The sequence below is a fragment of the Schistocerca cancellata genome, chromosome 11 (genome assembly GCF_023864275.1).
Source record: "Schistocerca cancellata isolate TAMUIC-IGC-003103 chromosome 11, iqSchCanc2.1, whole genome shotgun sequence".
Lineage (NCBI taxonomy): Eukaryota > Metazoa > Arthropoda > Insecta > Orthoptera > Acrididae > Schistocerca > Schistocerca cancellata.
This window is the reverse complement of record NC_064636.1, coordinates 65,430,288-65,574,466: the sequence shown is the minus strand read 5'-3', so window position 1 is coordinate 65,574,466 and position 144,179 is coordinate 65,430,288. Positions and strand designations below refer to the sequence as shown.

Here is a 144,179-nt window from a genome sequence, read left to right as displayed (position 1 = left end):
ACACGTCAGCCACTCACAGCGGCTGCACAGTGTTGCGTGAGCGCCAGTACTCAGTATCCGTTCGCGCTCAGGCTGTAACAGAGCTGCTGGTCGTCGATTGCTCCCTTTTTTTTTTTGTGAACTTCGTATCACACGAGTGCATCGATACAAACACCTCGCGCGCGTTTTCCATCGGAGGAGCCGGACACTGAAGCTGCCTCCATACTTCCCTGTCAACTGCCTCCCATGAGGCGCACACGTAAGTGACGACGAATGTTTTAGCTGTCGCTGCACTTAGAACAACACTGAACTTTGCGTTGCACCTGTTGTCGTAGCCTTGACTTCTTTTTACACTTGCAGTACAACACTACCACTAGTATACAGTGAACAGTTATTTTTATTATGCACGTCGCACTTTAGTGTGCATCTTCACACAGCATTCGTGCTTAGTTCCTTCGCCGATAGAGTTCATTTACAAAACAATCAATTTTGCAGGTTTCCTCCATTGGTACAGAAAGACTTATATTCTACTATTTACAAAAGATCACTTACGAGCTAATATTTACAATTAATGGTCACTCCTCTTGTTAAGTCCAGTGAACAACTGCTTTATGAATGGACTCTTTATATCTCAAAGTTTACTTTCACTAGTGAACCTAAAAATATTCTTTCAAACTTTCTTTTTAGGGCTCATCTCCTCATTATGAAAACTACAGGTTTCGCAACACTCGTTGCATTTATTCTTTAGTGCACCCAAGATCATTTTCTACTGCCACACAGCATATCTATTACTTAACGAGTACACATTTAACACAGAATCTTTTTTTTTCTTTTTGTGCTTTCCTTTGTGCTTGCCAATTTTTTTTTTTTTTATATTTGAGGGCAGACTGGATAACAATAGGTCTCCCTCTTCGCTTCATGTACTCAGCAATCGTTCTCTGTTAAAAAAAATAGGGTAACGCGTGTCTACCATTTTTCGCATGAATGGAATTACCGACAGTTCACTGGGTTTACGCAACCGGTCCATAACAAACATTACCAAAGCTAGCGAAGTTCATCACGCTACGTGTCTCATTTCTCATAAGCACTGCTTTGCTTCGAAGCACACGTGCCTTTTACAAGTCGACCCTTGGTCTGGGTTAATGAACCAGGATCAAAAGGAATGGGCACAAGGAAAATGGATTTCATAAGAGGAGTGTCTTAGGAGACATTTTTGCAATAAAATCTGCATGTAAATAAAATTATCATAATAAACATAGGCACATATATAAATTTCAACCTCTTTCATTACAGCATCCTTTGCTACTTCTACGTCTTACTCTGGTTATAGTCAGTATTAAGTTTAAATATCACTGCATTGCTTGTTCTTTAGATTAGCCTTCAATTAGGTTATTGAATGGTCGCTAGATTACACTACAAATCTTCTGAAGATCTTTACTTGGACTTATTTATGATACAGGGGGCTTGCTGTGTGGTTATTTAGTACCTCGATTCTACTGAGACCAATTCGTCAGCTAACATTCCTCATATACTCTTTACATTGGGCTCAGATCACAGGGAAATAGTTTACTTTCATAGCAATTAGTGGCCTCGTGGAGTACTTACGCTACATTATTGATGCTTCATGGTATGCCTCTATTTGTACTGTATTTCACCTAACTTAGTTTACTACAGCTTATTGTCTCCTTGCGTGAACACATGTGGGTTACCACTTGTTTTTCCATTTAACAGCATGCTTTAACTGAACTTTAAGCTATTTCTTCTACTCCTGTCCACTGTCTGGACGGTTTGAACATGTACCCTTTTTTTTTAAGCAGGTAATTTGGGCTTTTACAACAGAACTTCAAGTACTTACATTACTAAATATAAATCTATAAAACCTCTTGTACCTTGAGAGAAGTGCTTATTTACGCATCCTCCTCCATTTCTCACCTTTACATATTTATATAGCTCCGGGCAATCACCTCGCAAGCACTTTTTTTTTCTTAATACTAACTTAAAATTAAATTGAAATTCTTCGTGCAACCTCAATTTCCTGCTTCAGCTTGTTGAAGAAATATCAGTTCATGTCCATCACTATAAACAATTTTTCCATACATAGCATTTAATACTTAAAGATGACATGTAGTAGCCGTTACCATGTAGTCAGTGCGCTGTTCAACACAATACTTATCATTAATAGTTCACACAAGGGAATTTCCAGTAAGCAAGAAGTAAGAAACGAAAACAGATTCTATCTGCAGTTGAGGCTGCGTCTGTAAACTAACTCTCTGTTTCAATGGACCAATCGCTCCCGATATGGAGCAACCCTGAATCGGCAATGATAAAACTTTTGAAACAGAAGACACCTGTCTGAAAAGATATGATGACATCACATTGATGTTTGCTCCTGTATCAACAATGGCTGTGACAGGAATGTTGGCAATAGAAATCTTAATCGAAGCCTGGACCTGTTCATCATAAATGTCATTAATGTCTTGAGCTTCTAGGTCAGGAGCAAGGTCATCTCGTAAGTCGGTCTCATGGTCGTACCGTATCGCATTAGCATACTCAGAATCAGAGTATTCGTTAGTACCCCCACTCAAAATCCGCAGCGACCTCTAGGAGGCTGAAAGGCGCTGCCTCTAATTTTCCGCAGGATGTTTAGCCTGTTTGTCATTCATGGCCTTAAGTGTTTGTTCCGTTTCATATTGGTGCTGGTTATGTGGTACAAATGCCGGTGTAAAGGGGTAAAATCCACTGGGTGCTTTCACTTGTGAATAGAATACTTGAGAAGGCTGATGTCGCCCGATCTTTTGGTTCCCGGCAAAACCATTTCCTTGTGAAGGAAAGTTCGCATTTGGTGCCATTTGAAAATTATTCCGCGGTCCTCTATCCTGTGAAAAGTTGTTCTTATGTTGTGCTGGGTGGCCTCCGCCTTGCCCATGCCACTTGCTATTTTTCGACTTATAACTTTGATTGTACACTGGCCCATTTGAAAAATTACCAATCGTTTGTGGAGAATTTCCATACTGCTCAGGCGCAGAATTAAAGGGTGGGTTTCCGTACTGATGTTGTACCTGGTGGTTGTAAATTGGGTGGTATCTCTGCTGATTACTGTAATTGGGTTTCTGCTTCCGTTTAAAGTTATTGCCGTTTGCGTTTTGATAACCGCTGGCAGGTTGGTAACAGCGGTCGCAGTAGCTCGCTCTCTCCTTCTACGCATTGTTGTCCGCGTGCGATGCATTCTGCTGGCTGCCAGGGAAGAATTTGCCGCTGCCAACCTTGGAGCGCACATCCTTGCTAATTAAATCTAAAGAATCCAGCACAGAAAGGAATACATCCGTGTCTTCTTCGGACACATTTACTAGTTTCTCTCTAATAGACACAGGGAGTTTGCTTTTGAGAATCATAATTACGTCCTTGGAAGAAATCGGATAATCCCAGAATTTAATTTTTGCTAGATACTTCTCGAAGTATCGCCGGAGACTTCCATGCTTCTCATTGAAAATTTCCGCACCATACACCTCCTTCCTTAATCTTTGCTGTATCCCATTACTCCAAAATTTTGCCAAGAACATTTTCTCAAACTCTTCATAATTCCTACACGTGTCTACCATTTCCGTTCCCCATAATGCTGCATCACCAGAAATAAAGTCAGTGACGAACTGAATACGCTGTCTGTCTGTCCAGCTCCTGGGAAATATGCCGGAAAAATTCTTTAGGAACACGATGGGGTGTATTTCTCGCTTCTGCGGATGAAAAACAGGAAAAGTGCGATGCTTAATCACATTTTCCTCTTGCATTAAACTCACAATTGTGGGCGGATCATTTAGTTTCCCTACTCGGGACTCAACAGGACTGTTGTTTTGCATGTAATCAGGCGGTGAACGATAAGGAGCTGACTGACATTCGTCACCGTCTAAAGAGTTGTTCCCTATAGTTTGCGTATGTGTGTGCGGATTTTCTACCCAGTTTCTCAGCTTTCTGACTTCGTCCACTACTTGCTGCTTCCACTCGGGAAGATCCCGTGTAAGTGTCCTCCGAATCTGTCCCAATTCAGAAACCGCTGTGTCTCCCGACTTACCAGGAGCAGCTAAGATTTCATAAGTTACATCCTTGACAGTCTCCCTAAGCTCCTCCCTGACCTTTTCGATAAAAATATCTTTACCCTTTATCCATTCACCGTAGTGTTCCGACAATGCCTCTGCGTGTGCTTTCACGGTGCTCTTAACCTCTTCTTCAATATTGATTGAGTCTATCTGCCTTGACAGATCCTCCACTACACCTTCAATGTCAGATACTGCATTTCTAACTGAGTTTATTTCTTTGGTAGCTGCCTGAATTTTTGTGTTTCATGTTCCAGATACTTCAGCTATTTCACTTTTCACCTGTTTCTGCATTTTCTGAATTTGATCACTGATCTTAGTTTGCACCTCACCCAAATGGGTATTTAATTCAGCCGTAATTTCTTTATGCAGATCTGTTTTGATTGTGCCTAGCTCTGTTTTTAATGATTCGCTTACAGCATCTAGTCGGGCGTTAACAGTCTCATTTTGTGTTTTTATAGTCTCATTTTGTGTTTTTACTGATTCGCTTACAGCATCTAATCGGGCGTTAACAGTCTCATTTTGTGTTTTTATAGTCTCATTTACTGCGTCAAACTGTTGTTTCAGCATTTCCATTAACGCACCGAGGTCATTTGTAGCTGCAGCGGGAAGAGTTTGGACTTTAGGGTCACTTTCCCCTGATACAGACATGGTTAGTTCAGTTTCCACACGGGAACCTATCGTTCGCGACCGTAAAGGGTATGGAATACTATTAACGTCTTCACTCCCGTCTCCTGTTGTCACCTGTCTCTGTTTACTATCTGCCATTTTCGTCAGTAAATCAGGTGCTACGCAAGGCTTTCGTCATTTGTCAGTGACGTGGTGAGTCCGCTAAGAGCACCGCTCTCGCGTGAGCAACAAATGAAATTCTATCTGGCGAGAAGACAAGATGGAACCTAACCGTTTCAGACAAATGAATGAAGATGCTCTTCACTGCAAATTGCGCACACTATCCACCATGTAGACAATGTAGTATAGCTACACTAACAATGGAGAGAAATAATTTCTATTATCAGACTACGAAGAATTTTACTTTGAAAGATAAAATGAAGCAGATTTTCTATAGCGGGAAGGAGATAGAAAGGATGTGGATCGACTTGGAAAAGTAACGTTGCTACTGAAGCACTACACTGCGTATGCAAAATTCTGACTTACTTTTTGATGGCTAGATTACCGCTATGTTGTCTCAGCAAATTCGCGTCTCTTTTCTTTTCTTTTATCTCGGTAATCAAACTGCGATATTGACCAGCATATTATCCGTTATTCTCACAGAGAGATGATATGTACATGAAACGACAGAACATTTATTAACACAAGCACAGAGAAAATTTTCCAAGAATTTGAATTAATTATTGGTCACGTCCCTGTTCGGGCGTCAAGTGTGAAGTTACAAAATAAAAGTGATGTTATTCAATGGAAAGTTGGAAATTGAGATTTAACTAACTGTTTTATCAATCACAATTGGCGTAAGAATCATGGATTGACCATTGTCATAAAATATTGCATTATGAGATGTGAATAGTTTTTACTTGCAGTTTCGCGTGGCTTGAGGCAGTCACAACTAGCGTGCTATTGATTAAGAAGTTGCGCTATCGTCTTTCTAATTACTTCATGATCGTAGATACGATCATACCCGGTTGTGAAGCTATTGTTATGACAAAACAATTTCCTAAGGGACCAGAAAGTTCTTAAGGGCGCAAAAACAACTGTAACATCACACAAAAGGGAAATTCAATATTAAAGCTGATGCAAGAAGACGATAAAACAGTTTTCTTTTTATCAATGTGACACGCACATTGGACTGCTGATCTTGGAGTCTGTAATATTAGCAAAATGCATAATTAAAATGAAAATAATACTGAGGAGATAATAAAAATGAGCACTGCTAAATGATTCAGTATTCCCAGAACAAATATTTATTATAACTAAAACATATATCGTACCTTAAGCTTAATACTACAATGACGGTAGATTTTTATGTCCGTATCATGTCCATTGAGCGTTCTTTTATATAGCCATTGTCTTCTTTGAGTCGCTCGTGCGTCGTCACGGTAAGTTATAACAGTTCTTCTTACACTTCACTCAAACTTAGACGGAACACGTTTTTATTTATTTAATAAAAATAATTAGATCAGACCGCCACAAATCTGCGTCCGTCTTACTCGAGAAAAACAGTAAAAGTCTTTTTAGCGCTCAAGGCTTCATTTGTTCTCCAGCGAACAAAATAGTGAAGGATCGCATATCCATCCGTATTTTTCTGTTTATATTGCCGCCCAAAGACGACGAATTACATTATTTAGAAAATTCCACCGTCGCTATGCGACGCCTTATTATATATTAATCATTCTTTATAAACAAGTATTTGCCTTCTGGCTGAAAGTATTAACTACTGGTATTTGCTGTTTTAATGAAGTCAAAAATAGCGAATATCACAATCTCGAGTAGTTAAAGTACCAATAATGGTACGAAGGATACTCCCTCCAAAATCAAACCAGACACGTTTATGTCTAATTAAAGTTTTGTGTGGCAAAGGCTTTAAAATACAGTAAAACTCTTGCTCATAATTAGTAAATGTAGACTCTGCCTGCATTCTGGCTGTGACCCAGTTATTATACGAAGATGTACCTGTGGTGTTGGCAGAAGAGCCAATACCGTGTTACTAGAGGAGGCCGAAATGCACGCGTTAAGCTCACGCAGACTGGCGTGAGGTCTGGAACATTACAATGTTATTAATATAGCAAATAAAGTACGGAGTTGAAGTAATACTTAACTTTATTCCATAATTGGTGAACATCGCTCTTGTTGTTACATTATATAATCTCAATATACACTGGTAACGGCGCCTTGCTAGGTCGTAGCAATTGACGTAGCTGAAGGCTATGCTAACTATCGTCTCGGCAAATGAGAGCGTAATTTGTCAGTGTAGCATCGCTAGCAAAGTCGGCTGTACAACTGGGGCGAGTGCTAGGGAGTCTCTCTAGACTAGACCTGCCGTGTGGCGGCGCTCGGTCTGCAATCACTGACAGTGGCGACACGCCGGTTCGGCGTATACTAACGGACCGCGGCCGATTTAAAGGCTACCACCTAGCAAGTGTGGTGTCTGGCGGTGACACCACAGTACCCATTTCCAAAATTGTATCATTACCCTTAACAGAACGAATTAGATCAATTTGCTTCTTTACAGAACAGAACTGTTGCTGGATTTCACTCAGACTGTACTTGAGGACAAGTTTTGAATTACTTTTTGAAACTACCACGTTTGATAGTGCTTCAAACAAAACACCTGCACTCTGTGGTACTACGACTACAGCATAAGTAGAATACGCTATCATAGGAGACATTAGAATAAATATCAACAATGGTTAATTAAGTCTAAATACTAGAGTTAACAATGAACATAAATTAAATGAGTTTCTTGTGGTAACCGGTGGAATAAAAGGTTTAGTTTGATTTGTGCACTGTTGTAATAGCTTCAGTACAAAATTTTCACAACATATTCACGTAAGCACATGGCTGAAATAAACATATGCATTGCACTCTCACACCTACACACGTTTATGCAGATTGCAGAGGTGTCTGGAACAGGATCGTTCGGGACTTGGTGATGCCTCAGCCTCGAATTCTAGACCGTTACATCGCGATTCTCGTTTCCTGGGCTTAAGAAGAGCAGATCTGCCTCTCGGCCTGTCCTCGTCATCTTGGAATACTACAAGAAATCTACCCAGAAATTGCTTTACACGATTGACATGAACGACAATCAACTAAAGGGCTCTTGGGGCTTAAGAGTGACTGGCGACAACACCTCCAAGACTGGATATGGTCCTTTCCAAAACTTCTTAACTTTTTTATTTGACTCTTCTTTAACACCACATTGCTCAGATACACAAGATCTCCAACTCGATACTGTGGCACTGCTGCTTGGTGGTCGTTGTCTTGCTTGCTGAAGAAAGGATTGACGATTTTGCTGTTTCACTCCCCTCCACGCTTCTTTAGCTTGCATGCTAGATCCCTTACATGTTCATTGCTGATTCCGGCAGTCTATCTCGCAAAGTCCAAGGGTGGATGCATTCTTCTTCCACAGACGATCTCACATGGACTTAGACCAGTTGAGCTGTGCATTTTGCCATTGTAACAACTTACCAAGTAAGGTAAACAGACATGCCAGTTGTAGTGTTTGCTGATCACACAATGGCTAACCATTTTAATGACTGTTCTGTGGACTCCCTCAACTCTTCCATTTCCTTCAGGGTGTGCTGGTGTAGTCCTTAACTCAGTTATTTGCATGAGCTTACAAATCTCTTTAAGTAATCCACTCATAAAATTCGTTCCTTGATCACTAGATTTACTTAACGGTGATCCAAAGTTAAGAATCCATTTGCTTACAAAAACTGTAGCTATAGTCTCAGCGCTCTGATGAGGTATTGGTATCGTGAGAAGGTATCTAGAGAAATGATCTAACATTGACAATAAGTATTTGTTTCCATCTTTAGTCATAGACAACGGTCCTATGACGTCTAGTCCTACTCATTCAAATGGTTTTCTTGTCTTTCGCACTTCTTGCAATGGTGCTCTACTTTTTCCTACATTATTCCGTCTGTTACAGGAATCACATCGTGAAACAAACTTGAAAAGTCAGCTTTTGCGGCTCAGCCACCAAAACATTTGAGCTATTTTAATGTTTGTTGCTTTTTTACCACAATGTCGCGGTAATAAAGAATCATGTTGTTCTCTCATGATTTGCTCTTTAATGCTTTTTGGAATATCTAGGAGGTTTCCTTGACTAGTGATTTTCTACAATAATCCATCTATTTCGACAAAATTCTTGAGCTGCCGTTAACTCTTCTTCTCGACTTATTGTAACACAAACATTGACTTTTCCACTCATTGCATCAGCATTCACAGGTCGTCATATAACCTTAAATTGGTACTCACTCAGTCTTAATGCTCATCTTGTTAATTTGGAACTTGGACCCTTTAAGGTCAATAACCATTTCAGTGCGGCATGATCTGCAATAACTGTAAATTATCTTCCTGTTAAGAAACATCATTTATGTGTTGTACCAAAAATCAAAGCACAAGACTCCTTCTCAGTAGTAGTATAATTACATTCTGCTTTGTTGGATGTTCATGACCATCAGCTTCTTGAGACAAAATTGCACCTAGGCCAAAATTGGATGCATCAGTTAAAATAATATAAGGTTGACTGATATCTTGATAGGCTAACACTGGGGCTCTGGTTAGAGCAATTTTAAGTTCTTCCATTGCCTTTTTGCACTCTGATGACCAATTAAATGTGGCTCTTTTCTTCAGTAGCTGTGTCATTGGACGTGCTGTATTCGCATAACTAGCAATAAATTGTCTGTAGAAATTTGACAATCCCAAGAATGATTGTAGTTCTCTCAAATTCTGTGATTCAGGAAAATTCTTTACATCTTCAATTAATTTTTCATCAATTTGAACACTTTCACTGGTTATAACATGACCAAGATAGTTAACTTTACTTTGTGCAAAATGCCATTTATCTACTGATAAAGACAGGTTTGCGATTCTTATAGGCTCAAAACAGCTTGTAGTCTCTGAGTACGCTGCTTCATGTTCTCACCAAAAATTATTACATCATCGTAGTAAACAAGTGCTTGTGTTGGGGTGAGCCCTGGTAAAATGAATATATCAGGCGTTGAAATGTAGCTGGAGCATTACGAAGTCGAAATGTCGTATGAAGATACTTGCATACTCCTATTGCTGTTACAAATGAAGTATTTGTGTGAACATCTGGATGCACTGTTAATTGGTGATAACCATTTGTCAAATCACATACTGAAAAAATTTGACATCTGCCCAAGTAATTCAAGTTTTCCACTAAATTTGGTAAGGGGTAAATATCGGTTGTGGTCACAGCATTCAAAGATCGGTAATCAACAGAAAAACGGAACTGTGGTTCTCCAGAAATTGATTTATTAGTTACAATTACAACAGGTGAACACTACGGTGGGTGATCTCGTGGTTTTATAATTCCAGCTTCTAATTGTTCTTTAACTACGTCTTCTACCGACTCTCATTGACTGAATGGTATTCGGTAAGGTTTCTGTGTGATTGGGGCTGCAGTCCCTGTATGAATACGATGCTGAACTGAATGAGTGACAGGTAAATTTGCACGTTCTCGGAATAAATCTGCATACTCCAACAAAACAGGCGCTAAAATATTCTCTTTATCAGGTGTCCAATGTTCTATCTTCTTCCAAATCTTGGGCTTCATTTCATTATTAACTTTGCCTCCTTATTATAATTTTACGGTACTGCTGCAAACGTCAATGTTTATAACTGCAGCACTTGTTACCTCATCTGGAATCTGTATTACGTCACTTTTCCTTACACTCGATACTTCAGCAACTTTTGTTCCTCGTGGCAAAACAACATCCCCATTGCTCATATTCGTTATTGTAACCGGGACTTTTGCGACATCCTGTCTCACCATAGTACCGACACCTACACTTCTAGGAAGCTAACAATGTATTTTATCCAGTAACTCACTTTTCTTGGATCGCTCAATTAATTACAAAGTTCCTTCCTTGCCTCAGAGTGACTTAACTTCAACGTAGATCAACGTAGATTGCCTTTCCTGTTCCCTTGGGAATTAGGTGAGGCTGATCAGTTTGAACATTGACTTGGACGGTTTGAAATGATGCATCGTTTGGGCGGTGCATTATCAAAGCGTCAGTATAGCTGCTAATTTGAGTAAGATCTGAAGAACGATTTCCTAGATTGTAGTTGTTACCGCCATGTCTGATCTTTCATTCTGTAACAAATATCTCTGCCTCGTTAGCAGACAGAAAATCACCGTCGTAACGCGTTTAGTTATTTGAAACTACTTGCACCATTGCTGTGTAATTATCTTTATCTTTATTTTCACCTTCATCTTGGCCTTGGCCTAGAATTAATTCTACGCCAACTTCTCCATAGTTACGTAATTTTCCTCTGTTTAACCCTCGCACTTTTAATAGCGGTGGTTTCAACTTATCCTCTTTATCTATGTCACACCACATTAATGAGGTCTGTGCTCCTGTGTCAATAAGTAGTTTGATGTTTCTCCCACGATATACGGCACCTATCACGAAGTCATTTTCGGTCTGATTTTCGCTGGAACTAACAGGAATCACTGCCTCTAGCAGGGGGCCGACAGAGGGGTGACCCCTACATCCACATACTCGTTTAAAGATCTGGCCGATTGTCTGTTATTCGCATTACCTTTCTTCTTGTTGCGACAATCTCTCGAAACATGATCCTGCATACCGCAATGATTGCAGGTTAGATTCTTTTTACAATCCTTACGCTTGTGACCGTGATTTTGCAGCATTGTACTGTTGTGCTGAAAACTCTGCGTCCTTGTTTCTGCATCCCATTCGGTCGTCTTAGTGCTTCAACGAAACCAACAGCTGATTCTACTGCTTCCTGAAACGTTTTACATCGTGCCAATCTAACAGCTTTGCTTACTTTCTCTCTGTGCAACCCATGAATGAATGTGTCCATGGCTCTCTGGTCGGCTTTGAACAACTGAACGCGATTTTCATTTTCATCTTCTACTAACTTGTACGTTTGAGCGTTGATGTTTCGATTTCTTTCGGCAAACTGTAAAGCTGCTCTCTGTAAAATTCGATCGCGTTTTTACGTTTAAGTCTCTGAACAACAGTCGTTCTAAACTCATTGTAATCTTCCGTTTTCACGCAAGTAGGCTCTGCACTAATGAAACCTTGAGAGGTGGCATGAGCCCCCTCTCATATTTCTATCTTACGATTCTCCTCTCTAATTGCATGCGGTGGGAAGTTGCTATTCCTTCACACGCGGACTTCCCATGCAGCGTCTCTCGTCACCCGGGTGGTCCAGTGACAGGCGGGCTCTTCTGACTTTGAAAGGGTAAGCCGACAGGTGTGAGGGGTCGAGTGAATGCTTTCCAGACGCCGACATTGTCAAGAGGCACGCCCGCCGAGGCCGGAAGTAGCGGCTGGGCTAGAGGTTCCGTTACTTCGCAGAAACTTAGCGAAAACACTTTCTGGCGGGCTACCAGCGAGGCGTGGGAATGACTTGTGTACCCAGGCAGTTGTGGCGGGAAAATTCCCGAGCTTTCTGCAAAATAGTAACTGTGATTGGCTTGCTCAGGGCATAGCTCCGTGACGTAGCAAAATCAGCGCAGAAATTGGCGCCAAGAATCTCCATTGGTGGAATGGTAGTGCTCCGGCAATGGAGTGGAATTTTCCGCCGGTTTTCGAGTTGCTGATTGGAACGTTTAACCACGGCCACTGTCGTGGGGTATGGGAAGGTTGTGTGTTCGGCCTGTACGGGTGCTCTAGGTAGTCGGCTCTCGCCTTTCGGTCGAGGACGTCGAAGCAACCAGCCGTCGCCTCCGGTACGCCAGATCGTGTTCTGGGAGATAAGAAGACAGTTTGGTAATGTATGTCCGCAGCACCGGCAGATAGGGATTTTCCTAGGTGATAATCAGAGCTCAGCAGAGCGCGCCTGTTCGTCTTTTGCTAACATTGTTCTGTCTTGAGTAGCAGCAATTAATGTTAGGTTAGCTGTGTGTCTCCCTTAAGATTTGAGTGGCAAGGAATTGGCTCCACATACCACTTCGTCTTAAACCTCACAATCTAGTTCAGGGACAACTTCACCTTTACAGTGTTTGTATGAGTATCCAATTTGAGCCAATTTGATTTATTGTAAATGTTTATGTGTTTTTGTTTATTATTTTGTGTTTAGTCTTAATAAATCCTATTGTTATTTTGGACAGAACTTTCATTCTGTTAATCGGTAGAGCATTTCTCACTACATAATGAAACCTTCGTTTATTTAACTTATTTATCAAACTAAATTATTGCAGGTGCCAAACTCTTTTCTACTCCACTTGCAGGGTCTATTACAGTCAGATCGCGTTTCTTTTTAATCCTTGTGCAACAGCAAAAGTAGGGGTTAGAATAGGGGGGGCTTAGAGCATCATTTATATATGTAGATTCTAGAATTTAGTGTTAAATTCACTGATAGCCCCGGCACCTCGCAACCTTGTGCTGCTCCCTGCATTCTTAATTTGGCAACCACTAGCTTATCGGAATCTGTGCATGATCCTAACAGGGCGACACCTTCAAGTTTACGAAATAACAGCTTCACATCATCTTCGGGTTTCCCGCTAAAAACTGGTCCTGTTGGCGATAATGAAAAATTCTTTATTGTAGTTGTACTTGTACTGCATGAACTATCATTTGACAAGTCTCTCGGAATGTTAGGCTTGTTTTTTTCTGCTTTTAATTGCCGAATCTCTTCTTGCAGTTCAGTAATAACAGTTTGTAGATCGACGACGTTACTCTGACTGGATTGCGTCAGTTCGGCTAATTTAACGCCAATGAGTCACTCAAATGTAAAATAAAAATCCATCACTGCCTTTCGTATTGTAGCCAAACTGGAGTAGACCAACCTGAATTCCAGCATTGGATGTCCCCGCGTAGTCGGAAGATCTTCATGCTGCCACTGCTCGAAGTTCACGTTGTGCTGCACCTCTTCAGGACAGTGGATTTTCGGTAATAATCCCACTTCTGACACCACTTCCATAAGGGGGTTGTTTGTGTTGTTGTTCCACATGATAATTAGACGAAATATTTGTCAGGGTTTGTGAGCAGTGGGTCTTTGAGTTGCGGCAATACGCGAACGCCGAGAAGTAAGTTTAAACAGTTTTATTAACAAAGGCTGATTATAAAACACGCACTCTAGGCGGACCACATCATTGTGTCTGAAATAATTATGATTGTATTGCAAGGCTTCATGGTGAGCTAAGAAAGAGAGACATACAGGGCTATTACAAACGATTGAAGCGATTTCATAAATTCACTGTAGCTCCATTCATTCACATACGGTCACGACACACTACAGATACGTAGAAAAACTCATAAAGTTTTGTTCGGCTGAAGCCGCACTTCAGGTTTCTGCCGCCAGAGCGCTCGAGAGCGCAGTGAGACAAAATGGCGACAGGAGCCGAGAAAGCGTATGTCGTGCTTGAAATGCACTCACATCAGTCAGTCATAACAGTGCAACGACACTTCAGGACGAAGTTCAACAAAGATCCACCAACTGCTAACTCCATTCGGCGATGGTATGCGCAGTTTAAAGCTTCTGGATGCCTCTGTAAGGGGAAATCGACGGGTCGGCCTGCAGTGAGCGAAGAAACGGTTGAACGCGTGCGGGCAAGTTTCACGCGTAGCCCGCGGAAGTCGACGAATAAAGCAAGCAGGGAGCTAAACGTACCACAGGATGGTGCTCCACCGCACTTCCATCATGATGTTCGGCATTTCTTAAACAGGAGATTGGAAAACCGATGGATCGGTCGTGGTGGAGATCACGATCAGCAATTCATGTCATGGCCTTCACGCTCTCCCGACTTAACCCCATGCGATTTCTTTCTGTGGGGTTATGTGAAAGATTCAGTGTTTAAACCTCCTCTACCAAGAAACGTGCCAGAACTGCGAGCTCGCATCAACGATGCTTTCGGACTCATTGATGGGGACATGCTGCGCCGAGTGTGGGAGGAACTTGATTATCGGCTTGATGTCTGCCGAATCACTAAAGGGGCACATATCGAACATTTGTGAATGCCTAAAAAAAACTTTTTGAGTTTTTGTATGTGTGTGCAAAGCATTGTGAAAATATCTCAAATAATAAAGTTATTGTAGAGCTGTGAAATCGCTTCAATCATTTGTAATAACCCTGTATGTACACCCGAGGCCGCGCTACTTAATACGGCGCGCTGCAGGCGGCGGCCAGTGGCCTACTTACTCCCTGCGTCGCACTGCGGCCGGACGCAGGTGCACTGACCGAGCAAATTGTCGGCACTCCTCATAGGACGGCTGGCGAGCACGTGTTACGTACCGCACAGCTGCGTGCAACCCGTAGACCCTTACACATGTACACATTCAAGAGAGAATATGGAGATCGGGACACGAGACGAACTTCACATGATTATTAGCATAATAGATAAGGGTGGGGTTTGTCGATTCGAAAGTTGTGGGTTTCTAACCCATCCCGCGACATGCAAATAATTGTTTCATGTTATCGTTGCTAACACATTCTGCCACCGTCTTATCAATGTAATACAAGTATGTTGCGCAATAAACGATGTTATTTACATAGTGTCAGATTTGTGAACGGAGCATGGATTAAATAGCGATTTCCGAGTGCGTGGTTAGGTCGGAAATTAAGAGGACAGCTTAAATTTTAGCGACTGAAGCAACTAACAATAAAATACATATTCTTCCTTTTCGTAAATACTTTTCTCTCTATTTCCGAATAAGTGCCGTGTTTCAAGTGTGAGGTGAGACTGGAACCTACGTAAGAAGGCAGCTTAAACTGCTGCGAGTGAATCGAGGTGCTGTAACATTCATATCCTCCCTTGTCACCAAATCGATAGCCGATCATGTAGCCGTTTCTATTGGGAGTGACGGCAAAATGACGTCACGATTGCGGGAAATTCGTGAAACGAGATTTACCCTCTCAAACATCCTGATTAAAAAATAGTCCGACCGTGCATGTGTAACGTCAGTGCCGGATGGCGCGTAAATACACTCCTGGAAATTGAAATAAGAACACCGTGAATTCATTGTCCCAGGAAGGGGAAACTTTATTGACACATTCCTGGGGTCAGATACATCACATGATCACACTGACAGAACCACAGGCACATAGACACAGGCAACAGAGCATCCACAATGTCGGCACTAGTACAGTGTATATCCACCTTTCACAGCAATGCAGGCTGCTATTCTCCCATGGAGACGATCGTAGAGATGCTGGATGTAGTCCTGTGGAACGGCTTGCCATGCCATTTCCACCTGGCGCCTCAGTTGGACCAGCGTTCGTGCTGGACGTGCAGACCGCGTTAGACGACGCTTCATCCAGTCCCAAACATGCTCAGTGGGGGACAAATCCGGAGATCTTGCTGGCCAGGGTAGTTGACTTACATCTTCTAGAGCACGTTGGGTGGCACGGGATACATGCGGACGTGCATTGTCCTGTTGGAACAGCAAGTTCCCTTGCCGGTCTAGGAATGGTAGAACGATGGGTTCGATGACGGTTTGGATGTACCGTGCACTATTCAGTGTCCCCTCGACGATCACCAGTGGTGTACGGCCAGTGTAGGAGATCGCTCCCCACACCATGATGCCGGGTGTTGGCCCTGTGTGCCTCGGTCGTATGCAGTCCTGATTGTGGCGCTCACCTGCACGGCGCCAAACACGCATACGACCATCATTGGCACCAAGGCAGAAGCGACTCTCATCGCTGAAGACGACACGTCTCCATTCGTCCCTCCATTCACGTCTGTCGCGACACCACTGGAGGCGGGCTGCACGATGTTGGGGCGTGAGCGGAAGACGGCCTAATGGTGTGCGGGACCGTAGCCCAGCTTCATGGAGACTGTTGCGAATGGTCCTCGCCGATACCCCAGGAGCAACAGTGTCCCTAATTTGCTGGGAAGTGGCGGTGCGGTCCCCTACGGCACTGCGTAGGATCCTACGGTCTTGGCGTGCATCCGTACGTCGCTGCGGTCCGGTCCCAGGTCGACGGGCACGTGCACCTTCCGCCGACCACTGGCGACAACATCGATGTACTGTGGAGACCTCACGCCCCACGTGTTGAGCAATTCGGCGGTACGTCCACCCGGCCTCCCGCATACCCACTATACGCCCTCGCTCAAAGTCCGTCAACTGCACATACGGTTCACGTCCACGCTGTCGCGGCATGCTACCAGTGTTAAAGACTGCGATGGAGCTCCGTATGCCACGGCAAACTGGCTGACACTGACGGCGGCGGTGCACAAATGCTGCGCAGCTAGCGCCATTCGACGGCCAACACCGCGGTTCCTGGTGTGTCCGCTGTGCCGTGCGTGTGATCATTGCTTGTACAGCCCTCTCGCAGTGTCCGGAGCAAGTATGGTGGGTCTGACACACCGGTGTCAATGTGTTCTTTTTTCCATTTCCAGGTGTGTATTACTTACTGTCCTTATACAGTATGGTACGAAACATAAATTATTAAATCTGTAAGTGATATGGACCGTCGGTTTCCCAAGGTGGAATCTCTTGCTCGTATTTGTAATAACAGCCAACAGGGCCCTGTTGTGTTGCTACTGCGAATGTCTCAAAACGAGAGGAAACTAGAACCGCTATTTTTTTTCCAAGAAGATGTAAATCTGCTGCATCGTTAAATGGTGATGGTACAGTCTCAGACAAAATATTACGGACGTAAAATAATAGCCCATACCGATCTCCAGGCTGGGACTACTCTAAAGTGTGACGTAATCAGAAGAACGAAACTGGCATTCTACAGGTCGGAGTACGAAGCGTTAGTGCCCTTAAGTTGGTAGGTAGGTGAGATACTTTAAGAAGAGAGATGGATAGGTTCAAGTCAGATATAGTGATACAAGTGAAATGCGCTAGCATGAAGATCAAGACTTCTAGTTAGGTCAGTATGGGATTACCAGCACTAAATGAAATAGAGCTAATGAAAGAACAGGTCTAATAACCAGTAAGAGGATTTGAATGTGGGTAATCTACTACCACCAGCATAGCAAATGAATCATCAGGGAAAAGGTATGTACGAATGTAACACTCCACAAAGGAGTACAAGTTCATAATCCTGCTAGCTCAGCAGTTGGTGGAAAGAGTTCGCCGTCAGCGGTGGCCGTGCGGTTCTGGCGCTGCAGTCCGGAACCGCGCGACTGCTACGGTCGCAGTTTCGAATCCTGCCTCGGGAATGGGTGTGTGTGATGTCCTTAGGTTAGTTAGGTTTAAGTAGTTCTAAGTTCTAGGGGACTTATGACCTAAGATGTTGAGTCCCATAGTGCTCAGAGCCATTTGAACCATTTTTGAAAGAGTGAGACAGTGCATGTTGAGATAAATTATTGTGGTTAATGGCGACGAAAATTTAGTTGTGATGCAGGAGTGGAATTCTATTAGAGGAAGAGGAAGAAAAGTGGTAGGGGAAGGAGGATTGGCCTGGTGGTTTGTTGCGGTGAGCATAGTTTCATCGTTGGTAACATTTAATAATACTGAAGAAATTCCAGGAAGGTGTGGCTTTTCGCATATGGGTGTTTGATAAATTTAAAGTACCATTGGTCGTGGAGATTTCCAAATGGAGCATTAGGTAACGGAAGAAATGCACTTTGTCAGGCTATACACATATCGCTTTTATTTTTTGAAAGGAATAAACGGTGGCAAGATGTGAGTGTGCTTCATGTGGATGTTTAAAAGGGTAAAACTCGTTTCACGAATCTCCCGCAAACGTGACCTCAGTTTGAAGTCAGTCACAATATGGACGACCACATGATCGGCTATCGATTTTGTGACAAGGGAGGATATGAATGTTATTGCACGTCGATTCACTCGCAGCAGTTTAAAGTTTGCTCTTAGGTTCCAGCCTAACCTCATACTCGAAACACGGCCCTTATTCGGAAACAGAGAGTCAAAAATATTTACGAGAAGAAGGAATATGGATGTTATGGTTACTTGCTTCACTCGCAGCAATTTAAGCTGTCATATGTCCCCGCATAGCCACGCGCTCGGAAATTATTTATTTCATCCTCACACAAAATGTAAATAACATCTTTTATTGCACTTGTATTACATTGGTAAGAGAGTCGCAGAATGTGCTATCAAAGATAACATGACAAATATATTTGCATGTCATGTGATGGGAACCCACAATTTTCGACTCCAGAAACTCCTCCGTTATGTATTGCACTAACAATCATGTGAAGTTTGTCTCAGGTCATCATATTTTCTCCTGAATGTATACATCTTTGGTGCGTTCTTAAGTTTCATTATACGATAATGATGACGTGTTTGTAATAAATTATCAGTGCTCTGCTAGCTTAGAAGTACATACTACAAATTATAAAACAAACGTGTGTCATACTTAATCTGGAAATTATTGACGATAATAACTCACATCTGAGAGAGCACTTTTATATGAAGGCATTAACCATCGATAAATCATTACGTAACATTTTATGATTGCAGTAATTATAATATATCTATCCAAGAATGACGTGGTTTTGAAATTCTTCAGTGCTTGCACATTAACTCTTGTCAGTGGCCCGTACTGAAGGCTACCGAAGGCTGATAGCCGATCATGCGTTCGTCGACATTGCGTGTGACCTCAACATGACGTCGCGTTTGCGGAAAGTGTGTTGAAATAAGAGCTGCCCTGTTTGGAAACATAGCACGGAGTAAACGATTGTTCATATTATCAGTCCTTTGCTACTCAAAATTCGAACGGGAGAAAGCAAATATGCCCTAAGCCCGGACACAAGAATAGCAGCAACCATAAACATCGGCACTGACGAAGCGTTTTAAAAAATACAGGATTTTTCGAAAAGAATATATGTATTACCAAGTATTATTTTGTCCAAACTATCGATCGCTGCGCCTTGGCTCGGCTATTGGAGAAACGAATACATAGCCTAGTTTGTAGCCGGTAGATGTCAGTTGTCTTCTGTTACCTTTGGTAAGCGTGATATGATCAAAATGGCTACTCCGCAGCAGAAATCACTTTGAGTTCTCGAATTTGCGAAGTGCAGTTCCGTGATTACAGTGCAAAGACGTTTCAGGTTGAGGTAACAAATTGATCCAGATGGTATCGATAGTTTCTAGATACAGGTTGTGTTGTAAAGGAAAGAGTCCCATCCACCCTCGTGTTCTCTAAGTAAATGTTGCACGAATCCAATCTGCTTTCAAACACAGTCTCTCAAAATCAACTCGTCATGCCATTCGGGAGTTACAACTGCGTACAACAACAACTTGGCGTGTTTTGAGACGTCAGTTGGTTATGAAGCACTACAAGTTACAGCTGTTACAAGATCTGCATCCTGTTGACTAACGCAAACGTGTGGCATTTTGTAACGAGATTCTCGACACTATTGCCAATGATAACACTTTCGCACAACGCATCGTGTTCAGTGATTAAGCGACCTTCGGTGTTAGTGGTGAGGTAAACAAAGACAATGTTCGAAATTGTGGCCATAGAACCCGCATACAGCCACTGAACATGTACGAGATTCGCCCAAAGTCAATGGGTTTTGTGCGATATGCCGATCATCTGTTTACGGCCAATTCTTCTCTGAAGGAAACACGGTTAACGGTCAGCAGTATTTCGCTACGTTAAAAAAACTTGTTGTTTCTGAGACTGCACGGAGACAACTTCGTTTTTCCACAACACGGGCACCCCCTCGCTGGATTCGCCAAGTGTGTGAATATCTGAATGAAACTCTACCGAACCGTTGGATTGGACGTCAAGGAGCTGGCGACTTGGCATGCCTCAGCTGAGCTCCACGGCCACCGCATTTGACACCCTCTGACTTCTTCCTGTGGGGTTTCGACAAAGACAACGTGTATGTACGACCAGTCCAACAGAACCCGGAAGAGTTGAAGAACCGGATCCGTACTGCCGTAACATCAGTGATGAAGGACATGCTTGCCCAAGTATGGTAGGAATTTGAGTATCTATGTGATACTGTTCGTGTCTCTAATGGAGGACATATTGAACTTCTTTAATCTGAACTTGAGACGTTTGTAGATATGAGTGTAAAGTTTCATATTTGTATTTCGTAAGGTTTAATAAATATATGCATTCGAAGTAAATATATTCTTTTTGAAACACCCTGTAATGGCGAAATGAGAATGTCTTGGTAAAATTAGTTTTATTCGGTTCCGTAATGTGAAAATTGCCAACATAATATCACACGCCAATGAGGGAAACATAGCATCTGAAATTAAAGAGAAAAGGAGATCAGTGCAGGACGCACAGGGCCGCCTCGTGGAAGGCAGCCACCTGTCGCCAGACACCCCTGCTGTGCTCGCGGGCCGAGACAGCCTCCCAGATCCACCGCTTGCTCCACGCGTCGTTGTATTTCAAAACACGCCGCTTCACTGCAGGCGAAGCCCGTCCTATCACTGGCGACCCAGCGTCCCCGATCCGTGACCCGGAAAATCAGCGTCTTTACTTTTTCCTCAGAGGAAGTCACTCACCAATGAAGTTCGCGAATTGCTTTGACTCAGACTCTGCATCTGCGGGTGAAAGATTTTCCTTCCTCTACGAAACGCAAAGAATCCCTGAACCAGGAGAAAATCTAAAAAAAAAATCACTTCTCCAGCATCTGTATTACAAGGTTAACAATTCTCGCCGCTTTCATTTTATTAAATCCATTCATTTTGTAATTCTTAAATTTACAGGGTGATTCAAAAAGAATACCACAACTTTAGGAATTTAAAACTCTGCAACGACAAAAGGCAGAGCTAAGCACTATCTGTCGGCGATTTAGGGGAGTTTCATTTAGTTGTACATTTGTTCGCTTGAGGCGCTGTTGACTAGGCGTCAGCGTCAGTTGATGCTAAGATGGCGACCGCTCAACAGAAAGCTTTTTGTGTTATTGAGTACGGCAGAAGTGAATCGACGACAGTTGTTCAGCGTGCATTTCGAACGAAGTATGGTGTTAAACCTCCTGATAGGTAGTGTATTAAACGTTGGTATAAACAATTTACAGAGAATGGGTGTTTGTGCAAAGGGAAAAGTTCTGGACGGCCGAGAACGAGTGTGAAAATGTAGCACGCAGATGTTAGAGAATTGGCTGTTCCCTGAGCTCCAACAAGAAGCACAACAATTCATATTTCAGCAGGATGGAGCGCCACCACATTGGCACTTATCTGTCCGTAACTACCTGAACGTCAACTACCCGAGGCGATGGATCAGCCGCCAGGCAGCCCGTGACAGAGCACTTCATCACTGGCCTCCAAGAAGCCCTGATCTTACCCCCTGCGATTTTTTCTTATGGGGGTATGTTAAGGATATGGTGTTTCGGCCACCTCTCCCAGCCACCATTGATGATTTGAAACGAGAAATAACAGCAGCTATCCAAACTGTTACGCCTGATATGCTACAGAGAGTGTGGAACGAGTTGGAGTATCGGGTTGATATTGCTCGAGTGTCTGGAGGGAGCCATATTGAACATCTCTGAACTTGTTTTTGAGTGAAAAAAAACTTTTTAAAAACTCTTTGTAATGATGTATAACAGAAGGTTATATTATGTTTCTTTCATTAAATACACATTTTTAAAGTTGTGGTATTCTTTTTGAATCACCCTGTATATTACACAAATCTGGTATTTGATAGCGATTTTGAATATTTTCCCTGAAATTGTCTCCATGTTACAAAATACACACTTTTGTCCTGCAAAATTATGATAATATTGATTTCTACAAATATAATTTGATACAAACAAATTACAAGCTACAAGTTTAGCGTGATTGAAAACTGTTGATCACACCAATATAAGTGACAACAGGTACAATTTTTTTAATAATCACTACAATAAATCATCTTGCTACTTTCATTCCACCTGAACCAAAATCACGTGGGCTCAACAGGAGAAATCAAACAAACGACTGCCATGAGCATCAGCCACGTGGTGCAGTTCGGCATATCCTTTGGTAAATCCTCGTATGGCAGTCAGTTGGTTTCACTTTTTAAGGAGAGAATAGCAGCAGATGTGTGGGACGAACAGCCCTGTACTTCTGCTCATGGATTTGAAATCAGGATTCAAGATAGTAGTTTGCCTCGTCCGGCATACTTTCGCAGATACTTTCGCTCTCACTGAAACCGTATCTGATATATTGCAAGGCAGAGTTGATCACACTCGCAAAAGTGTAACTACAGTTGGTGCATTCAAAGAAGTGTTGAAAACCAAATGTGACAGATTTGAAAGAATGTAGGAGAGCGTCTTTCACGGCCAATGTACGGACGAAACAGCAACTAGACATTCTAGGCCTGATGCTGCCGTATATCTAGAAGCAAACGTTATGAGAATCTACTGCTAACGTGTGGACATAATGATGCTGCGGGTGTCAGATACTGTACTCGCGTTCTGTTATTTTTGCAACTTTTAAATGCACATAACCACTATAACTAAAGGTTGGACAGCATCGGTTTAGTATTGTTTGAGAGGATTTTTCTTTACTTGGTTTCTTTGTCGTTTTTTCGTCCTATGCCGGTTAAGATCACGGCCGGTGGTTGCGCATATTTCCGGAGGAATGCTGGTGATTTGTTGCATTTTATTGTCAAATAGACTCCAGCCAACTTTGCTCAGATATGTTGTGCAGTGTCGCTGGCATGCCGAGCTATCACGCCTCGTCCCACTTTCCAGTTCTGAGGACAAAACAAGCACGTACTGATGGCTGAAGCAATAGACACACGCTCCAAGTGAGAAGTGTGTGCTGCAGTTTGGTTTTTTCATGCTTAGAGATTCAGCCTGATTTCATGCTGCCCATGTAACACAACCGTGACTTGTGATAGCAAGGAGTGGCAGTCATGCAAGATCTTTGAAGCAGGACGTTCATGTTGCAGGCGGTCAGGGAAGGAAGCGAATGTCAGCCGACGTCCTCGATTTGGTGATTCGAGAAAATCGACCATAAGGGGCAGTTCAGAACAAGCGGAGGGGAACGCTGTCATTAGGCAGATGAGAATGCTCCCCAAGACACTGCAGCTACTGTAAAGACACTCGCGCAGAGTTCTAGATAGGAAGTGTTTGATCTCTCGCCATAACAGCCCTGATTTTGCTTTCTCACTGACGGCGGTGTGGGGCTGTGTCGGATGCCTCCCTGAAGTCAAGGAACACGCCACCAACCTGGTCACCAGTCCAAGCATCGTCGTGGGCCTCATGGAAGAACACAACGAGCTGACTATCGCACGATCTTTATATGCGGAAACCATGTTCATTTTTATAGAGCATGTTTCCGTGAGCGTAATACATATTCCATAATTCTCCATTGACGTCAGCGATACAGGCGTATTATTATGTGCACCTGTCCTATGATCCTTTGTGAAAATGAAAATAACTTGACCTTGCTTGCAGTCGCTAGCTACTCTTGATTACTCCATGCGACCTACGATAAACAGCTCTTTCCTGTTCAGGTTCCAGAGCTGTTCTTCAACTTCCTGCCATTGGAATTTTCAACAGCACGCCACTGACTGTATTAACAGTCGTTTACTCCATGTTATCTTCAAAAGACAACATGAGGTAAGGGAACCTTCAGGTTGTGAGTTCTGATCCAACGAAAAAATTCCAATGCGAGGAAAGAGAAGAACAGATCTAAAAGCAGAACATGAACGCATCTGTAACGTCATCCACAAAGCGTACCAATGAGAACTCTGTTTAAAAAAATGAACGCTAATGGCGTATGGCCTGATAAAACTCGTTAATTCACTTGAATATGAACGACCTAACGTGAAAATTGTCAACATAATATCGCACGCATCTGAGGACGGTACCATGAGAATCGTTCAAACCCGGATTTAGACGGGGTCCGGGTTGGGGGGTGGGGGGGGGGGGGGGTGCGACGACACAGAAAGGACATGGGTATCTGTGCTCCGAACGGAAATTTCACCGGGTGCCAAGTTCGTATTCTAGAAGAAAAAAACATTGTTTCACAAAGCGCCTTACCATCCAGCGCATGTTGTCTATCGATCATTCATATGACTTTAAAACGCATCGCAGTTGTTTTTTGAACATTTTTGAACACATTCAAAGTTGATTTCTGAACGAATCATAAGTTGTTTTCGAATGTGTGCATAGTCTCTGTGATGACTAGAAATAAAAAATGCGGGACGGTGCTATACGAGCTGAGCCGAATAAACCCGAAAGGGTGAATGCCAATCGCTGTTTGTTTATGTGGTTGATTGATGATGAATGATCAGCAAAATCCATAAATTCAGAGTACCAGATTGAGAATAACAGGTAAGAAAGATTAGGTATTATCTCCTACGTGTATCCAAGAAAATAAAATTTTTACAGAAAAATTTTGCCACCTCCCTACATTACATTAGCAGTTGCTTACTCCCCAGTTAGCAGTCGCATCAAGTTCTGTTCTCGGTAGAGTGCGGAAAATGCGTCGTACGAACACGTAACAGCGCCTGACCAGAGAATAAACGCGGGATAACTGAACCTGTGCTGCTGGCAGGGTTACTGAAATTAACCAGAGAAGTTTCTACAATGGCAGCAATAGTTAATAGAATTAGTGATGAAAGGATTGTTTACTAGAACGAGGAAAGAGAAGAAACGGGGACACCACACATATTATATGGAAGAATACTGCGATTTCTAATTTATGTGATACATTTTGTACTACTACTTTTCGATCTCATGCTTGAGACATTGGAGCGTATGAACGAAATGTGAAACAATTTCTTAACGGTTAAAATGGCTCTAATCACTATGGGACTGAACATCTGAGGTCATCAGTCCCCTACGTTTAGACCTACTGAAACCTAACTTAACCTAAGGACATCGCACACATCCATGCCCGAGGCAGGATTCGAACCTGCGACCGTAGCAGCAGCGCGGTTCCGGACTGAAGCGCCTAGATCCGCTCGATCACAGCGGCCGGCTATTTCTTAATACAAGACTTTTTGCTTGTAGTTTGCCCTAATAGGCGTTTGATATTAGTACTTCTTCTGACATGTTATTTATTTGAATGAAGAACATAAAAATCATCATTTCTGCCAAAACAGTGTCACTTATTTGGTGTGTGTTACAATTGCTGCAACATTACAAAGGTCTATTTCGTTTTTTCTAGCAGACAGTGGCAAAATGTAATCAAATCGAGAAACCACACCAGTCTTATGTACTATTCGTATTAACAGCTGCTTCGGTATCAGACAGCAACATTTTGATTTTTCATGTAGTAAAACGTTGACGGACTGTGATCAGGTAGTAGAGTGTTTCGCAGAAAGGAAATCGCGCCGTGTAAAGCTGCAGCGAGATTAGAGAGAAGAGTTGAAGAAATGTGAACAGTCTTGATTGTCTATTGTTTTACTGGTTTTATGTTTCCTGTATTTAACATTATGTCACGAAAACGAGAAAGTTATTAGCTATTAGATTGTTTGCAGATGGATGCTGTCATTTACCGTCTTGTAAAGTCATCAGATGACCAAAACGAATTGTAAAATGATTTGAGTAAGATATCTGTATGGAGCGAAAAGTGGCAATTGACCCTGAATAAAGAAAGTCAGACGGATCTGACGGCTGTAAATTCAACTAAATACGCTTAGAAGGGGCAACAGGTCTACTTAAGAGACTGCTTACAGCTCGCATGTCCGCCCTATTCTGGAGTATAGCTGTGCGGTGTGGGAACCGCATCAGGTGGGACTGACGGATGGCATCGAAAAAATTCAAAGAAATTCAGCTCGTTTTGTATTAAAGCAGAATAGAGGAGATAGTGTCACACACGTGATAAGGACATGGAGTGGCAATCATTAAAACAAAGGCGTTTTTCGTTGCGACGGGATATTCTCATCAAGTTTCAGTCACCAGTTTTCTCCTCCGATTGCGAAAACATTCTGTTGGCACCCACCTACATAGGGTGAAAAGATGATCAGGATAAAATAAGAGAAATCAGGGCTCACATAGAAAAATTTAAGTGCTCGTTTTTCTCGCCCGCCATTCGAGAGTGGAATGGTAGAGAGACACTTTGAAGGTGGGTCATTGAACCCTCTGTCAGGGACTTTATTGTGGATAGCAATCACGAATATGTAGAAGTAGGCAATAAAGAGTGCAAATATTCTGAAGACTTGTTATTCTCCCTGTCACAAATAACGCCACCCTGTTTTGCAAGTGTTTTTTTTTTTAAAAAAAAAAAAAAAAAAGAGGGTTAGGATGTCAAACCGGCCGACCGTGAGCAGAAGAGGCACCACAAGACTTTTCAACTTCCACTGTCCTGAATATACTCTTGGTGCTTTCCAATACAAAATATACACATTTGAATTCCATAGAGCGAAAGACAGTGAGGTGCGATAGAAGAATACTGTGTGAAGAGGCGTGGCACTGCACTTTGCAGACGTAAGACCGAGTAACATGTATTACATATCCTCGAACGTATATGTTTTATATTTGGAACACATCAGAAAGATGCTCGCTACAAAATGTTTCAAAAATCGATTTTTTTTTAAATTTTTGATGCCCTATCTCACACAGTCGACGGGGTGGATACCACTATCAAATTTTTGCCCCACTTGGGAAATATCGTAAATCGGGGGCTGGAAAACATAAAGAAGAAACGAGTGCAGTACAAGACGAATGAGCCGCTACGTCCTTGCAGCTCTCGTCATGTTGCACGGCTGCGAACTGGAACAACCTCTGCAGTGCACTGCGGACGCGCCCGCTTTATCGGTGTGACGTAGGAAGGCGTCGACTTAAGGAAGCCGAGGCGCCCCATATCGCTGGCGAACCACTGCCCCAGACCGCTAACAGTCGCTATCAACGTTTACTTTTTTTTTCGTTCCCTGATAAGTAGTAACCCACCAGTGCAGCTGAGCCACAAACAAACAGAAACTGTGGCCCAATGATTTGTTGACTGTTCTTCCAAGAACGGGGCTGCACAGGAGGAAAAGGATGTAAAGGGCCACTCTGCTTGCGTAATTTATGATACACTCCTGGAAATTGAAATAAGAACACCGTGAATTCATTGTCCCAGGAAGGGGAAACTTTATTGACACATTCCTGGGGTCAGATACATCACATGATCACACTGACAGAACCACAGGCACATAGACACAGGCAACAGAGCATGCACAATGTCGGCACTAGTACAGTGTATATCCACCTTTCGCAGCAATGCAGGCTGCTATTCTCCCATGGAGACGATCGTAGAGATGCTGGATGTAGTCCTGTGGAACGGCTTGCCATGCCATTTCCACCTGGCGCCTCAGTTGGACCAGCGTTCGTGCTGGACGTGCAGACCGCGTGAGACGACGCTTCATCCAGTCCCAAACATGCTCAATGGCGGACAGATCCGGAGATCTTGCTGGCCAGGGTAGTTGACTTACACCTTCTAGAGCACGTTGGGTGGCACGGGATACATGCGGACGTGCATTGTCCTGTTGGAACAGCACGTTCCCTTGCCGGTCTAGGAATGGTATAACGATGGGTTCGATGATGGTTTGGATGTACCGCGCACTATTCAGTGTCCCCTCGACGATCACCAGTGGTGTACGGCCAGTGTAGGAGATCGCTCCCCACACCATGATGCCGGGTGTTGGCCCTGTGTGCCTCGGTCGTATGCAGTCCAGATTGTGGCGCTCACCTGCACGGCGCCAAACACGCATACGACCATCATTGGCACCAAAGCAGAAGCGACTCTCATCGCTGAAGACGACACGTCTCCATTCGTCCCTCCATTCACGCCTGTCGCTACACCACTGGAGGCGGGCTGCACGATGTTGGGGCGTGAGCGGAAGACGGCCTAACGGTGTGCGGGACCGTAGCCCAGCTTCATGGAGACGGTTGCGAATGGTCCTCGCCGATACCCCAGGAGCAACAGTGTCCCTAATTTGCTGGGAAGTGGCGGTGCGGTCCCCTACGGCACTGCGTAGGATCCTACGGTCTTGGCGTGCATCCGTGCGTCGCTGCGGTCCGGTCCCAGGTCGACGGGCACGTGCATCTTCCGCCGACCACTGGCGACAACATCGATGTACTGTGGAGACCTCACGCCCCACGTGTTGAGCAATTCGGCAGTACGTCCACCCGGCCTCCCGCATGCCCACTATACGCCCTCGCTCAAAGTCCGTCAACTGCACATACGGTTCACGTCCACGCTGTCGCGGCATGCTACCAGTGTTAAAGACTGCGATGGAGCTCCGTATGCCACGGCAAACTGGCTGACACTGACGGCGGCGGTGCACAAATGCTGCGCAGCTAGCGCCATTCGACGGCCAACACCGCGGTTCCTGGTGTGTCCGCTGTGCCGTGCGTGTGATCATTGCTTGTACAGCCCTCTCGCAGTGTCCGGAGCAAGTATGGTGGGTCTGACACACCGGTGTCAATGTGTTCTTTTTTCCATTTCTAGGAGTATATGTTCTATACTCAGGTTCACGTCAAAATATTTCACCGTTTTACTTATACAAGGTGTATCACAAGTAATAATCCTATTAGGCAAGTCTAAATTATTTAATACTGACCCTATGACTTACCTGAGAAGGTAGGTCAAGGAAATGCAAATCTACATTTCTAGCATTTGTAGACATAGAGAAGGCTTTTGGCAGTGTTGACTGGAATATTCTCCTTCAAATTCTGAAGGTGGCAGGGGTCAAATACAGGGAGCGAAACGCTATTTACAATTTGTAAGGAAATCATATGGCACTTATAGGGGTTAAGGGACATGAATGGAAAGCAGTAGTTGGGAAGGGAGTGAGACAGGGCTGTAGCCTAAACGCGATGTTATTCAATCTGTATATTGAGTAAGCAGTTTAGGAAACAAAAGAAAAATTTGGAGTTGGAGATAAAATCCATAGAGCACAAATAAAAACTTTGCGGTTTGCCGATGAAATTGTAATTCTGTCAAAGACAGCAAAGGACGTGGAAGAATAGTTTAACGGAATGGACGGTGTCTTGAAAGGAGGAAAAGCAAAACGAGGATAATGGAATGCAGTCGAATTCAATGAGATGATGTTGAGGGAATTAGACAAGGAATGAGACACAAAGTAGTAGATAAGATTGCTATTTGGGAAGTAAAATAACTCATGATTGTAGAAACAGAGAGTATATAAAATGTAGACTGGCTCTGGCAAGGAAAGCGTTTTTGAAGAAGAGAAATTTGTTAACATCGAGTATAGATTTAAGTGTCAGCAAGTATTTGTGTGGAGTGTAGCCAAATATTGTAGTGAAACATGGACAATAACTAGTTTAGACAAGACGAGAACAGCAGCTTTGGAATGTGATGCTACAGGAGAATGCTGAAGATTAGATGGTTAGATCACGTAACTAATGAGGAGGTACTGAACACAACTGGGGAGAAAAGGAATTTGTGGCACAACTTGACTAAAAGAAGGGATCGGTCTGTAGGACATGTTCTGAGGCATCAAGGGATCACCAGTTTAGGGTCCGAGGGCAGCGTGGAAGGCAAACACCATAGAGGTTAAGAAAGACATGAATCCAGTAAGCAAATTCATAAAGATATATATTGGAGTAGTTACTTGAAGAAGTTTGTGCAGTATAAAGTAGAATGGAGGGCTGCATCCAACCAGTCTCTGGGCTGAAGACCACAACAAGAACAACATTTTTGAAACTAATATACATATACGAGGGTCGTTCAATAAGTAATGCCCCACGAACATATTTACTGTTTAGAGTCAGAATTAGGTGACAATATACATCAACATGTCTTGTCCATGTCCTATGTTTCTACGTAGACTCCATCACGATCAATGGCCATACGCCAATGTTGTGGAAGAGCATTTATTCCCTGTAGCCGTAGCCCTGTTTTCACTGCATCTCTGACACTCTCGTCGTCTTCGAAGTGTGTTCCCCAGAGAGAATCTTCAAGTGGCCCAAAGAGATGGAAGGCCGAGGTTACCACGCCTGGACTGTAGTACGGATGATGCAGTGAAGTCCCACCTAAGTTGCCCATATGTTCACGTGTTCTCCGCTTTTTGTGCGGGTGTGCATTATTGTGTTGGAGCAATATTTCTGCCGGATTCTTATCTGATCGAACACGTCGGAAACGGATCTTGAGTTTGTTCAGAGTCCTTACGTATGCCTCTGAATTAATGGTTGACCGTCTAGGCGTCACATCCATGAGAATGACGTCATTACAATCCCAGAAGACTGTCACCATGACTTTTCTGGCAGAGGGCATTGTCCTGAATTTCTTCTTTTGTGGTGAACGAGGATGATGCCACTCCATGGACTGCCTTTTTGTTTCAGGTGCAAAGTGGCGCACCCAGCCTTCGTCCGCAGTAACGATCCGTGACAGAAAGGCCTCTCCGTCGGTCTCAAAACGCTCCAACAATTCAGATGGAAAGACCTTTCTTTGAATCTTGTGGTCCGCTGTGAGCACTCGTGGGACCCATCGTGAGCGCCTCTTTCAATATCCCAGAGTGTCGCTCACTGCAGACGCACTTCCAATGCTGAGCGACAACTGTAGAGCCACTTGTCGAGTTGTGATGCTCCGGTCGGTACGAATAATGGCATCCTCACGATTCAGCGTGTCTGGAGCAGTGGCTGTGGCAGGGCGTCCCGAGCGTAGCTGACCGTGTAGCTCTGTTTTTGCATTTCCTGAGGCTATAACCTTCTTTATCCACCGCCCAACTATACACCTATCAACTGCAGAATCGCCATACACTGCACACAAACGCTTATGGGTGTTCACCACGTTTCTTTTTCTGCAAACAAGAATTCAATAAAAGCATGCTGCTTGTAACATGAGTCGTATGTAGACGCCATTTAGACACTGTACTAAGGCTGCGACATCTGCCACAACTTCATCGGCACTCTGAACAAACACCAAACGTGATGCAGCCACAAGGACGTTTGTTTACTTATATTAATGGCTTCTTTAAAAAAAAGTGGGGCATTACTTACTGAACTACAATGTTACGAGGTGCATTCAAGTTCTAAGGCCTCCGATTTTTTTTTTCTCTGGACTGGAAAGAGATAGGAAGATGCGCATTGTTTTAAAATGAGGCCGCATTCATTGTCAATACATCCCAGAGATGGCAGCACTGTACGGCAGATGGAATTTTACCGCCAGCGGCGAAAATGAGAACTGTTTTAAATACTTAAAATGGCGACGTTTTCCTTACTTGAACAGCGTGCAATCATTCGTTTTCTGAATTTGCGTGGTGTGAAACCAATTGAAATTCATCGACAGTTGAAGGAGACATGTGGTGATGGAGTTACGGATGTGCCGAAAGTGCGTTCGTGGGTGCGACAGTTTATTGAAGGCAGAACATCGTGTGACAACAAACTGAAACAACCTCGGGCTCGCACAAGCCGGTCTGACGACACGATCGAGAAAGTGGGAAGAATTATTTTGGGGGAATGACTGTCGAACAGATCGCCTCCAGAGTTGGCATTTCTGTGGGTTCTGTGCACACAATCCTGCATGACGACCTGAAAATGTGAAAAGTGTCACCCAGGTGGGTGCCACGAATGCTGACGGACGACCACATGGCTGCCCGTGTGGCACGTTGCCGAGCAATGTTGACGCGCAACGACAGCATGAATGGAACTTTCTTTTCATCGGTTGTGACAATGAATGAGACGTGGATGCCATTTTTCAATCCAGAAACAAAGCGCCAGTCAGCTCAATGGAAGCACACAGATTCACCGCCACCAAAAATTTTCGAGTAACCGCCAGTGCTGAAAAAATGATGGTGTCCATGTTCTGGGACAGCGAGGGCGTAATCCTTACCCATTGCGTTCCGAAGGGCACTACGGTAACAGGTGCATCCTACGAAAATGTTTTGAAGAACAAATTCCTTCCTGCACTGCAACAAAAACGTCCGGGAAGGACTCGTGTGTGCTGTTTCACCAAGACAACGCACCCGCACATCGAGCTAACGTTACACAACAGTTTCTTCGTGATAACAACTTTGAAGTGATTCCTCATGCTCCCTACTCACCTGTCCTGGCTCCTAGTGACTTTTGGCTTTTTGCAACAATGAAAGACACTCTCCGTGGCCGCACATTCACCAGCCGTGCTGCTATTGCCTCAGCGATTTTCCAGTGGTCAAAACAGACTCCTAAAGAAGCCTTCGCCGCTGCCATGGAATCATGGCGTCAGCGTTGTGAAAAAATGTGTACGTCTGCAGGGAGATTACGTCGAGAAGTAACGCCAGTTTCATCGATTTCGGGTGAGTAGTTAATTAGAAAAAAAATCGGAGGCCTTAGAACTTGAATGCACCTTGTACAATGAATATTCTTCTTTAATTAACGGGAAACTCACGAAGTCTTTTCTTCATACCTTTTCTTAGGTGTTCATTTTACACCCCTTAGGTGAATGGCGTATGTCAATCCGGTATTCAAATTGTTCCACACTACAGCGAGCATGTCTTGAGTTACAGCTTCCACAGCTGCAGTTATGCGATGTCTCAGTTCATCCACTGTTGTTGATAACCGAGACGCTTAGTCTTTTATAAATCCCCAGAAGAAATATCACATACAATCAGGTTCGGTGACCTTGGAGGGCTGTAATTTGTGGCTGAATCATACGGTCCATCGCGACCAGTCCATCGTTCGGTGATTCTTTGATTTAAAAATTCCCGCACTTTAGGATGCCAGTGCGGCAGTGCCCCATCCTGTTCGTTAATGAGGTCGTTTGAATATGGGGTACGGAACAACCACATGAAGTTGTACAACATGAGAGGAATTCTCCAAAATTTTATGTGTTTTGTGTAGTTTCACAGGAAAATGTGTACAGTCCACTTTCTCTGCCGAGAACACTGTTAACTCAAGCACGTATCTCGACAGGCTTCAGAACTTCCTTTTCTTACAGTTTGAGACTGTTTAGGATCAAAGGGAGGGATGTTACAAGTCACTATTGGTGTTTTTATTATTTACTTTCATTGGTGGAAACCGGACAGCCTACCAGAATTCGATAACAGCCGTGTCTGCAGGTATATAAGAAACAATGTTTTGTCATTCAGTAGTAAACAAAAACATGCTGAAGAAGGTGGCTTACAACAGGAACTGAAACGTCGATAGTTTTATGTATATTGACAATGCGGTCACAAACCCACAAAAATTTTGTTGAATGTGACCATGGCCGCGAAAGCCTACGTTTATAAATGTACCTGAGTACAGGCGTACGTGGAAGGTGGAACTACGAGTGCACTGGGTTTGTAATGGAGGTGGATTGAAAACGTAGCTTTGTAAACAGATGGCGGATAAGCAAATGAATGTAACGGGAAAAAAATCTCGAGGACACCATTACAGAAAGACTAGGAGAAGTAGGAGGAGGTGTGATGAGAGACACTATACTGGGATAACAATTTCACAGATCTGTGGAAGTCCTAAACTCGAAACAATGAACCTAGCGTAGACGTACATTACTTCTGAATTATTGAGGCGAGTGGGAGAGCCAGATATGACCAAATTATTCCACGTGGTGAGCAGGACAAATGAGGCAGGCAAAATATCCTCAGACTTCGGAAATAATGCAATAAATGCAATACTAAAGAAAGCAGGTGATGGTGTGAATACTATGGAACCATCAGCATGGCTGCAAGGTATGACATGAATTATCTTCTGAAGAGAAGGCCACCTCGGGAAATATCATTCTGGATTCCTGAGAAATGCTGGAAAACGTTACTTCAATAGAGGCAGCGAATCGATTTGCAAGTGCCGGCCGTTTGTATGGAATGAGCACAAGACGGTAGGTCGATGTTAGGACGTGATAAATTGGCAAAAAGGTGCTATCGTGTTTGTACTTACCTCTGTCCGTACTTTGAACGAAGCTGGTTCATTTGTACATAGGTATCCAAGAGGAATGGTACATTACCGGAGCCACACGTTAAGGCGCAAGGACAGTGCTCGTAACAAGGACCTAACTGACAGGGACCCAATAAGACGACCACACGCTGTCAGTGGCAGTCGGTTTCACAGCCCACAGGAGTTGCTATTGTCAGTTAATATGCACCAATCTCCAAACGTTTCCCAGAGAACATAGAGAAGGGGACCGCACAGAGAGCACAGTTGGAATCTGACACTTGACAGTAAAGACGTTTCGCACAGCAGCACTCACGACTGAACACCTCCTGTGGGCCAGCGACCACAGCAGCAGCTGCCTGGGGCCGTGCAGTGTGCTCAGGCCTCTCGCCGTTTGGCCTCTTGTCAAACGATGCGTAATGTCCGTCCAGTCCACCGACGGCGCAACATGAGGAGGATGCAGAAGAGTGGGCAACACTGCGTTGAAATAAACACCGTGGTTTTTGTTCGCATTAAAAAGAAAAAAAAATTGTGTCACCTCGGTTCCTGGGAGTCCCACATCCTATAGAGAAAATTGGAATAGACATCAACATAAACAACATTTCCGGCCTTTTTATAGCTCATGAAAACCACACAATGCATGTTGTACCACCATACAGCGAGACCTTCGGAGGTGATGGTCCTGATTGCTGTACACACCTGTACCTCTTAATACCCAGTGGCACGTCGTCTTGCATTGATGCATGCCTGTATTCGTCGTGGCATGTTATCTACAAGTTCATCAGCGCACTGTAGGTCCAATTTGTCCCAATCCTCAACGCCAATTCGGCGTAGATCCCTCAGAGTGGTTGGTGGGTCATAAACATCCCTTTTCAATCTATCCCATGCGTGTGCGATAGGGTTCATGTCTGGAGAACATGCTGGGCACTCTGGACAAGCTATGTCGTTATCCTGAAGGAAGTCGTTCACAAAATGTCTACGATGGGGGCGCGAATTGTCGTCCATCAAGACAGATGCCTCACCAATACGCTACCGATATGGTTGCACTATCGGTCGGAGGATGGCATTCACATATCGTACAGCTGTTACGGGGCGCCAGCGTCGTACGTCGGCCCCACATAATGCCACCCCAAAATAGCAGGGAATCTCCAACTTGCTGCACTCGCTGCACAGTGTGTCTAAGGCGATCAGCCTGACCGCATTGCCTCCAGCCACGTCTCCGATGATTGTCTGGTTGAAGGCATATGGCCGGCCGCTGTGACCGAGCTGTTCTAGGCTGCAACCGCGCTGGTGCTACGGTCGCAGATTCGAATCCTGCCTCGGGCATGGATATGTGTGATGTCCTTGAGTTAGTTAGGTTTAAGTAGTTCTAAGTCTAGGTGACTGATGACCTCAGATGTTAAGTCCCATAGAGCTCAGAGCCATTTGAACCATTTGAAGGCGTATGCGAGACTCGTCGATGAAGAGAACGTGATGCCAGTCCTGAACAGTCCATTCGGTCCACCTGTACTGCACTGCATGGTGTCGTGGTTGGAAAAAAAGGGATCTGCTATGGACATCGGTAGTGTAGTTGCGCATCATGTAGCCTATTGCACACAGTTTGAGTAGTAACACAACGTCCTGTGGCTGCACAAAAAGCATTATTCAACATGGTGGCGTTGCTGTCAGGGAACTTCCAAACGATAATCGATAAACAGCGGTCATCCACTACAATTCTTCAGGTTAAGGGGGGAAAGCACATTAGGAGGCTGTTTGACACTGATTGTTTGGAATTTTGTTTCGGGTGGGAAGAATTAATTACAATTTAATCAAATTTTGACACCTTTTAATTCATATTTCGAATCGTTTTTGTGATTTTTTTAAATAATTTCAGTCAAACTTAAGAAAGTTACGCAGTGATGTCCGCTGAAGGTTGTGAGTGAAGTTCTCCAATTGCGTGCAGTGCAGCCATTCCGATTTTCATCTGAAATCAGGAAGGTTTTGATTTTACATTAATAACTTATTTTATAAGAATATGAAGCTCAGTGCAGGTGAAAATAATGAATATTAAAATGTCTGCAGGCGTTGGAACAATTTACTTCGATTTTCAGGATTATTTTCTTATTATGCAAAGAAAAATACCCTTAAAATCATGATATCATCTCACACGTTGGTTCATATATTTGGTAAAGAACCATACTATCAGTTTTCATAATGTTCGTTTCTGTACTTTTTGAGTGAGACTGCACGCAAATGTGAAAAAAGTCATATCGAGCGGAACTCGTTTGAAAGATTAATTCTCGGAAACTAGAAAATCAAGGAAGTTAACATTAATGTAAAATGCTTACCGATTAGTCTGCGATTCCAGCAGACTATAGTAATCCTTCTTCTTCCTCATTGGTTTCGTTTTGCGCTTGCAGCGCCACTTTCCGACCTTTCCGACTTTGGTTTGACTCCAATGCAGTAAGCGTAAAATCCGATGACCCGATAAAAATGCAGTGGATTCACAGTCACATCTTCACACGTTGAACTGTCGAGTTTTTCTCGCACTAGCACTTCGAGCTTCGTTGTTAGCACTCTGTTTATCGTCTTGCTGGTTCTCGTGGAACTTTCTGTCATGCGGCTTACTACGGCGTTTTTTACAAATTGTCGCCTTTCGGATGCGAAGACATTTTTGTCTCAGTTACAAAGACACTCATTGAGAGATAGAACTGACTCCAAGTAAGGTACAGCGACGACCTAACGAAATATACCCGAAATAATCCCTTGTGCTGATGCCTCTATTACCTTCTGTACCATTATTTGAAAAGAAAAATACGAAAGCGGAGTCCCGTTTCCACGCCACGTCAGTACGCAAAGCGCCTGTCGGGGTTGAGGCGGTCAGGACTACCTGAGCCTGCACCCATTGTGCACTCGGTTCTGTGCTCATAAGCTCTAAACGAATGCGAATTTCGCTTTGAGGGTATTCTTGGTTAGTTAAGCTAACGATTTATGCAGTTGAACCTCCTAATGTGGTTTCTCCCTCAATATCAACAAGAATCGCGACGTAATCTTGAAAACAATCGTTGTCACTTTTTCTTCTGTATCTTCGTGGTAAATATAATGTCGGAATTCCCGTCTTGGAAGATGACGACAGCCGTGATTACAGGGCTGCACGGACCGTTCCCAGTTTGGCGCACTCACAGGCACCTTATCCCGCCCCGACTGGCTGCATAACGCGGCCACGCCAGAGACTGAGTCCCACTCGACGTCACACAGAGAACTCCACGTAGAGGAGCACAGAGGAGCACAGACGTTACCAACTCTGAAGGCCTGCCAGGGTGCCCCAGAGAGCTGCAACACCAAGAAGAAGCGCCTCTCCGCTTTTGGCAAGATCAATGTGTAATTCTTTTATTTAATATAGATCAGAATAAAGGACATGTAAGAGGAAAGGCACTTTATTTCAGTTTCTATAATAATGTAACAACTTTATTCTTGCTACAGTTTAGAGCACCATTCACCCATACTGACACAGACTCCGACTCATTTCTTTTGTGACGGTTCCTGGTCCTAACAACTATTGGCATTGTAAACACGTAGTAAGATGTAGCGATGTCTCTGTTGTACACAAATCTGGAATATACGATGAGGAATAATTTCTCGACTTTTGAAAGAGTCTGCTTTAGGTCCTCGTACTATATCCACAGTAATCCAACCATTACCGTGTTGTGCGGCATCATTCTTTGTAAGCGTAAAATTCAGTACTCATCCAGAGAACAGTGAAGGGCCTTGCAAAATCGCTCGTCCACATACACAAATCATTGTTTAAGGGGGGAAACCAAATTAGGAAGTTCAAAAAATCCGATCGTTTAATTCTATAAAGAGTTAGGTTAAATATCCATGAATATGCTGTCAAAATTTCAAAGCGAAATTCTCATTCTTTTAGATTTTATGATCATAAAACAAAAGGGAATTCTTCCAATATATGAAGATTTATCAAGTGATAAATTACTGGAGCAATGTTTCCAGGGCTCCCGGGTGTCCAGCCGGATGCGATCTTTCAAGTCGAACGAAATTTCGGTGAATAGCCTTTCCGCCATCATCAGATGGTGGAAAGGTTATTCGCCGAAATATCGCCGGGAAAGCCTCCGACCACATACTGGAGAGATGTTTAGCGACCACATACAAAATGCGAATAAAAGGTTTAATTGCACTATTTGGCTATTAGTTCCTAAACATTTGCACTCCGGACTAAAAGTCGAGTTGGCATCGTTTTAGAAACGGGCTTATTCAACGAAGGAAATTCATCCCTTCTGATGGTCAAAAATGGGGAAGAAATTGTACAAAACACAGAAAGCTTCAATTATGCCGAACAAATGGATATCTCTTCGAAATTTGAATGAAAAGACGTCGAAAGATGATTAAATTCTAATTGATTCTTCCCACCTAAAAAAAAAAAATCACAAAATATCAGTGTCAAACCACCTCGTCATGTGGTTTCGCCCCCCGTAATCATATGATTATCGACAGCTTTATACACTTTGAGGTGCGAACCCTTCTCCTCCTATAGGAAGGCTACAAGAAAGGCCAAGGACTATTTGGAACAGCTTGTCAAACGTAGCAGTCAGGATCTTCTTAATCTTACGAGTTTACTGACGGTTCGTCAGCTCGAGTGACTGGTATTGTCAAAGCTTCACCCTCCGCTGCCGGTGGTGAACTGGAGCCGAGCTCGCGGCCGCAGACTATATGTACCTGGCGCGCCAACGTCCGAGGGCTTCTCCGCGGTCATTTCCGGTGCGGTTCTCCTCTTGGTACCTGCGACGGTCGTTTGCTGCAGTACGGGAAGCCACGATCCGTTTACCTTAAGGCTTTCCTCTCTCTTGCCGAAGCTATTCCCGTGTTTTTGTACTTCCACAGCTTCTCTGAACAAGCGGGTGTGATAGTACTCCTCTACAGCCAGAACTCCCGTGTCGGTGAATCTTATTACGTGGTCGGTCTCACTCAGCGCGTGCTCTGCCACGGCCGATTTCTCCACCTGCCCCAACCTGCAATGTGGCTTATGTTCTTTAATCCTGGTGTTGATTGATCGTCCAGTCATTCCGACATAAACTTTACCGCATGTGCACGGCATGCGGTATATTCTCGACATTGCAAGTGAGTCCCTTTTTCCCTTTGCCGATCTAAGACTTTGACCTTCCTTGTGCTTTTGAAAGATGTCTTCACGCCGCGTCTGTGCAATATACGGCCGATTCTGTCCGTTACTCTGCGAACAATACGCCGAGTGTTTGGCTCTCTTACACTTCTAATATAAATTGTGGAGTATCAATTGCCCCTCAGAACACTTTCCATACGTTGCATTTCGCGTCTGAGGTGATGCGGCTCACATATTCGTCCTTCTGGCGTTACGAAAGTATTAATCATACCTCTTTACTGGCTCGGGTGGTGGTTTGATAGTTTGTGCGCAAACTCACCATCGGCAATGGAGGGTGAAGCTTTGACAATGTAAGCCACTCGTACTGGTGAAACGTCAGTCAAATCATCAGAAGAACCCGAGACAGAAGCCAATAGGTAGTTTGTCTAAAAATCTACTCATCAATCATATGGCGCATCGCTGGACCGGGCCCATTGTCATGGCTGGACGTACTGTTGACGACAAGTGCGAGGCGCCTCCTGAGAGGGAACAATTTTCAGTCCAGTGTGCGTGTCTCTGAGAGAGAAAGGCCACTGAAATGAACACCTCGTGGTGGGCAAGTACGTCGCTGACGGAGAATGGAGTGGGCAGAGGCTGGGAATGAACAGCATCTGATGTGGCGCACAGGGCCTTCTGCTAGTAAGCGGTTCCAACCACTCTGTTCAGCGATCGCTTATCTCAGTCTCTGCAATTTCAGTGTTCATGCAGTGACTGGAAGGAGGTACCGTATTTCGCGGTGAAACATTTCAGAAAGACCGAGTGCATCAGCTTCCATTATGGTGCCAGTACGGCCACTGGGTGATACGATACGCGACTTGAATTCACTTACTGGGTTTGCGTAACAGCAAAATTTCTTAGTGCTTCGACTAAGATCAGATGGCAGAAATACTTCGAACGTCAGACCTATGCAAGAGTTATCGTTGTCGGTGAGGAGGGGTGGAGGGAGGAGGAGTGGGAGGAGGGAGGGGGTCTCGAGGAAAACTGCGGGCAGAGTGGGTGGGAGGCGGCAGCCCAGTCCAGCACAGGAGGCGAGCCTCGCTGCCGACCACCACTGCACTGGCTGCCGCGCCGCCCGACGTGTCTGGTGAGTCTCCACGTACTCCCTCCATCAACGTACGGTAGGTGTATACGGTGACTATAACTTCCCTCTATTTGACAGTCTCCCGCTGTCAGTATTATCCACACTTAAAAGCAGTGGCTATGAAAACGGGGGGAAAACTAATGGAAGACCGAGATGTTTCCCTCTTTTCTAAATTATTTTCCGTGACCTGTAGCGCGACAGTTCTTATTAAGAACTCCTGTATTGGCTCACGTTAGCTTTGAAAGTTAGTTATTATTGCTTTTTACAGCACAATTTACGTATTGGTGCTACTAGCAGTGGTTCTTGAACGAAAGTTGCTTTTATGTAAACTTGTCGGATCCAAATGACAACTGAAGCAGGCGAGAGTTCCGGAATGAAACTCTCACTCTACAGCGGAGTGTGCGCTGATATGAAACTTCCTGGGAGATAAAAACTGTCTGCTTAACCGACACTCGAACTCGGGACCTTTGCCTTTCGCGGGCAAGTAGGAAGGTAGGAGACGAGGTACTGACGGAAGTGAAGCTGTAAGGAGGGGTCGTGAGCCGTGTTTAGGTAGCTCAGTCGGTAGAGCACTTGAAAGTCAAAGGTCCGAGTTCGAGTCTCGGTCCAGCACACAGTTTTAATCTGCAAGGACGTTCCAGAAATAAACCTATTGCTGCTTTCTTGGGTTTGTTACCACTTTGCATAAGTAACCAGCCTTGCTATGGCAGAGATTGACATGATAGTACGTCGATCACACATGTTAATCAGGTTTTTGTTTTCTCCACACATTCCCCATCCACAAAATTAGTAGAAATTGGCCCTTAGCTCAGGTACTGGGTACGATCTTGGTAACAGCAGTTATAGCTGCATGGCATGCTACTTAGCGACTACGATAGATCGACTATTATCGGTAGAAGGCAAGGAAGGACTGAAAACTGTACCTCTGAATGTTGATAAACTGAGGAACGACTGCGGTAATATGCCCACATGAGTGTGTTGCACTATGTCCAGAACATTCCTGATCACCATGCCATGCATGTGTTGAACAGGTATGTAAGAATACTTAGCATTTGTGTGTTGTTGTTGTTGTAGTAATGATAGTAGTAGTAGTAGTAATAGTAATAGTCTTTAATTAGTAGATCACTTTTTACAGGCATACTGGACACGTCTTGATATTACAATTTAGGAACGATAAATTAATGTAAGTCACATACAGAGACATTTGCAGGCTTATAGATCTAGAATGGCAAGAGTGCGACAAATAGTTAGCTGTGACCTTATAGTAGGAATAAACCTAGCATTTACCGGATATGATTTACGGATACCACTAAAATCTAAATTAGATGAGTAGGTGAAGAGTAGAGCATCCACCCTCCCGAATACAAGGCCAGTCTGTTTATGACAGTGCTACCTCATTCGGTTTATCTCTTGCGTACAATACTTCAAGTCGCAGGGAGCTAGGTTGGAGGGGTAAGGTGCTGGTGCCCAAATGAAACAGTCTATTACACAATACGAATTCATCAAACAAACTCGATAACTTGAAAAATTACAGAGGTCCGTGATTAATGAATTTTGCATGTTGTATGAGCCACAGCCTATGAAACGTTAACAAAATTTAACTGTATTTTTACTCTAAGGCCACCTAGCAACACTACTCACACATCACAGATCAACAACAGCGGTTGCTTCGAACTTAACACCGAGTGACGCATTCAGTTAAATTCAAACAGAATGAAATAATAGGTCAAAAAATGAAAGAATCAATAAGTGAAATTAAATGTATATCAGGCTTGTAGTCAAATAAATTCTTAGTACACTAACCAATGGCAAAAGGTTTACTAGTTACATGGACAAGCAAAATCTGAAATAAGAGCTGCTTATACTCATTAGGTTTTCCAGCACAATTGTCCAAGAAATCTGACATGATTTAAAATTTACAGTCCTCGCTCTGAGAGACAGTTTGAAGTTACAAATCAGTACCGAAAATCATGATAAGCTACTCAGTTCAAACCGGCGACCTATTAGCTCAATCTATTATTTAACACATCAAACGGGCACGCTAAAAGGCGCCTAGTCTCTACAGTAATTAATCTTGCACCCAGAACACAACGAAACAGTGTGCTAATGTAGAGATTAAGATAGTGTACCAACAATTATACCTGTTGTCACACGCACCAGCACTGTGTGGAACAAATTTTTACGCTCTCTCGGATTCAGGAACTTAGGTGACCAAACATCCGCCCCTAGGTAATGATCTACCTTGGTCCTTTTAAAACAACTACGTCGTAACTGAAACGTGTTGTTGTTGTGGTCTTCAGTCCAGAGACTGGTTTGATGCAGCTCTCCATGCTACTCTATCCCGTGCAAGGTTCTTCATCTAAAAGTATCTACTGCATCTAACATCCTCCGAATCTGCTTAGTGTATTCATCTCTTGGTCTCCCTCTAAGATTTTTACCCTCCACGCTGCACTCCAATACTAAATTCATGATCCCTTGATGCCTCTGAAGATGTCGTACCATCGATCCCTTCTGCTAATCTAGTTATGCCACAAATTCCTCTTCTCCCCAATTGTATTCAGTACTTCCTCATTACTTACATGATGTACGCATCTAATCTTCAGCATTCTTCTGTAGGACCGCATTTCGAAAGCTTCTATTCTCTGTTTGCGTAAACTATTTATCGTCCATGTTTCGCTTCCATACATGGCTACACTTCATACAAATACTTTCAGAAAAGTCTTCCTGAAACTTAAATTTATACTTGATGTTAACAGATTTCTCTTCTTCACAAAGGCTTTCCTTGCCATTGCCGGTCTACATTTTATATCCTCTCTACTTCGACCATCATCAGTTATTTTGCTCCCGAAATGGCAAAACTCCTTTACTACTTTAAGTGTCTCATTTCCTACTATAATTCCCTCAGCATCACGTCATTTAATTCTACTACATTCCATTATCCTCGTTTTGCTTTTCTTGATGTTCATCCTATATCATCCTTTGAGGACACTGTCCATTCAGTCCAACTGCTCTTGCAGGACCTCTGCTGACTCACACAGAATTACAATGTTATCAGCAAACGTCAAAGTTTTTATTTCTTCTCCATGGTTTTTAATTCCTACTCCAAATTTATCTTTCGTTTTCTTTACTGCTTGCTCAATGGATCATTGGGGATAGGCTACAACCCTGTCTCACTTCTTTCCCAACCGCTCCTTGCCTTTCATGCCCCTCAACTCTTATAACTGCTAACTGGTTTCTGCAAAAATTGTAAATAGCCTTTCGCTCCCAGTATTTGACAACTGCTACCATCAGAATTTGAAAGAGACTTCCAGTCAACATTGTCAAAAGCTTTCTCTAAGTCTACAAATGCTAGGAACGTTAGTGTAAGATAAATCGTTGGGTCAGAATTGCCTCACGTGTTCCAACGTTTCTACGGAATCCTAACTGATTTTCCCCGAGGTCGGCTTAACCAGTTTTTCCGTTCGTCTGTAAACAGTAAGTGTCAGTATTTTGCAGCCGTGAAATATTAAACTGATAGTTCCGTTATTTTTACACGTGTCAACACCTGCTTTCTTTGGGATTGGAATGGATTTATTACATTCCTTTTGAAGTCTGAGGGTTCTTCACGTGTCTCATACATCTTGCTCACCAGATGGTAGAGTCTTGTCAGGGCTGGCTCACCCAAGGCTGTCAGTAGTTCTAATGGCATGTTGTCTACTCCAGGGGCCTTGATTCAACGTAGGTTTTTCAGTGCTCTGTCAAGTTCTTCATGCAGTATCATATCTCCCATTTCATATTCATTTACGTCCTCTTCCATTTCCGTAATAATGCCCTCAAGTACATGGCCCTTGTGTAGACCCTCCACATAGTCTCGCCACCTCTCGACCTTGCCTTCTTTGCTTAGAATTGATTTCGATTTGAACTCTTGATATTCATTCAGATTCACCTTTTCTCCAAAGGTCTCTTTAATTTTCCTGTAGGCGGTATCTATCTTACCCCTAGTAATGTATACCTCTAAATCCTCACATTTGTCCTGTAGCCATCAATGCTTAGCCATTTTTCACTTCCTGTTCTGGCGTTAGTAACTTGCTTGTTCGGTATAAGAAATAGTAGTAAATAATAATAGTGATGCTGTCACTGTTAATTGGTAATATTTACTGGCAAAATAAAACCTAACACTAGATTGCGTACTTACAGCTATCCTGTGTGGCCGTTTTTCAGTACGACTTAATAAGAGAGAAGGATTATTAATTGATCACCGATGCGTCGGTTCTCGATTGTGTTCAGGAGACGTACTGATTGATTACGCCAAGGGGTTTTCTTAATTGACCTTTTGACCTGGATTGCCTGCACGCTATCAGAATCTTTGATGAAAATACCTAAGGGTCCCATGTGAATATAAAAATAGAAATGAAAGCAAATTAGTCGAATTTCGTAAGAGAAAGATTAACAGATCGGAAGTTGATCACATTACTGGTCTCCCAAATACAATCGAGACACTGCGATAAAGAGCGAACCTGTACAAAGCAAATATACAATTTGAACATCATTTCTGGTTAGTGAAAGAAAAAAATAAGAAGAAAATTACTCCATCATAAAATATTAATATATCTTGAACAAATTGGCTTTAAACTTCTAGACACTGACAAGTACAGAATAAGTACATGGGTTACAGCTGATATTTATTTTGTACATGGCGCAGTCCAATAATTGCTACTTTATAAGTCCGTTCCTTCTTCACCCGAGTTACCGAGACGTTTCTTCATTGTTTCACATAATTTCTACATAAGATAAAAATACAACTTGTAGCAATGCTATGTAGTACGTCTTAACATGTCAGCGACCAAAAGTACCAGAGTAATGAAATCTCTAGAATATTTCTTAACAAAAAAAAGATTGTTCTTTCTTCTGCTTCGCTGCTTCTTGTATCAAGCGCTGCGGCAGTAATTTTAAATATCTGCGCCCAGCGGGTCATAGTGTTTATTTTGAGTATTTAAACGCTGAATGCGCGTCTTGGTATAGGCGCACGTTACAAAAATATTTCGTCTCTTGACTCTCGCGCTGTGATGCTCGGCATCTTTATGACAAATACATCATTTGCAAAGTATCTGAAATCCATTAATATTACATTGGTTTCCGAGAGAGGAGCGATGACTCCAAAAAAAAAAAAAAAAAAAAAAAAAAAAAGTGGCTCAAATGCCTCTGAGCACTATGGAACTTAACTTCTGAGGTCACCAGTCCTCTAGAACTTAGAACTACTTAAACCTAACTAACCTAACGACATCACACACACCCATGCCCGAGGCAGGATTCGAAAAAAATGGTTCAAATGGTTCTGAGCACTATGGGACTTAACATCTATGGTCATCAGTCCCCTAGAACTTAGAGCTACTTAAACCTAACTAACCTAAGGACAGCACACAACACCCAGCCATCACGAGGCAGAGAAAATCCCTGACCCCACCGGGAATCGAACCCGGAACCCGGGCGTGGGAAGCGAGAACGCTACCGCACGACCACGAGATGCGGGCGCAGGATTCGAACCTGCAACCGTAGTGGTCGCGCGGTTCCACACTGTAGCGCCTAGAACCGCTCGGCCACCTCGGGCCGGCGCGATGACTCCGTCAGGATCATCGCGACTCACGAGTAGTTGTAATATTATTGCTTTCATCAATCAAATTAGTATTACTTGCTAGAATTCTTTACAATAGATTTCATGTATGACATTAGGCAAAGTGTTTGACATAAAGAATAACAGGTAAATATATTCGTACGACTGAAATTGATGGTAAATTGTTCATGGAGTAATTACATGACTGTTGAGCCGGACTCGTTCTAATGTATTATACAAGGATAACAGGTGTTCATTTCTCGGTAAGAGACAATGAAATTAGGCTAAAGATACACATACATAGATACATTATACATGGCATACTAAATATTAAAAAATAACAAAGAAATAAATAATTTGACTTCGCAGGAAGTCTGGGAGCAGTGTGCACTCTTGGAAAAATATATTACAAAGAACTGACATTCTTGTTATACAGTGACATTTACAGGGCCAGCCGGGGTGGCGGAGCGGTTCTAGGCGCAACAGTCTGAAACCGCGCCACCGCTATAGTGGCAGGTTCGAATCCTGCCCCGGGCATGGATGCGTGTGATGTCTTTAGGTTAGTTAGGTTTAAGTAGTTCTCAGTTCTAGGGGACTGATGACCTCAGAAGTTAAGTCCCATAGTGCTCAGAGCCATTTGAACCATTTATAGGAATATTTTTGTCGTGGCCTGGACGTAGATATCTTGCGCTAAGCTCTTAACACTTGACTGATTTATGGCTTTCATGACATGCAAAAAAAAAAAAAATAAATAAATAAATAAAGAAATGTTTCACTGTGCTTTGGGTAAGTATGACTTGCACTGGGAGTGGTAGAACATCAGGTATAAATGGCAGCACTACACTTGAGAGAGGGAAATTGATTGCACTTTCATAGTGGAGGAAACGTAGGGCATCAGTTTCACTGTGGAGGTTGAAGTGTTTGTCTGGATATGATGGTGCGTTGGAAATTTGTCGTGGATCAGGAACTGGAAGACTGGTTCTGCAACGTGTTGAGCCGTCTCTATTTCACTTGATGCATGTTCGAGCTTCCAATCATGTTCTCGTACATGAAAAATACAGAGAAAATCTGTATTAGAATGTCCTCATTTACTAATAACTTAGTCTAAAAGAAAAGTGGATTAGGTAAGGATAACAATAATGTTTATGTACATAAGGTCTCATTCTCTTAGGAGTGCTTAGTTATCGCATTTATTTATTTTTCTGGTTTTATTTGGGTCGACAAGTTTTCGTCATTACTTGGCCTGGTCTATAAGTCCGGTAGCAATTGTCAAAGTCGAGTTTGAAACATTTCAGATTAGTGTCTTGGTGATTTTATAAGGTATATAAGTGCTTAACTCCTGGTTTTATCAGATTTTATATTGTAAGTATTTCAAACACATTTGGAGTCCGCGATCGTTGCGCAAAGGAAACTGGATTGTTGAGCGCAGCGTGCTCTGTGTCACGTCCGTTTGTCATAGTCACGTGATAGTAACTTGAAGGCTTCACAACGCTAGCAGCAGTGTTCCCAGAGAGGCAGAACGTTTGGTGCCTACTAGCCGTGTCGTGAGTTTTTACAGTTTTTCATCGACTCGGAATTACGGAAGCAGTCAGGTGCGGCAACTCCCGCAGCTGTGTCGAAGAATGTGTCTGTGGAAAGGCGTACAATACCGGTTGCGATAAGTACAACACTTGTTCACTTGCACAGTTCGGTTTTCTACATAGTGGTTTCGTGGTGCAAGTACTTATAACATTACTTCACACATGGAATTCCACACGTGTCCGTGGAGTTATCACCTTTTCAGTTCAGACGTTATTATTATTCCGTGTGCACATGTATTTGGTCGTCATGTGAAAGTCCACACGCATAAGTTTTATACGAGTCCGTTTATTGCTTGTCTATAGTCGATTCACACGCAGCAGCATATACGTGTCCATTAATTGATGACTGCATTATTACTACAAAGTGGAGTTGTAGTGGTTGTTGTTGTGGTCTTCAGTCCTGAGGCTGGTTTGATGCAGTTCACCATTCTACTCTGTCCTGTGCAAGCTTCTTCATCTCCCAGTACCTACTGCAACCTACATCCTTCTCAATCTGCTTGGTGTATTCATCTCTTGGTCTCCCTCTACGATTTTTACCCTCCACGCTGCCCTCCAATACTAAATTGGTGATCCCTTGATGTCTCAGAACATGTCCTACCAACCGATCCCTTCTTCTAGTCAAGTTGTGCCACAAACTTCTCTTCTCTCCAATCCTATTCAGTACCTCCTCATCAATTATGAGATCTACCTATCTAATCTTCAGCATTCTTCTGCAGCACCATGTTTCAAAAGCTTCTATTCTCTCCCTGTCCAAAATATTTATCGTCCATGTTTCACTTCCATACATGGCTACACTCCTTACAAATACTTTCAGGAACGACTTCCTGACACTTAAATCTATACTCGGTGTTAACAAATTTCTCTTCTTCAGAAAGGCTTTCCTTGCCATTGCCAGTCTACATTTTATATCCTCTCTACTTCGGCCATCACCAGGTATTTTGCTCCCGAAATAGCAAAACTTCTTTACTACTTTAAGTGTCTCATTTCCTACTATAATTCCCTCAGCATCCCACGACTTAATTTGACCACATTCCATTATCCTCGTTTTGCTTTTGTTGATGTTCATCTTATATCCTCCCTTCAAGACACTATCCATTCCGTTCAACTGCTCTTCCAAGTCCTTTGCTGTCTCTGACAGAATTACAAGGTCATCGGCGAACCTCAAAGTTATTATTTCTTCTCCATGGATTTTAATTCCTACTCCGAATTTTTCTTTTGTTTCCTTTACTGCTTGCTCAATATACAGATTGAATAACATCGGGGAGATGCTACAAACCTTTCTCACTTTCTTCCCAACCACTGCCTCCCTTTCATGTCCCGCGACTCTTATAACTGCCTTTTGGTTTCTGTACAAATTGTAAATAACCTTTCGCTCCCTGTATTTAACCCCTGCCACCTTCAGAATTTGAAAGAGAGTATTCCAGTCAACATTGTCAAAAGCTTTCTCTAAGTCTACAAATCCTAGAAACGTAGGTTTGCCTTTCCTTAATCTAGCTTATAAGATAAGTCGTAGGGTCAGTATTGCCTCACGTGTTCCAATGTTTTTACGGATCTTCCCCGAGGTCGGCTTCTACTAGTTTTTCCATTTGTCTGTAAAGAACTCGCGTTAGTATTTTGCAGCAGTGACTTATTAATCTGATAGTTCGGTAATTTTCACATCTGTCAACACCTGCTTTCTCTGGGATTGGAATTATTACATTCTTCTTGAAGTATGAGGGTATTTCATCATATATCTTGCACACCAGATGGTAGAGTTTTGTCAGGACTGGCTCTCCCAAGGCTGTCAGTAGTTCTAAGGGAATGTTGTCTACTCCCGGGGACTTGTTTCGACTCAGGTGTTTCGGTGCTCTGGCAAACTCTTCACGTAGAATGATATCTCCCATTGCATCTTCATCTACATCCTGTTCCATTTCCATAATATTGTCCTCAAGTACATTGCCCTTGTATAGACCGTCTATATACTCCTTCCACCTTCCTGCTTTCCCTTCTATCCTTAGAACTGGGTTTCCATCTCAGCTCTTGATATTCATACAAGTGGTTCTCTTTCCTCCAAAGATCTCTTTACTTTTCCTGTAGGTAGTATCTATCTTACCCCCGCCCCCCCCCCCTCCCGAGAGATCAGCCTCTACATCCTTACAGTTGTCCTCTAGCCATGTCTGCTTAGCCATTTTGCACTTCCTGTCAATCTCATTTTTTAGACGTTTGTATTCCTTTTTGGCTGCTTCATTTATTGCATTTTTATATTTTCTCCTTTCATCAATTAAATTCAATATTTATTCTGTTAGCCAAGGATTTTTTCTAGCCCTCGTCTTTTTACCTACTTGATCCTCTGCTACCTTCACTACTTCATCCCTCAAAGCTACCCATTCTTCTTCTGCTGTATTTCTTTCCCCCATTCCTGTCAATTGTTCCCTTATGCTCTCCCTGTAACTCTGTACAACCTCTGGTTCTTTCAGTTTATCCAGGTCCCATCTCCTTAAAGTCTCACCTTTTTGCAGTTTCCTCAGTTTTAATCTACAGTTCGTGGCTAATAGATTGTGGTCAGAGTCCACATCTGGCCCAGGAAATGTCTTACAATTTGAAACCTGGTTCCTAAATCTCTGTCTTACCATTATATAATCTATCTGAAACCGATCAGTATCTCCAGGCTTCTTCCATGTATACAACCTTCTTTTATGATTCTTGAACCAAGTGTTAGCTATGATTAAGCTGTGCTCTGTGCAAAATTCTACCAGGCAGCTTCCTCTTTCATTTCTTACCCCCAATCCATAGTCACCTACTACCGAATTAACATTCGGTATACATATTATGTCTAAATATTATTTACAAAGGAAAAATAATCTCTATGACTATAAGGCCTGACGAAAAAAAGTGTCTCTTATTCATAGTTTGTGCTTCCAAAGTTCTTTAGGTTTAGGGCATACACCTTGTTCGAAAACTTTTACTCTTCTCTTTTTACAACAATTACTCTTTTCTCAAGTTCAGCTCTTATTTTTTCTCTGTTAATTACGTCGTTTGTTTGAAGGCATAGTCATTATGGCTTCGCTTATGGGATGAACAGCTCATGTTCAAGTTTCCACTATGGAAATTGGGAAGCTTCGTGTTTTATGTCGTGCTGTTGCACATAACAAACTTCAATTGAATTCGCGGTTCGCGGAGAATATGCATATTCTGTCAACAACTAAAGTGTCACGACCATCCATATGTACAGTCTGTACGTATCAAGCTTGCTGTCAGTCCGTATAATTCACTTATCTGCTAGATAAGGTAGGAAGATAAGGATACTGGTTAGAGGAAAACACAATAGACTTTTATGGGGTGAAGAGATCTTAGGACAAACTTTTAATGATGTGTGAAATGATGAGCGTCACATAAATTGTGCCTCATCACGCTACTTTTCCATGATAAGTAGTTAGCATAATTAAATCGATACAGTAGTCTCAGTATCGTCCGACCCAGCTCTCCAAGCATTTCTCTATACATATCTAAAATTACTTATACCATGCATTAGCAGTGAACAGTGTCTGTTAGCTATCTTCTGTTCTGGGTATCGTAAAATTGTGTTCCCAAAAAAAAATCTTTCTTAAAATATAAAAAAATACTTCTGGTACTAAATTATTTTACTTATAATTGATCTTTGCAAGTATTTCAGCTGCACTCTGCCGTAAAATTTCTATGAGCGCATACGGTTTTCTCGGTACTGTAATAAGAGTAATTGAGTTGCACACTTCTTTCCTGCTACCTGGATCGTTATTGATTTATTTGACACATATATGCTAAGCTGCGGTCTATATCAACTGCTTTTCACAGATGGTCTCATAAAAATTGTTATCAAACACTCCTTCTACATAACAAAACATTTCCCTCCTAAGAGTAAGCGACCTTAATCAACTTTTATTTACGAGATATCATTCTGGTCCGAATGATCATTTTAATTTATTTCACTGAAGAGGAGAGAGCTTTGTTATACTTAAAACTAGTGGTATCAGGTGGCACTTAGCACGTCCCTCCTATATTATTTGTTTTTCAGCTCTTTGGCTGTGGCTGCTCATGGCTCAATTAACTTAACACTTACATCTAAGGCAAATCTTGCTCTCCTACAATAAATCTATTTTATTTCAGGCACACACATAAATAACTTCTCTTGCGGAGGCAGGTCGACAGGGTGTTAGTCCTGCGCAATATTCTTATGTACACTTATATATATATATATATATATATATATATATATATATATATATATATATACTCCTAAAAATGGAAAAAAGAACACATTGACACCGGTGTGTCAGACCCACCATACTTGCTCCGGACACTGCGAGAGGGCTGTACAAGCAATGATCACACGCACGGCACAGCGGACACACCAGGAACCGCGGTGTTGGCCGTCGAATGGCGCTAGCTGCTCAGCATTTGTGCACCGCCGCCGTCAGTGTCAGCCAGTTTGCCGTGGCATACGGAGCTCCATCGCAGTCTTTAACACTGGTAGCATGCCGCGACAGCGTGGACGTGAACCGTATGTGCAGTTGACGGACTTTGAGCGAGGGCGTATAGTGGGCATGCGGGAGGCCGGGTGGACGTACCGCCGAATTGCTCAACACGTGGGGCGTGAGGTCTCCACAGTACATCGATGTTGTCGCCAGTGGTCGGCGCAAGGTGCACGTGCCCGTCGACCTGGGACCGGACCGCAGCGACGCACGGATGCACGCCAAGACCGTAGGATCCTACGCAGTGCCATAGGGGACCGCACCGCCACTTCCCAGCAAATTAGGGACACTGTTGCTCCTGGGGTATCGGCGAGGACCATTCGCAACCGTCTCCATGAAGCTGGGCTACGGTCCCGCACACCCTTAGGCCGTCTTCCGCTCACGCCCCAACATCGTGCAGCCCGCCTCCAGTGGTGTCGCGACAGGCGTGAATGGAGGGACGAATGGAGACGTGTCGTCTTCAGCGATGAGAGTCGCTTCTGCCTTGGTGCCAATGATGGTCGTATGCGTGTTTGGCGCCGTGCAGGTGAGCGTCACAATCAGGACTGCATACGACCGAGGCACACAAGGCCAACACCCGGCATCATTGTGTGGGGAGCGATCTCCTACACTGGCCGTTCACCACTGGTGATCGTCGAGGGGACGCTGAATAGTGCACGGTACATCCAAACCGTCATCGAACCCATCGTTCTACCATTCCTAGACCGGCAAGGGAACTTGCTGTTCCAACAGGACAATGCACGTCCGCATGTATCCCGTGCCACCCAACGTGCTCTAGAAGGTGTAAGTCAACTACCCTGGCCAGCAAGATCTCCGGATCTGTCTCCCATTGAGCATGTTTGGGACTGGATGAAGCGTCGTCTCACGCGGTCTGCACGTCCAGCACGAACGCTGGTCCAACTGAGGCGCCACGTGGAAATGGCATGGCAAGCCGTTCCACAGGACTACATCCAGCATCTCTACGATCGTCTCCATGGGAGAATAGCAGCCTGCATTGCTGCGAAAGGTGGATATACACTGTACTAGTGCCGACATTGTGCATGCTCTGTTGCCTGTGTCTATGTGCCTGTGGTTCTGTCAGTGTGATCATGTGATGTATCTGACCCCAGGAATGTGTCAATAAAGTTTCCCCTTCCTGGGACAATGAATTCACGGTGTTCTTACTTGAATTTCCAGGAGTGTGTATAAGTCTGCGTAATGAAACAATCCTTTTATTCATCCAGACACAGGGTCAGCTAACAGATAGCAACCAATGTGCGGCTTTCTTAGTATAATAAATGGTCCTTCATACAAGTACTGCCACTTGCAATTCTTATGACAAGTCAAAAATGGTTTGAAGTCGGTCTTTAAAAGCACTCGTTCATTTACATGATACGATAAGACTTTCGTAATGTGTTTGTCATGCGCCCTTTTTCTTAGGTTGGTATGAGTGATTAAAGATATGAGAGCTTGTCTTAACTTGTCGTCTAATGTTACTTCAGGGTGTTCTAATTTTGTTCCGCAGCTTCCCTGTGAAGGCATAAAGAAGCTGCTACTACTTTTCCGACATAGATGGAGTTGAAATGTCAGTTAATTTTACTTGAGTAGTAGGCTCAAAACTTGCGTTCGTATACCATACGAAATGTGCATCACTTAATTGCGTGTCATTTGACATTGCGTTTGATGCTTGGTTCGCCTGCATGTAAAAAATTGTCAGGTTTCCTCGGCTATTGTGACTGGCGGTGTTAAGAAAAGCATGCGACGGATTGTCCTGATTATTGCTTCTGAACTGTTGGTTGAGTTGGTGAGAAAGTGTCGCATTTTGAGGCTGCAAGGATTCTTTTGATGTGAGAGAGTGAAGTGACTTGGCTGACAATACTGTTGTGGTCCGATATTATTGTTCCATTTCTTTCCCTTGTGACGCTTTCCATTACATTTCCAGTAGTTCGGATGCTTGTAATTACAGTTGTGATTTATTTGTGAGTTACCGTATTGTCGCTGTGTGTTTTCATAAATCAGGTTGTATCTATTCTGATGTGGAAATTTGCTATATAGTTTTCCATTGCGGCGGTTGAAATTATTATGACTGCTGTAACCCTGAGCGTTTGCTTGTCCCCTGTTATGCTGGTACGACATTCCGTTGACACAGTTTGCTACGTGCTGTTGCGAAGCGTGTGGTCAATTACTGTAATTATTCCGCGCAGTCGCACGCACGTCCTCATAGATCATATCCAAGTTGTCAATTTAAATGGAATTTTGCCTCGTCACTAAGCTCTAAGAGTGGAAGAGAACTGTCATCCTCCATCTTTACAGGAACGAAATTACAGAACTCCACACGTTGTCGTTTGTTACCTTCACGAAAAGCTTGCCGTAGCAGAATTTTGTACGGTTTCGTATGTAATCGTCTACGCAACACACGCCAGGACGGACATCGGGGACACGTTGAGCTGTCGTGCTGTGCGGCCAACGGATCGCCGCGGACTCCTCGTGGAACTGTGGCGGGTGCGCTCGACGTCTTCGTCAGACACTCGGGGACGGCCCGGCGATTCGCCTTCACACACGCAACGTGTTTCTTGGAATTGTTCATCCCGTTGTCTAACGATCTGTGCTACAGGATGTTCCACACGAAAATCGCGCTGAACGGTTATTACTGACCCGCAGTGCGCAAAACTTTGAACACAAAGCGCTTTCTGTTGTCCCGACACCATTTTTACTGGAACTGAAACGGGCGCACACTGCTGCTGACTGGCTGAAATGGTGTAAAACTCGGGCCTGCTCTTTCCACATATGTCAAATAACATAACAGTCAGGATAGTTTTGAAATCAGATGACGCATTTTGATTGACCCTATGTTTCTTGGAGCACAGTTCCCGCCAGCACCACACTCGGAAGCACACGCTGGCGTGTCCCTAGCCGCCTGAGGCTCCCCTAGCCGGCTAACGCCCCTGCTGTAGGCGAGACACAGCCCCGTCCTTCTCTCCCTCTGCATACCAGATCACCACGTATAGTTTCATGTGAAAAAGCGAAGTTGATCCCTGTCTCCTGCAATTAATATGAGTATTACAACGGACTATACGTCGCTCACACAGCAGTTTCTCGCAATTAATAGGGTGCAAACATTATAACGATCTCTTAAATTTTTTCGACAGTATTTGTCTTAAACAGTGCAGCTGATCAGCCAGTATACATGGTGGTTCCTGAACATACTCAACTATTTTAATATGTTATCCTACAAGTAAAACTAAAGAAAAAGTTCATATAAACATCATTCCGCAAATGTTTAGTTACGAAGTTACGGGTAATAAAGGATTTTGCCTGAAATTTAGCAACTTCACTAATACGAAGCCATCGCAAAACTGTACGAGGTTAAAGTAAAGCATGATTTCCATTTACTTCGTCGTCATTGATATGATGAATCTAATAAAGTATATTCCCAGCACGTCTAAATGACGAGACATACTTACAATTCCTTCAAGAAGAAAACCCCGCTTGCTCGAAGATGTTCCACTTGCTACGCGATTTCAAATGTGTTTCCAACGTGACGGCGCGCCTCCACATTTCGCCAACCCGTCACTACACATTTAAATGAACATTTTCGCCATAAACGGATTGGTCGAGGTGCTACACGTCTGTGGCCACTCAGATCGCCCGATTTAACACCAATGCATTTTTTTGTATGCAGATGGGTGAAAGACATAGTTTATGAGGACAAAGTCAACACGCGTGAGGCATTACTTGCTAGCGTTGTGAATGCAGTAGGCAAAATTAAGAACAACTCTGTGGAACTGAAACGAGCAACAAAATCAGTTCATACGTGTGTAGCTAAATTCATTGAACTCAGTGGACACGTTTTTGAACATTTATTGTGAATGTATTGTGAAACTGTATGCCCACTGTACAACTTCCTTAACACTGAGCTTTGTTTTATCCGCTGTAACATGAATTCACGTGTAATATGGTATTAATAAAAGCAGATTATCTGACAAATTCATACAGTTTCAGTTAAAGTTATTAGCATCATTATTTCAAAATTAAATTCTCTACAACTTCTGCTGAAAACTTTCTGCAGTCGCCTCGAATTTAAAAAACAAATTGGGCCAAGTAATAAATTAAAAATTTTACGAAGTTACTTCTTTGCTTCACTGGATGTTCTGAAAAACTACTGAAGATACACGCCTAGAGCATCTCTTATTAGTTTCACCAGATGAATAACAACAAATTAAATGGAAATCGTGCTTTACTGTAACCTCGTACAGTTTTGCGATGGCTACATATTACCGAAGTTGGATCATTTCAGGCAAAATCTCTCACTAGCCGTAACTCCGTAGTTGAACATTTGCGGACCTGTGTGTACACGAACTTTTTTCTTTAGTTTTACTTGTAGAATAACATACTGAAATATTTGCATACCTTCGTGAATCACACTGTATATTCGGGACAACGGAATGATATCCATCTTGTAAAACGGTATAATTCATATTAATTTACGCTTCTTTATTTACTATACTGGTAGTTGCAAAGAATTGTGTTTTGTGATTCCACTTGTTTCTAAAATTTCAGGTTCTTCATCAGACGGCAAGTTCGGTAAAGTTATTTTGAGGGAAAAGTTTTTTACTTGGCCCGACACCTGCGACCTTCCGTGATGTTCCGCAGAAACTCTAGTTGGTTCCTCCACATTTTTGTGGCGGTGGTCATGTGTAGTGGCTACAGTCGCCCAGTTTCCGTTACAGGTAAAAAATAAATTTTTTTCGATTCCTATGAGGCTGGGTATGATAATGGACAGCAATTTTTTGTGAAGTAATGAAGTAAATGTTTAAGTTTTGCACTGAGATTTTTACGAATTTATTTTCCGGAATCGTATACAGAAGTCAGCGTACATACATTAACAGCCGACAACTCAGGTAAGTGTTTCATCCGTTACTACTAAAAACACCTCATGGTCCAAGTGGTTCTTTTGGTGCTAGTTTATTTAATCACGGTAGTCTTATCTCTGGTTTGAGACGTCCCCGCCAGCGCCGTGTGAATGCCAGCGTGTGCAAGCTTCCCTCCAGCTGCCTTGGCCACCTGTTGCCTGCTTGTCTTATTCGAACACACTAGAGTAGTGGCCTACTTGAATATATCGACGTTCTATTTTTAGAACAGCGAGAGAAGATATAAAATAAATATACCTCATTTGTTCAGAAATCTCTCTCGTCCAAGGGCAACACAAACTTGTATTCAGTACAGTTCGTTGCTCCTGCATGATAGGCAATACGTACGTCAGACGTTATTGCTATGCAAGTAGCATAACTGGCAGAGTCGGGCGTGACCCACCCGTGGTACACACCGGCGTGATCTTGTTGGGGTAACTGCTTTGGGTCACAGGGCAGTCATAAGAATACTGCGAGGGAACTGCGGAACATCGTTGGGTATCAGTGTATCATTGCCTTTGGTATTGTAGAAAGCTCCAGTTGGAATGCCATTTGGTCATCATGTTGCGTAGACTGGGCGATTTTTACCACAGTGTACAGTCTCTAGGGATTGATCAATGACAGCATACGTAACAAGAAAGGTCTAACGAATTTACGTCCGGAAATGAATGATTTCCTCGCTAGAGACCATTTATTCAATCGTACACTGTTACGAAGACTGCAGTCTATTACTCGCTGTATCACGCACCGACAACTGCAGTATGTATTGAAAATGGTTTCCATGTGCCTCAACGCATTCGTGTATAGGCGCCGTAGTGTGCTCTGTCTCTCACGTTCAAATCGGCCAGGCTGCATACGAACAGTGTCATAGGCAGGATGAATTCGCTGCTCCAGTGTCTCCACATCTGGAATGGGCTCTGCGTACACCGATACTTCTGAAGTGGCCCCATAACCAGAAATCGCACGGGTTGAGATGCGGTAAACGAGCAGGCCATGCAACTGGACCACCTTCCCCAGTACATCAACCAGGTAACACACGATTGAGATGCGGCCGGACATTAACGGCTAAGTAGGCTCGAGCCCCATCATGGAGCAGCCACATAACCATTAGAATCATCAATAGCACTTCTTACAGCAAGACACCCGCAACAAATGCCAACAGTTGCCGCCAGTTAGGCGACATGGAAGGAAGACTGGTCCCAAAATATGGCCGCCAATTATCCCTGTCCTCACATTCCGGCTGCACCGATGCTGATGACTCGCTGTTATGGCCGTTCTGCATACCATCCCACAGATGGAAGTTATGAGAGTTGAAGACACCACTCCACGTAAATGTGCCGTCATCTGTGAACAGGATGAACGACACAGATCCCGGAATCGTGGTTACCTGGTGAAGAAACCAGTGACAAAATTGGTACAGATGTGGAAGTCTGTCGTTAGTAAGTCCTGCACACGCTGTAACTCATAAGGGTGGTAGCAGACGTCACAGAGAAAGTTCCACACGGTCGTCTGGCTTACCCTGTAGTGGTGGGCCAACTGCCTGGTTCTGATACGGCGGTCGCCTTCCACAGTGTTCATTACATTTTCTTCCAACTCTAGTGTCTGGCCATTTCCGGTACGTCCTTCATGATTTCCAGCATCCTAGGTCATGATGTGCCAGAAACAGTACCACCCACTAGGAGGAAACCGTGAATACTGTAAGTGTAGCTGCATGGTATTACACTGCAGCTTCTGTAACAAAGAATGATTTAATAAATTGTCTCTGGCATAGGGACCATGCATCTCCGGACTTCATTAGACTTTTCCTTCTTCCTTATCCGCTCATTGATCAACCACTAGAGATTGTACATGGTAGAAAAAAAATCACCTTGTATATTACATAGACCCTTACAGTGATAAAGGTAATCTGTCTGTGGAACGTATCAGCAGACTTTTCACAAAGGTTTACCAACTCACCTTTAGCTCTGTTATGTTCCACACTGTACACCCTTTTCTTTGCATTTTTTTTTTTTTTTTTGAGGACATGTTCCAGAGTACATCTTTGACACGAAAGTGCAAAATTTGACATGAAACCAGCTAAATGGACAATCCGACAGTTCCCATGGCTGTTTACTCATAATTTCGTATACAAACCGACTTCCTCTATTTCCTTCAAGTAAAATCAGATGTGACAGATAATTTCTCCTCTAAGAGTCACGTCCTAAAACTTCACATCAATTTTAAACATTTCAGCTTTATCAAAATCCGTGCTTGTGTCGTAGTATATTCCGTATTTTGGTACCTTGTGTGTCATGAGAAACGTATTTTGTGCTATACCATTAGTTACGATCAACGTTTTTCCTCGATAAAAATTTCGAAGTAGCCACCTCATTCAAAGAAACGTTTTATTTCATTGTGTATCAAAGTGAATAAACGTAAATTTTCGGAAATTTTCGTATGTTACCAATGTTGTGCGTTACGTATGTCGTAGAAAATCAGTGTTTGTGTAGCGCTTGTTGCAAGTAACATTTCGTGTTCGATTCGCTGCATTTACCGTAAACTAACGGTAATTTTCATTTTGTTTTCGATTACATCCTCTAAACATTTCACGATATTAGTAGCGTTTATAGAATGTGCTACTGCAGCTATAAAGGAAACATTTATTTGCGTACGGACTCTTCAGATCTTAACGGTAACTAGCTATACTTGGAGCTTAACTGGTCCGGAAGATCAAAAAGAACCTTCAGGCTTACTTCAATGATACTTGTTTACTGTTTTGTAAGACATTACACCAGCCACACTGCAGCCCTTCCGTGAACATCGTCCTCGAAAGTGGGAAGAGTTAGCTGACGTTCATAAGTTAAGATCAGTCGCCTGGAAGCTACCGAATATGGGTGTTTCTGGAGAGTTACCAGCAGTCATGTATCAGATATACCACAGACACCTGAGTTGCTATCATCTCCTGCTGTCGCTTCTACAGGCAGTACATGATCTCCTACCGCTCATCCACTTGGCTGTCAGCAGCTTGTACAGGAAGTACATGGTCTGTCACCACTCATCCACTTTGGTGGGAGTGACATGTCAGTGGCAGGACTAGGCTACCTGTACAGGGGTGGCAGGGACCAGGGAGGACTCAGCACGTGGTACCCATCACCCTAACCAACGAATCTGAGGTGCTGTCTTCCACTGAAACCGAAACTGACTCACTCAGACTCACTTCAGCTGATGGCATGTGCTGTGTCAGGAAGAGGCAAACGCTAAAGGGTAGGATCTATTAACAGTAGGAAGTTCAAATGGACGGCGAGTAAAGATATCTCTTAGGGAAATGGCAAAAAGAGAGAGATGTGAGGGAACACTAAGTGCACTCAGTGTGTATGGCTGGGAGCCTTATTCAGCCTGCTGGAGAGGCCATTCAGTCATCTGCTGAGGGAGTGGGGTCCTACTGGCTGCCGACTGTGCTCTGCAGCCACACTTGGATTATTCAGCTGGCAGAGAACCTTCAGAGAGCTCATCTAATTTTAGTGAGACTCTCAATTTGCTGCAGTGCAAAACTGTTCGTGCACTCCCCGTTCTGAATGGAATGGAACGACTGACTCAAGAGCTCGAAACTTCTGTGACAAAGCAGGCTGAAATTTCTTGGATCTGCATCATAGGGTTGAGTACTATAGAGACGTCCTAAATGGGTCAGTTGCTCAGGTAGCTGACCTGGCGCGGAGTGTAAAGAACGGTTTTGAGATTACACTACTCTTATCCAGTCCAGATGATGATAGCGACCTGAAAGTGTCAGTATAAGTTCCACAGAAGTGTCCCATACAGGCGACAGTACTACATTTCAACAGATTAAGTTCCAAAGCACAGATAACAACGTGCCAGGTTTTGGGACTGCCTCAGTAGAGCTCACATAATATTGGGTACAGAAAGCTGGTGAAATCGCGGAATTGAAAGCCGTGAGATACTGATAAAAACTTCAGTATGTATCCAAAATATACATAGAGATGGTATGCCATTTCCTGCATTTCACAGAAAGATCGTACCAACCTAAACAAAAACTTAAACTTCATGCGAGACTGTCTGGGCAAGACTCAGTATCAATGGCGGGCATTAATGTGGAATCTGGTCCTTGAATCAACTTCTAGACCTACTCCAGACGCAACCAAAAAGTTATAGAGAAAACCTAAGTACACTAGTACATAAGTTTCCAAGTCACACTCTCATTGCTGAAGTAGATGTTAATTGTGCCACAGTCAATTGGCAAAATGGCAGTTCTGTAAGAGGTGGGCGAGACAAGACGTTTGAGGAAACATTTATAAATGTTACCGTATTCAGCAGCTACAGATGAAGTGAAAGCCATTCTCAACTATCGGTATTACGGCAACATGTACAAAACTGACTTTGGAGATGAATATGAATGAGCAACTGCAACATGATGCATTTGTTGAGCGTTTTGCTGCACAGTTGTTTTGTATTTGGAATGGGAGAGTAACAAGCGATAACTCCACACACTGTATTACATTGCAAACGAACTTCCACAAAGTCAGAGCAATCACATACAAAATGATCCTCAAATTTTTCGAAATATCCCACAAATAAATCGTTATAGATTTTGTACGCAAATACTCCTTTAGAGATATTTCTTGTTATCAATTAATTAGAGCAAGCATTCCAAATTTGCTACATAATTAATTTTTATGTAAAGGGGCCAAGAAACAAGAGTATTAACAAAAACCTACAAACTAATAATTATAAAGTAAAATTTAATAGTTTCATTGCCTACAAAACTGAATAAAATGATGATACATGTAGCCAGGCCAGGAGATCCACTTGTGCAGAGTCCAGCCACTTGTTGCAAGGCATTTCAGCTGAAGCCACTTTGGCGACTGCGTGTCAATGGGATGAAATGATGGTGAAGTCAACACAACACCCAATCTCTGAGTGGAGAAAATGTCAGCTACAGTTCACTGACCACATTTTTATATTGTCATGCCACAGACCTGCAGGGGAGTGACACATTCAGTGGGCAGTCCATGTAATATAGGTAGTGCACGACATTTGGCGAATGTTAATGACGCTACTGAAGCAGTATGGTAGGAACCCACCCACTCCATTGCTGCTTGAACATCGTTGGTGTATCGCAAAAGGAGGACCAGGCCGCCCACCTAGGCCATGGAACAAGAAGTGTGGGTGCCAAGAGTCATTGAAGTGTTGGTTGGTGCAGCAAACTAACGGTTCAATGGTGCCAGTGTACAGGACTGGGGAGACAGGGCAGCCATTCCATACCAGTCCTTGGACCAGGACAGACGGTGTAAAACGACCGTGGTACATAATGCAAGATGTCGTGCCTAAGAGCTGTCTGGGAATTCCATGTTCTGGATCTTTGCTGCCAGATAAGAGTGATCAACCCTATCATGTCCTCGCTGAAATAAGGGGAGGTGAAGAGTTCCATCACGCACTGTGTCTGGAAATGCAGCCATGTCACAGTATCGACGTAAGGAAGTCCAGATGTTGTAATTACCTCATGATGACGCCTAGTTCTGGTATACCACAAAGCAGGCAACACTTTTCAAGTGCGGTGCCAAAAGCCAGTGAAGATCTTTATGTCAGAGTTCAGGGACGACAGGGGCTAATAGTCACTGACGCTAGTTTCTCCATTTGGTTTATCAACAGAGTAAAGGAACCCTAAAAGGAAGCCTGGAGGGTGCAGAATGTCCACAAGGCCCCCATGAGCTGTTGACATTCAAGAAAATGTAGGAGAGACACATTCAATTTCCAGCGGCCTCGCCCATGCCATACCATCTTGCATTGAAAGATGACAGTACCTACACGGGCTGTGTGATAGAAAAGCCAATGATCCATGTTTAAGTGACTTGTTTGCCCCAAACACTGGAGCACGAGAGATAATTACGGTCTATGTGGCTGGAGGAGTGGCTGACATGGTGTGTGAAACCCTCCCTGTCGACATGTCCATATTCACACGCGTCAGTGAATCGAAGGGTGATTCCGATGTGGAGAGGGCCACACATAGAGTGTAGTGTGGCAGTTGGCCCTTAGGCACCTGAATGTAGTTAAAATCACCACCGAAAATGAAGTCATCCTGACGCCCATCAAGAGTGGCATGAAGGCATCCTGAAAGAAGGCGACCATTCTCCATGATGGCCCAATCCGGAGGGTGTGTAGATGTTTATGGATCTGGTGCTATGAAGAGCGTACGCAATGCTGCTCCTGCCAAGGAGAAAAGTGATATCTTGTTAATTAAGCCATCAAAGAAGAATCCCATGCCACTGCCAGTGCCAAATGTGTGGGTGATGTGTGTGTCGTATTCGAAAGGCTCTACAAAATCCCTGACATAGACACCCTGAAGGGTAGCTATGTCTATATCTGCTGTGTTCAGTGTATCCTGTAACATCGTCAAAAAAAAAATGGTTCAAATGGCTCTGAGCACTATGGGACTCAACTGCTGTGGTCATAAGTCCCCTAGAACTTAGAACTACTTAAACCTAACTAACCTAAGGACATCACACACATCCATGCCCGAGGCAGGATTCGAACCTGCGACCGTAGCGGTCGTGCGGTTCCAGACTGCAGCGCCTTTAACCACGCGGCCACTCCGGCCGGCTGTGTAACATCGTCAGTTTATGCTCCACATGGATGTTATTGACGTTGAACATGGCCTGTCAGTACTGTTGATTTCTGATGTCTACCTGGAATGTGATATGCACTCTGTGAGTAGCTGTCTGGGGTGTACCAGCCGTGGTATCCACAGTGGTGTCCTTGCTCTGCCCAGTACCTCCATCAGAACATTCTTTTGTGGTACAAGGTGGTAGTATGGTGTCATCGTCTACCTTATATGCCCAGAAGCTCATTGGCACAGATATTGTGTCGTTTGGTGGACCGTCTACTGTACACACAAGTGAAGATGGTATCATAAGAGGGAAGTCATGTGGGATGAGCCACTGTGTTACTATGACATGAAGCATTTTTGGGCCAAGGTGACAGAGGAATTTGCGTCAGCGAACATTTGATTGTCATCATGTAGCCATTTGTTGAAGGTAATCATCTAAGTGTCATGTTTCCACTTCTGGCGCTTCCATGGCGACTTTTGTTTCTAACATGCAGCTCAGATTTAAAATGGTAGCAGTTGTATGTTGACTCACTGCCCAATGGAAGGAAGGCAGAAGTCGCTACAACACTAGGTGCCTTTTCTCTATTGTTGCCATCAGTATTGGGCAGGAGAGTTCTCCCCACATTAACAACTCTGGTTGCAGTGATGTGACAAGTGCCGGATCAGTCACTGTGACGGCAGTCTTCGTTTGTAATGGATCACGTGAGTTGTGCTGAAGATCGTGTGGTGACCACAGCATAAGCCACAGGATGGACAGTGGACGTGGCAATGGGTGCAGCGTCGTTGAGTGGTGTCTCTCCAGGCCGGCGCCAGAGACAGTTCTGGCGGAACGTCCTTCCTAGTTGCAGGAAGCACAGGTATGGGGCTGCCTGTCATATGTGATGATGGCCCTCCATCGTCCTATAATCAGGTATAATGGCACATGCTTCACTAATTCAATTTTCAGTTAATGGATATTGTAGAGAAAAAGATAGGTATCACATTTTTTCAATTTGTCGGCCTGGTGATTGAGTACATTGGCATATGGCTTGGAAGCCAACATGACGATGTTTGGTGGGACCTCAAATGGAAGGTCAAAGACACTGATCGAATGGAGGCCTCTACATGTCCATCAGGTTGAGGTGTTGCACGTGCTGATTCTCAATATCGCTACACAATTGTGACACCTACAACATTTCTGATAATGGAAAAGTGAATGCCAGTTACATCCCGTGGGTCCAGGCAAAGATCATCCAGTGCAAAGTTCTCAATTTCAAAAGGTCGTAGTTGTGCATATTCAACTTGAAATGTTATCTTGATCGCTACTCAGTGTTAAGTGTACGCTATGGTTCGCTCGTAAGAGGGAAGCAGTACTCGAAACCGCGGCAAGAGGTAAACAAGGAAATGGCGCGTGTGCACTCCAGAACAGGCGGGACGCGAGCCGAACTCAGCGACAGAGGCGGGGTACGAAACTGAAGACCTTCGAAAACAAACCAGAGTGCACATTTCTACGACTTTTTTACATGCAATCATCTTGACACAAAGGGCTGGGCGTTTTCAGTTTTAACCTAGGCCTTTACTTGGGAACCCAGGAAGTTGAAGGCTTTAAAGATGAAAGTATTCTCCTTGCGCCGGCCGGTTCTAGGCGCTTCTGTCTGGAACCGCGTGATCGCTACGGTCGCAGGTTCGAATCCCGCCTCGGGCATGGATGTGTGTGATGTCCTTAGGTTAGTTACGTTTAAGTAGTTCTAAGTTCTAGGGGACTGATGACCTAAGATGTTAAGTCCCACAGTGCTCAGAGCCATTTGAACCAACAAAGCACAGGGATGTTCGCTACAAGTCTGAGTACTAAATTTTGGCGAATCCGCGCTTCTCAAATGCTGCACGTGGCCTGATGACACGTTGGAAAGTGTTCTGATTTATTCGTGTGTGCACCAGACAGAAAAGGAGAACAAATTCAGTAACCAAAATATTTGAGTACACAGAATTTAAACAGAAATACTTCCTTTGCTTTGAGCGGCATGAATCACATGCCCAGTACTCGGTATAGCTCGAAAATCTAGTCTTTAGTAATTAACTTGGCTGAAATAAAAGTACTGCGTTGGTCTGTGTATATCAAACGATAAATATGAAAAGAAGACGATTGTCTGTGATCAGTACTTGTAAAGGAGTACGTGTGTATTCACAGGAAGACATATGAGAAGAACATTTAATGACTAAGCCTGGTAAGTTATGTCCGGATATAAATACGAAGCTACATAACCACCGGAACGTTTTCCGCGTTGTTACAAGTGTGTGAAAGGAAAAGCCAACGGGCAATACGCAAAGAACGTACTGGAGTACTGGTATAGTCCTGCTTATTCAATTACAGAGACATATAAACAGGTAGAACACGGCGATGCGGTCGGCAACACCTGAAAAGGCAACAAGTGCCTGGCACAGTTGTTAGATCGGTTACTGCTGCTACAATGGCAGGTTATCAAGATGTAAAGCAGTTTGACCGTGGTGTTACTGTCGGCGCAGGAGCGACATGACACAGCATCTCCAAAGTAGCGATGAAGTGGGGATTTTCCCGTACAACCATTTCGTTGAAAGTGACAAAAGTGCAACGCTTCCGTAAATTACTATATATTGTAATGCTGGGCCATCAGCAAGAATCGGGATGCAAACCATTCAAGGAAACATCATCGATATCGGCTTTCGGAGCCGAAAGCTCACTCGTGTACCCTTGATGGCTGCATGACACAAATCTTCGCGCCTCGCCTTGGCCCGTCAACACTGAGGTTGGACTGTTGATGACTGGAAACATATTTCCTGGTAGAGTGAGTCTCGTTTCAAATTGTATCGAGTGGATGGAGGAGTACGAGTATGGAAACAACCTCATCACTCTGTGGATACTGCATGTCGGCAGGAGACTGGTCAACCTGGTAAAGGCTCTGTAATGGTGAGGGGCGTGTGCTGTTGGAGTGATATGGGTCCCCTGATACGTCCAGATACGACTCCGGCAGGCGACGCAAACATAAGCATCCTGCCTGATCACCTGCATCCATTCGTGTCCACTGTGCGTTCCGACGGACTTGGGCAATTCCAGCAGGACAATGCACCACGCCACACGTCCAGAATTGCTACAGAGTGGCTCCAGGAGCAGTCTTCAGAATTTAAACAGACTCACCACACGTGAACATTACTGAGCATATCTGGGATGCCTTGCAATGTGCTTTTCAGAAGAGATCTCCGCCCCTTCGTACTCTTACGGACTTATGGACAGCCCTGCAGGATTCATGGTGTCAGTACCCTCCAGCACTACTTCAGACATTAGTCGAGGCCGTGCCACGTCGTCTTGTCTTGCGGCACTCCTGCATGATCGGGAGGGGGGGGGGGGCGCTATACGAAATTCCTTTGGTTCTTCAGTGTATATAACATGCAAATGCTTAGTGTGTGTAGTTAGTTATACGTCCAAATCATATAACTTCCTACAGCCGGCCGGAGTGGCCGTGCGGTTCTAGGCTCTATAGTCTGCAACCGAGCGATCGCTACGGTCGCAGGTTCGAATCCTGTCCCGGGCATGGATGTGTGTGATGTCCTTAGGTTAGTTAGGTTTAATTAGTTCTAAGTTCTAGGCGACTGATGACTTCAGAAATTAAATCGCGCAGTGCTCAGAGCCATTTAACTTCCTACATATTGACAGACACACATGGTGCAAGGTGTATAAGTACAGATATTTCTATCGGTGAGTTAGAACAGTCTACTAAACAATACTATATCAGTACTTACACCATTTGCAGACTTATAATTATAGCTGTTACAGAGCGCATGTTTTTATACCTGTTAGCATTTGCAAGTACGGATGGCACAAGCAAGTCATTAAAAATGTACCTTCCTGTGGTCAGTAGGTCAGGTGCTGAAGTGTGGATGCATAGAGGCGAAAAGAAAGTTTGTAGCGACACGGGTAGTCCACTTTGAGGTATAATTACGATGGTGCAGTACGTAAAATACATAAAAATCTAGACATGGTTCCTAAATACTTAAATGCCTATACAAGTAAAGTTAATCCTATTAATCTTCAAATTCTGTGTCAGAAATCTTTAACATTGTGTCAGAAAAATCTGGTAACAAACAGAGGTAATATGTATACAGCAGAGACATCCGTCGTTATTCAGGAATGAGACCAGATATTATAGATAAATCCTAGAGATTTAATAAAATGCATACAACAGTATAGTGTTCACTGACGAATGAAAGGCGTAGACTGATGCAATCGCCTGATGTGTGCTGACCCCCCCCCCCTCCCCCCCCCAGGTGCAGAAACCCCAAAGGAGGAACGTAAGAGAAGAATTGTGAGTGCATTTTGAGCATCGAGGAACACGATCTGTAGTCTCCAGACAGACTTGCATAGAGAGCAAAACAACTCTCCAGCCTTGATTCCGCGGCGACCAAATTGTTTTGACATGGAATACGACGATCGTGGTGCACTATAGATCGACGTTCGCAGTAGGGAGTAGTGTATCACCTCTCCTGTAGGTGTGGCGGCCGTAGGGACACATAAGAGAATAACATTTAATGACTAAGCACTGTCAGTTGTGTGTGGATATTCGTACAAAGTGACATAACCACCTAAATGTTTGACAGAACACAACATATAATCGTTCTGAATGTGGTTACAAATGTGTGAAAGGAAAAGCTAACAGGCAATGCACGAAAGATGAGTACGTGTGTATGCAGTGATTCTGTACACCTGTTTCAATATTGCCTACGTGTACAAGGGAAGTCCATGGTGTAAGCTGTTCTGAATCAGCAGCTTAAATGTCCAAACCCCACCTTTATTAACCGTTTACCGACAGGTAGACGCGAGTGCATATTTCGTCCAAGCAACCCCTTTCCATGGTCGTAGACTTCGCGCACGGCTCAGCTCCAGAAACAGGTGTTCCTCCAGCAGCAGTGCGTGTCTGCGGCCAATCACGCACTGAAGACAGTTGACGGTGATCACGGTCAGCGACAGGACATACATAAAGCACGCCAGTGGCGAGACGCAATCAATACCTTCACTGCACGATAACAACGGGGAAGTTGGTTGGTTGGTTTTTGTGGGAGGAGACCAGACAGCGAGGTCATCGGTCTCATCGGATTAGGGGCGGATGGGGAAGGAAGTCGGCCGTGCCCTTTGAAAGGAACCATCCCGGCATTTGCCTGGAGCGATTTAGGGAAATCACGGAAAACCTAAATCAGGATGGCCGGACGCGGGATTGAACCGTCGTCCTCCCGAATGCGAGTCCAGTGTGCTAACCACTGCGCCACCTCGCTCGGTACAACGGGGAAGTCATTGATGACAGTGCCACTGAAGCAGAGTTATTACACACGGTTTTCCGAAACTTCACCAAAGAAGACGAAGTAAATATTCCTGAATTCCAATAAATAACAACTGCCAAGATGATAAACATAGAAGTAGACGTCCAGGTTGTAGCAAAGCACCTTAAATTAATTAATAAATGCAAGGCTTCCGGTCCAGATTGTATAGCTGTCAGGTTCCCATCAGATTATGCTCTCTTTCACAGGGAGTTCCGTACAGAAAAGCTGGAAAATTGCTCAGGTCACACCAATACCCCAAAACGGAAGTAGGAGTAATCCGCTGAATTACAGGCCCATATCACTAACGTCGATTTCCAGTAGGGTTTTGGAACATATGTGTGTTCGAACATTATGAATTACCTCGAAGAAAACGATTTATTGACACATAGTCACCTTGCATTCTGACAATATTGTTCTTATGAAACACAACTACCTATTTATACTCATGAAGTAATGAGTAATGGGGGCAAGTGACAGGGGATGTCAAATTGATTCTATACTTTTAGATTTCCAGAAGACTTTCGGTAGCATTCCTCGTAAGTCTCTTCTAACCAAACTACATGCCTATGGCATATCTCCTCAGTTGTGCTACTCGTTTCTTGATTTCCTGTCAGAAAGGTAACAGTTCGTAGTAATAGACTGAAAGTCATCGAGTAAAACAGAAGTTATACCTGGCGTTCCCCAAGGAAGTGTTACAGGCCCTCTATTGTTTCTGATCTATATTAACGATTTAGGAGACAGTCCGAGTAGCCGTCTTTAGATTATTTGCAGATGATACTGTCATTTACCGTCTTGTAAAGTTATCAGATGACCAAAGCGAATTGCAAAATGATTTAGATAAGATAGCTGTATGGTGTGAAAAGTTACAATTGACCCTGAATAAAGAAGAGTGAAGTCATTTACATGAGTACTAAAAGAAATCCGCTAAATTTCGATTACGCGATAAGTCACACAAAACTCAAGTAAGGAAATTCAACTATATACTTAGTGATTAAAATTACAAATAACCTAAATTGGAACGATGACAAAGATAATGTTGTGAGTAGAGCAAACCAAAGACTGCCATTCATTGGCAGAACACGTAGAAGTTGCATCAGGTCTACTAAAGAGACTGCTTGCACCACGATTGTCCCCCCTGTTCTGGAGTATTGCTGTGTTGTGTGGGTTGGACATCAGGTGGAACTGACGGATAACATCGAAAAAGTTCATAAAAGGAAAGCTTGGTTTGTATTGTCGAGAAATAGGGGAGATAGTGTCACAGACGTGATACGTGAATTGGAGTGGCAATCGTTAAATCAAAGGCGTTTTTTGTTGCGACGGGATCTTCTCATGAAATTTCAGTCACCAGTTTTCTCCCCCGATTGCTAAAACATTCTGTTGGCGCCCACCTACATAGGGAGAAATTACACTCCTGGAAATTGAAATAAGAACACCGTGAATTCATTGTCCCAGGAAGGGGAAACTTTATTGACACATTCCTCGGGTCAGATACATCACATGATCACACTGACAGAACCACAGGCACATAGACACAGGCAACAGAGCATGCACAATGTCGGCACTAGTACAGTGTATATCCACCTTTCGCAGCAATGCAGGCTGCTATTCTCCCATGGAGACGATCGTAGAGATGCTGGATGTAGTCCTGTGGAACGGCTTGCCATGCCATTTCCACCTGGCGCCTCAGTTGGACCAGCGTTCGTGCTGGACGTGCAGACCGCGTCAGACGACGCTTCATCCAGTCCCAAACATGCTCAATGGGGGACAGATCCGGAGATCTTGCTGGCCAGAGTAGTTGACTTACACCTTCTAGAGCACGTTGGGTGGCACGGGATACATGCGGACGTGCATTGTCCTGTTGGAACAGCAAGTTCCCTTGCCGGTCTAGGAATGGTAGAACGATGGGTTCGATGACGGTTTGGATGTACCGTGCACTATTCAGTGTCCCCTCGACGATCACCAGTGGTGTACGGCCAGTGTAGGAGATCGCTCCCCACACCATGATGCCGGGTGTTGGCCCTGTGTGCCTCGGTCGTATGCAGTCCTGATTGTGGCGCTCACCTGCACGGCGCCAAACACGCATACGACCATCATTGGCACCAAGGCAGAAGCGACTCTCATCGCTGAAGACGACACGTCTCCATTCGTCCCTCCATTCACGCCTGTCGCGACACCACTGGAGGCGGGCTGCACGATGTTGGGGCGTGAGCGGAAGACAGCCTAACGGTGTGCGGGACCGTAGCCCAGCTTCATGGAGACGGTTGCGAATGGTCCTCGCCGATACCCCAGGAGCAACAGTGTCCCTAATTTGCTGGGAAGTGGCGGTGCGGTCCCCTACGGCACTGCGTAGGATCCTACAGTCTTGGCGTGCATCCGTGCGTCGCTGCGGTCCGGTCCCAGGTCGACGGGCACGTGCACCTTCCGCCGACCACTGGCGACAACATCGATGTACTGTGGAGACCTCACGCCCCACGTGTTGACCAATTCGGCGGTACGTCCACCCGGCCTCCCACATGCCCACTATACGCCCTCGCTCAAAGTCCGTCAACTGCACATACGGTTCACGTCCACGCTGTCGCGGCATGCTACCAGTGTTAAAGACTGCGATGAAGCTCCGTATGCCACGGCAAACTGGTTGACACTGACGGCGGCGGTGCACAAATGCTGTGCAGCTAGCGCCATTCGACGGCCAACACCGCGGTTCCTGGTGTGTCCGCTGTGCCGTGCGTGTGATCATTGCTTGTACAGCCCTCTCGCAGTGTCCGGAGCAAGTATGGTGGGTCTGACACACCGGTGTCAATGTGTTCTTTTTTCCATTTCCAGGAGTGTATCATCAAGATAAAATAAGATAATTCATGGCTTGCACAGAGAAATTTAAGTGCTCGTTTTTCCCCCGCGCCTTTCGAGAGTGGAACGGGAGAGAGACAGCTTGAAGGTGGTTCATTGAATCCTCTGCCAGGCAGTTTGTTGTGAGTAGCATAGTAATCACGCAAATTTTGATGAAGACATAGACCTTGCAGCAGCAAGAATTAACGACCAGCCCCATGCATCCTTCCATCGCCCATTTGTTCTAGGTTCCAGGCATCGCCATTGCAAGCCAGGTGGCTCCCTCCAAAAGGACCCACAGGAAGTGACACGATCTGCCTCCCTCACTCCTTGTGTTTCTTACGAACTACACCCTGGCTGTCAATTCTGTGAGCCTGTTTCAATGGTATCTGTATGCGATAGCTCTGTAGTTAACAAAGGAACACTATCCACGGAAATAAGACAGACAATGGTTGCGTCAAGGCTGCTCCTGCGACCACTGGGTAGTTGTGATAACCTGTTTTTCCAGCAGACTTATGGTCTCCTGTCCTGCACTCACAACACTACGTTCGTTTTTCATTTATAGTTGTGTCTTGCCTTCCAAAGTTGAAGAAAGTGTACATCCCTAAGGTGAATGATGTAAGAGCAAGACACTGGCGTATGTTTATGATTATATGGTTTATTAACGAAAGGCAAAACCTACGTTTCTAGCATTTGTAGACTTAGAGAAAGCTCTTGACTGTGTTGGCTGGCATACTCTCCTTCAAATTCTGAACCTGGCATGGGTCAAATACAGGGAGCGAAAGGCTATTTACAATTTGTACAGAAACCAGATGCCAGTTATAGGACTCTAGGGCATAAAAGGGAAACAGTGGTGACGAGGGGAGCGAGACAGGGTTGTAGCCTATCCCCGATGTCATTCAATCTATATATTGAGCAAGCAGTAAAGAAAACAAAAGAAAAATTCGGAGTAGGAATGAAAATCCATGGAGAAGAAATGAAAACTTTGAGGTTTGCCGATCACATTCTAATTCTGTCAGAGACAGCAAAGGACCTGAAAGAGCAGTTCAATGGAATTCACAGTGTCTTGAAGGAGGATATAAGATGAACCTCAAGAAAATCAAACCGAGGATAATGGAATGTAGTCGAATAAATCGGGTGATGCTGAGGGAATTAGATTAGGGAATGAGACACTTAAAGTAGTAAATTAGTTTGTAACTTGGGGAGCAAAATAACTGATGATGGTCGAGAGGATATAAAATGTACACTGGCGGTGGAGAGGAAAGCGTTTCTAAAGAAGAGAAATTTGTTAACATCGAGTACTGATTTAAGTGTCAGGGAGTCGTTTCTGAAAGTATTTGTACGGAATGTAGCCATGTATGGAGGTGAAACATGGTAATAAATATTTTAGACAAGAAGAGAATAGAACGGGTCGAAATGTGGTGCTACAGAAGAATGCTGAAGATAAGATATATAGATCACGTGACTAATGAGGAGGTACTGAATAGAATTGTTGAGAAGAGAAATTTGCGACACAACTTGACTAGAATAAGGGATCGGTTGGTAGGACATGTTCTCAGGCATCAAGGTATCACCAATACTCGTATAGTAGTTTGCGGTAGGTACTTGGAGATGAAGAAACTTGCTCAGGATAGAGTATTATGGAGAGCTGCATCAAAGCAGTCTCAGGACTGAAGACCACAACAACAACAGCAACATGTTTATGATGGAAATCAGGAATTTACGTTATTCATACCGGATGACAATTTTTGATCTACATGAAAAGAAGCCAGCGGCGGTGGTCTCGCGGTTCTAGGTGCTCACTCCGGAACCGCGCAACTGCTATGGTCGCATGTTCGAATCCTGCCTCGGGCATGGATGTGTGTGATTTCCTTAGGTTAGTTAGGTTTAAGTAGTTCTAACAAGGGAACATCTCCATCGCACCCCCCTCAGATTTAGTTATAAGTTGGCACAGTGGATAGGCCTTGAAAAACTGAACACAGATCGATCGAGAAAACAGGAAGAAGTTGCGTGGAACTATGAAAAAATAAGCAAAAGAAGCAAACTGGGTCGTTAGGCAATATTAAGTGCAATGGGAGGCGAGGAGCTCCGTGGTCCCGTGGTTAGCGTGAACAGCTGCGGAACGAGAGGTCCTTAGTTCAAATCTTCCCTCGACCGAAAATTTAACTTTTTATTTTCAGTTTATGTGAAAAACTCTTATGTTTTCATCACTTTTTTTGGAGTGATTATTACATCTACAAGAAAACCTAAATCGGGCAAGGTAGAAGAAACTTTTCACCCATTCGCCAAGTGTACTAGTTAGGTGGGTTGACAACATATTCCTGTCATGTGACGCACATGCAGTCACCAGTGTCGTATACAAAATATCAGACGTGTTTTCCTGTGGAGGAATCGGTTGACCTATGACCTTGCGATCAAATGTTTTCGGTTCCCATTGGAGAGGCACGTCCTTTCGTCAACTAATCACACGGTTTTGCGGTGCGGTCGCAAAACACAGACACTAAACTTATTACAGTGAACAGAGATGTCAATGAACGAACGGACAGAGCATAACTTTGCGAAAATAAAGAAAGCAAAATCTTCAGTGGAGTGCAGATTTGAACCAAGGACCTCTCGTTCCACAGCTGTTCATGCTAACCACAGGACAAACAGCGCTCCTCGCTTCACATTGCCCTTAATATTGCTTATCTTATGCATGGACGACCCAGTTTGTATATTTTGCTTATTTTTTCATAGTTCCACACAACTTCTTCCTGTTTTCTCGATTGATCTGTGTTCAGTTTTTCAAGGCCTATCCATTGTGCCAACTTATAACTAAATCTGAGGGGGGTGCGATGGGGATGTTCTCTTGTAAGCTCTAGGGGACTGATGACCACAGATGTTAAGTCCCATAGTGCTCAGAGCCATTTGAACCTTGAAAAGAAATCGTCATAGCTTCTGAGTGGTTGGCGTTATGACGTTCAAACTGTACGGTTAGCCGCGGGGCATGATTGTAATTGGTACGTGTATGCGCGCGCGCCTTTTTGTTGTCATCTGTTTGGGCGAGAAAACGTCACGGTACAGCGTACCTGGACATAGAGCGCTTGTGAAGGCCTGCTGTGCTAGCAATAACAGCCCAACTGCGGCTCAGAGCAAGTGTTGCGACCGAGTTCAAGCTGAAGACAACCGGTCCAAGTGTGCTAACGATCGAGAATATGATTCGCAAGTTTGAGAGACGGGTAGCGTTCGTGCTGACTGAGTTCGCAATGCCGGTCGTCGAAATAGGATGAAAACGCCTGAAAACACCAAGAAGGCGCTTGCATTGTTTCAAACTAGTCCCAGGAAATCGGTGAAACGAGCTGCATAACAGCTTTGAATCAACTGGAACACACTGAAAGAAATTGTTGTTGAAGACCCGCATTTCTTCCCATATAAAATTCAGACCTATCAGCCATTTTTAGGTCCCAGGGCCATTGGACAGCCGTTATGTTTCGCTCACACTATTGTCTACAGAATTGACGAACAGTACTTTGATGTGAACACAGTTTGGTTTAGCGGCTAAGCCCACTTCCAGTTGGGTGGATTCGTCAATAAGCGTAATTGGCGCATCTGGGGGACTGAGAGTCTACATGTGGCGGTCGAAAAGTCTCTTCACTCTCAACAGGAGACTGTGTGGTTTGCAATGTCCATTCACCGAATAATCGGTGGATATTCCTTTGGTGACTACGGAATGGTACGTGAAGGTGTTGAAAAATGATTTGATCCCAATTATCAAAAGTGCCAGTGATTTCGACGAGATGTGATTTGTGCAAGAATGGGCTCGACCCATATCGAAGCAGTAGAGCGTTTAATTTCCTCGATAAGCACTTTGGAGACTGCGTTCTGGCTCTGGGGCACTCAGATTCAAATGGCATGGGCCTCGATTGGATTCACTTTCAGAAAAAACAGCTGTGCCATGCTTACCTGTACATGTAAAACCACTCTCACTTTCTACCTATTCGTTGAATAGATTATGAATAATTGTTTATAGCACACTTCCTTGCTGGGCTCATTTCTGAACATGTGTAGAACCTGTGTAGAGCGCACTCCAATAAAAGTCCTTTCTTTTTGTATACAGCTTCCACAGAACATATCAGTGTCTGTGCATATTCCTACATTCTTCTATAACTCAAAGTTTATTTAGCCATTTTACATTATGAAACATTTTCTGCATACCTAAATAAGCTGTGTATTTACATTTTAAAATTAAGTTTAAAGATATTATTCCTCCTTCGATACTTTGGGTTTTCCTGAATCCAAACTGACTCTGATAATCTTATGTCAATTGTTCGAAGATTCGAATACAATGTAAGCTTTCATTTTATGAGGCACTTACAACTAAGCTAAGACTTCGGCAATTTTAGTATTTTAAGACATTCCTCCTTTTAGGATTAATATTATGATGTTTCTCTAGAATCTAAGGACAGTTTTCTCTCTTCATATATGTTACACTTAGGAGTATATAACACACTTCTGATTTCGATAACTCCGGGTTCGAGAAATTCAGCAGGAATGTTGTCTTTCCCTTGTGCTTTCTTGTTTCTCAGGATTCTTAGAGGTAGTTGATATAAAATAACTGCAATAAATAATAATCAATTAACATGTCATTTAAAGGATCAACCTGATCGTCTAATGTAGTAACTGGAACTGTGACTATCTTCAGCACTAATTATACCATGTAATAAAGAACTTATATCAAGAAAGATTAGTTATCAATACCACCTGGAACAATGTGGTAGCGTGAGATCAGTTATGAAATGATGGCAAATATGTTAGTTGAAAAGGTGGCATACTCTCCATAACTGGCCCTGACATATCGCCCTGCAGTAATAGCTTCCAATCATAGTACCAGAGTGCTACCAGATACTAGCTAGTACTTACATACACACACACCAAATCATCATCTTTACCGATTAACTGAACTTTACAAAGAAGAATATTTTCTTTGGTAATTTTGTTTCCCAAATGATGAAACATAAATTATACTCAGCTTTTGTAGACGCCTTATTAAACCTCAGACTAATGAGTCAATGACACAATTTGTACTTCTTATTTGTAACAACCATTTTTCATAGACTGATGTAGCCTTTCTCACTGCATTTACTACTCCTCAAAAACAAAAGTTAACTATCGGTCTGCACTGACGGTATACACTTGTTAGAAAACATGTTTCCTCTACACCACTTCTCTCTCTCATGACAGTTGCTTCACCCTCTCGCTGCAGCCTTACTTAATATGGATGAAGCTAAAATCCGCGCACTATACTTACTGCTTCTAAAGCACATGATTGCGGGAAACCTTACTTCTGGACTGTTAGAAATTGAATGATTTCAACTTGCCAATGCTTTTTGGATGAAGTGAGAAATGAAGAAATTTCTGGTCTATCTCAAGAACCTTTATGAGATATTTAAGCATACATGATTTATATGTCTCGATTTATCTATCATAGGTGCATGGTAAAAAGTACAAACTATTCTGTATAGCAGGAGGATTATGTGTGGAAGATGAGGTTCATACATTCATTTGACTAGCTCTATCTTCACCACATTGTGTCATTCGTTAATGCTATTATTTGAAAGTAAAAGTTAATTAATGGTAACCTATGTAGTAACTATTATACTTTTATGAAGCAGTAAGAATAAGAGCGACGTTTTTTTAAATAATTTAGTATTGTGATCGAAACACAGATAGACACATTTGTCTTTATCCCACACGAAATTTAATTTTATGCATTATGGGTGGGGGTAGGGGGTGTAACAATGCCACTACTGTACACAACGATGTGTGTTGTGATATTGGAGTATGTCAGAAGTTGCCATCCAGCTATGCCCGCCACCTTGATGTAATGTTTCTAGAAAGACATTCCAGACTGTGATAGCAGTTAGTTGATCCACTGTGGGTATCAGTTCCTGCAGAGAAACATGCTGGATTGGCGGTTATGGACAGTATGATACAGATTTCATGCGTAAAATATCATTTTTTTCTTAAATAACTTTAGAAATCGGAACTTTGTGTTGAATAAATTACGAATTCAGTACCTTCTGACGCTCTTAGTAATCTGATAGATCTCCATTTTGATATTCTGAGCAAATAATTGTAGAAAGAGACTAACGATAAGAGGTCTCTATTCCTTCTGGGGCTTTTTGTACTAGCAAATAGGAAAGTTTTAAGGGGAGATTTTGGTCCGAAAAATCGATTTTTCAAAATTATCATTTTGTTGATCTACACAGTTTAATCTATGTTGTGTGCGAATTTTATCATGATAGCAGCTTCAGAAATGCCTTTATACTGTTAAACTGATTAAATCTGCACTGCAGGCCACTCCCACCTCTCCCGACAATTGGGGAATTGGTGGCTTCAGCGGAATTTTTGTCAGTGTTGAAGCTATTTTCTTTCGATATCTTTGGCTGACATCTATATCTTTGCCTGAAAACTTGGTTTTATGTGGTTTATTTACGTTTTGACAATACTAACACATATTAGTAGGTGGAAAGTTGAATTCGCAAACCTTTATATGGAAGTCTAGATTTATGCATAATGGGTGGTGGAAAAATTGTGTTTAGCCGATGGAAGTTTCATGGAAATCGGTTCACCAACAAAAAAGAATAAGTAGCTAGAAATGAAGAATATAAGCTCTCAGCTTATCCACTGACCAAGCACCATTGCACAATCTGTGCCTGAAAGGCGATTGGTGTAAGTTAAACAACAGAAATGAGACGTATTTACATAAACACCGATAACGAGAACATGTTATGAATGCATTTAAACCCACATTCAGGTTTGTTGTAAAACCTTCTTTATTTAGGAAGTGTCTTCATGGAAAGACACAAAATGCAAATGAAAGCCTCAATTATTTAATTTGGATTAGATGCTCAAAAGGGACATTCTGTGGACTTGAAGTACTCAAAATAGGTGTCTATTATGCAGTTATATGTCACAATAACGGAAATAATGGCAGAATTGAAGTTCTGAAGAGTGTTGGTATATATCTTGATGTGTTTACAAGAAAAGCATTTTACACCATCGAGAAAGCTAACAGATCAGTGTCTTAGCTGCAAATGCAGGCCAGGCAGATTCGAAGAGAAACCTGAAGGATGAGGAATATCAGTACGGAGTATTTTAAAATTGAGGTAAGATTATTGCATGTTTAAATATGAGAAGATAAACTTTGAACATCATTTCCACTGTTTCACAATTTTTACGTTATTAGAAGCCTTTTCTCAAAAGGCTAATGCTTTGAAATTTTCGTGAACTGTTCGCCACGTACTGCTGTCTCCTCGGAACTAAAAAATTCGAGATCCTCCAAATACATTCGGGTTTTTAGATGATTATATGTAGAAAAAGTTAATTTTGTATGTGCAAGATTAAAAACTTTCTTAATGACACAGTTTGTGCCATAGATTAATAACTGCGATTCAATGGTCTTATAACCTTCTTAGAACACTACAATAAAAGTTTCAGATTAATTGCATGGTTAGAATATAAGTTATGGCTTTTTATAAGAAATCAATAAAAATTAAAAATTCAAATTAATTGCAAATTATTAATCCTGCTTATTTCAATATATTTTTCTGTTAAAACGCTGCTCATTTGCTTTATGCACGGAAAATTTTAGATTTCTACATTAATAAATGTGGGTGTAATGATTTTTTAAATAAACATTTTCTGTTACATACCTACTGAAACAGTTTTTTTAATGATTTGCATCTATTCGCTTGTGGCATCAGTCTGACACAGATTCGATTGTGGCTCATACAAGTATAGAGGGTACTGAATGAGGGCAAAGGACTGCTCAGTGACACCGTGTTCCAGAAGCCCTAACAGTGGGACGAGTTCACGAGGCTGAGGAGGCCACGGCCGTGGATCTGGGTGCTCTGCTGGACGCCGGGGACGGCGCTGTGGTGACTCTGCTGGCCGGGGACAACACGCAGCTGGTGGCGCACAGGGCTATCTTGGCCGCCAGGAGCGCCGTGTTTGCGGGCATGCTCCGTCGTCTCACCTTAGAGGCCAGCAGCAGCCAGCTCGCACTGTCCGACATAGAGGGCCCTGTGCTGCGCCAGGTGCTGGAACACCTCTACACCCTCCAGCCCCCACAGCTGCCCAGCATGGCGCCACAGCTGTTGGTCGCCGCTGACCAATACGGCTTGTCAGTACTGAAGGTGCAGTGCGAGCAACAGGTGGCCGCACAGCTGTCTGTCGAGACTGCATCAGCCACAGGTGTTCTCGCGATTAGGCACTCCGCTAACACGCTGAAGCAGGCTGCCGTCGCCTTCATAAAGGCCCACTTGCTCAGTGTGATGGCGACGCAGGGCTGGGATGAGGCTGTAGTCAACGACCCACAAACTTTTATGGAGTTGGTTCACCTGATTGCAGAGACACCGACAGACACCAGGTAAGTATGAGACAAGCTGCTCATCTATGTTACACAGCTCTAAGTGTGCGTACTGACAAGCCTACAATGTCCACCACTAAGTGTAATTAGATGTGCCTGCGTCGTAAAATACACTACTATTGATATTGAAACGACCCCTTAGAAAAATTATACATGACTGTGCTTAAACTGACACACAATATTTGTTTAGCGCAACGCAATCTGACTTTCAAAAATCCCTACAAAAGAATGGCCCTGACTAACATTAACCTATACCTTTCACAAATCACTTACCTCACAAAAATGTTCGTTACTGGAACTACTGCAATACAGCGAGCGCCACTACTGCCAGCTAAATAAAAGATTCAAACTACTGAAGGCACTAACTACTGATAGGCATAGTTAGCAAATAAAAGATTTTGATAGAGAACAAACAATGTATTTACCTCAATAGTGTTCAAAAGTCATAATGTATATAGCAGTTCATGATATCCAGTATTACAAATTTCAAAACTCCGCCATCTCTCTCCCCACATCCACCACTGTTGGCGGCTCACCTCCAACTGCGCAACGCTACGCGCTGTTAACAGCCAACTGCCCAACAATACAATGGCAGACAACAATGCAAACTAGCCACAGACTGCACACAGCACAGCCAGTGAGTTTCATACAGAGCGCTACGTGGCGTTACCAATATAAAAACCTAAACAGCCTACTTACAATATCTAGTTTCTTGTATACGCTATGTGATGAAAAGTATCTATACACCTGGCTGAAAATGACAAACAAGTTCGTGGCGCACTCTATCAGTAATGCAGGAATTCAATATGGTGTTGGCCCATCCTCAGCCTTCATAACAGCTGCTGGAAGGTTTCTTTGGGCCCATTTTTCATGGAGTTCACGGCGTTCCAAAACATCTCAAAGGTGTTCTATAGCATTCAGGTCAGGACTCTGTGCAAGCCAGTCGATTACAAAGACGTTATTCTGGTCTAACCAGTCTGACACAGCTCGTGTATTGTGAGCAGGTGCTCGATCGTTTTGAAAGATGCAATCGCCATCCATGAATTGCTCTTCAACAGTGGCAAAGGTTCTTAAAACATGAATATGGGAGTGTGGTGTGATATTGCCACGCAAAAGAACAAGGGGTGCAAGAGCCCTCCACGAAAAACACGACGACACCATAACACCACCGCCTCCGAATTCTACTGTTGGCGCGACACACACTGGCAGATGACGTTCACTGGGCATTCACCACAGCCACACCCTGCCATCGGGTCGCCACAATGTGTGCCGTGATTCGTCACACCACACAACGTTTTTTCCACCGTTCAATGGTCCAACGTTTATGCTCCTTACACTAAGCGAGGCGTGGTTCGGCATTAACCAGCGTGATGTGTGGCTTATGAGCAGCTGCTCGACCATGAAATACAAGTTTTGAAACCTCCCATATAACTGTCATAGTACTTGCAATGGATCCTGATGCAGCTTGGAATAACTGTGTGATGATCTGGATAGATGTCTGCCTGTTACACATTACCATCCTCTTCAGCTGTCGGCAGTCTCTGTCTGTCAAGAGACGAGGTTGGCCTGAACGTTTGTTGCTGTATATGTCCCTTCACGTATCGCATCGGAAATAGTGGACCTAGTTATGTTTAGGAGTGTGGAAATCTCTGGTGCAGACGTATGACACAAGTGACACCCAATCACCTGACCATATTCGAAGTCCGTGAGTTCTGCATAGCACCCCATTCTACTATCTCACGATGTCTAATGACTACTGAGGTCGTTTATATAGAGTATTTGGCAGTACAGTGCACCTGATATGAAAAACTCATGGTTTTGGAGGGTGTCTGGATACTTTTGATCACATCATGTAAGTAACGTATTTACAGCTACAAGTACGATGAGACTCCAGCTGTACAGTTCTCTGACGACATATCAGAATTTGTGTTGCAGTGGAGCTCGAGCTTAGGCTTGCCACTTTATGGGACAACTTGCCTCAACCACTTCGGCTATCCAAGCACGCTTCCAGACCTCCAAACTTCACCATGTGTCCACATCCTGCATTTGCACAAATGCTTTGATTCTCACTCAGAAGGAGACTTACTTATTATTGTCATGGTCTTTCCTAGACATGTAAAAATTTTCCAGTGTCTTTATTTGTTATGGAATATCCTCCATACATGCATGCATATCTGAGGGAACACACACTGCTATGACCGACAGGTGTATGAAATACAAGAAATGCATTCGCAACTGCTAATACAATGACACACCAAGTATACAATATAGGGTGAATCACTAGAAACTTGCAAATGATGTAAAAATAGAAAGCACAATTGATGTGTGGTTTCACAAAATTGATTAATAGTGAGGGACTCGTGTTATTCACTTACCAATAGATTGTAATAATACATAGAATGGGTTTGCTTGGTAAAAACATTCAATTCCTTAAAAGGAATAATGCCAGTGATACTAATCAACAAAAGGTAAGGTAAATTAGAATGTCGATGCTGCTTGGTGCAGGATTCTATGTGACTCAATTACGAAATATTGTATTTTGAAAAGTCCTCACGCTAAAACTTGTACCTGATGTCATCATCATCATCATCATCATCATCGTCATCATTGGGTTGTCTGCCTTGCAGCAGGTTTTAACTGCCTAGCCCTCCATGCTTCTCTGTCTGCTGCGTTTCTCTTCCTTCTTTGGTACCCACCTTGTGGCCTGCAAACATCATTCGGCATCTGAAACCTTCTTCTGCCCTTCCTTGTCTTTCCCAGAAGGAAACGTTCAGTTCTCTCTACTAGAAGGTAATCACTTCTTAGATTGTGGCCTATCTAGTTTAGTTTCCTGTCCTCCATCGCTAGCAGCATCCTTCGTTCTTCTCCAACTCTCCTCAGTATATCTGAATAATTCCTAACTTTATCAGTCCAGCTGATCTTCGTTCCACGCCATATCCACATTTCACAAGCTTTAATTCTCTTCTCATTCTGCTTTATCAAAGTCCACGTTTCTGCTCCATACAAGGCCATGCTCCATATTAAGCACTTAACCAGTCGCTTCCTTAATTCCTTGTTTAAACAACTAGTTAAGAGTCTTCTCTGCTTTTGAAAAGCCTCTTCCGCCCGACCCATTCTCACTTTGATATCTTGTTGTCAGTTCGTATCTTCTTTAATCCAAGTTCTCAAATACTTGAATGCTCTTACCTGTTCCATGATTTCTGACTCCAAATTAATTTTTACTTTTCTTTTCTTTAGGCGTATGGCAATGCTTTTGGTTTTCTTTTTATTAATTGTCATACCATACACTACAAAGACTTCATTCAGGTCATTTAGCACTTGAGTCAGCTTCTCTTGATTTTTTGCGAGGATCGCCATGTAATCTGCAAATCTTATACATTCAATATTTTGTCGACCTATCCTGACACCTCTTGTCAGCTTTCCAGTACTTCCTCCTGACAGATGTTAAATAAGATCGGCAAGAGACAAAAGCCCTGTCTAACAAATCTCCCAATCCTGTTGTCTCCAGACATCTCATTACCTATTCGTACCCGAGCTTTCTGATCCAGGTACAGATTTGCCATCAGTCTTCTCACATTCCACTTTACTTCCTTCTTTTTCTAAAGACCTAACAGCTTATCGAACTGCACTCTATCAAATGTCTTTTCAAGGTTTATGAAGACAGCATACACTTGTATGCTCTTTTCTGTGTATCTTTCGCCGATGGTTCTTAGAACCCCAATGGCATCTCGTGTTCGCCTTTCCCCTTACGAAACCATAGTGTTCTTCACCAAGTGTTTCTTGCAGTGTTCCATATAGCCTCCTATTCAGAATCCGAAGAACTACTTTTGCTACCTTCGGTATGAGGCTGATTGTCCCGTGGTCTTTACACTTTTTAGGATAATTAGTCTTTGGAATTGGGACTATTATACTTACGAGAAAGTCTTCTGCCCATTCACATTTGTCGTAGATGCACTTGCAGAGAGAGGTAAACTCATTTTTGCCTGTTTCTTTTAAACTCTTTAAGATTTCCGCCGGAACGTCATCTACACCGCATGCTGTGTTGTTTTCAAGTTCTCCCAGTGGCTTATTTGGCTCTGAACCTAGGATAAAATCTCCTTTTTGATTTCATTTACTCATTCTTCCTTCTCAATCTGCAGATCAGAGTGTCTGTGGTAGCACACAATAAAGAAAAGCAGAAGTTCATACAAGAGTTATGTGGATTCTGGCCAGCAACGAGGCAGTTGACCATCACAGGTTGGGTTCAAAAGCAGCACCAGCAACGGCAAAACACAGTTCCGGTCTGGTTTCAACGACCTTTCCATACATGCTAGCATTTCAGCGGAGATGTCCAAGAAGGGTTCAGTAATACGTCGCTGCATATCATCGACTGTAGTCTGTATGTCCCTGTAGACAGAGACTTTCTGCTTTCACACAGAAAAATGTCTACAGGCGTAAAATCTTGGGAATGGGACAGCCAAGGTACAGGTCCTCAGCGTCCAACCCGGGTTTTGGAAAGAATTCGTGAAGATATACTGCAGTAGTTCGTGCGCTATTGGTTGAACAGCCATCATGTTGGTACCACAGGTTCCTCCTAGTCTGCAGAGGAAGAGCAGAGCATCCATGGATGATGGCAGCTGTGATACTTGTTCGCATTCAGATTGGCGTATATGAAAAACGGACCTGTGAACTGGCAGTTCACTATCCCACTATATGTTTACGTTCCATGGATGCTGACGCTCCATCTGACGAAGCCGACAGCGATTGTCAACAGACCACAGGGTATGTGTCGATGATTTACTTGGCCATGTTTATTAACTGTGGCTTCATCACTGAAAAAGATACATGATACACCTGGAGTATTCTGTCTTAAGGCCCATGTATAGAAGGTAACACGTTTGTCATAATAATTTCCATTCAGTTCTTGATGGAGAGAGAGATGTGGTGGTAATGGAACATATGTCGAGGGACAATACGTACGACAATTGCCTGACCCATGCCACGTCCTCATGCGATTACACGGCAGCTAATCTGGAACATCAGGAAGCACATTAAATTGCCCCTCTTCTGTCGTCACTTTTTTTCTTTCTGTTACGTTGTCTATGTGTTACATTACCTCTTTCAGTTAATGAACTTGGAGGTTGATAAATAATTGCTAAGATGCAAATTAAATTCCTTTCGAACAGGCCACGAAAGCCCAACGGTACCGACCGGCCGCCGTGTCATCCTCATCCCACAGGCGTTACTGAATGCGGATATGGAGAGGTATGTGGTCAGCACACCACTGTCCCTGGCCGTATGTCAGTTTCCGAGACCGCAGCCGCTGCTTATCAATCAAGTAGCTCCTCAGTTTGCCTCACAAGGGTTGAGTGCACCCCGCTTGCCAACAGCTTTAGGCAGACTGCATGGTCACCCATCCAAGTGCTAGCCCAACCCGATAGCATTTATCTTCGGTGATCTGACCAGAACCGGTTTTACCACTGCGGCAAGGCCGTTGGCCCTAATTGCTGAGGTGGCTGATGTTTATTGGGATATCTCTCCACATACACTGTATGAGGGAGAAATGCATTCTTCCTACACTCTCCATACGTCATACAGATGCCGGCATTATCTGCATTGGTAAATCCCGTTATTCACTCACGACCTACTGCTTGGATTCTCAGACACTACCTCAATAGCAAGTCGAAATGCACTCAAGGTACACACAAGCACTCAGTAAGCAAACTCAACAACATTGTACCTAGCAACGAAGCAGGTTGAATATCACAAATAAATGTCAGTGTCGAAACTTTTCAGAATATTGTATCTCGAAAACGACTCGCACCATAATCCTCAACAAACACCAGTGACATCTGATTTGTTCTACTTCTAATTTGTTAATGTCAATAGGCGTTGATCTATTTCGAAAAGTGTAATTTTTCACTAATAATACACTTCCTAGTTACTAATACAATCTTTTGTATGGCTAACAATACGAGCCCCGCAGTTCCAATCCACTCTATGAGAGCAGCACATGAATAGCACTTCCAATATCCGCCATTCTTTTCAGTCGAAGTTTTAGGCGATTCATCCTGTATATTTGCGTCATAGTAAAACTTCTTCCAGACTGAGACTCGAACCCAGAACCTGGAAGTATGCTCGAATAGCAGAGGTCGTTAAAGCGACTGCTCGCATGAAGTGGGATATCCATGTTGGGATCCCAGTCTGGCACAAATATTCATACGTCACCAATAAATTATAGAGCTGTAATGTGATCGTATTCTCAACTTGAACACATTTCGTCTGTTGCTTCAGACATGAATCCTTTTTCTCAAGGACATGCTATAGAAGGTTTTTAAACACAGGCACTGTAAGTAGTATTTACATGCCCAGGCAAAGGCCGCAACAACAATAAGTGTGTTTCTTCCTGTGTGAGTGTTACAGTGACTGTTCTACAGCAAGACATGGAAACTCACTGTGATGTCTCGAGTTTTGGGTCGGTCACTGAAGTACGCTCGCATAGACAAAGTGGTTACGGCGACCACTCGTGCACAGTGGGAAATTCTGATTCCAGTCCAGTCCAACAGTAAACCGTACAGTTGGAGTGAAGTATTCGCCATTGTGAATAAGTTTCCTGTATTTTACACAGCTGTAGATCACAGCAGCATCTGTTTTTTCAGACATGCATGCATGTCTGAAGGACATTGCATAGTAGGCTCTTAAACACAGACACTGAAATTAGCAATAGCATTTTCTGATGGCTCACGTTGCTTTCGTAAAATTCTCATAAGAGTTTCATCAAATCACCGTACTAAACTGAGTATGTCAGCACGTAAGTTAGCCTCCAAAAATCCTGCAATAGCCAAGACGTTCATATCTTTGTGAATTATTTTGGTCTTATTTGCAGTCGTCATTTGTATTAAATTGCATGTGTACAGCAAGCTGTTATTTACGTTAGCCTATCAAGTGGTTGAAGAAAGACGAACATTAGCTGTGGCCGCTGCAGGTTCCGTTCTAGTGACGGACACAATGATGGGCTGCTCAGATCAGAGACAGACACAGTGACATGTGCTGCTGGCAGCTAGGGCAAGCACGATCTGTTCTTTGAGCTGTAGATGCTACCCTGAACCTCTTTATTCAAAGTAACCTTATGAAGCAAGTGTCGATCAAACATGTGCCCCACTATCCTCCAAAGTCACGGAACGGGGGCCTACCGTGACCGGTTCAAGTTGTCTCGCGTCGCGATGGCATCGGCCTCTGAGTTAGGTGTAGCTTCCACTGTGTGGAGTGTTACACCACTTAGTATCCTGTGAGGCTTTCGACTGAAATTCTCTTTGCCTCTGTGCGTTATTCAGCATATTTGCGTTACATTTCTGGCGGCATTCCGCTGTCTGTGGGTTATTTGGTTGTCTGCTATTGTTTTGCGTTTGCCAACGATCGGCTGACTGTTGCCGGTGGCTTGTGTCTGTACATACTGTACAGGCTGGCCTTACGCTACGCGCTTGTTGTAGTTGTTTTTGCTAAAGTTTTTCCCATTTCTCTTATGTGCGCCTTTACATTTACGACTTTCTCCATTGCCGCTGTGATTATCGTTACCATTATCCGTAAATCTCCGTGACGCTATCGGGGTATTAACAGGCTTGGGTTGTACTGGTATCTCTTCGTTTATCAAATCTATTGAGTCCAGTAGAGATAGAAAGTATTCGGTGTCGATTTACGGGATGTTAATGAGTTTTTCCCTAACGTGGGCAGGAAGACGGCTCTTTAAAATTTTTTGAAAATTTAGCTGGTTCGTCCAGACCTAGTTTTATTCAAATATTTTTCAAAATATCCTCGTAAGCTTCCATACTTGCTATTGAACGGAGCTGGGTTGAATACTTCACGTCTGAGCCTCTCTTGTACGGCCTCAGACCAATACTTACTCAGAAATGCCGTCTCATTCCGTTCATAATATTGGCAAGTTTCTGATTTGTCCGTAGCTCACAGTAGAACGTCACCCTGTGTGTATCCAAGAAGAAATCTAATTTTCTGGGCTTCGGTCCAGGTACGAGGTAAAACATTTCGAAATGCTCTGATAAAGACCACAGGGTGTGTTCCTTTCCATTCATAAGCAAATATCGGGAATGTCGATGCGTAAGTAATCATTCATCTGCAAGTAATGTTGACAAACAGGCCGCGCTGTCAGTGACAGTCGTGTTTATGGTCGCTTGTGGCGTATCCATGGCAACTGCGCCTGCTCGACAGGTGCAACTGCCGGCAAGTTGCAAGTTGCATTGTGCAACCTTCGCTATTTCCCTTCTAAGGGCTAATCCTGAATTGTTGGTAACTAGTGAATGCATCTAAGAGCATAGCTTTGTTTTCTGTCATATGCTGTTTTGGAATGTCCGTAGTTTTAGCAACACTGCCTCGCAACCTTTCCTCTGCTTCCTATAACCCTAGTCTGTTTTAGCAAGAAGTTGGCTTTACGTCTCTTTTAGAGCTCTAAAGAGCCCTGCAGGATTTACATAAGGGCCACGCGGGTAGCCGTGCGGTCTAAAGCGTCTTGTCACGGTCCGCGCGGCTCCCCCCGTCAGTGGGTCGAATCTCCCCTCGGGCATCGGTGAGTGTGCTGTCCGTAGCGTAAGTAAGTTAGTTAAGTGTATAAGCTTACGGAGTGATGACCTAAGCAGTTGGGTCCCATAAGATCTTACCACAAATGTACAAATTGTACAGTACCTACATAGATTTTGCATTCTGACACTACCTTTCCAGCAAGGGTGCTGCCCTTCTCCAGCATCCCGGCTTCAGCTTTTTCAGTTACTTCCTTTACATCTACACATGACATACCTCTCTGTTTTTAGCAAATTCTGACTCTAAAATGATCTACTCTTAGACTCAAGTTTTGTATTTCTGTAGTTAGGTTTTTGCATACGTCTTGCAGCTCGTTGACTACGTTCGTCACATTTTTTACCGACGCATCCACATGGGATTGCGTGTCCTGAACTTGACAAAATGCTTTACTGAGGTTTTGCAACTCACCTGCAAGTTGTTCCCGATTACAATTTGCGGATCTTACCTTTTCCGTTAACATATTTATATTGCGGGACATGTCGGTAATTATTTCTTGTTTTAGTTGTTTACCGTGCTCTGTTAACTTACCGGTTAAATTCGTCAGATAATTCAGTGCGTACATTTTTGCCCACCTCTCTCAACTGTTGACTAATACTATTCTTGGAATCGTTAAACGCCTGGTTTTGCTGTGCAAACTGTTGTGTTATTAGCTGCATTAGCTGTGTCAGAGTGTGTGTTTCACTGGTATTTGCATTGCTTTTGTGAACTGTTTCCTGTGCTTGCGTCCGCGACGTCGTGAGCAGATAATCAAAGAAATTTTGCTATTGCGCACTTCAGATTCTCTATTTTAGAAAATGTTTCCCGGTGAGACCTCAGAAATTGGCTCATAGAGCGTCATAAGAGCGGCATCATGACTAGTTATATTACCAGTATCACAATTTTTTAATAATGGGACGCCAACCTCGTCGTTTTGGTAGTCATTGGCCAGTTCACGAGTTGGTGCGTGACCTTCAAATGTTGACAAGCTCGAATTTCCGCCATCTTGGCATATTGCATTTTGTAATGAATTTTCAACAATGGCCATTTCCTTTGACTCCATTCTGAACAGTTTTTATTAAAATTATGAAAGGAAAATAATTTTAAACATGAAATTTTGTTTGAATCGTATCCTTCAATTAAATGTTGACTTTACACATATCTTCGTCTTTTCTATAGAAATCCACTTTCCGTAAAGGATATTAATTGGAAGGAACAAGGATTTATTGCGAGAGAGACGGCGCCAAGCGGGGCCATATAAGCATACAGCGTAGCAACTTCCTACTTTAACCGCTGAAATTCGCATTCCCATCACGTCTCGTTCGTAGGCAGAATTTCATTTTAATTTGCTCCTTCAAGTTGTTAATAGTTTCAACCTCAAGGACGTGTAAAAATCCAACAAAGGCCTCATTAGTTCTTTGTAACGATAAAATGGATTTTTTTTTTTTTTTTACAATCGTATTGACTTACTAGGATCACGTTAACAACTTCAGTTCCTCTTCTTCCATTGTTGTTGTATCCTATTTTTCCAGGATTCCCTCATTTCATCCCAATGAAGTCTCTTCTTTTCTTCTGTCCATGTTAATCACGATTTTTTATTTCTTCTCCTTTGCAATCCTTCCAAATTTAGTATTTTGTTTTTAAAATGGTTTCTTTCTGCTATTTCTGATTCTTTTATGTTGTTTCTTTCAAGATTTTTTCTTACTTCTGTAATCCATGCTATTGTCGATATCTTCTTCCAGAAATATAGCAGTATTTGTTTTGTTGGTCTATTTCCATTCATTCGGTGGAGATGTCCAAAAAAGGTTAATCTTCGTTTGGCTATTACTGCAGATATTTTCTCTATATTTTTGTAGATCTCCTCATTACTTCTTATTTTCCAACCATCTGCGGTTTTCATTGTACCCATTATTTTTCTAATAATCCTTCTTTCCAGTACCTCTAGTTTGTCCATCTTGTAGTTCATCGTTAGGCATTCAGATCCATATAAACATTCTGGTTGTACCACTGTGGTGTAGTGTTTTAGTTTTATTTTTCTAGATATACATTTCTTGTCGTAAATATTTTTGGTCAAACCATATGCTCTTTCCATTTTGTTAATTCTTACATCTATTCCAGATTATTCTAGTCCAATCTGTTGTATAGTTTCTCCAAGGTATTTAAATTTATTTACTCGCTCTATTTTACCTATTTGTGTTTCTATGTATTTTGGTGCATTTTTTGTATTTGTCATGAATTTTGTTTTTTCAGCTGAAATGGATCATTTACCTAAATAAATTTTTTTCTTCAAGAATTGAAAGATCTGTTCACATTCCTCTCGGCGCCGTCGTGTCACGTTTGCCATTGAATAGTGGCGGGGGGACTAGAAATGTGATATATATTGGAAATCTCAATAAATATTTGCTATTTAAATAATTAAAAAGTACATTTTGAAAGAATGATTGAAAAAAATGGAAGGTACACATATCCTGTGTGAACTTTAACTGGCTCTAATAGAAACAGACCTTCAATATTCAATACATGTATTCAGCATTCGTAAATTTACATACATCCTTTTCTTGTTACCGCTATTGTGCATGAATATTTGTATGACAAAACTGGTTCGGATCGAACCTCCTCTGCTGAAGCGAATTCTTGTTGTTATCTTCGATCCTCTTGATGCAGAATTCCCGGCGCGTCACGGAAAAGCCACAGCGACCTCTGACTGTGTTCCCTGTACGCTTCAATTTATCTGTCAGGCAGCGAATTATTAATTATGGAACAGTGACTCGTAACAGCACACTTGTTTCAATCCGTGTCTTCGCTCTTCTTGGGATTCACAGAATGAATAGCGTTCAGTTTCGAATTGGAATGTCGACACTTTTTATTTCACAGATAAGAGAGACATCAGTAACTACCGACCTATATCACTGCTGATATCATTTTCCAAAATGTTTGAGAATGAGATGTATTCTAAAAGAGTATTACATCTTGGCAACAATAATGTCCTCAGCAAATCAAAATTTGGGTTTCAGAACGGTTGCTTTACTGAGAATGCTGTTTACATGTTCACACACCAGATATTACAAGCATTACATAACAAAATAGTACTGGTAGGTACTTTCTGTGACCTATCCAAAGCATTTGATTGTGCAAATCATAGTATACTCCTTGATAAATTGAAGTTTTTTGGGATTGATGGTGTAGCCAACCAATGGATCATGTCATATCTGACCAAAAGAATGCAAAAATTTGTACTTATTAGTAATTCAACAAACAGAATCCAGGGACATAATTCTGGCAGGGGAGAAATCACGTATGGGTTTCCCCTAGGTTCAATCGTACGTCCACTAGCGTTTCTCACATATATAAATGATCTACAGTCTAATGTACAACAAGCAGAACTAGTTCTTTTTTCAGGTAACACCAGTATGGTAATCACTCCCAGTATACGTGCAGAAATTGGAAAGACGGTGAACAAAGTTCTCAAAAGTATCATTGACTGGTTTTCTGCGAATGGTCCCACCCTGAGTTTCACAAAGACACATATTATTCAGTTCTATACCTCCAGGGGTACTGCACCAGTGATAAGTGTAACATGTTGTGATGAAATAATTCATATAGTGGGAAATTAAAAATTCTGTGGTGTCCATATTGATGAGAATTTAAATTGGAAAAAACACAAATTTCGGAACTCCAAAAACAATTTAGTTTAGCCACGTTTTAACTTAGTCACTGCAAATTTTGAAGAGATAGGAATCAGTAAGTTTACATATTTTGCTTATTTACATTCAGTAATGTCATCGAATAATCATCTGAGGTTACTCATCATTAAGAAATGAGGTCGTCACTGCCCAGAAACGTGCTGCGAGAACAATATGTGGTGCTTACCCGTGATCACCCTGTAGACATCTGTTTGAGGAGTAGGGTATTCTGACCATTGCTTCACAGTATATTTACTCCCGTATGAATTTTTTTGTACAGTTCAAAAGCTACAATGAGGTACATAATTACAATACTAGCAGAAAAATGACATTTATTAATCAACATTAAGGTTGTCTTTAGCACAGAAGGAGGTGTACAAAGCTGCAAAAAAATTTTTGGCAGCTTACCCAGTGATATAAAACGTCTAACAGATGGCAAGGTGAAATGTGAAATTAAACTGAAAAAGTCTCTCCTTGACAACTCCTATTCTGTAGAAGAATTTCTATGTTTGTAATGTGTAAAAGATGGTGGGATAACTCAATCTGTATGTATTACTTATATTTTGGAGAAAAAATAAGTGTATGGTGATGTTTAGAGTACAAGTAGAAGTACAAATTAATTTGAGATATGAATGCACCAATAATCTTAGGAACCAACATCCCTCGAACTAACAACACTGCACATCATATCACTGGTATAATTTCCCCTTTGTAATTTGTATCCCATTTCTTCGTGTTCTAGGTTTATTTTCGTATCATTCTTACACACAACAGGGACAAAACAACCGAAAAAGATTTTTAGCACACGTCTCTCCAGATTCTTCCTCCAACAGTCGGATTCCTGACTGCTAAGGGGAGAATGTCAAAAATTTTAGAAAATTGATTTTTCAAAGATATGCGTATTTTGTACCGCATATCTTCCTGAATTGTACGATGTATAAAAAATATACATTTTAGTGATTACAAGCCAAACCCCTTTGCACAGCTTCAATCCTACACAAAGTCACCAGGGCAACAAATACAGAGCAAAGGGTGCTGCAACAAATGTGACAGCAATGGCTCAGGACTTTAATGGAAGCCACCAAACCTATATCAGGGACCTTGCAAATGAAAACTTATTGAAGAAATGTGTTCATGGTGGTACCCAAAAACCAAATGAAAGTTTTAACCAATGTGTATGGGAAATATTGCCTAAAACCATTTTTGTTGGACAAAATGCAGTTGCTATTTGTGTTTATGACACGGTTTCATGTTTTAATGATTGTGTGCAAAGCAAGAAATATGTTTTAGAGAAAATGGGAATAAAGACCGGAGTGAACTGCATCAAAGCTTTGTATGCGATAGAGAGTGTGTAGTGAAAGGAGATAAATTATTTTTGGAGGTGATAAAATCAGGAATGTGAAAAGAATGAAAACCGACTAAGAAAATGGAAAAGAACTTGCTTATGGTGCTTGGCAGTTCTAAAGGAATGATACATACAAGCAGAAACTTTAATGGCCATTTTCCGCAAAACAGACATTTCTTAACTTAGGTGCATGTAACATTCATAATAAGTATCCTATTACTTTCAAACTTGGTATGCTCATTAAACACGAACTCCTTAATGCAAATCTCTATAATTTTGCAAGTCGATTAAAAACTGTACTAAAAATTGAGGTAATATAACTATAAAACTTCAGTTTTCTCTAAAGATGAAGTTAAAAATGCTACAGCACATTCATTTTTTCATAAATTAAATAAATTCTAGAGTTTCATGTACCTGTAAGCATGGTTTGTATGCCATGCAAGATTCATCGAAAGATCTCTCTTACTTATGAAGAAAGGTGTACCTATAGCGACAGCTGCAGCCGATAGGAAGAGGAAAAATTATGAAATTTCACATGTAAAAAAAATTTTTTCTTTATGTTTTTGCAGTTCCACTGCTATGAGTGTGAATACTGAATCCTTCCTGGACATTCTGACGAAGTTTTATGATTTTATTTGTAAAAGTATAGACTGTGGAAACTAGAATGTCCTCTGGTCTCTCTCCTGCTCCAAGTCGGCCGGCTTGACATCCTACCCCCCATAACACACGAGCTAGGAACACCATCCCATAACGACAGCACTACATTAAGTGCATTGGAGGGATACTGTCATTCAAATTTCTTTGTGATTTATATTGTTATGTATTGAAACTATGTTGACTAATAGTTGTCATAAGCATAATTGTTGAGCTTAGTATGAGCCTTTCATTTGTGCTTTATTTTGCACCAAATAATGTGTAGTATGCTAGCCTACAAGTATGAGAAAATTAGGAGATGCAATGTGTGAAGTGGTTAGCTGAACGCCTTAGTTGTCCCACTACTGTCTTTGGTAGTGTGTGTTCCATTATCTGTGTGGGGACAGTACCTCAGCAGTACTGTCTGTGGTAATCTGACCACTGGCTTCGATGTGAAAACCCTTCTCGAAGCAATGTTCCTTCTGCGCAGCACGCCAAGCGCTGGAGAGAGCAGGACCGGCCCCTCCTCGCTGCCGCACAGTGGCCACAGCGACGACGGCCGAAGCCCAGCCACAGCTGTGCCCCATACCACTCCCCAGGCCACTCCACAGCCTGATGACGCTGCCGTCTCTCACCTGCGGTGAGTTCTGTCACAATAACAGCGTTACGCGTTGGGCAGTTAGCCCAGTGTTAAAGTGAAGAAATCGAATGTTGATATTTTATGTTTTGACGAAGCAGATGTTATAGTTCTGGTATTAAGTTATTTCTTTTATAAATTATGCTGTTTGACGAGGCAAGGATCTACAGGTCTGCATCGTGACGTATTTTCAATTCCTAACACAACTGAGCCACTTAATGCAGTTACTTGTGTAAGATACTTCCCCAAAGATAGCGACTGTGTTGGTGATTTAGAGGCAATTTGTGTTTTCGGCGATGATTTGCTATATTATGAATTAATTCTGCAGAGACTGGATCTTGTTTGTTTCTTCTGACTTGCAACCACATTCATTATTATTCAGTATTGGGCTGCCTCACCAAATAACCAGGAATCTCTGAAACTCCCACCGTCACTTGCATTTCCGCGATTACTCTCCCAACACTATAATGAGATATTCTCTCAAGGGTCTGTGGGAACCCCACCACTGGGAGAGGAGAATCAGTTGAGATTCATGTCTTACCCTACTACGAAAGATGTACGTGAGAACCTCTAGTGGCAGTTTTTGGAAATCATTCGTGACAACATCAGCCTCTACTAAACTGTCGATATCTTGCTGATTAACGCAGGCATGTTGGATCAATAAAAATCACGTCAATTGTAATGCGTGGGGATCGTTGAGTGGAGATGGACACAGCAGCCATATCTCGCCAGCTGTAAAACCCTCTGTGGCTCAGGGAGTTTTACAGCTGACATTGCAAAAGTTTTCTTTTTATTCACTGCAGACCAGCTTCAGCGTAAATTCGTCATCACGTCACTTTTCTTCTTTGAAATTATTGATCTGTAGTGGTAGTCACAGATATTTGACTGTCGCTTCGTGAAACAATGATAGTCTGATAGTGAACTGATATTGTTGCAAAATGCATTTCAGTGGCTAGCTGAATTCTACAGGCCCAAAAGTGGCAATTCAGAGTATTCAACATGCTTTTACAATTAATCAGAGTAGAATCCTACAAGTTATTGGACAATAGAGGAGTCTGTGCCTATTCAAGGGGAAATAAGGAAGGTTACCCAGTATTTTAACGTTGAAAATGGGATAAGTAATGTTTCAGCTGACTTAAGAAAACATATCTCTCCCAGTTATTCAAGGATTTCGGGCTTTAATTACCTTTTATGGTCAGCCACAGATGTACAATGTCATTAGATTTAATGTCTGTGCCAAATTGAGCAAATACTTATAAGAATACTTATCCCAATCTGAACGCCTTTCGCAGCACAAGCAGTCAACAAAAGTTCATCCATGGGTCTGATAATGTTGAACGATACAGAGAAGGTATGGTGAAATTATGTAAATAAGATAGCCTGACGGGTATTTACCTAATTTCTCGTACACAAATAGCATCAACCATTCAACATAAGAAGACAACCGACGATAAGGAAGTGTAGCAGGAAAGATTAAAGATAGAGAGCACAGGGAAGAATACTTTGTGGATAATCCAGAAACTCATTATGCAGCATAATTAATAACGCTGAATACAATTTCAGGGATAGTCTTTAAATTACATTGCACATACTGGACACGAAATTAGTACAATCTCAGTAGAAAAGCAGCAGAAAACAAAGTAGAAAATAAATTATTGTGGTTGACTTAGAAACAAGACATGGAAGGGAAGAATGTTTCAGCATAAAAAGACTGACATAAAAAGTTAAGAAAGCTGGCTAAAAATCGAGAGGGAAACAACAGCATGCGGAAATAAAAGATAAAGAGCAGGAAATGAAATATATTAACAAAATACTTGATAATGGAGTGAAAAGTTTGTTGACAGAGAGTTAAGAAAACCAGGCTGGGGAACAGATCGAGCGTAACATGGTACTGATGTGAATAACAATGTACAGGGCGAAGACAGTGAAGGCTTCCTTTTTTCTTGGGCATCAGACACTTGTGGTGACTAATAAAAGGTCCTACATAAAAAAATACAGTCTTTCGAAGACTAAAAGCGACAACTACTTTAAACAAAAATAGTTTACAATCATAAATACACTGATAGAAAAGAATCACAAAACCAATACAGAGTAGTGAAACATCAAGGATACATTTGCCAGGGTAACATATTTAACTGATTATCATTGCAAGATCGCAGGTCAATGTAGGTGTGAGATGAGCCACTGGAAACGTGAAATGGTCATACACTGTGAGAAGGTCGAATTAAAACATGCAGACATGCATGAATTGTGTTGCACAAGTATCGGACGAGAGTTTGTGGAATGGAGTTCGATGTCAGATGCACTTGGTTGGTCAGTACAGGGACAGTAATGCTGTTTGTGAATGATGCTGGAGTTACTGTATGATGATGTCCCATATCTGCTCGCCTGGGAACGGACCTGATGATTGAGCATGCCAAGAGACATGTCAACACTCTATAGAGCATGTTGGGCTACAACAGCGGTAAGTGAGCTAGCGTTATCCTGTTGGAAAACTCCCCCTGGAATGCTGTTCATTAATGGCACCAGAATGGGTCGAATCAGCAGATTGAAACAGATATTTACACTCAAGGTGTGTGGGATAACAACGAGAGTGTTCCTGCTGTCATATAAAATCGCACCCCAGACCATGACTCCAGGTTTAGGTCCAATGTGTTAACACACAGACAGGTTGGTTGCAGGCCCCCAACTGGCCTCCTTCTAAATCAAAACATGGTCATTACTGGCAGCGAGGCTGAACCAGCTTTCATCATAAAATACAACAGAGTTCGACCATTCCCTTCAGTTTGCCACCACTGAAGTGCCAAACGGTGGTGGTGTGGGATCAGTGGAACACACGCTACAGAGCATCTGGCTCGGAGCTGTCCGTGAAGTAACCGATTTGTAATACTTCATTGTGTTACTTGGTGCCAACTGCTGCTCAAACTGCTGCTGGAGATGTATTACAGTGCGCCAGAGCCATACGGTGAACACGATGGTCTTCCATCTCAGTAGTGTCACGTGGCTGTCTGGAACCCAGTCTTCTTGCGACGGAATATTCTTGGAATCACCGCAGCCAGCAGGCCTGCATAGTGGCTACATGCCTGTCAAATATTTATGCATCGCGGTTGGAACATCCAGCTTCTCATAGCCCCTATTACAGATTTCGTTTAATCTCTGTGAGATGTTCATAACGGCGTCTTTGTCGTGTCGAAGGAAATTTTGACTAACATCAGCTTCCTGCATCTAATCTCAAAGGTAACTAACGCTCACGCTCGTTACAGCGTGTAATTACAACAAGCTTGATTTGCTTCCTCATAATGGTACTACTAGCGCCACTCTTAAGCGACGCGACTGCCACAGAAAGTCATCATCATTCAGATGTAGAAACACACGTACCAACTTTCGTTTCTGTCACACTACTTCTTCGTGCTGCAATATTTTTCCGTTAATGTATATACCACTGCAAAGGGAAAAGACGTTTTTTAACATTGTCACCAAGAATCTCAAAAAGCTCTTAAACGACTTACTTCACATTTTTACAAGATAGTCAAATAAATGCTGGGACAGTCTTTCTGTTATATACCAATGGTTTAGGAGTGCGCCATTGATTAGTAATGAAAACATTCGAACACAGACGCTGCTTAACCTCTGAAAAAAATTAAGAGCAGTGGCAGCAGAAGTCATCCAGTATAAGAAGTCGCCATCTTTCTGACAAAGGCCAAAGAATGTGTGTGTGTGTGTGTGTGTGTGTGTGTGTGTGTGTGTTTGGGGCTACAGGCGCTCATCGCCGAGGTTATCAGCTTCCTGACAACCAATAATAGAAGGGTCTAAGAGGGAGGAGGAAAGGATAGAGCTTAAAGGAACTCTATTGCTCTTCAGGTAGTAAACTGCCCCTAGAAAGCTGGAGAATCAAAAGTGATCAATGACATGAGGATGCAGAAGGCAATGGAATCTAATAAATTAAAACCACGTAACTTGCATCCACAGGAAATATAACAGTAACAGGAAAACGGTTATGATGGCATCTGCATTGTGGAAAGGTTCCGGACAAGTTACCCTTTTGGATCTCTGCAAATTGACTGCCAAGGGGGAAGTGACTATGAAATAGAGACGGAATAAGTTATTGTGGGATAAGATTCTATGACTTGGAGCTTTGAATTCAGAAGTTTGATTGTAATTGGAAAGCTAGAGTCTAAAAACGGAAATGCAAAAGCCCAGTCTAGATACATTGGGGGGTCACTGATGTGAACTAGGAAAAGGCTAAGCATTTATCTTAAGACACATTGAGGTATATCATCAGCAGCAGGAAATGGTATGTTGGGAGCAGGGTTCGTTATGAATAGGAAAATAGGGGAGGGAGCGGACTACTGTGAACTTCTCAACGACAGAGTTTCTCTCACCAGATTCGACATCAAACGAATGCAGACAGCAACAGTTCAGGTACACATGCCAATGACACAAGTAAAAAGGAGAAAAGAAAGTATGAAATTAAAATGCGGTTGCATGGGAAGGAGAAGCAGAAAGGGTCATCAGCTATATGGGATTGGCATTTGGATGACAGAGATGAAAGTCTAATTGAGTTGTGCAACCAATGTGAGATGGTATTTACGAATACTCTGTTCAGGAATCGTGTGACGAAAAAATATACTTGGAAGAGACCCAGAGACGCTGACAGAGTCCTGCTGGATTACATCATGGTCAGAGATTTGGAAATCAGATATTGGACTGTAAGGTGTACTCAGATGTAAATACAGATCTAATAATTATGAAGAGTAGAGTGAAGTTCAAGAGAATCGTCCAGAAGAATCAGTGTAGAAGGGTGTATCATCATGTAGTACTGAGAAATGATGAGATGTATTTGAAGCTTACCGATGATGTGGATATGGCGGTAAGGAACAACACAGTAGGCTGTTCAGTTGAAGACGAGTGTACATCTCTAGAATGTAAAATCACCGACGGTGGACAGACAACACAGATAAAGGGAAGCTAACTTCGAAGAAACCTTTAGTAACAGAAGAAATACTGCAACTGATCGACGAAAGAAGAAAATATAGAAATGTTCAGAGAAAGACAGGAATACAGCTACATTCACTGATGTGGCAAGAGTCGTGGGATACCTCCCAATATCGTGTCAGACCTTCTTGTGCCCAGCCTAGTACGACAACTCGACGTGGCGGGGACCCGAGAAGTCGTTGAAGTCCCTTGGAAAAATATTTTGCTGTGCTGTCCCTGGAGCCACCCACTACTGCGAATGTGTTGCTGGTGGAGGATTTTGTACAGGAACTGACCTGTCGATTATGTCCCATAAATCTTCTATGGGATTCATGTTGCGCGATCCAGATGGCCAAATCATTTACACCAGTTGTCCACAATGTTCCTCAAATCAGTTGCGGACAGTTGTGGCTCATTATATCGTTGTTTGAGAAAATGGAGTCCATTATGGAGCCAACACCACAGTGCCTTGTTGTCAACTAGGGTCCACAGCTTTGTGGGGTCTACGTCACACTCGAACACCACCATCAGTTCTCACCAACGGAATTCGAGACTTATCTGACCAGACCAAGCTTTTCCAGCCGTCTCGGATCCTGCCATTTTGGTCACGAGACCAGGAAAGGAGCTGCAGGTGATACCATACTGTTAGTAAAGGTACTAGCATTGGACACCTGTTACCACAGCCCATTAATCCCAAATTTAGCCGCACTGTCCTCACATATACGTTAGTCGTACAGTCTATATCGATTTCTGCATTTATTTCACGCAGTTTTGCTTGTCTATTAGCACTGACCACTATGGTAGACGAAAATGTTCTTCGTTTTTTTTTCCAACTTAACAGAACTGCACACTCAATTCGACTACTGGTTTAATGTGCTCAGCATAGTTTGTGACCGCCTGTGGCTGATACTACCCTGACAACAACAGGGAAAGCTGCGAATGAAGTCATCACTCTCATGTGGAGGCAATAACATCATTCTTCCTGCAGAGCAACTCACAAGATTTATGGAATTGTTTGTGGATGCTTATGTGATGCAACCCGTCTCCCTAGTGTATCTGCAACATGCTCAATGGGATTCAAATTGGGATCTCCCATGTGTGCAATATCTTCTATTTCCAAGAAACGTCAATCACCCGATCTGTATGAGGCATATCCCTATGAGGCCACAGCACCTCGCAACAATGGCATATGAGTTCCCCAGATCTCGTTACGATACCTGACAGGAGTTAACCCTTGCCAATTCACCCATACAGTGTCATGAAGAGGTGTTCAAGGTGTCAACGTAATCGCTGCCCACACCATTAAAGATCCTTCTGGATAACAGGCTTGTTAATGTTTGGGCTCGAAAATCCTGTTCCACGTTCCCTCCATATGCAAATCTGTCGCTAATCACTCTCCAGTCCATACTGGGATTCACCTGTGAAAATAACATTGGCCCATGGTTCGGCCATCCGGTTGGCGTGTTGATGACTTTACATATTACTCTCTGTGGAGATGTGTCAGGGGTTCATATACAACAGGTCTCTGACTATATAGGCTACTCTGCTGAGGCCTTCTGTATAACGTTTGCCTCGATACAACACATCCAGTGCATGCTGCGAGGTGTGATGTCAGTTGCCATGCAGCAGTAAGGCAGTACCGTGATGCCCTTTAGCCAGAAACTGTATCTCGAAGACGAGGGCAGGATCCAACACATGTGTGTTGGATCCTGCCCTCGTCTTCGAGATACAGTTTCTGTCTCTACAAACTATCGCCACATCTGAGAAACAACAGTAAGATCCACATTGAGCCACCAGGCCACTTCAGTTTGTGATTGTGCTCCTTCCATTCATCCTATGGCCCTCCACTGCAGAGAGCCTGGCATGCGTCTTCTCTGTACCATACTCCACCGTCTGTGACTGTGCCTACAGAGATTGTGGATGTGGGACTGACTACCCAGAAAACACTACCCCATTTCATAGGTGCACTGACTTCATTGTGAGCTTGGTTGTCTGTAGACTGGAATGCTGTCTTCCGTGTAGAACATGATGGTGCTGACATCTGTAGATAGTATGCATGATCACATCGTGAATTAGACACAGGACAGGGAAATCGCAGTTTGTTGCTTTAATTTTGGACACCAATGTATTGTGGTAACCTTCTTGGGGACTTGAGTTCTTGGAACTCATCACAGTTCTGCTTCTGCGATAGTGTTTCGTCCTCAGACGTGCGTCTTTGAAGAAATTTGTTAGTATTGTCCTTTTGTTGCAGAAATCTATCTGGAGACATGAAGGGCGAGATGCTGATTGCGGCAGCTAAGGAGGGGTCAGTGAGCAAAGTGCGAACGTTGCTGGCAATGGGGGCGGACGTGGAGGCGAAGGACGAGAACAAGCGGACAGCACTGCACTGGGCAGCAGCCATGGGGCACGGGGAGGTGGCGGCCCGTCTGCTGGAGGTAGGAGCAGGCGTTAACGCCAGGGACCGCTGGCAGAACACGCCTCTCCATCTGGCTGCATGGAAAGGCCATGCAGCTGTTGTGCGGCTGCTGGCAGCTTTTTCTGCCGACCACAACGCCAGGGATCAAAGTGGGAGCACGCCACTGCACGATGCAGCACGGCGTGGCCGTGCAGAGGCGGCGGCTGCACTGTTAGAGGCGGGGGCCGACAGGGAAGACAGGAATTATGGTGGGGACACGCCGCTGGACCTAGCCGAGCGGAACAACCACCAGTCGCTCATAGACATCCTAAGATCAAGCTGAGTGTAATGCAGGCGACTACGGAGTAAAATAAATAAAGCTTTCTGTGTAACCTCTGCTACTTTTAAAATAAACAATTCAGAAAAGTTAATCCTGCAGTCTTGCTTTGCGCCCATATTTACGTAGTACATACAACGGATCCATTACCGTTACAACTAGAGTGAGAACTGTAGGTAGAAGGAGGGTGGAATGTGTGTCCTTATAGGACAACTATCCACGGATTTCCGCCCAATAATATCAAAACAGCAGACTTTGTACACAATTTATTAAATTGCCAATGCTAAACTCTTTTAAGTAACAACATATTCATGTAACTTACAGAGCTTAACAAATAGTTAAAACAAACAGCTTTAAAAACAATAACGGCGTCTTGCCACCATAAAATCAAACAACCTTTTACAATAGTGCCTTTGGAGTTTACCCAAGAGACAACATCCACTAATATGTTAACTTGGCATTACAATTTAAAATCATTTATATAAAAAAAACCTTGAGAAAGATAATGGCACTTGGCACTATAAAATCGAAGAAGCGCAACACACAACCAATAAATATAACAACAAAATAATCATTTGATACAACCAAAGGGCAAGGCCAATCCCCAATGCAATCACAAATGAGCGAGCTCTCAACACTTCAAAGCCTTCCCACTAGAAACAGTCCCCGAAATAAACCACTGAGAGCTCCCCGACATGCCTCCCACAACTGCCCACTACTTGTGCACCTTGGTTATGTTCTGTAACACACGACAGATAACATCAACACAAGATAAAATTTAAAAAATCAAATAAAAATATAACATCCCGACAGCACATGATAACCACGGCGCCGTTAACTCGGGCGCTCTTAACAAGTGCCGGAAGCCAACACACACAAATATTAATAAGCAATTCTCGCTTCTTAAAACAAAACAATAAAAGCCAAGCGCATATGAATAGTAAAACCACAGTCTTAGAAGTGCCTTAATGATACCAAACACTAATATTCCACCAAGTTAATAATAACACAGTGAGGATAAAATACAAAACATATCACTAAATTCTGTTACACAAACCAAATTGACGAGATCATGTTGTTCAAGTCGCAGAAGACCACATATACCAAGCACCAGTAAATCAGTATGCATATACTTTCCAAAAACGCCTGTCTTAGGCAGACTTTACCTAAAACATCAAATGCCAAATATTCATGAACACAACTCCGGGTAGGTAACAGTAACCACCTACGTGAATTATTTCAAAAAAGGAACAAACAGATACCACCAAAGGTAACGCTGAGCAGACTGGGTGGGCAACGACCCACTCAGCAGGATAACCAAAAGGTACTCCAGTTGAGCAAACAAATTAGTATCAACAAGTATCGTTACGTGCCCCACACACACACACACACACACAGCACAAACTTCCAGCAACGCCGTCCCACATCAGAATGAAGTTCAGAAACCGGTTCTGGAGCTTCCAGCGGAAAATTTGACTAACCAACTGAGCTCACATCCCAACCTAGCAGACGACTCCAGAATACAGCAGCTAGCTGTCTCCGGGCCAGAGTATCACAGGACCCCACCCGACCTCCACATCAGACAGACAGGCTGAACAAGTACACCAACTCAGATTAATCACCACCGCATGGTTGGAACGGCGGCGAGTCGCCTCCGCCCCAGACCACCTTGCTCATATTGCGAAGCACAACAACCTTAGCGCTAGACACCAACAGGTCAGGCATAGTGAACTTCACGTTCTGTGCAGTACCCGGAAACCGACAACCCTCACGCTTTCCGCCGGCCACTGCAATTACACGCCAGCGATGTAACAGCAAATCACCACCGCAGCGCCACTCGCACCAGAATGGTGAACTATAATCGATTATAGCGTGCGCTCTAAACATCACAGGATAGCGGCAGGCGCAATATCAGAGGGAATCTCCTTTTGCTGAAAATTCAAAAGAAATTGAATAATTCTCGATTACTAATAAACACCAGTTTTCTCACAATATTTATTAATAAATACTTGTTCGGTAAATATTTGGTGCTATTGGAACTTGTATAAAACTCCACATTCCTGACACATAACTTCTGTACTTAAAACACGTCTTCATTTTAGATCTTCGCCCGAATTTACTTCTGTATCTAATGTGCTGACGATCCCGCATCTTTGGTGTGTAGTTTCAAAGTGGTTTTTCACCAGTACTTACAGCACATTAGTTTCGATTACACGCTGAATTTTGTTGTATCCTGCCTATTTGCCGAATATGGTGTGTCTAGGAAATCCGCTTCTCGGATTGGTAAACAACAACTCAAGCAAAACGTATAAAAGACTTTTATTACAAAATGAGTAAATGACAGTACCTAAATTTGACAACAACACAGAAGTGTCGCAAGCAAAGGGTGACATTCAAATAACAATCTCGTCAGCATATACAATTCCTAAGTCGGTGGTCTTAATGTACCCAATCTCGATGCTGCTATAGAAGTCGGCGCTACCAGTCAGCAGTGGAGCTTGTGTTCTCTTCGGCGAGAGGCCGCTGCTGTCGGTCGGTCAGCGTGCTATTGGCTGACGTCCTCTTCACAGCCCTCTCTGCTCTAACGTTCCCGACTGGCGTGCCGGCGCTTGGCTTTCTGCCGGAACTTTCCTCCCCTCCCAAATCGATGGACTGCCGTCTGGAGGGGAGGGGAGGCAAGGTCGTGGTCGCTGCGATGGACCGGAAGCTGTGGCTGCAGGGGATGTCAGGCTTCCAGTGGTACCCCGCCATCCGGCCTTCACTCTGGCGGAAACGTCCCCCAGAAAACGACCAGAAGGGTATGCATCCACCTCTGGAAGCCAATAACCAGATGTAGAAGGCGTCAGATGCTGCGATGTGGGTGGTTCCAGCGCCATCGGTAGGACTAGAGGAGGTGATGGCACCGTCTCCATCGTTGCGTCCCAAGATGTTGTGATGACACCCACTGATGGCTGCTGTGGTCGCACTGTCCTCGGGTTATGTGAATCTTGGGGAAGAGGCACAGAAGAGTCACTATGCACTAACAGTGGCGAATTTGATTGCCGTGCAGCTGGTCACGGTGGAGGTTCGAGTCCTCCCGCAGTCATGGGTGTGTGTGTTTCTCCTTAGGATAATTTAGGTTAAGTAGTGTGTAAGCTTAGGGACTGATGACCTTAGAAGTTAAGTCCTATAAAATTTCACACACATTTTTTTAAAATTTAATTGTGATGTCGGCCCTGCAATCCGTCTCAGCCTGAAATCAGATACATGCAAGCGCCAAGTCGACGAACGATCTCTCCTCGCACCCATCCTCTGCGTCCTTACTTGGGCGCCGGATGTTGAGGAGGGTGGAGCAGGGTCCGCCAGCGATAATCCATCTGGTGGACGTGAACGATAGGAGATGAGAAACAGTTGCATTGCTCGATGCCTAGTGTGTGCCTTGCGATGTTCAGCCATCTGCTGGTTGAAAGTTCTGACAAAACGTCCCACCATCCAGCTTGACTGTGGATGGAACAGTGCACTAGTTACTTGCTGTATGCCATTGCGTACACAGAATGTTCTAAATTCATTTGACATGAAATCAGGGCCGTTGTCCAACCCTAAGACAGCAGGCAAGCATTCGAGGCAAAACATAGACTTCGTGGGATCTTTCTGAAACACTCGTTGGTTAGTTGTGGTATACGCTAATAGCAAGTTTCCTTTTGCTGTGCCAATGAACTCGACAACATCAAGTAGCACAATTGAGGTGTTGTCCTCTTAGGAAAATATTGTGTGGAGTGACAAATCATGGTACACAACGTGGTGATTCGATGGCAGGGTGTGTATTGGGCGAATGCCCAGTGAACTTCATGTGTAAGCGTGTGTGGTGCCAACAGTAAAATTCTGAGGCGGTGGTGTAATGGTGTGGTCGTGTTTTTCATGGAGGGGCTTGCCCTCCTTACTGTTTTGCGTGGCACTATCACAGCACAGGCCTACATTGATGTTTTAAGCACCTTCTTGCTTCCCACTGATGAAGAGCAATTTGGGGATGGCGATTGCATCCTTCAACATGATCGAGCACCTCTTCATAAAGCACGGCCTCTGGTGGAGTGGTTACACGACAGTAACGTCCCTGTCATGCAGAAAGTCCTGACCTGAATCCTACAGAACACCTTTGAGATGTTTTGGAACGCCGACTTCGTGCCAGGTCTCACTGATCGACATCGATACCTCTCCTCAGTGTAACACTCCATGAAGAATGGGCTGCCATTCGATCGAACGTATGCCTACGAGAGTGGAAGCTGTCATCAAGGCTAAGGGTGGGCCAACACCATACAGCATTCCAGCATTATCGATGGTGGGCGTCAGGATTTTGTAAGTCTTTTTCATCCATGTTTTCGGATACTGTCGATCACGTAGTGTATGTTCTCACAATCGCATGATTGTAGCACAGTGAACGCTACAGTTCGTGTACGTGAGTGATACATTGCAGGCAAAGTACATTCTCCGAGAACATGAACGTCTTGTCCATTATAGGCCATCAGGTGCGTGCTAGTTTTAGACAGGCATGGGGAGCCAAAAAGTTCATATGTGTTACGATTCAGGTACGTTACAGAGGCACCCATGTCCAACTGAAATTTCACACGTTTTTCACTAATATGCAAATTAACAAAACGTTTGTGGTTGCTAGTTATGCTAATACCTGCAGCAGGCTTTGAGTACACTGCATTGATTACATGGGTCTTATGACTAGAATTTTGTGAGTGAACAGAAATCTTATGGTTGTTCCGTTGCAAACATACTGACTGTTTGTGACCTTTCTTTCTCCAGGCATACCACTTTACTCGTCTAGAAGGGCAATCTTGGCGTTTGTGCTGTGAAAAGCACAAGGGGGATGACTCAACACTCATTACCTTATAGAGAGCTGCTTACACTGAGTAGAGACCTGTTTACGAGGCGTGGCGTGCGCAGGCAGCCGCCACCTGACGGGCCGATCGTGAGCAAGGCACTCAGCCCGACAAACTGGTGGCCGCTCAGATTCATCAGCCGACATGGCACCTGAATTGCACTGATCTAGTATTTGCACTACTTGCTGAAATGGTGGATCGGGCAGTTTCAAAATTTGTTCTCTAAGTGTGACATCAGTTACATTGTAAATGATCGCATCACGCAACATAACATCTAAATATAAAGCACCAGAAGCACATTTTAATTTGAATTTCTTCATCATACCCTGCAAATCTGTTAACCACTCATGACAAGTTTGTTCTGACCGTTTCTTGCAGTGAAAGAAGTGATACACAGCTTCTACAACAGTGACTTTTTAGTCATAATAGTTAATTATCGAATCTACAACTTGATCTCAAGAAAGTTCTCTCAGAGCTGTGGTAGGGAATAATCTCTGAGTGAGGCGAAACACAGCAGATCCTACTGCTGATAAGAAATAATGGAGTTTCACAGTACCTGGTATTTGTGACCAGGTATGTGGGCTTCGAACTGTGGCAACCATTCGAGCCCTTCCTCTTGTTATTAATTGAACTGGTGAAAAGGCAGTATGGCACTCGAAGCTAGAGGGCGGGTATTTTGGGCTGCATTAGTGACTTGAGTGGTGAGCAGCTGCTGTACTGCAGAGTTGCGATGTGCTGAGTCTGCAGCTGAAACATTTGTGACATGTGCCAGCTGCGTTGCATCTATCACTTGCCGCTGTGGCCCTGGAGCAGGGGCTGGGAGAGGTGGGCTGTTATATATATATATATATATATATATATATATATATATATATATATATATATATACATCACAATAATATTTTTTAAATTCCAGGCCTGAAGGGCCGCTGAACATTCACAACTGTAATGTCAGAATGACAACCTTAAGATTCAACATAAGGAGATAATCACGGTCTGAAGGACCCAAAACTTTTGATTAATTTTTCACCAATACAATAAGTTACTCAAATGAATGACTTTAATCATTAGGCCAGAAAGGCCAATCAAATATAACCACAAATGCTGTTTTGATAATGCTACAAGAATGCAAAACCAACAGTTAATTTATTTCGTCCAAAGGAACAGTAAAGACAAAATGACAAATTCATATTCCAAAGGTGTGTTTTTTTAATGAAACAAGCTAACAATATAAAATTAATAACCAAAAGAGGGTAGTGACTTCGCTACTCGGCCTGAAGGGCCTGAATATCAGTAGTAATAAATATCTGAGAATGGTTGAAGTTAGTGAGTTAGCACTTAAAACCAGCCCGTACTCCTCACAACTAGGAAAAATTTACAATCAGCTGTGCTAGGTTCAAATGATTCAAATGGCTCTGAGCACTATGGGACTTAACATCTGAGGTCATGAGTCCCCTAGAACTTTGAACTACTTTAACCTAACTAACCCAAAGACGTCGCACACATCCATGCCCGAGGCAGGATTCCAACATGCGACCGTCGCGGTCGCGCGGTTCCAGACTGAAGCGCCTAGAACCGCTCAGCCACTCCGGCTGGCCAGCTGTGCTAGGACTGCCTGCTTTAGCAATATGGCGCAGACCAGCAGAACAACTAGAAACTTCACCTACGTGGCGAATCGTTCACATAGGGCACCACAGCAATTCTCTATAACACATAAAATAAAAATTAGTAAACATTGAAACACATGGTTCAAAATATAACTCCTATCTAGGCAGGAACTGTTGATGCCGCCCACTGGCCTTCGTAAATCTTCGACTTAGTAAATGTGACAGCCAGACCTAAATAATAATACCACCCAACAGATTGTAAAATACAAGATCGTTATTGCACTTGGGTCAGAATAAAATTTCAACCACAGATAATATTTTAGGTTCAGTTATTAAGGCACAGAGTGTTAACACTCTTTTCTAGTGATAGTTACACTTGACAATATAACAGCAGATCACTGAATCGGGATTTCAGGCACGCCTGAGCCTACTAAAATTGCGAAACACCATGGCACACGACCTTAGAGCAAAACACACCCGACGACACGGGCAGAAATTGAGTGAGACACCTCAAGTCAAGAAATTCTCACCGTTAGTCCAGAGGCAGACAAGCACTCGGCGACAGGTTGCAACCAGCACCAACTCGAGTTACGTCAATCGCCCCAGTTCCACCATAGCAACGTGGACCGCCGCGTCAACAGTTGCCACGCCGAGCTTCCTTATCACACGGCCCGTCCAGAACGACTGCCGCCGTCCCCAGTACACACGCTCATAGCAATCACGTGCGTTCACAGGAAGTTATACCACCTTTCCCGCAACATTGCGCTGCCACACAACCGGAAACAAAACTCCCCGTCTCACTCCGGCAGCAGCACTCGATACTCACGTCGTCAGCAGGTCTCTCCTCGCACGCAGCGCCCTCCGTAAATTGAAAGCAAACGGACCAATCGCGGCAGAGCAAAGCCGAGGCTCCGGAAGACGACACACCAAACCTAGGCAAAGATGAAGATGATAAGGTTCAATCTCCCCCCCCCCCCCTTAAAGGCGGAAATGGGGTTGAAAAAACCTGCGTTTGCCCCCTGACATTCTGAACGGCGATCAATCGTACTCAATTTGAGCTGACTCAGGTGTGCCTTCACCCTTTTTTTGTTTTAAGGTCCTGCAGTAGAAGGTTCACCGGTGAGAGTATCTTAATAACTTTATATTGACCCACAAAGCTAGGCAGCAACTTCCCAGTGACACCTTGACTGGCCTGACTCTGACCCCAAAAATTCTTAAGGTACACTTCCTGCCCCATCTGGACTTGCGCGGGTTGCCTACCCTTACTGCAACGCAGCTGCTCCCGGCGATGTACCAGCTTGATGTTTCTGTGTGCTGCCTCCCAGTTGACTTTAATTTCCTCCGGGTTGACCTGCTCTGGTAGCAGATCATTAAGCGAACACAAATTGGACAAGGGAGAATTCAAAGGGAAGGCAAACATTAATTTAGCAGGAGAAAATTTGTGCGCTTCGTGGTGAGCGGTATTAAAAGCAAAAGATAACCAGTGGAGAGAGAAATCCCACTGTCGTTGTGACCCAGAATGGTACGCGATGAGCGCGGACGTTAAATTCCTATGGACTCTTTCAGCGAAGGACGGTTGGGGATAATAAGGTGTAGTGGTAATATGAGAAATACCCCGGTCAAAACAGAATTGTTTAAACTCTTTAGAAGCAAAAGCGGGGGCGTTATCGCTTAGTAGCAACTTTGGCGGGCCAAGGCTAGCGAAAACCCTTTCGAGATGTTGAATACTAACACTAGCAGTAGTACCGCTGCTAGCAATTAACCACACAAACCTCGTGAAGGTGTCTACCATGGCGAACACGAAGCGATTGCCTTTCTGGGTACGCGGTAAGGGACCCAAATAGTCAATACAGATTTTATCTAAGGGTCGAGATTCTCGAGTAGATTGCAAGAACCCTTTCTTGGGCCCAGTATCCGGCTTCGCCATCTTACAAGCCTCACACCCTTTAACAAGCCTTATTACATCGCGGACCAATCCCTTCCAAGTTAACCTTTCGCTCACCTTGAGCATGGTTTTACGGAAAGCTAAATGTCGGGGAAGATCAGTTTGGATTCCGTAGAAATGCTGGAACACGTAAGGCAATACTGACCTTATGACTTATCTTAGAAGAAAGATTAAGGAAAGGCAAACCTACTTTTCTAGCATTTGTAGACTTAGAGAAAGCTTTTGACAATGTTGACTGGAATACTCTCTTTCAAATTCTAAAGGTGGCAGGGGTAAAATACAGGGAGCGAAAGGCTATTTACAATTTGTACAGAAACCAGATGGCAGTTATAAGAGTCGAGGGACATGAAAGAGAAGCAATGGTTGGGAAGGGAGTCAGACAGGGTTGTAGCCTCTCCCCGACGTTATTCAATCTGTATATTGAGCAAGCAGTAAAGGAAACAAAAGAAAAATTCGGAGTAGGTATTAAAATCCATGGAGAAGAAATAAAAACTTTGAGGTTCGCCGATGACATTGTAATCCTGTCAGAGACAGCAAAGGACTTGCAAGAGCAATTGAACGGAATGGATGGTGTCTTGAAGGGAGGATATAAGATGAACATCAACAAAAACAAAACGAGGATAATGGAATGTAGTCGAATTAAGTCGGGTGATGTTGAGGGTATTGGATTAGGAAATGAGACACTTAAAGTAGTAAAGGAGTTTTGCTATTTGGGGGGCAAAATAACTGATGATGGTCGAAGTAGAGAGGATATAAAATGTAAACTGGCAGTGGCAAGGAAAGCGTTTCTGAAGCAGAGAAATTTGTTAACATCGAGTATAGATTTAAGTGTCACGAAGTCATTTATGTATGGAAGTGAAACACGGACGGTAAATAGTTTGGACAAGAAGAGAATAGAAGCTTTCGAAATGTGGTGCTACAGAAGAATGCTGAATATTAGATGGGTAGATCACATAACTAATGAGGAAGTATTGAATAGGATTGGGGAGAAGAGAAGTTTGTGGCACAACTTGACGAGAAGAAGGGATCTGTTGGTAGGACATGTTCTGAGGCATCAAGGGATCACTAATTTAGTATTGGAGGGCAGCGTGGAGGGTAAAAATCGTAGGGGGAGACCAAGAGATGAATACACTAAGCAGATTGAGAAGGATGTAGGTTGCAGCAGGTACTGGGAGATGAAGAAGCTTGCACAGGATAGAGTAGCATGGAGAGCTGCATCAAACCAGTCTCAGGACTGAAGACCACAACAACAACAAAATGTCCCCCGCACAAGGTCTGGTGAAAATATTTGAAAACTCCAGGCACTAAACTCCGGAGTACGTATAATTTAGGAACCTTTTGGCGGTTAGCGCGAAAGCAGAGAAACCCCCGCTCCAAGGAGTAACCCGGAACAGTTTCCCCGGCACTACGTCTGTGTACCACAGTTCGCAATTCGGGGTCCTGTCGTTGTTCCTCCTTAAGTTTACTGAACAGAGATGGAATTTCAGTTAACACAGCCATATTACAGGTGGCTAGCTCGAAATGATCGTCTGCTTCCTCGAAACATGCGACTGAGAACGTCCGCACTTGATTCTGTCCCCCCTCTAATATGACAAACATCGAACTGGAACGCCGAGATTCTAACGGCCCAACGCGCTATTCTTCCTGTCTTCCGTGGCCGAGCAAGCACCCAACTCAGGGCCTGATTGTCTGTTTCTAAACGAAAATGACGATGTCCCAAGTAGAATTTATATTTTTCCAAGGCGAATATGACCGCCAAAGCATCTAATTCGTACACTGAGTACTTGGCTGGTGACAAAGCTCGTGATGCGCAAGCAAGAAGACGCCATTCCCCGACCTGCTCCTGCAGCAAAACAGCCGCCACCCCTACGTTCGACGCCTCGGTTTGAACACGGAATGTACGATTGAAATCAGGGATCCCTAATACTGGAGCGGTGCTTATGGCAGCTTTCAAGGCGACAAAGGCTGCCTGTTGTGAGTCGCCCAACACAAACCTTCCGCCTTTCCTGCGCAACTGGTTAATAGGCGTGGCCAGTTGAGCGAAATTCCGTACGAACTTCCTAAAAAAATTTACCATGCCGGCGAAACGCGCGACAGCCCTTTTATCTTTAGGAATCGGAAAGGCATGAATAGCATGCGTCCTGCTATGATCAATAGTTACTCCCTAGCACGGCAATATGTCCCAAAAAGGATATTCCGTTCCGGGCGACTTACCGTGGACGGTTTAACGGTTAGACCTGCCTCTTTCAATTGTCCAAATACCTGACTTAGATGTTCCAGATGTTCATCAAAGTTCACGCTATGTATGACAACATCGTCCAAATAATTGAACACAAAGTTGAATTTAAAGTCGCCTAACACCGAGTCTAAGTGTACGTTTACACTGCCTGCGATGCGATGCGACGTGAAGCATAATGCGAAGCATAATGGCCAAAGCGATGCAATACGATGGAGCGTTCACATTGCACACGATACAGCGCGCGCGCGCGATCTGGCCAGCAACTGAGCAGTCTCGGCATGATGTCGTGTTTCCTCGAACCAGTAAATTCTTTTTTATCAGAAAACAGTGCTCTGAGAATTCAACGCAGTCGTGAATGGGTGCATGGAATCAGCAAGGAGAGGATGGCTTTAGGAGAATTTCATCATTTGTACAGTGACTTGACCGAGCGGGGTGGCGCAGTGGTTAGACACTGGACTCGCATTCGGGAGGACGACGGTTCAATCTCGCGTCCGGCCATCCTGATTTAGGTTTTCCGTGATTTCCCTAAATCGCTCCAGGCAAATGCCAGGATGGTTCCTCTGAAAGGGCACGGCCGACTTCCTTCCCAATCCTTCCCTAATCCGATGAGACCGATGACCACGCTGTCTGGTCCCCTTCCCCAAACCAACCAACCAACAGTGACTTGAGAAAAGATGAGGATAAATTTTGGAGTTATCCAGAATGAGTACAGAGACATTTCATTATATAGTGCCGTCTGTTTCAAATACATTACAGAAGCAAAACACAAATTTCAGAATGGCTATTACCCCTGAAAAAGTTATGATCACCATTAGGTAAGTACAATATTAAGTTTATAGCAATCATTTTTACAAATTGTGATAGATTCAAACTTTCTTTTAATGAATTTTGATATAGTTGTCAATGAGAAGTAAAATACATCACAGTTCACTCACTTAAGTATCAAAGTTTTCAGAATTTTGGTGGCTTGAAATAGCAATGTCATCAGGTTCAATTTCAGAAATGACTATTTCATTCTGCGGATTTCCAGCCATTACGATTTCAACTGGATTTTCAGGTGCATAGGGTGACATCAACGAATGTGCAGTGGAAGTGGTTCATTGTTCCAATTCTTCCAAAAGAACCTGCTGAGTTTTTATCCTGGCTCTCAACTGAGCTGCTGGTGGTAGGTTTCGCATTTCTGGCAGCAAACTCAATACAAAATGATAGCTGTCATCTTGCGTTTCTGATTTCGACATTTGTTGCTCGATTAGCTTCAACTTTTGCTTCTCTATATTTAGCAACTCAGAGTTTGTCGATTTCTTGGATCTCTTGTTTTGGTTTGTGTGTAGGGTGGGTGAGGGAGGAGGCATCGAAACGCTACCCTATGAACTTACAGACGTTCTTGAAGACCTGGCTTGGTTGGTTTCATCAGGTGGAACACTCTCTCTCTCTGTAAGAGCTGGTGAAAATGGTACGTCGTCGTGTGCGTCGTCGTGTTGCGATGCTGTTCTTTTACTGTGATGAACATTAGTCTTGGTCTTCCGTGGCGTCATTATGTCAGTCAGGAATGTCATTAGCTCGTACCACGGCCAATTGGATTAGAAATGCGGCATGCCACCTTCATCTCCTGAACGTTCAGCACGAGGTTTTTTGAGTTCAGAGCGGAAAGTGTCACGTAGGTGCTTCCATTTATTCTTCAGTACCTCGCCTGAAAATATAGACGTGAAATTCCAAAATGACAGAGCAAACAGTAGTGCTTCAAGAAGAGCGAGGAGTGTCAGAGAGGCCTTCAAAAACTATGTCAACAGTCATTAACGCAAATATATTTCATGTCGAAATTATCAAATACTGTAACTATTGTGAACGTCATTTCATTATCAAAATACTGTAATAGTATCTATACACAATTAAAATTAGAAAATAAACGAAGTTGTTTGTGTTACTTATTTCTTGGAGTCTTGTAGCTATTTATTTTACTTTTTTGTACTTACTGTCTGTTCCACAATCTTCAGCTATTTCATTCCATGCTTAACGAACAAAATCCCTACTGTGGTAATATTTATTTTTCTGCTCCCACAACACGGAGCGTTCACGCACACTGTTAATTAGTCTTTCGATGTCCATTGCAAGCAAGCAATTACTTCAGACGCAACGCAAACAAGCAATCGCTCCAAACACTCGCGCGAAACGCAAACTCGGTTGCGACCACAGCGGAGTCATCGCATCGCGCGGCATCACATCGCTCGGCCCAGCCTGCAGTCTAAACGGGCGCCGCTCTGCTGCCACTGTTAAACCGAGCCTGCCCATTGTCACGCGATTTCAGCGCTTCAACGCTCCGCTCGGCTTGGCATCGCATCGCGGGCAGTGTAAGTTTAGCCTAACAGGCGTGATAAGACTGCCGCACCTGCTGCTGGTCCGAAGGGCACTCTATTAAGCTCTAAAAGGTTGTAATCGGTACTAAATGCCGTTATCGGCTTAGATTCCTCAGCCAACGGTACCCGATAGTACGCTTGGTGCAAGTCCAGGACAGTGAAAACTTTGGCTCCCACGAACCAAGAAAAACAACTGTGCAAATCCGGGAGAGGAATAGACTCCAGGACAACCTTCTGATTTAAAGCACGGTAGTCAACCACGGGTCTATACCCTTCCCCGTGGGGCCTGGGCACAAGAAACATAGGTCCTGCATAAGGTGATACGGAAGGGCGAATGACACCATTCTCCGGTAGTTGGTTAATGATTTTACGGAGTTCCTGCATTTTGGGCGGAGATCAACGATACGGAGTTTGCCGCACCGGAATCTGATCAGTAAGCTGAATGCGATATTCGATATTATTAGTGACCCCAAGCCGGTCGGTCAACACCTCCGTAAATTCATCCAACGTCTCTAATAATAACCTAGCCCGTTCTTGAGTAAGATGGTCAACATTAACCTTGGCCGGCTGTGCCTTGACTCTACACACACCAGCCCCCAACCCATCAGCACAGAAATGAAAACTAAGCTCTGGTCTAAGTTGAAGTAAAAACTTTTGTTCGCATAGTCTATCACACACTGAGTTAATTTCAAGAAATCACAACCCAAAATAAACCTCACAGATAAATTTTTAACCACGAAACAGACAAGTGGCCAAGAGAACCTTTGAATGCCAAGCTTGAAACGTGCCTTGCGACCACTTCAAGGGTTTACACACCAGCGGAATAACACACATGATTGACAGTGCTTAATTTCGGCAACTTAGCCAAGCCTTTGTAACGTTCGCACCAATCATGATCAATCAATGAAACATTACTGCCAGAATCTAACAAGGCGCAAATAGGTTCACCTCCTAGGCTAGCGCAATCATATGGAAACCGCCCGCCTTTCACCGCACGTACTCTACGGCATCCAGGAGGGAATGTCCTGACCAAGGCATCACGCTCCCATTTATGCTGGCCACAGCTGTTCGTATGCCAGCGCTTCGGTACGGTACATTGCTTAACCAAATAACCGGACATCCCTCAACGGTAACACAAGGCCTTGCCCGCGGAAGTTACTTGGCTAGACTACACCTTACGCGTTTCATTACCGACGGACGTATCGTCGCTCAATCTCAAGTCCCTCCTCTTACAATCAGCGTAACGCACACTTTCAGTAACAACCTGCAATTTATCTAAATCAGAAAACGATGTTGGTTTCTTTTTCTTTTTTTTTTTATTCAGACATTTCAGCACACAATGCGAGTATACTAAGCCGTACCCCACTGACCTTGCCACCCGCGCCGCCGCCCCCGCCATTTAGCCCGCACGCTAATCGATTAAAAAAGAGATACAAACAAACGAGCATAAACGCCCTTAATGATACTGATTCTGTTATGTAAGCGTTGTGTGTCTGTCCGAGATTTGACTCCACTACTTTGCGCACACGCTGTACAAAATATTTACTTGTCTACCTGCATCTGTTGCTACAGTAGAAAGAAGTTTTTCATCACTGTGGCGTACAGAGAGACGGCAGTGGGCGACAATGAAGGAGGACCGACTTGACGGCTCAGCTCTCTCGAACTTCCACCCTCACAGTGATTGTCCTGTTGACGACGTGATTAATCAATTTGCCGGTGAGGATAGGCACATAGAATTCATCATTTAAGGAAGACCACCACAACTGTAACTTTTTTATATCATAAGATGGCATTGCCCTGTATATGTGTATAATCAGTTTAAGTAAAAGTTTCTTAAACTTTGCACGTGACTTGCTTATTTTTTATTACAGTAAAAGTAAAGGTAGCGCAAGATAACTTTAGCGCCCCCTCCTTGAGGTTTTTCTGCACAGAATCAAATGGTACAGGAAACTTACGTCTGCAGATACTTAATAAAAATTACGAGGAGAGTGCCCTTTAGGAATAAACGCCCAACTCTCATTTAATACAATGATGTTCAGAATAAAAAGAAAACAAAAAAACAGAACAGATGAACGACTACAGCTAGGACGCTCATATTCACATGACATGTACATTACTATGTTCTGCAGAAATGATTAGCATTTGAGCCGTGTCGGCCCGCGGGTTCCAGGTCGACAAAGAAATCACAGCGCAACACCACCTGCCGGTACAGTACGGCTGCGGCTCTGGTTGTCGCTCTGAACCGGAGGCAGTGGCTCGGTGTGACTCGGGCAGACGTGCAGGAGGCCTCGCAGACGTGTGCGCCAGCCGCACCGTCACATCAGTCAGTTTGAAAGAGCGCACACTGTCGGCATGAGAAAACGTGATGCACCCACACGGGAGACTGGTGCTCGTGTGGCACGAAGTGTTTGGACAGTGGAGCGGGTATGTGCGGAATGCTCCACGGAGGGCCGTGGAACACGACGAGGTGGGTCAGGCCGCACCACCCAGACCAGCCCCGAGAAGACCGACACCTCGTCCTGACGGCTGTAACACAACAAACTGGTAGCCACGATCGCACGAATTCTTCTTGCTCCACGATTACCGGTTTCGGTGAAACTAAAGCCGCCATCTTCAGGTCTTAGGACACAAACAGGTTACAACATCGAGGCAGACATCCTAACGGCGTTGCAGGACAGAACTGGGTGACACATCGTACAGTATCAGGGGTGGCAGTCCATCGCCGTTTATTACGGCACGGGTTACGTGCGCGTCGCCAATTTCTTCGCCTACCAATGACGAATGTGCAGAAACGTGGTGGCGGTAATTCTGTTCGTGTAAGATAATAGTGTCACTTTGATTTTTGTGTGTTATCGCTGTGGATGTCAGGAAGAGAGCAAGTTATGTTGCTGTTGACGAGTCTTTGATCTTGTTCTGGTACTGTCTTTGCCTCAGAGCAGTCTGATACATTCTTAGTTGAAGGGTGGAAGGTGATGGTCGTACTCGGTAGTGCTTTGTTGACTTCTGATTTTGTCAGTTAGGTGAAGAAAGATTTGTTGTAAAGGACAGCAAGGATGAATATGACATATATACTGGAAGGTGAAAAGAATATGAATTTTGAATAATGTTATTATTTTTTTAAGAGAAGAAGTTTGAGGTAAGACTGCAGCACTGCGCATCTAGTTTGTCCAGATAATTGTTGTCAGCTACTTATCTTCCTCAGAGCTGAGAGAAACACCACCGCACTTCTCTGAGTCCTGAGTTAACATATAAACTGATTAAGCTGTTTGATTTTATAGCAAACCTCTACTAATACTGTACCCTTTTCATATAGTTATGCACTTTGTTGAGCATACTATTGTTCAGATTAATTTTATGTGCTAAGAGCACGCGAAATTTCACTCCGTCTTATTGAATACTATTTCATACAGTCAAAAAAAGTATTTTTAATTATGATCCCATAGATTTTGTTTTGACGTGGCACAAACGCGTCTTACCTGTCATAGTTTCTGTTGTGATTATTACTGTGTCTTTTCGTTAAACCGTTGTCACTCTCCAATCCCAGTTCCTGCAGTAACGTTTGCAATGCTTCTAAATCGTCATTACATGTACAGGACAAAATTAAGTGTCTCAAATGTGTAGGTTACTTACTTTAAAAATGTGCATTACTTCTGACGGGCTGTATGAGTCTTATAAGTACTGATTTCTGCGGTTCATGTCTTCCAAATATTTTGCTGGAATACAGAAGTCAGAGTTTTCAAAGCTCCCTAACATCTTAATGTTATACACACCTCAAGAAAAGTTTTCTATCACCCTGATTCCCAGAACTGAACGTAGACGTTGACTGTGGATATTGTATCACAGACACAGTCCCTTTGACTGTACTAAATCCGCCCAAAGATAGAAACAACCATGTGTGATCAGCGCCTATTAGATGGAGGTGGTCTGACAGACGATCAGTTCTAGTCATTCCAGCAGGAAGGAGGTACACAGCTCGTGTTTTCTGTAGTTCAACAGTGCCTAGACGGTCAATACCACTATTCTATCGCATCCGCATTGTTTGTACCAGGAAGGGCTCTCAACAAGGGAAGTGTCGAGACGTCTCGGACTGAACCAAAGCGATGCTGTTCGGACATGTTGGTTATACAGAGACACAGGAACTGTCGATGACATGCCTCCGTCAGACCGCTACCCACGGATTATGGCTCGGAGGAACCCTGTCAGCAACGTCACCATATTGCGTAATGGTTTTCGTTCAGCCACAGGACGTCGTGTTACGACTCAAACTGTGCGCAATAGGCTGCGTGATGCGCACCTTCACTCCTGACGTCCGTGGCGAGGTCTATCTTTGAACCACGACACCATGCAGCGCATTACAGATGGACCCAACAATATACCGAATGGACCGCTCAGAATTGGCATCACGTTCTCTTCACCCGGGAGTGTCGCATTTGCCTTCAATCATGCCATCGCCAGAGACGCGTTTGGAGGCAACCCGGTCAGGCTGAACGCCTCAGACACACTGTCCAGCGAGTGCAGCAAGGTGGACGTTCCCTGTTTTTTTGGAGTGGCGTTATGTGGGGCCGACGTACGTCGCTGGTGGTTGTGGAAGGCGCCGTAACGGCTGTCCGATATGTGATGGCCATCCTCCGACCAATAGTGTAACCATATCGGTAGCATATTGACGAGGCATTCGTCTCCATGGACGACAATTCGCACCCTCATGGTGCACTCTTGTGAATGACTTCCTTCACGATAACGACATTGCTCGACTAGAGCGGCCAGCAAGTTCTCCAGACCCCAACCCTATCAAACATTCCTGGGATAGATTGAAAAGGGCTGTTTATGAACGACGTCACCCATCAACCACTCTGCGGGATCTACGCTGAATAGCCGTTGATGAGTGGGGGCAATCTGGACCAAAAGTTCCTTGACGAACTTGCAGATAGTATACCACGACGAATACAGCCATGCATCAATGCGAGAGGACGTCCTTCTAGGTATTACAGGTACCGCTGTGCACAGCAATCTTGACCACCACCTCAGAAGTTCTCGCTGTATGGTGGTACAATATGTAATGTGTGCTTTTCATGAGCAATAAAAAGGGCGGAAATGATGTTTATATTGCTCTCTATTCCAGTTTCTCGTACAGGTTCCGGAACTCTCGGAACCGAAGTGATGCAAACCTTTTTTTGATGTGTGCATTTTACCCGATCGTGTGTGGCTTGCGACCAGTAGTCTAACAAAACTGCTCGGTAGAAATCAAATACGCTTTTTTAGTGTCTCACTAGTGAGTGAATTCTTGGTGCAGCTTCATTTCCCAAATAACCACAGAGAAATTCCAATTTGTTCTCAAGTGGCCCATTTGGTGGTAAAAAATATAGGAACTGATAAATCCAAGCTTGGGGGTGAATTTTGTTTCTGTAATTCCTGAAAACTTTGGGTTTAATTATTGTCAAAAAGTTACCATATTTGTGCACACCAGATTGTTCTCTATTCCACCACGTCAGCGATTCATTGTCGTATCTGGATATGTTGTACTGCTCTCGTGGAAAATCACATAAACGCCATAAGTTTGTACCGTCACCAGAAATTACTGAAAATGAACGTAAACGGTCAAATTCGTCCTTTTCGTCTTCGCGGTTAAGCTTTCTTTCAACACGCTCGCTGTTTCATTCATAATGTTCCTATAACGCTTCTTTTCCCAAATAATTTCCTCCTGCACGTTACCTTCCATTGGGAAAGTAGGTGCACTCAGCGACTGTTATGTGGCTTATAAATTACAGGGTGTAGAAATCAGTCGTCCTTTTTTAGATTTTATTAGGCAAATCCAGATTTCGGATAGTAACTAGCCCAACTTTACCTCCCACTCTATAAAAGTGTACCTATTACGAAAACTATGTCCCCACAAACTGTTACCCAACTTATAGTCATATGCTAACCTTTGACTAAACAGAACATAATTTGAACTGTAACTCATCTGAATCCAATTTTATATTAAATGCGCAACAGAAGTAAAACAGTTATCTGGCCCTTATCAAAATCTCCACTTCCAGAGTAAAATTTCACGTAATCTTCTCACATTACATTGGTCTGAACAATACTATGCTTAACAAGCTGAGTAATGAATTGAAAAGGGTACAATGTTAACGCAGAGTTGCTATAAAAAACCAAACAGCTTAATCACTTCAGATGTTAATGCATGAGTCAAAGTGAGGAAGTGGGGCGGACTTTCTCTCAGCTCTGAGCAAGGTTGACAATAATTATTCCCACAAGCTAGCTGCGCAGTGCTTCAGTCTTACTTCAAACCTCTTGTCTTCAAAAATAATAACTTTCTTTAAAATTGATATTCTTTTCGCCTTCCAATATATAGATCATATTCATCATTGCTGTCCTTTACAATAAATCTTTCGTCATCTAACAGATACAATAACAAGTCAACACAGCACAACTGAATACATTCATCACCTACCACATTTCAACTAAGAATGTGTCTCACTGGGCAGAGACAAAGACTGTACCAGGAAAAGACCAAAGATTGTTTAACAGTAACATAACTTGCTCTCTCCCTGACATGCACAGCGACAACATACAAAAATCAAAATGACATGACCACCTTACGTATAGAACGATGTCACTGTGGACAGAAATGGCATCAGACACTGTCTTGTTTGAAAATGACGCCGAATTTTTATACTGCGCAGACAGAGGGAGTGACATCTCAGTGACTGCATTCGCGAAAGACATGAAATGACAACTGGAAGCCGTTGCTGTGGGGTGCTATTAGTACAATCACGAATCACAGTTGGTGCGTGCCCAGCACACTGGGATCGGTATGACCTACGTATCTACATCTACATCATACTCCGCAATCCATGCGATGGTGTGTGGTGGAGGGTACCTTCCGATATCACTATCTGATCCCTGAAACTGAAACCCTGTTCCACTCGCGAACAGTGCGTGGGAAGAAAGTTTGTCGGTAAGCCTCTGTATTGTCCCTAATTTCTCGAATTTTCTCCTCGTGGTCAATACGCGAGATGTATGTGGGGGGCAGTAATATGTTGACCGACTCCTCCTGAAAAGTGCTGTCCCGAAATTTCAATAGTAACTCTCTCCGTGGTGCACGATGTCTCTCTTGTAAAGCCTGCCAGCTAAACGATTCCGTGACGAAACGCGCCACTCTTCGTTGAATTTTCTCCATCTCCTCTGTCAGTCCTAGCTGACACGGGTCCCAGATAGATGAACAACTCTCAATAATCGAGCGAACAAGCGCCTTATAAGCCACTTCTTTCGTGGACGAGTTACATTTCCTTCAGAATATTCGGATGAATCTGAGTCTGGTATCTGCTTTTCCCAATATCTGTTTTATATGCTCATTCCACTCAAGATCGCTCTAGATAGTTACGCATAGATATTTTACGGCAGACGGTGTCTCCAGCTGTTTGGCATCAGTAGTGTAACTGTACAGTAGTGGATTTCTTGTCCTATGTATGCGCAATACGGTACATTTATTTACGTTCAGGGTCAAATGCCAGAGTCTGCACCACTCATCAATTCTGTGCATGTCGTTCTGCAAATTGTTACTCTCTTCTGGCGTTGCTTCTTTTTGTATAAACAACTGCATCGTCTGCGAATAGCCTTTAAGAGCATCCGACGCTTTCTACTACATCATTTATATGTATTGTAATCAGCAGCGGTGATATCACACTTCCCTGTGGTACTCCGGATATTACCTTGACATCTGTCGGTCTAGTTCCGATTAGAGCGATGTGTTCAGTTCTATCTGCAAGAAAGTCTTGAAAGCAATCGCAAATCTGCTCCGTACTTTTTTCATTAAACGGCAATGCGGGACGGTGTCAGATGCCTGACTGAAGTCAAGGAACGCGGCATCAGCCCGAGCTCCGTCGTCCACTGCGCTGTGGACCTCAGGGAGGAACAGAGCGAGCTGAGCTTCGCAGGATCTCTGTTTGCGGAATCCATGTCGATTTTTATAGAGGAGATGTTCATTTTCCAAGAATGTCATAGTTCTTGAGCACAAAACATTCTCTCTAATTCTACAACAAATTGACGTCAACGATATAGGTATTTAATTGTGTGGATCTGTCTTACGGCCTTTCTTAAAAACGGAAAAGACCTGCGCTTTTTTCCAGTTGTTAGGTACCTCTTCTTGCTCAAGTGACCTACGATAAATTACTGCTAGAAGGGGAACAAGTTCTTTCGCATAATCTTGATAGAATCTTATAGTATCTCATCTGGTCCTGAAGCCTTTCCGCTACTGAGCTATTGTACCTGCTTTTCAGCTCCGCGAGCGCTTATCTCAGCGTCTGCCATTGCCACGTTCGTACGACGATTGAAAGAAGGGACAGTGTTACGATCTTCTGCGGTGAAACAACTTCGGAAGACTGAATTCAGTATCTCGGCCTTCTCTCTGTTATCTTCCGTTTTGGCGCCTCTGTGGTCGCTGACAGAATGAATAGATGATTTAGACTCACTTACTGACTTCATATTCGACCAAAATCTCTTAGGGTCTTTACTCAGGTTCGTTGACAACGTCTTACTTTCAAAATCATTCAACGCTTCTCCCATTGCTCTCCTTACGCTCATTTTCGCTTCTTTCAGCTTTTGACAGCTATGTTTTTACTTCTCTTGAATCTGAGGTGTAGTGCTCTTTGTTTACGTAGCGCTTTTCTAACGCAGCTATTAAACCACATGCCATCCTGTGGCCCATAGCCATACTCTTTCTGCACAATACCTCAGACGCCAGTTTTCAGCAAGACAATGCACGACCGCATGTTGCTGCACGAACACGTCCCTCTTCGGTGTCAGAGAATGTCGGCCTCTTGCCCTGGTCCTCCAGATCACCAGACTTGTCGCCAATCGAAAGTGAGTCGAATACAGTGGAACGATGGGTGCAGTGCTGTGACCCAATGCCGATCACCACAGATGGAATTTTGGAAGCAGGTGAATGCAGCATGGATGGCTATACAATAGGACGCCATCCGCGCCTTATACGCGTCGTTGCCATCATACACAGAACAAGTTATCGGGTCCCATGGCGGACCCTGTACCTGTTAGGTTACAGGACACATGCTGAACCGAGGTGACTGAACTGCTAATCATTTCTGCAGAACATACTAATGTTCATGCCCTGTGAATATGAACGTCCTACCTCGAGTCGTTCAAGGTGTTCTGCTTTTTTTTCTGAACGTGAGTGTAGGTCAGGTGCATGGTAAAAGCCTGTCGCAATGATAATCCGGTCAGACCAGAAATAGCACAAAGAACGACGGCCGGGGTACAGACCAGTTTCCCACGTTCTGCTTGGGCGCAGCAGCTGCCGGGTCACTGTTCTGCGAATGCGCCAGTTACAATCCATCATCCAGCAGCTTCTCTGAGCTCTTATTTGATGAGAATGTGAAACACATTATCAAAAAATGAATATTAAAACGATTTTCTTCCCACTTGACGCCCAGAGAACTTTCCCACGTCATTATCGTATCTTACGTTTTGAATTAATATTTCATATTGGGAAAAAGCTGATGTAACTGAACTATGACAGGCATGATTAGATTAGATTAGATTCAGTTTTCGTTCAATAGACACAAAAATAAGATAATTCTCGTGGGCGTGGAACGAACCAGAAAGAATAACATAAAAAACATAAGACATTTGAATGTAGTACTCTCTGCCCTGATCATTTCTCAGGAGAATGTCAAAATAGGTGTATGCATTACTGTAAACTTCAACTGCTAATATTTACATAATTAGTCCACTTTTAATACATTTATCATACGCAAAATACCTAACCTTGACTGTTGTGACCAAGTGCTGTCAAAACTATAATGTAACAGACAAGTTTACTTAAGCTTCTTTGCAGTCTCTGTTAAGATATTGATCTATAGAGTGGAAGGGGTTGCCTACCAGAAAGTCTATCCACCTCTGTTCGAACCATGTTTTATCTGAAACCAGCTCCTTAATCTTTTATTTGTTGAAAATGTGTGTTCCTGAATATTGGACCCCTTTTAGGACCAAGACAAGTGATTTTAGGTCTTCATGTACATTGTTCTTGTTCCTAGTATTCATACTGTGTATTGAACTATTGGTTGCAAATAGAAATATATTACTTTCAATAAATTTCATTAAGGAATAAAGATACTGAGAAGCAGTGGTTAGAATACAAAGTTTGTTGAAGAGGTTTCTACATGATATTCTTGAATTTACACCACCAATGAGTTTTACTACGCGCTTTCGCAAGCTAAAAACTGTTCTTCGATTTTACGAGTTACCCCGCAATATGATCCCAGATGACATAATATGCAAGTGTTTTTATGTTTATATCTCTTACATGTGACATCATTCTCACAGCTAATAAGATGTTGTTTAACAGTTTCTGCAATTCTGTAGTACGCTCTCCCCAACTGAATTTAATATGGAGCTGTTGCCCCAGAAATTTAACACTATAAACCTCTCCGATCTACATGTCTTCATATGTTATACACATCCTGGGAGGAAATCTCGTACAGGTTCTGAACTGCATACAGTGAGTCTTTTCAAAGTTTAGTGACACTGAATTAGCTTTTAAAAACTAAATTCCGCCTGAACAGGCCATGAAGGCCCAACGGTACCGACCGGCCACCATGTCGTACTAAGCCAATAGGCGTCACTGAATGCAGATATGGAGTGTGATCAGCATACCGCTCTCCAGGCGGTATGTCAGTTTACGAGAACGGAATTGGCTTTAAGTCATTTACTAATTTCAGTTAACATTTGATTAGCAGCCACTTCTAAATCCATACTTGACTTTGTTTGTATCAACTGCAAACAAAACAAACTTAGCATCTGTCAAAGTAACAGCCGAGAAGAAAGGAAGATTTTTATGTTCTGTCGACATTGATGTTACTAACCTTATAGCACAAGCTTAAAATGGGGAACAGAACAGGCAGCGTTGAATATATCCTGACATTACTGAGAAATTTTTGTCTTATATTTTGATGAGAGGGTGAAAGGTGGCTACACTGAGCCACAGCGCCAGAAATCGCGCCAGAGAGTATTGTTCCGCCGCCTCCACTGGCAGTGATTATTGAGACGCAGCGACAGGCAGTTCTTGCCGAGAAGTTGTGGTGGACACTGCTTGTAGCTGAAGTCAGAGTGAGATGCGGTAGTGGAGAGTGTTGTTCCATGTTTTATGCAGTGGTTTGATGGGAGAGATAATGATGTTCTAATGGAGATATTGTAATGGTCAGAGTGCATTTCGTCAATATATATGGAGGTATTTTCTTTAGTCTTTTATTCTTTCAGTGACCTGAATAATGTGTCATTACAGGTTCAGTCAACAAAGCATCTGGCGTGTGTTCTTGTATTAGAGTGTAATTTTGGTTTTCTTGCACAATTATAGTATTTGTAATTTTCTTTTATCACGTCAGTATAATTGGTATTTAAAAATTCTTGTCTTGTTGAAGAAGAACCGTGCCAGATGTGCGTTGAGTCATACTACCACATACAGAACAGCTACACTTGTGCTTTGTTGGTTTCGTAGGTTTTATAGTTGCTGGGGGCTTAATTAATTATTTGTATTAACTGAAATTTTCATTTCATTCTTTGTGGTTGTTACATGCAGTCAGATTGCGTACAAAAACTAGTCAGGGCCAGCCGTTTACGAAACAGCGTAATCGGACATACAGCGACAGAAAATTAAAAAGTATTTGCATTGCATTCTTATATCTTTATTATAATTAAGCACCCATGCACGTGGCGACCGCTGCTTCGGATCGTCCCTTGGAATTCTTCTGATTGTAAAAATAGTAGTCAGTAGTATTGTAGTAGTAATTTGTAGTTTAGTAATTGTAGTCTATTTTGCATGTGTAGATTTGGTAATTGGCATTCTTCTAATGGTATTTTTCAAAATTTAATTTTTATTGCCTTGTATACGCGTTTGACGATTTGGTGCAATTATTTCAATTGTTCGATTAATCGTGTTTGAGGGAAATATTTCGTGTGAATGGTATTGTTGAAGATAAAGAGTCATTGTGTGTAATTTTCATATAGTGACGAGTTTTGTATGTTTTGTAAATGATTACGCGATCGATGAAAAAGGCAAAAATGATGAATAGTGAGAATGACGAAATTGTTAACATGGCGAACTCGCCAACAGAGGAAAACAGCATGATGGATAATGAAGTGGAAAACAATGTAATAAGTCGGGAAAATAGTCCGGAACCATTTCAAAATTTTTCTCAATCAGAAAATTCACAGAATCCGAGATTAACGACAGAAGATTCTGGAATAGTATCGAACTCAGATAGCTTTACTGCTATGACGAAGGAAGTTAGTTTTACGGGAAATGTTAGGGGCGAAAAGAATTTCGAACAAGTTAATCTGGAGCAGTTGATGAGTGCAATATTAAATTTACGATCTGAATTAAAAACAGATAGGGGAACAATGGAGCAGTTTCGATCTGAATTAAAAACAGAGATAGGAACAATTAAAACTGAGATGGGAACTTTGGGATCTGAATTAAAAAATGATATGGGAACAATGGAAACACGGTTAAGTTCACGAATAGGGGCATATTTCAACATGAAAGATGAATCAAACAAAGAAATTAGAGAAGAAGTGCAACCAATTTTGAATGCTCACAATAATAGTTTAATTTCAACAGAAATTAGACAAGAGGAACAGGACAGAGAACAGGAAGAAAAAGATCGTGTGATAGTACAAAATTTTTCAGAGTTAAATTTACATCGTGCACACAATAAGGAAGAAATAATTGAAAGAACCGAGGAATCCGTACCAAATGACAGACTAAATAACCTAACACAACAGTATGAACAGTTAACTACTAAATGCGTTAATACTGAAACGCGAGTCGCGACACTTACGGAAGACGTAAATAAACAGAAAGAACAAATTGGTGACTTATCGGAAAGAGTGGAGGAGATTTCAGATAAATTGACAAATCTTAGTTTAAATGGGGACACAGATTCGGATGATACAGCTCCATTACCATTTGCAGAAACCGAAGAGTACCAGAGCGTAAATAAACATGTTGAAAATCAGGGAAAATTTAATGAACGCGTTAAAATGGAGTCTGAGGCATTAGGAAAGCAAGTCAAACAAATTGAAACCAAAATCGTAGGAAAAGACAGCAGAAGAAATTTAGAACCACGCATACCAGAGAGGTTTGAAGAAAATAATTTGTTTCATTTACGGGATGCAACAAGAGATCGCCAGGCGCGCGAACTTGACAATAATCGACCTTGGGACAGGGACACACGCGGTAGGTCTTTGTCGCCACGAGGAGAGAACTTTGACTATAAACACTTTTTGACTGTTCTGAAATTTAAGATCTTTCGCAAATCTAAGAATGACATACATCCATGTTCATGGCTAGCTCAATTTCTGTACGTACTTCCGCTAAAATTGCCACTAAGTCACAAACTGAAATTTATGTGCAGCTATTAAAGTCCTCAGGGGATTCATTACGCTTTAATGAATATGTGCCGTAGCGAGCATAGGGCCCCGAGCTGTAGTGGTGCTATTTCTCTTTTAGTTTTCTGCACCGCTGCCTACTCTTTCACTATTCTTTGCATCTATCGAAACAACTCTTCGACTATCAATCTATCTAGAGAGAGCGTGTAAAAAATAACCGGATATGACTCTTTTACCTAAAAGCGACTTCGTAAATTACCGTTTGGACTTTATCTTCAGCAGCATTCATTCGTAGCTTAAACGAAATTTTACCTGTTGATCTTCGTAACAATATTACTTCATATGTTGACGATATTCTTATTGCTAAACGTTCTTGGAGTGAGCACAACAAAATTTTGGATTCATTGTTACGTATCTTTGCAAGAGTTGGCATTACGGTGAACTTAGAAAAATCTGAATTTGGTCGTTCTCAGGTGAAATTTCTCGGTCACATTATTTCTACGGAAGGTATTCTTCCTGATCCAGAAAAATTAGACGCTATTCGTAATTATGCTGTTCCTACCACAAAACGTGATGTTCGTAGTTTCCTTGGCGTTTGTAATTTTCTTAGACGTTTTGTTAGATTGGACGATTTGGCCACACCTCGTTTATGCAAATTATGTCAAAAGCCGCCAACAGTTTCTCACAGAGCACCGTTGTTTCCTATCATTCCAGCGAAATAAAAGGACATGGCTGCAGTTGATTTGTTCGGTCCAGTGATTCGATCTACTAATGGTTTTGCGTACATTTTCGTAGCAGTGGAGTTGACATCAAAATATGTGTGTTTTACACCGTTACGCAAAGCAACAGCTCGTTCAGTATCTAATGCTTTCATTAACCATTTTCTTAAAGAAGTTGGTCATGTTGATAAGGTTATATCAGATAATGGATCACAGTTTCGTTCTAAAATTTGGCTTCGTACTCTACAGCGTCGTAAAATTAAACCAATCTTCATTTCTCTATTTCACCCTCAATCTAACGCTTCAGAGAGATGGATGAAGGAAATCAATAAATTGTGTCGTCTTTATTGTCATCAGAATCACAGAACGTGGGATCAGTATCTGCATATTTTTCAAAACATTCTGAATGAACTTCCTAATGACTCAACTTCTTTACCGCCTATACTGATATTAAAAAACAAAGCACCGACAAATCGCATATCTGAAATCGTTCCTTTTCCGCCTACACGGAACCTGCGACATTCTGAAGTTGTCAACCTGGCTCTACAAAATATTGCATCTGCGGCTGCTAGAAGAGAGAAATCAGCTAAGCGTCCTGGTCGTTCAAAAATCTTGTCAGTTGGTCAGAAGGTGTTAATTAAGTCTCATCGATTGTCTCACAAAGGAAAAGGCTTGTGTCGCAAATTTTTTCTGCTTTATAACGGTCCATATAGAATTCGCAAAATTATTCATGATAACACTGTTGAAGTAGAAACTCTTAAATCACGACGCTCTAAGGGAATACATCATATATCTACCGTTAAAATTTTTGTGGAATGATATACTTTTGAAAAATTTTTGTAGAATGACATACTTTTGAGAAACTAACAGTTGTATGTAAACACACGGAGAGTACAAGGATACCGCGCTGTGTTTTGGCGGTGGCATATACTCAAAGCAACAGTCAAGTCTGCGCGCCGCACAAGGCAGTCGTTGACCGCAAACAATCACTTCCTACGTCACGCGCCTACAGCTGATCGAGCGCTCAGTGCGAATGCACTGACAGCCGTAAATAAATACACAGTCTAATTTCTCCGACTAAATTCAGTATAAAGCTATAGTGACTTGATGAATTCTGTTATTAACATTCAGTATTTTTCAGGACACGGTTCTATAAAATACTTAAGAACTTCAGGTAAATTCTGTGCGTGTCCGACGTTAAGACGACTTGCTATCGAGAAAATTTCAGGAAAAATGTCATTTCGAAGAAGAAAGTAATAAACTAAAAAGGTAATTATTAATTGAGTTTATTTTTCAGGTAACATATTTCCACTTAGGTACGTACCTTAGACGTAATTTGCTGCTCGCGATTACGTGATTCATACTTTGTGCTAATTACATGTTCAATGAAATTACTTGTGAAGCGACGTGCTTGCGTACGTTAACTGATTTTGACAATGATTATTAATGAACTGGGTTGTAACTTGTGTATATTATGCATCGCTTGACTGCACTGCTTTTTCACTAATGTTATATTTTTTTTATTATGTGCCTGCTGTGCTTATTTATTTAAATTATAATTGTCACCTGATTAATTGTGCTGATGTGGTTAGGTATGTAAGTTATACTGTGTGATTTATCTGCTTGCGCCTTCATGTTTACTTATTAAGATACGATGCTAATGACCTGTTTAGTACGTAAGATATATGTTTACTGCTATGCGTATGGATTGCACATTTACACATTTCTGCTTGTTGTCATAACTATACTTTAATTTGGTATATAGCAATGCTGATGTACAGTGTACAAACATAGAGTTTAGGTTACACTATGGTACTAGTTACAGATTGTTCGCTTGGCAGAGCCTCGTTGTAAGAAATTGTGCTGCATCCACTTGTTGACATTCTGTTCACTTCTGGTATATTTACTCGCTATTGCTTGTTTTGCTTACGCTCAGTGCTTTATATTTTAACATAAGAAAATGAACTGCAGTAATTCGACGAGCGACTTTAGTACAAGAAACATCATAGAAGTCACATGAGCTGGAGGTTTTGTGAAAGCTGTATAAATGTATGCCAATAGGAAGGAAGCTAACGATATGACATACCAACACAGTTATTACACTGCATTTTTCGTGAGCAATTGAAATAGGAAGTGACACTTGACACAAGAAATACTCCACATGTTTGCTTCTGTTTGCCATAATTCTTGAAGTGGTGTACACACTGTGAAATATTAGGATCATTCACACTCCGTAATCGTACTTAATTACTGAGAGTTATTCGAACTAAGTCTGTTAGAGGTCATGTATGCATTCTTTGTTTATAATTCATAATGAGTAGAAGATTTTGGTCAGATGGATTACACAGAGGTTGTGTGTTGACAGTGTGTCTTCGGATTGTAGGGGATGAGGAGGTTTGCATTAGGATTTTATCTGTACTCGATCGAGGAGACTGACTAGAGGAAAGAGTTGTTATGGAAGTGAAATGATACTGGCAATAAGGTTTATATGTATCGACGTATTGAAGAGGTATTATGTAGGTATTGAGATTATATGAAGTTGATTGGAGTTATGGTGTATAAGAGGTAAAATAAGTGAGGTGCATATTTTTTTTTCTTGTTGTTGGTCTATATGGAACAAGGAGGATGAAGATAGCAGACTAGAACACTAAAATGGAAGGAAGATTGTCTACACACACTTTGTTAAATCACTAAGCAGTATGTACTTTGTTTTTTGGAGAGAGGAAGTTGCATATCTTGGCACACTGACAGTTGTTCAGCAACCGTACATTTTGATCTGGCTTGGCAAACATTGGTCTTGACATGATGACTATGACGTTGACTTAACTATTATTGACTGTTATACATTGCTGTCACTACTACTTGATACACATGATGAACATGAAATTTTGACAGAAGTGGATTCACACAGTTAACACTATTCAATTACACAGTAGTACTTAATGTGGATGAAAGATGAGTGAGTGTGTTTTGTGTGTTTTCCTTTCTTAATCCTACCCACCTATTTCCTAAATATTATTTTATTTGTTTGTAGTGGCTTGCACTGACACCCATAAATATTATAGGTTTACTGATGTTTGTGTATTTGTAATAGTTAATATGACAATTATCTGACATCATTTGTGTGTTTGTTATGATTTATATGTTTAGTGTAAAAGCATTTGTATGTGTATTCAAACTATTGTTCATGCTTGAACTGTCTGATCAGTGATAGTAAATATTATGGACTGTTACTTGTACTTTTTCTACATGATTGGTGCCACTAGGACATGTTTAATTTCTGCTGAGGAACAGTGTGATCAGTGATAGTTGTTTAATGTCATTTGTCGGTGTCTGCACCTACTCAACAATGCTGGGTGCCATTGATGAACTGCTTCTACTGAGAAATGTGACTTGTTCCTGTGTGTACCTCTTCAACATTGCTGGGTACCACAAATGGAACTGCTTCTACTGAAATGATGTTACTTCTTGCTGTCTGTACCTCTTCAACATTGCTGGGTACCACAGATGGAACTGCTTCTACTGAAATGATGTTACTTCTTGCTGTCTGTACCTCTTCAACATTGCTGGGTACCACAGATGGAACTGCTTCTACTGAAATGATATTACTTCTTGCTGTCTGCACCTACTCAACATTGCTGGGTGCCACTGATGGACTGATTCTACTGAGATGATGCCACCTGTTGGAGTCTGCACCTGTTCCACAATGCTGGGTGCCACTGATGGACTGCTTCTACTGAAATGATGTCACCTGTTGGAGTCTGCACCTACTCCACAATGCTGGGTGCCACAGATGGAGCTACTTCTATGGAAATGATGTCATTTGTCGGTGTCTGCACCTACTCAACAATGCTAGGTGCCATTGATGAACTGCTTCTACTGAGAAATGTGACTTGTTGCTGTGTGTACCTCTTCAACATTGCTGGGTACCACAAATGGAACTGCTTCTACTGAAATGATGTTACTTCTTGCTATCTGTACCTCTTCAACATTGCTGGGTGCCACTGATGGACTGCTTCTACTGACATGATGTCACCTGTTGGAGTCTGCACCTGTTCCACAATGCTGGGTGCCATTGATGAACTGCTTCTACTGAGAAATGTGACTTGTTGCTGTGTGTACCTCTTCAACATTGCCGGGTACCATAAATGGAACTGCTTCTACTGAAATGATGTTACTTCTTGCTGTCTGTACCTCTTCAACATTGCTGGGTACCACAGATGGAACTGCTTCTACTGAAATGATGTTACTTCTTGCTGTCTGCACCTACTCAACATGCTGGGTGCCACTGATGAACTGCTTCTACTGAAATGATGTCACCTGTTGGAGTCTGCACCTGTTCCACAATGCTGGGTGCCACTGATGGACTGCTTCTACTGAAATGATGTCACCTGTTGGAGTCTGCACCTGTTCCACAATGCTGGGTGCCACTGATGGACTGCTTCTACTGAAATGATGTCACCTGTTGGAGTCTGCACCTACTCAACATTGCTGGGTGCTACTGCTGGAACTGTCAACCACTTGTTGTGTAAACATTTTATGTGAATATTTGTATAAACTGATTTTTTGTGTATTACTGTTTGTGAAAAGTTATAAGACTCTTACCTGCTCATATTCGTCATTGCTGACGCTATCGATTGAATTGTTTAACCACATGATATTTCTGTAAACTATTATGTAAAGTCATATGTATGAAAGAATTTGTATTCCTTAGTGTATTTTATATATTAGGCTATTGAAAGGTCAGTGCAAAGCCAAAATTTTATCTAGTTATATGATATTTACGTATTAATATTATCTTTTATTTTTGTCAGTATTATTTTTTTTGACGAATTTGGTGGTATTTTCACCACCAATGCTGGCAAAAATACCATCAAATTCTAGCCCGTGGAGGAAGGGCATATGAAAGGTGGCTACACTGAGCCACAGCGCCAGAAATCGCGCCAGAGAGTATTGTTCCGCCGCCTCCACTGGCAGTGATTATTGAGACGCAGCGACAGGCAGTTCTTGCCGAGAAGTTGTGGTGGACACTGCGTGTAGCTGAAGTCAGAGTGAGATGTGGTAATGGAGAGTGTTGTTCCATGTTTTATGCAGTGGTTTGATGGGAGAGATAGCAGATGTTGTTCCAATGGAGATATTGTAATGATCTGAGTTCTTTTCGTCAATATAAATTAAGGTAACTAACTACTGTTCTTTATTTTCTTATTATTTGTGTGTCCTGAATAATGCTTCATTACAGGTTCAGTCAACAAAGCATCTGGCGTGTGTTCTTGTATTAGAGTGTAATTCTGCGTTTCTTGCACAATTATAGTATTTGTAATTTTCTTTTATCACGTCAGTATAAATGGTATTTAAAATTTCTTGTCTTGTTGAAGAAGAACCGTGCCAGATGTGCGTTGAGTCATACTACCACATACAGAACAGCTACACTTGTGCTTTGTTGGTTTCGTAGGTTTTATAGTTGCTGGGGACTTAATTAATTAATTGTATTAACTGAAATTTTCTTTTCATTCTCTGTTGTCATTCTAAGCAGTTAGATTGCGTAATAATATTAGTCAGGGCCAGCCGTTTACGAAACAGCGTAATCGGACATACAGCGACAGAAAATTAAAAAGTATTTGCATTGCATTCTTATTTATATAAATTAAGCCCCCATGCAACTGTTGCTGACTTTTTTTTCTTAATTTATATAGGTGAAAGAGAACTCGTGCAAGTTTGTTAGCTAAGTAATGTATATGTCCTTCCCAAGGTAGTCTTTTATCAACCATAATTCCAAGTAATTTTACACTCGGACCGCAGAGACAGGTACCTTAGTGTCCAGTAATGACTGATGTGTAGAATGATTGAATTTCGAACTTAAAAAGAAAGATATGAGGCATTGTTGAAGAAAAATCGTCGACCGGAGACGAAATACGAGGGGAAGTGGATTTCTCAATGTAATCTTAACCAAAGGTTAGTATGAAATTGACGTATGAAATGATTGAATGCAGTGTCAAAGCATTCCATGGTGGTAAGGTTTTCTCTGATTAGTCTCTCGTATGCTGAACACATAATTAGAGACGAGCAAACGAAAAACAACGCACAGGACACAAACACAGTACAATACACGATTTAAACGCAAGGAACGCAAAACACATTTAAACGAATGGCGCAGAGCACAGCGCTACCCTGTCACAACCTCTCGAAAGTTCACAAAAGTCGAATAGTCGCTATACGGTTTCTATCGTTTTCGATGTAGCGTGTATACGTCATAATGACGTCACATCGTATCCAAGTCCGGTGAGCTTAGCATCCTCCGGGTGCGTGCGGTGCGTAGCGGGGCCCGCCCCCGCACGGCCTGCGCGGCGGTGCCTCGCACTGCCGGTGGCACCAGCGCCGCTCTGCAGACATGCTTTCGAGGTGACGTAAAATACTGTCCAACTTCCAGCGTGCTGGAGCAGCTCGGGTCAGCAACTTCCGTTACTCAGTAGAAGCAGAAAAACCAGTCCGAGTTGCAAATTTTTACCCTTCATTCATTCGATGGATCATCATTACCATTTTCAAATCATCATAACACATCCGAAAATTGTATTTCCGAAAACGCCAAAAATATGCAATGATCAGTGCATACAGATAACTTACCTGTACGCACTGTAAATGTTCATTGCACATTTTTTTACTTCTTCGGAAATGCCATTTTCGACTATGTTATGGTGATTTAAAAATGAGTCTCGGCCCGAAACTAGTCATCGAATGAATAAAAAGTAAAAATTTACAACTTGGACTCGTTTTTCCATTCTACTGGTAAAATGTTTTCCGAAGTGACACAGCACTGACCTGCAATGCTTCACGTGCTTTAAGGGATTAAATATTTGTCTGCCATAAAAGAGTAATAAATTAAAAACTTAAAGGGCCGGCTGGAGTAGCCGAGCGGTTCTAGGCGCTACAGTCTGGAGCCGCGCGACCGCTGCGGTCGCAGCTTCGAATCCTGCCTCGGGCATGGATGTGTGTGATGTCTTTAGGTTAGTTAGGTTTACGTCGTTCTAAGTTCTAGGGGACTGATGGCTTTAGAAGTTAAGTCCCGTAGTGCTCAGAGCCATTTGAACCATTTTTTAAAAACTTAACAATTCATTCACAGCATTCAGGAAAAATACAAGGTAGCTGATCTTTTCCCAGTGTCTACATAACACACCTCCATCTGGTTGTAACCCTCGCGCGATCCTCGATTTTTGAGCGGAGTTTCTGAAACTTTGAATCGTTAGGCGAATACTGATGTCTTTTGGAATTCAACCACCCATCACATTTAGAGAAAAGCAGCGAACGGTTGACGCTCGGTGTTTCTTTTGTTTGCTTATTTAATTGTTTTGATTCTATGTATCACGAAAGTAAGAGAGAAAAATTTTTCAGTGTTTGTTGATTTCTACGTTTATTAGAGGACGTAATAGGAACGATAAACCGACAATCGGTTACCTCAGAAACAGGTTAGTTTGAGCGCTTTTCAAATTCAGGTTAAACTGGAGTGGAAAAAATTTATACAGCCGAAAACCGGTTGTTTCAGCGATACACGTCCATCTGCTCGATACAATTTGAAACTCGTCCGACCAGCCAACATGCTTCCAGTCATCAACGGTCCAATGTCGGTGGTGACGGGCCCGGGCGAGGCGTAAGGCTTTGTGTCTCGCAGCCATCGAGGGTACACGAGTGGGCCTTCGACTCCGGAAGCCCATATCGATGACGTTTCGCTGAATGATTCGCACACTGACACTTGCTGATGGCCCAGCATTGAAATCTGCAGCAATTTGCGGAAGAGTCGGACGTCTGTCACGATGGACGATTCTCTTCAGTTGACGTCGGTCCCGTTCTTGCAGGATCTTTTTCCGGGAGCAGCGATGTCGGCGATCTGACGTTTTACCGGAGTCCTCATATTCACAGTACACTCCTGAAATGGTCGCACGGGAAAATCCGCACTTCATCACTACCTCGGAGATGCTGTGTCCTATCGCTCTTGCACCGACTGTAACACCACGTACAAACTCACTTAAATATTGGTAATCTGCAATTGTAGCAGCAGTAACCGGTCTAATACATGCGCCAGACACTTGTTACTTATATAAGCGTTACCGACCGCAGCGCCGTATTCTGCCTGTTTACATATCTCTGTATTTGAATACGCATGCCTATACTAGTGTCTTTGGCGCGTGAGTATAAGACAACAGGTGTCTGACGCACTTGTTAAATAGGTTACTACTGCTAGAATGGCAGTTTATGAAGATGTAAGTGAGTTTGAACGTCGTGTTATAGTCGGCCTACTTGCGTCTCCGAGGTAGCAATGGAGTGGAGATCTGCGCGTACGACAGTTTCACAAGTATCCTATATCAGGAATCCGGTAAAACATCAAACGGAGCCGTGACGCATGTGGCCTTCCACAACAGAAATCGCGAGCGACCGTAGGAACTACTCGAGACGGACGATCGCCGTTTAATGACCGTGTCGGCAGACGGTGGAACGAACACAGTACAATTGAGAGCAGTAGCGTTCTACGATTATCGTTCCACGATCATTGTTGAACGATAATGGCAACAGTCGCAACGAGGAGAACGTACCTTAAGGAAGAACAACCGAATACACACCGTGGGCAAGTCAATCTTCGCAACCCGCTGTAATCGTCAGTTGAAAATTCAATACGACTCGAGGAAGTCGACAAAAGCGACGCCATCGGTATATTGTCATTCAGTGCGTGTTTTCGAGACCCGCATCGTGGTCTGCGGTCTGCTGACGGGAATCTAAACAGACCCGAGCATCTCGAGTTCCTCAGACGTGCCGCCGCCGCAGCTACTGCGGGACATAAGGCAGCCAGTTTTTCATCAGCGTGACCGCCGCTCTCTCACGTCTGGCGGCGGAGCCTCTGCAGAGAAAACTCGGAGAGCACTGGAACGGTCGTTCAGAAAATGCGGAACGGTCTGCTCACTCGCCAAACTTAACACTACTATGTTTTCATTTGTGGGAAAAATTAAAACAAGCATTCTGTTAGGAAACACCGATGACTGCCAAAGGCACGGAATGCGTTACAACACGGGCCTGTGATGCCGGTAACTCCTGATGTAACTCAACGTGCAGTATTATTTCTCGAAAATCATTTTATAGCAATTCTCGTTATCATCGTTTTGAGCACTTTGTATGACAGCCGTGACAATAAACAGACGACAGTATGTGAGAAAATGTTTTTTTGGAAATTTGTGGTAAGGTCTTATGGGACAAAACTGCAGAGATCATCGGTCCCTAAGACTACACACTACTTAATCTAAGTTAAACTAACTTGCACTGCGGAAAATACACACTGCCGTGTCCGAGGGAGGATTCGAACCTCCGACGGGGGGAGCCGCACGGACCGTGACAAGGCGCCGCAGACCGCGCGGCGACCGAGTGCGGCCCGTATGTGAGTTGGGGTTTGCTTACATTTGCTATAATAGGGCATACATTTGTGGAACCTGTACTCCTGACGATGGCCAGTGGTTTGCGGGTACGTATTCTGGTGAGTCACAGAGAATGTTAAGAGTATATCGAGATATTGAAGCGAGTGTGAGCTCTTAAAAATACGATGATAGACTTTTTTTACGGCGTCCGAATGCGCTTGAACAGACGAGTACAGGGATATGGAGATTGTTGACTTTGGAGTTGAGCCGGCCGGAGTGGCCGCGCGGTTCTAGGCGCTACAGTCTGGAGCCGAGCGACCGCTACGGTCGCAGGTTCGAATCCTGCCTCGGGGATGGATGTGTGTGATGTCCTTAGGTTAGTTAGGTTTAATTAGTTCTAAGTTCTAGGCGACTGATGACCTCAGAAGTTAAGTCGCATGGTGCTCAGAGCCATTTGAACCATTTGATTTTGGAGTTGAAACTTTTCGCAAAATAATCCAAGAAATGTTCTAAGACTGAAAGGCAAGTCGTCCGGAGTCAGCTATTGCCTTTAAACACGCTCATGGTAGGCTACTTGTTTGTGTAAGCATGTCGACTGTTTACTCGCCTACATTGCGGGACCAGCAGGAACTGTGCCTTCTGTCGGCAGGTCATTTCCGCTGTAAGGCTACTCGCACGCTGATGAGGAGAAGTTGGACGTGCCACTTCTGTACGGCGAATGCCGAAGAAATGCTGTCGAGACGGCAGGGACGGCCATCCCCATCGACGCTGCCCGTCGCGCGAGGCACTCGCACGAGTTACGAGGCCAGCAGCGCGAGCGGGCAGTCCCGGCGCCAGGCGGGGGGCGGCGACGAGGGCTGCGGCCGGCGCAGCTCGCGAGGAAGCCGTCCCGGCTGCGGCGGTCGTTCAGCCCGCGGTGCGTCGTGCCGGGGAACGCGGGGTCGGCCGGGCGAGTGTCGTCCGCACCTCGCATCGATACAAATCCCACCCTCGTCGTCTGCCACTGCATCAGCCGCCCGGAGGACGTGATTTCGAACGTCGGTGCAGAATTCTGCCGCTTTGCTCTGCGGCGCCTGGGACGCGACACTGCGATTCTCCAACGTGTTACCCCTTTACCGAGGAAGCGACGCTCACGAACGGCAGTAATGTAGATTTACGTAACGTGCACTGCTGGCCAGCTCAAAGCCCACGCTGGCCCCGTCACGCACAGCACCGACGACCGTGGAGCGTAGACGCGTGGTGCGGCGCCGTAGGAAACTCCACCGTGAGTTCTCACGTCATCGCAGGGCTGTTAAATAGGCACCCTTCCCTACGAACACTCCGTCTCTTCTCCTGGAAGACGGACCGCCGGATAAGAGTCAGCGTACGTGGTTCCGACACGACGGCTGCCCAGCTCGGTCATCCGATAGGAAGCAGTGCTGCACTGCAGTGGCCTGCCGCTCTCGACTGCTCATCTCTGAGGGCAGCGCTGGAAGGTGCAGCCTGTCACGAAGCCCCAGTCACACCGGGCTGTGTGCGCCGTCGCATCCCCACAGGACGCTACGACGTAACATCCAGTCTACTTTTATCTGTTCATCTTTCTCTCGAACGGCTATCGCAAGTCTACACTCGATGGTAAACAATTCGAGCACGTAGTTAAGTAAGGTATAAAACTACGTTTCGTTAAGAAACATATTTATTTTGTTGGTGGCATGTCGTCACTCATAGTGAATAAAATGTTTATTTTAAGTGTCTTTCGACTGATTACAATTTCACGTAGTATCTGTAGACACATTTTTCAACAGCAGGCGTTTTGCCTTTAAGAAGCATTCAGGAGTCTCCTGCGAAAGACTGTCAGGTCTTGTTATTATTATTATTATTATTATTGCGAATAGGCCATCCGGCGATCACATTCCAATTTCAGTTATCCGTTATCCGTTCTTCGTTCTCTTTTTTTTTTCTTCAGGTATGCCTTCATCTGTGCACTATGTTTCTTCGTTCTGTCTTCAGATCCTTTTGAACCAGTCTTTTCAGCTACCCTACCTTAGGATCCTTCCATTTTCAATCCTTTCTCCCTAAAGGCTTCTCTGTTGTTTATATCTTCCAATTTCGTATTGTTGCTTTCTAAATTCTGTTTCACTTCGTTGACCCAAGCGGTTGTGGGCTTCCGAAAATCTTATTAGTTAATCTACCGTCTTGCATTCGAAACAGATGTCCAAAAAACATGAGTCATCTTTTTCTCATTCCGTTTGAAATCTATTCTTTGCTATACTTCAGCATTACTTCATAATTTCCAACTTTCTGCTGTGTTTTGTGGTCCTAATATTTTCCTTGTAATTCGCCTTTCTGGTACTTCTAATTTATCTAAATTGTAGTTTAATGCCCGGTATTCGCTTACATGTAGGCATTCTGGCTTCACTACTGTGCTGTAATACCTTACTTTTGCATTTTCCGATAGACGTTTTGTATTGCAGATGTCTTTGACGATATCATACGCTTTCCCCATGTTATGCAAGCTTTCCTCTAGTGCAGAATTTTCCAAAGCATTTTGTTGCATTATCTCCCCTAGCTATCTGAATTTTCTTACCTTCTCTATTTGGCCAATATCTGTTTTGAGAAATTTTGGAGCATCTTTGACGTCTGTTACAAAATTTGTGTTTTCTGCCGAAATTCTTAAGCCGGTTCTGCTGGCTATTTCTTCCAAGAGACTTGTGTTATAGTAGGCGCCACTTTTTCGGAAAGTGTAATAAAATCATCTGCAAATGCTAGACAGTTGATATCGATCTATTTGCTTCCTCTTTCTAACCTTGTAGGTGATGTGTTGAGTTCAATAAGTTTTTCGTTCCAAATTGTTACTGTTTTCCCTAACACACTATTAAAAAGAATTGGTGACAGGCCGCCACCTTGGAGTACGCCTGTTTTTATTTTGAAAGACTGTGAAATTTCTCCCATAAATGTTACCTTACACACTGTATCTTTAATTGTTTCACGGATTAGGTTTGCCAGTTTAGACTTAACGCCGAATTCTCGAATTATTTTATCTATAGCTTCTCCGTCAAGAGAATCAAAAGCCTTTTTGAAATCCTAGAACATACCTACAATATCTTTTGAATTAAGTAATCTGGAGCGCCCCCCATGAACCATAGAGCTTGCTGCTGCCGTTGGTGGGGAGGCTTGCGTGCCTCAGTGATACAGACAGGTGTACCATAGGTGCAACCACAACTGAGGGGTATCTGCTGAGAGGTCGGACAAACGTGTGGTTCCTGAAGAGGGGCAGCAGCCTTTTCAGTAGTTGCAAGGGCAACAGTCTCGATGATTGACTCATCTGGCCTTGTAACACTAACCGAAACGGCCTTGCTGTGCTGGTACTGCGAACAGCTGAAACCAAAGGGAAACTACAGCCGTAATTTTTCACAAGGGCATGCAGCATTACTGTATGGTTAAATGGTGATGCGGTCCTCTTGGGTAAAATATTCTGGAGGTAAAAAAGTCCCCCGTCCGGCCTACAAAAGAGGACGCCGTTATCAGGAGAAAGAAAACTGGCGTTCTGCCGATCAGGGTGTGGAATGTCAGATTCCTTAATCGGGCTGGTAAGTTAGAAAATTTAAAAAGGGAAATGGATAGGTTAAAGTTAGATATAGCGGGCATTAGTGAGGTTCGGTGGCAGGAGGAACAAGACTTTGGGTCAAGTGAATACAAGATTATAAGTACAAAATTAAGTAGGGGTAATGCAGGAGTAGGTTTAATAATGAATAAAAAGTATGAGTCCGAGTAAGCTACTATGAACAGCATATTGAACACATTATTGTAGCCAAGACAGACATGAGGCCCTTTGCCTACTACAGTAGTACAGGTTTATATGAGGTTGAAGAAATGTATGATGACATAAAGGAAATCGTTCAGATATTGAAATGAAACGAAAATTTAACAGTCATGGGGGACTGGAATTGAGTAATAGTAACAGGAATAGAAGGAAAAGTAGTAGGTGAATATGGAATGGGGGTAAGGAATGAAAGAGGAATTTTGCACAGAGCAAAACTTCGGTTCAAGAATCATGAAAGAAGGTTGTATACATGGTAGATGCCTGGAGAAACGGGAAGGTTTTAGATATATTATATAATGGTAAGACAAAGATTTAGGAACCAGGTTTTAAATTGTAATACATTTCCAGGGGCAGATGTGGACTCTAACCACAATTTATTGATTAAGAGCTGTAGATTAAAATTGAAGAAACTGCAAAAAGGTAGGAATTTAAGGAGATGGGACCTGGATAAACTGAAAGAACCAGAGGTTGTAGAGAGTTTCAGGGAGAGCTTTAGGGAACGATTGACAAGAATGGAGGAAAGAAATACAGTAGAAGAAGAATGGGTAGCTTTGAAAGCTGGAATTGTGCAGGCAGCAGAGGATGAAGTAGGTAAAAGGACGAGGGCTAGTAGAAATCCTTGGGTAACAGAAGATACATTGAATTTAATTGATAACAGAAGAAAATATAAAAATGCAATAAATGAAGCAGGCAAAAAGGAATACAAAGGTCTCAAAAATGAGATCGACAGGAAGTTCAAATTTCCTAAACAAGGATGGCTATAGGACAACTGTAAGGATGTAGAGGCATATATCACTAGGGGTAAGATAGATACTGCCTACAGGAAGAGACCTTTGAAGAAAAGGAAACCACTTGTTTGAATATCAAGAGCTCAGATGGAAAATCAGTTCCAAGCAAAGATGGGAAAGCAGAAAGGTGGAAAGAGTATGTAGAGGGTCTATACAAGGGCGATGTACTGGAGGCAATATTATGGAAATGGGAGAGCACGTGGATGAAGATGAAATGGGAGATATGATAGTGCG

The 144,179-nt window shown here is 43.1% G+C and overlaps 1 protein-coding gene and 1 pseudogene across 2 annotated transcripts; one reads left to right on the top strand and one right to left on the bottom strand.

Annotated features, from left to right (window-relative positions):
* The first annotated feature begins 40,518 nt into the window (after positions 1 to 40,518).
* On the top strand, positions 40,519 to 102,909 carry LOC126108612 (uncharacterized). 2 transcript variants are annotated; one of them, XM_049913915.1, is made up of 5 exons: positions 40,519 to 40,580; positions 56,774 to 56,943; positions 79,706 to 80,282; positions 94,978 to 95,127; positions 102,350 to 102,909. In XM_049913915.1, exons 2-5 carry the CDS (start codon positions 56,856 to 56,858, stop codon positions 102,834 to 102,836), a joined length of 1,302 nt encoding a protein of 433 aa, XP_049769872.1. In that variant the 5' UTR covers positions 40,519 to 40,580; positions 56,774 to 56,855; the 3' UTR covers positions 102,837 to 102,909. The 2 variants fall into 2 exon arrangements, with proteins under 2 accessions (XP_049769872.1, XP_049769871.1); XM_049913914.1 differs by having other exon boundaries at positions 79,703 to 80,282.
* A 12,157-nt stretch (positions 102,910 to 115,066) lies between these two features.
* LOC126108203 (uncharacterized) lies at positions 115,067 to 115,592 on the bottom strand (annotated as a pseudogene).
* Between the last annotated feature and the right edge of the window lie 28,587 nt (positions 115,593 to 144,179).

Excerpts from the sequence above, each read along its gene's own strand:
- LOC126108612 (XM_049913914.1), top strand. The coding sequence starts at position 56,856 with ATGTTCCGCAGAAACTCTAGTTGGTTCCTCCACATTTTTGTGGCGGTG. Across the intron at positions 56,944-79,702 it reads TCGCCCAGTTTCCGTTACAG|AAGCCCTAACAGTGGGACGA; the intron begins GTAAAAAATAAA and ends ACCGTGTTCCAG. Across the intron at positions 95,128-102,349 it reads GCTGCCGTCTCTCACCTGCG|AAATCTATCTGGAGACATGA; the intron begins GTGAGTTCTGTC and ends CTTTTGTTGCAG.